Below are 126,825 nucleotides of genomic sequence, written 5' to 3' on the forward strand. Positions count from 1 at the left end.
AACAAGGTAAAACTGAAAACATTAGTCGAGGTTTCTGTTCAATGAACGGTAAAAGGTTTATGGAAGTTCTTGATGACGAGAAACAAACTTGAAATCAAAATGTATCTCAGAACGGCTGTTTTGAGTATTAACACTTTATTGATAAGAAGAGAACAACGTTTCGACCTTCATAGGTCATCTTCAGGTCTTAACCTGAGATACATGTTTAGAAAAGTTGTTTTTTTTCGTTACGTGTAAATGGTGATATAAAAATTGAAAGTACATTAGAATAAAATTATTCATCTCCACTGAGCTAACTTGTTTAAAAAAATGTTTTATCAAAATGGTAACATGTGACTTAAAAAATATCGCTTAATGTAAGTGTGCCTGTGTTGACAACTCTATAAACAATGTATGAAAAACCCTCAAATGATTTATAGAATTAGAAAATGAAATACAAGTAGAGAATGAATGTTTTACTAGTTATGGATATCAACAGTGGTTCTGTTCAAAATATCTCATTAATGACAGAGTCTATATGTAAACCCCAATGTAATGAATAAGGAAATGGTATGAATATCTCCACTAACAGAGATATATATTTAGTCATGAATGGATCAATGAAATCTAAACCATTTATAAGTACAAAAGCCTGGAAGAAGTTAGTTTGTTTTGAATTTCGCGCAAATCTGCTCAACAGCTATCTGTGCTAGTCGTCCCTAATTTAACAGTGTAAGACTAGAGGGAAGGCAGCTAGTCATCACCACTCACCGCCAACTCTTGGGCTACTCTTTTACCAACGAAAAGTGGGATTGATTGTCATATCATAACTTCTTCACGGCTAAAAGGGCGAGCATGTTTGGTGCAACAGGGATTCGAAACCGCGACCCTCAGATTACGAGTCGAACGCCTTAATCCGCCTAGCCATGCCGGGCCAGGAAGAAATTAGGGGAGAAACTTCTTTCAAATTACTCTGTGTAACACAAATTTTGTTCGTGCATAGTATGTTATTTCTTAATTGCTTATGTTATAAAAGTACAGAAAATGGCCATTATTCCCTTCAAACTTTGCTTTTGTGACCTGGATAATGAAATTTAGAAATTAACCTATTTTCTGTGTAAAAAAGGGCAAATTTTCACATTTTCATTTACATAAGGTCTGAATAAAACAACATATGAATCAATATTTACATTTATTTATACTAAAGTTATAGAAAAATGTTTAGAAGTGAGTAGTTTTTCGAGATTTGCGACTGTAATGTAATCACTTTTACCTATCAGCTCCCAAATATAGTCTCCCATGATGTTTTCGTTATACGCTCCCAGGTCACAAAAGCAAAGTTTGAAGAGAAAAATAGGTCTTTTCCATTTACTTTGGACACAAGTAATTGGGAAATAACACTTTCTGCCCAGGAACAAGAAAAAGTAAAAATTTTGTTACACAGTGTTACCGTAGGATAATGATCTGGGACGTAGAAGACTAAAGCACACATCATGTTTTTGGTTTTACCTTCGATGAAAATAAAATAAATCTGTAGTACGTATAATGTCAGCTACATCATATCAAATAATGGGTAAAGCACGATGTCTTAATATTAGTCAAACACCTAAATCAGTTTAGGTTACTATATGGTGACTTAATACAAGTCTTAAAATGCCTATTAGTATTAGACACGCTTTATCAACTAGGCCTAACTGTATAAGTTTGAATTGCTGTCTAAACGTGATAATGGTCTTATAATAAAAAAAACTGTAGACCACTCCTGGGAAAGCAAAGAATGCATTACACCATCCATGGTTTTTCAAACTATGCTTCATGGAGCCCTTGGGCTCAACAATGAAATTTTAGAATGTTAATATTTTTTCCCTAAAACTATAAAATTGAATCAGATTACGCTGTACAAAAAAGTGAAATATATCTTTAATATAATACGTTTATCACGTATTGGGCCTATCAAAATTGTATTCTACCTAACATCACACTATTTTATTTAGCTTAGAAGAAGTTTTCGCGGTGAAAGTGTTAATACAATCTCAAATAACTTCGACAGTGGCACTACTGGTTACCAGTAGATATGGCACCATCTCAAGATCGAATAACTTCGACAGTGGCACTACTGGTTACTAGTAGATATGGCACCATCTCAAGATCGAATAACTTCGACAGTGGCACTACTGGTTACTAGTAGATATTGCACCATCTCAAGATCGAATAACTTCGACAGTGGCACTACTGGTTACTAGTAGATATGGCACCATCTCAAGATCGAATAACTTCGACAGTGGCACTACTGGTTACTAGTAGATATGGCACCATCTCAAGATCGAATAACTTCGACAGTGGCACTACTGGTTACTAGTAGATATGGCACCATCTCAAGATCGAATAACTTCGACAGTGGCACTACTGGTTAGTAGTAGATATGGCACCATCTCAGGATCGAATAACTTCGACAGTGGCACTACTGGTTACTAGTAGATATGGCACCATCTCAAGATCGAATAACTTCGACAGTAACACTACTGGTTACTAGTAGATATGGCACCATCTCAGGATCGAATGCGTCATTGGAGATGGAACATAGCTTAGTAATTTTCGTATGAAACATCGTCAACCCTGAATAGTGATGCCAGCTGTCTTTTAAAATTCAGATCAGGATTAGCGGCTAGATCTCGAACGAAACGAAACATGGCGTCGTAGCTGAAACTTGTCCAAATCTGAAACATTGTTATACAGTTAGATGCAGTATCAATTGTTTCAATTTCAAAGTATATTTGTATGAGGTATAATTATATTTATGACAATTATATTTGGTAATTGTTAGGTTAGGTTAGATTCGTTATAGTTTAATTATACAAACTTTGTACTAATGAGCTCTATGAAGTCATACGCCCGCATGATTTTATGTATCCAGACATGCACGCCCTTTCAGCCGTGAGGGCGTTATGTGTGACGGTTAATTCCACTATTCGTTGGTAAAAGAGTAGCCCAAGGGTTGAGGCTGGGTAGTGATGACTGGCTGCCTTCCCTCTAGTCTTACACTGCCCAATTAGAGACGGCTAGCGCAGATAGCCCTCGAGTAGCTTTGCGCAAAATTGGAAAACAAACATTTCAGTCATGTTGAGAAAACCCACTTGTAGAGAAATATATATGTAAAAACAGCTCGTTTGGGTTGAGAAAATATTTTACGTAGAGGAGCGAACAACGTTTCGACCTTCTTCGGTCATCGTCAGGTTCATGATGACTGAAGAAGGTGGAAACGTTGTTCGCTCCTCTACGTAAAATATTTTCTCAACCCAAACGAGCTGTTTTTACATATATATTTCTAAACAAACGTATCATTTTGTTTCAAGATGCTCTTATTGCCTCATATCATGTTAGTTACCGTATTGCAAAAGCAGGTGAAGCTCATACCATTGCAGAAGATTTGGTACAGTGAGTGCACCATTGATGAAAAATTTATTAAAAATATTAACTCTCTGCCCCTTTCTGACAACTCGGTTTCTCGGAGAATCAAGGATATGTCAGCAACTTGCTTAACTGAGTTAATAAGACGGGTAAAAGCGAGTCCAACTTTTTCGCTTCAGATGGATGAATCAACAGATTTCGCACGTTATGCGATGTTGCTTGTGTTTGTTCGTTATATTTACTAAGCTAGTTTCGAAGAAGACAAGCTAATTTGCAAACATTTGCCTACTCAAACAACAGGCAAAGAAATATTTAAACTGATCGATTTATTTATGGAAGAACATGAGATCCAATGACAGCTTTTTTCGACATCACTGAATTACAGCTTTGCTCAAGTATTTGCACTGATGGGTCTGCAGCTATGACTGGAACATTTTAAGGCGCAGTGAGTGACTCGTATAAAAAAGAAAAACTAGACATCGAGAGTATCCACTGCTGTCTTCATCGTCATGCACTTACAATGAAACGAATGCCAGAAGACTTAAAAGAGGTATTGAGTGATGTCATAAAAATAGTTAATTTTATAAAATCAAGATCACTAAATGTAAGGATCTTCAGTTTACTCTGTGAGGATATGGAAAGTTTGCATAAGAATTTGCTACTTTATACTGAAGTCTCATGACTTTCTCGGGGAAAAGTGCTTGCTCGGTTTTAATAACTGAGTGAGGAGATATGTTTCTTTTTATCTGAATGCCATTTTGAACTTGCATACAAATTAAGGGACAAATGCTGAATACAGAAAGTGGCTCACCTTTCGGACGTATTTACCTATCTAAATGAAGTGAATGCTACAATGCTGGCTACCAGGGTAACGTACTTCAAAGCTCAGAGTAGAATGGAAGCGCTTTAACGTAAGCTAAAACTTTGGGGTGAATGTATACTTACGGAAGAACTTGACTGCTTCAAAACTCTCAGTGGTTTTTTTTTTTACTTTATGAAGGAAATTTCTTTAAGTGAAGATGCAAAAGTTTCAATCTTGCAGCACAAATGTTATTTGTATACAACTACTGGGGAGTACTTCCCTCCTCATTTAGAAACATAACTGTGGATTTAAAATCCCTTTGTTGACTACGAATACAAACGAGAAAGAACAGCTAAAAGAAATTTTATGTAATTACACCTCAAAAACAAAATTTCACCTGAAAGAAATTACACAATTTTGGATTCAAATGGCCATGGAGTACCCTAAAATAAGTAACAGAGCACTGAAAATTTCGATACGTTTTCCAACAACATATCTTTGTGAGCAAACATTTTCACTGTATGCAGCTACAAAGACCAAATTTAGAAACAGGCTAAATATTGAACATGATTTGCGCTTACAGGTAACAACCATAACTTCAAATATTGAACTACTTTGTGAACAAAAGCAAGCCCATCCGAGCCACTAAGAAATAAATCAGTACACTGTACTTTTACTGATATAAATTTTGCAAGCAGAAATTTTTGAACAAGTAAGTAGATGTAAAGTTTTCTTTAAATATTGATATTTTTAATACATTGATATTCTAAAGGCTTGAAGAAAATCTTATCTGGTGCTAATGACCGATTGTTTCTGTTTTTAGTGTATTTTTTTCATTAAGAGTCCGGAATGTTGTTTTTCTTTCTGATGTAAAGCAGGTTTAATAAGTTTGGAACCCCCTGCATTATGTGACAGATTATGTTTTCAATGACCACTATGTGACAGATTATGTTTTCAATTTTACCTTCAGTGAAAAAAAATGTATAATGTATATAAAATATCATTAAACATTTGGACCATTACATAACACTAAAATATCATTAAACATTTGGACCATTACATAACACTAAAATATCATTAAACATTTGGACCATTACATAACACTGAAATATCATTAAACATTTTGACCGTTACATAACACTAAAATATCATTAAACATTTGGACCATTACATAACACTAAAATATCAATAAACATTTGGACCATTACATAACACTGAAATATCATTAAACATTTGGACCATTACATAACACTAAAATATCATTAAACATTTGGACCATTACATAACACTAAAATATCATTAAACATTTGGACCATTACATAACACTAAAATATCATTAAACATTTGGACCATTACATAACACTGAAATATCATTAAACATTTGGACCATTACATAACACTGAAATATCATTAAACATTTGGACCATTACATAACACTAAAATATCATTAAACATTTGGACCATTACATAACACTGATTACTAAATTAAACGTGATGTTATTAATAACGTCATAATGTTATTCATAAACCTAAATTTATATACGTTTTATAAGCTAAAAGGGACGCACACGCACGCACCAACTCTTAGGCTACTCTTATATGAACGAATAGTGGGGTTGACCGTCACATTATAACGCCCCCACGCCTGAGCGAGCATGTTTGGAGCGACGGGGATACGAAGTCGCGACCCTCGGATTACGAGTTGCACGCCTTAACACGCTTGGCCATGCCGGGCCTTGTGTATTTCTACTTGATCACAAGTTGTTAAGTTGCAGTCTATAGAACAATACATGAATAACTTGTGTGTTTTTGGTTGATCACAAGTTGTTAAGTTGCATGTAGTCTATAGAACAATACATAAATAACTTGTGTGTTTTTGGTTGATCACAAGTTGTTAAGTTGCAGTCTACAGAACAATACATAAATAACTTGTGTGTTTTTGGTTGATCACAAATTATTAAGTTATAGTCTACAGAACACAAATTAAATGAATAAGTTGCTCTACAAATTTCTAAAGTTTCGAATGAATCCTGAAAAATTGCATTACTCAGTTTTAATCCTTTGTCATTCTGAATGGATACTCTTCACTCGGACTGGTTGTGGCCAGGTGATTAGAGCACTCGTCTAGGAATCTGCGAGTCATGGGTTTGGATCCCCGTTCCACCAAACATACTCGCCTTTTCTTGATGACGAGAAACCCACTTGAAGTAAAAATGTATATCAGAACGGCTGGTATGGGAATTAGAACTTTTATTGAGATATTATGTCTCAAACTATGTATGACTGATATTATAAATAAATCAATAAAAGTGTTAATTCCCATACCAGCTGTTTTGAGATATATACTCACCATCTCAACCGTAAAGGCGTCAAAATGTGATGGTCAATCCCACTATTCGTTGGTAAAAGAGTAGCCCAAAAGTTGGATCTGTGTGATGATGACTAGCAGTCTTCCCTTTAGTCTATCACTGCTTAAGTAGGGACAGGTAGCACACTTATTCCTCGTGTAGCTTTGCGCGAATTGAAAAGAAACCAAATAGACTGGGTTTAGAGCGGTATATTATGATAAAACAAACTTACCATTCAAGTATCCTTATATACTTGCATTAAATGGATTTATCGAACCCTGAGGATTGTCTTCTGGATTCTAATAATGGAGGGATACATAAAGAGACCTTCCCACGTAAGTTCAGTGTTCCCCGGTGTTGCCGTATAACGAATACAGGATAACTTCTTGTTATTAATAAAATTACAAATAAAAACTATTTAAGTTACTGAATTCACTAGTCAGAAAAACTAAAGTATCAGTGGCACAATGTTACAGCTCTGATTTTCGGGCTTTGTGGATCACTGTAGTTAAGCATTTGAAATATGACTTTAGAAGTTATTTAGCAATGCGAGTAGATGAAACTAGATGTATAGAACTACCTAAACTTCTCTTTAAAAGAATGTATATCTGATTTATATGATATACGATGTTAATATATTTATTCAAAAATAATTGTAACTGTTGGATGATTTTTGTTTTTTTATAGCAAAGCCACACCGGGCTATCTGCTATTGTTGGATGAATATATGCTATATGGAAAAAAAGAAAAAAGATAGCTGACTGTTGCCAATTCGAATTGAGTTCTATTAGCTTTTGTGAACAGAAATATCTTAATTCAAGAAAAACAATAAAACGGTAAAACAAAATATAGAATTGACATTGGTAAATACCAAATTACATATTAGTAAGTGTTCTAGAAAAATATTCTTGTTTTTTTATTCTTTTTTAATTTTTAAAGACATACAAAGCTGATTGTTGATTATATCATTCTACAGTATGCGACGAGACACATCGTGGTTCATAGACTTGTTTATAAAAGGAATCTACATTTGCTTCCGCATATTATGTTTTTGTGGTAAATGGCGATGATTGCTTGCATTTATGTATTGTTAAGCAATAGTAAATATATAATAATAATAAGTTTCTGTTGTGTTACAGACGCAAGATTTGTACAACTGTATTGTAATTTTTCTCAGATCTATTTTTTACAAGTGCGGAATGATATTTTACAGTGGAGTGATAGACAGATAGGCTTTTAAATGGTGTCAATGTAATCCTGGGATTGTAGATATATGCATCTAATGTTTTGACGTGTTGTTCTTAAACAAAACTTTATTTTATTTTTCGTGTGATCAATAAAATCATATATGGTTTTGATTAGAAACACATACGTTTAGCATGTGTTTTGGCTCGTAGAAGAATTGTTAAAACATAAATAAATTATTTTAATTACACACATGGCTTGAGTAGTCACTGTTCTTGTGTACAAGTATTGCGGCGCAGCCGTATAACAGGGTACTGTGATAATCTTAAAGCTTATGAATGAGGTACTGGCAGCCATATTTAATGTTTGAAATGGCGTTGATATAGTTGTTTTTTCAACCATTCATTAAATTGGCAAAGAAGAAGTTAGTAATCGATAATATTTGAAAAGACATTTTAGGACTTCTGAAATCTAAAAGTGAGGAGTACATTCTATTTTTGTCACTTAATAATAAATTTAGACTCGTAACATTTCTTTTCACAGTTAGGCTTAACGTTTAAATCGCAGTATATTTTTTACTAAGCCTAACATCGAGAGATTATTTTAGGCTTAATGTATAAACTTTATAAGAGCAAAGTATGAGTACATAGCAATGAAGCAATAGCATACTATAATATATTACTAATTTTGCTCAGTATGTTTCATCATTTTTAATTGAGTCAGTAACCTTAAACCTATGTCAATATGTTAAAAAGATATAGATTATATTCAAGTAACTGAGTGTGATTTAAATTAAGATGATTGTTTTTTTGGTACATAATTAATAAAGGTATTGGTATTACTAAATTAGCTTATTATTAAGTAATTATACTAATTATCAGAATAATCTCATTTATATAATTCGTTAAGTAGTGTGCTCTTAGCCATAAGCCTTAACATAAGTATACGTTTTGAAAATGAAATATCTCAAACGTTCTAAATTCCATGTATACAAAAAACCAATTATTAAAATTACTAATAAATTTATTTTTTATTTAATTTTGACTTCTGTCACATTTATATGAAGGATTTATTGTTATTTTCAAGATGTTAGGGAGAACCAAAATAAAAATTTGCTACTTGACATTTATGTATTATTGTAAGATAATTAGTTGGTATAAACTGTGGTTGGTTCAATACATGTGATATTTCATATGTGTCAATATAGTTTAAAGTAATTATTGTGCATGTGGATAACTTATAAATGCATATAGTTGTACTTAAATTAGCTTTTGGTAGGACATAATTTTCAATTTATACTCGCTAAATAACGTTTGAATCTTTACATGCTTTTATTTATAATTTATATCTCCATGTATGTGACTAGCTTTAACTTAGGAGTACCAAAGTTTGTAATTACATGATTTTCTGTTTCTTGTGTCATTATTTTGTTTACACAGTACTGTAGTTAGTATTAATAAATATAGCCATATTAAGAATTGAGAGTTTAAATGTTTGGTTTATTTCTTCAAAGTATAAGATGTGAGGAACTTCACATGAACAAGTAGAAGTTCCATGTGCAGAATGTTTGAAGGGAAACACATTCATTTCTCACCGGTGGATAGCAAGCCTCTTTGCTCGTATAGTGCAAAACTTTGCAAGCAGCGTCGGTTAAATGGATTTGCCTTTTGTATTCGACACATTTTGGAAGACAAAACTGCACCATTCAAACAGTGTGCTCATGTGGCAAGGTATAACAACCAGAAATGTACAAATCCTATACCTTCAAATGAAAACCGAGAGTAAGTACACATCTTAGACCAGTTGTTTATTAGATATGCTACGTTTAATTTAACAGTGTTGAGAGCTGGTGGTTCTCATTACCCAAGACTAAGAACACATCTTAGACCAGTTTATTAGATATGGTACTTTTAATTTAACAGTGTTGACAGCTGGTGGTTCTCATTACCCAAGACTAAGAACACATCTTAGACTAGTTGTTTATTAAGTATGGTACTTTTAATTTAACAGTGTTGATAGCTGGTGGTTCTCATTAACCAAGAGTAACATGTATTCTGTTATTAATACAATAAGAGACTTCAGTAATATTTTTACTTACTTTTTGTAGTTATTTAAACCCTTTTGAAACATGTTCATAAAAACTAATATTTAAACAACAAGGTTTTAGTTTTAACCCTTGAATGTTTATGGCTTATTGTGTAAACAATTGATTATAGTTGAGTATTAGACACATTTCATCGTATCTGTACAAAAATATAAAACTTGTCTGATATTGCTACTAAGTTAAGTGTGTAATAAATTTGTTTGACAAGTAGGTGCAGTGTATGTGTGTGTGTGTGTGTGTGTGTGTGTAACTTCCAGCTCTCTTACTATAAGAAATAAGTAATTTATGATTGAGTAAATAAACCATGAAATAAGTCCTCTGAATAAGGTTAGTGTATAATAAATGTTAAATTTCAAGCAGTTAACTAGATTGAGGTGTAGGTGCTTGTGTAAGTTTTAGAAGTAATAACTTGTTTTGTAATTTTAGAACACTTTCCACATGCCAAAAAAACAACAAAAACTTATCAAAGCAACTACTCAGTGACAGGTGGGAAGAAAACTTTCCTTGATGAGAAAAAACATGGTTTATTATGTAATTACTGATATTAGATACCATTACCTTTTTAACAATAGAATTTTAAACTAAGAAGTGTGTTATATCTTGGATAGCACTTTTTTATATATGCTATATTAGTAGTTTTATTCAGTGTAAGATTTTTTCATTGTTGAGTGACTGTTATATATGTGAAAGTATCTCTCTTCTTTTTACTCAAGTTATTTGAAGTTTGGGAATACATTTCATCAATGTTGAAAACATTACCTTCTATTAAAAGAACAATTATTTTTGTTTGCTAACCTAGGTTAACTAAACCTTCAGCCAGTGACCTATTAATTATGACATCTTGAAGTCTACAATCATGTAAATTTTTAATGAAAGATTAATATTTATAACTATGAATAATTATATACAATTGATTATATAATTCAAATACATTTATACTTGCTACTGTATTAGATCTGTCATTATATGTAGGTGTAAACTCTTTTAATCATTATTTAGTGATATCATAGTGACAGATATTTGTTAATGTCTTGTAGTATTTTGATGTAGTTTGACTGCCCACTGTAGTAGATTCTTAGAAGTAGTAGTTACAGTCTTAGTTCAAGTATTTGTTGTTTTAGAGATATATAAAGAGAACTCTAATGAAGGGAAGGTTTGGAACATTATAAGAAACAGTGTTTCAAACCTTTGATATGAACTTGCATAACAACAGGTGCCTACAGATTATGGAAGATAAAATGTATGACTTTTGTGGTTAAAAATATACAACTGAAATTACAAATAATTTGTAAAAGGCTTCATATGTAGATTGTTTTTTATGTGGCTTGAGTAAGTGTGTGTTTTTTTCTTATAGCAAAGCCACATCGGGCTATCTGCTGAGCCCACCGAGGGGAATCGAACCCCTAATTTTAGCGTTGTAAATCCGTAGACTTACCGCTGCACTAGCGGAGGGCAACTTAAGTAAGAGTCCAATAAAATACAATAAATAGTGACATAACCACAAATTTACTTTTTTGTTTTGTTTTGTTACCAAAAGGCCTGTTAAAAATTGAATTGGTTCTGCCTGATAAATGTATAATCTAACAAACAAAAAGGAAACTTCAAAGAGTAAGTGTTCAATTAATATTTAAAATAATTTCTTTGTAACATTAAATTGTAACATTGTACCTGTGCCACTGTAGGTATATTCACCTTGTGTGAGGTCATCACTTAAATAATATATGAAATAATGTTTATAAAATGTCAACCTCTTCAATTATACCTGAACAATCCATAAATTAATAATGAACTATTACAAAGAGCCCTGCTGGTGTTCATAGGTCAACTTGATGTTCACATGTCAAGTGTTCATATATTTTCCAAATTCCATTAGTTGGTCTTCATGTTTGAGTATGAAGAATGTAATCAACCTAGTGGTTATGAGTAAGTGGTTTAAACTCAGTAGGACAATCCTTCAACCAGATATTCTTATGAAAATATTAGACATGTGTCAAGCTAGACTCCACCTATTGACCACTGAACTGAAGAACATAGTTGTTCTGAATCACACCAGTATTCTGAAAGATTGTCTACTGTATTCCTTGTCTTTAAAATCAAAATTAATGTAGAAGTTATTTGTTTTATCTGAGGGAAGGTTAGTAAACAGATATTGAGTATAGAAACTTGTTAAATAAGCATCTTCATCAAATCTCAAGTTTCAACATTATCAGAAAATTTAAAACTGTCTTTAAGTGTGTAATTATCTGGACACTAAAATTTGGACTGTGTGTAATTAAAACAACCTGTGTTAGAAACAATGGGGTAGTCAAGTTTGTTAATCTTAGGTTGTGTGGGAACTGACTGATATAATGTCTTTATAGGTATCATCAATACCATTAGTTTTCTTTAAATGTAATAAGTTTATTTTCTCTTGGGGTCTTTTGATAGTTTAGCAAACATGGTGGTGCTACTGATGAAATGTGTCACTTTCTCAGTGTAATTTGCTTTATTTAAAATGTTGTTTCCTTTATCTGGTTTAGTAATAACAGTATCACTGTTTCACTTACATGTTTACTGCTCATTTTCTTTGCTAATATTAAAACATTTAGGTTCAGAATCTCAAGAAGACAGCATTGCTGATGTGTGTTCTAAAACTTTTGAAAGTTTCATTACAAGGTGGATAAACATAAGTTTTTAATTTTCTTTATAGGAGTTCAAAAGAAGCCAGATAATTATGATAGTTAAGCATTTGTGGCACTAGAGAATATCTCAAGCCACTAAATAAAACTCTTTTCTCTACTTCCACTCTTGTATAGTTAGATAAGTTATGAATAACATTATCTGGAAAACCTAAAACATTTGTGTCTTCTTCAATTGGCTTTAAGACTTGCAGTTTCTTTAATGAATAAAGTTATTCTGTAAACACTGACCAAAATATTTTACATGGATGAAATCTACTCTACTTGTAAATACCTTCTATCTTGTGTTTTAAGGAAAGAACGTCTTTAAATATATGTGTGAATAAGGTTCTCTACTTGACACACAGGTGTACAACAAACAAGGAATGCTTGTTGGTTGTTACCAAAAACCCACCTAAACTGGTCTACAGTCACTTTGACAGTTTTATTTTTCTCCGTTTGAAAGAAACTTTTTGAAATATCTTGCATCACACATACAATGAATTGTCAGTTCCTGTGAACTTTTATAGCAAATGTTAGATAGACTAAAATCAGTTTTAAAACTTAATTCTCTCCCAAACAACTTCACAGATTACACAATCAATAAAACCATTTAACAATCTGTAGCCAGGTCGCTGAACTATGACATTCCAGAGTTACAAGTCATGGTTTCTCTACCATACCACACAGTCCTTGAAGAAGATGTTAAACATCATAATTAGCACAGTCTATTTTCAAGTTTATCTTCAGTGTATGTTTAGATAACTATTGATAATAAAAAAATTTTTTCAGTCTTAAAGATCAAATACAGCTTTCCCAACAGTCTTGTCATTTACAAGTTCTTTTGCTCCACACGTGGGAGTGCTTACATCATATTGACAGTCAGAATACTGGGAGATAATGTAAAACAATGCTCTAATCACAGGTTCAAGGACAGCTCAATCATTCTTCAATATGCACTAGGTGAGTGTGATGTAGTTCCATCCTTCAGTATATTTAGAGAAATTGGCAATATCTTAAAAAGGTTGTTCTGTGGGTGAAGCAAACTGCTGGTTCTTCAAAGTAAGAAGGTTGATATTTTGGAAAAGAAAAATTCATACATCGCTTAAGTGATAGCTTCAAACAACGTGAATATACCTATAGTGGTACATGTACTAGAGGTGCATGATCCAATGATTCAGCCTGTCTTTTCATCTCCTAAATCTGTTCCTTAGTGGGGTTCAAATTTACATTGGCCTTCACAGTTTTAGATTTCTTTTTGAGCTGTGATTTTTACAGCTTTCCTTTTTTGTCACAAGCTTCTTCAGTTACTTTTTTTTTCTTCAAGATGCCATAAAAACATAGTTTATCATATTTCTGTCAACCTTATAATGTTTAAGAAGCTTTCCTTTCCATTTGCCATGCCTGAAGTCATTGCTTTGTACACCTGTCATTGAGTCTTAAGATTGTCCTGCAATAAATGCTTATTAACCCTACTGAGACAGGTATTCCTATGGTTACAGGTCAAAGGTCACATCATCAGGTTTGTTGAATTACATTAAAAATGTTATTGAACTACTATTTTATGAATGTATGACAGTAAGTTTGTTATCAACTTGTATAATACAATTTAATTATTTATATTATGCATTAGTAAATTTCATAATTTAAAAGTAAATATTTAAAAAAACACACCTAAATATTGATTTTTGTGTGTTATATAGTATGATGAATTTAGCACTGGTTCATATTAGATGTTTATGATATACATATACAGTGTGTGTAGTTTCTTATAAATTGGGAACTTAAATTATCAGTATTGACAGGTAAGAATATAAAATAAGAACCTCCTATTTTTTCTGTTTGGTGAGATAGATTTATTGAATCAAACACAGTAACCCCACCCACTTCTTTCCATTTTTGGAAACTTGTGTACACCTACTTCTGTGACATGAATAATAACCAATTAAAAAGTCAGAATGGCTCCCATGTGATTCTCTGAACATTTGCAAATTATTTTTGTGGGCAACCATTTATTTTCATGGTAGATTCCAAGAGGTAAGACATTATTCAGCTCAAAAAATTATTGTTTTTAGATTCAGATGTGGCTTAACTGCTAAACTTGATAAATTAAGTGGAATTCTGTGGTTTTTATATTGTAATTTATGATTTTTTTTTAAATTTTAAAATGCATATATGAAACAAAAATTTTTATTTTACATTCTCCATGTGTATAATGTGATAAGGCTTAGTAAAATACAGCAAATAACAAATGAGTACAAAGTTCATAACTAGAAGGTGTGATTGTTTTCTATACTTCTTTATTTACTGTTCTATGTTGTAAGAAAAATGTCACGTTTAAGAACTTGCCTGCAAATAGTAATAATGTATATGCATATATAATGTATTATAACCAAAATACTGGTCTGCTAGAACACAACCATGACAAGTCACTTTGTAAAGGCCTCCTTTATATTATTGGGTATGATAACATAAGTGTGCTATGTCATTCAACTTCAGTAACATTAGTCAGATACTGTTCAAAGGTCAATAAAATAAAAGTAATAAATTTTGATATGTATAAAATGTTATGAGATTTAACTATTTAGGTTAATCATTTGTGGTTTTGTGTTATAATCTGTAGTTATTCTAGAATGAAAAAACTTAGTTTGTATCTATTTCCTTTGTTTTTTATGGTGGTTATGAGGTTGGTAGAATTAACCAAATGTATACAAAGATACTGTAGTGAAAATAACAGATAAAACAGTTTTTTTTTTCTAAAAGGAGTTTTTATAATTATTTGAAGGATATTAAGAGGCTATAGAGGTTTTGCATGTGAAATGTGACAACTTGCTGATGCATAAAAGTATTTTTAATCTTAAAATCAAATTACTTTGCATGTTGTATAGTCAGTATCTGAGAATAAAAAATGTTAACATTTAATTTAAAGATCTGATATTTTATGTACAAAAGTTTTGTAGTGTTTAATAATAATCTGCAATATTTTATGAAGATGTGATGTGTACATTTTAAAAAAGTTACTGTATAACTGTGTTATGGTTACTTTTGGGAATATGGGCCAGATGCAATTCACTTACTTATAGTTGAAAGATTAATGAAAGATTCCACCACATCATTTTCATGTGAAAGCACCTTAACTGTTTGGATGACATGGTATAGATCTTTGTTCTGAGACAGGGTACCAACAGTCTCAAGTAGAAGAAAGTGGTCAGTTCTTCTGGGACAGAATACCTGGAGAAACCTAGAATTCTGGTGAATGTACTAATTAGGTCCATCAGTACATGTTGATATAATACAGTCTGCATCAGTCAGCTGATTGAAGATAATTCTGGAGTGTTGATTGCTTTTGTTGGGATTGTATTTACTATTAGACTTGGGTCCATTACATTTATACCTTTAGTCAATTTGCACTTGAGTAGAATCCTTTCCTCGAATTTTCCAAAAGCACACTGAAGAGTTCCACATTACTCTAAACATAATACTTCTCTAGCTAACTTAGAACATTCCTGTAATGCTCTTTACACAAAATCCAACTTTGAATTCTCTCACTGGTAGCAAGTTCTCTTCCATCTTGCCATTGAAGTTGATGAATGCAGTATCATTTGACAGAAATTCACTATTATCTTACTACAGATGGTCATAAAGAAAAGAAACCAAAGATTGATTTCCGTGATACTCCTTCAGAAATAGTTGTAGTTGTACGAGAACCAACATAAAAAATGCAGGCCAAGCCTATAATGTGTAAATGTTCTGAGGATCCATTGCCACACTTACTTTTGGTGGTTGTAATATTTTCATTTTGCACAGCTTCAGTACATTTCTTCAAGGGTGTCAGTAACAAAAATGAATGATTTGCTACAGTATTATTTTCAAACTGTCTTGTTCCAGTGTTATTCATTGGTAAAGTGGTGAGTTTGTCACTTCCATATAGTCAACACACTGGATTTGTATGTTTTGGATCTGTAGTACCATGTCCTCAAAGGATTTCTTAAAGTCAGTTGTAAATGTGTGTGTTTCTTATAGCTTTGCTATGTCCACTGAGGGAAATCGAATTCCTGATTTTAGTATTGTAAATTTGAAGACTTACCACTGTCCCAGTGGGAGACCGGTTGTAAATGTGAGTGTTTCTTATAGCTTTGCTATGTCCACTGAGGGAAATCGAATTCCTGATTTTAGTATTGTAAATTTGAATGCTTACCACTGTCCCAGTGGGAGACCGGTTGTAAATGTGAGTGTTTCTTATAGCTTTGCTATGTCCACTGAGGGGAATTGAATTCCTGATTTTACTATTGCAAATTTGAATGCTTACCACTGTCCCAGTGGGAGACCGGTTGTAAATGTGAGTGTTTCTTATAGCTTTGCTATGTCCACTGAGGGGAATTGAATTCCTGATTTTACTATTGTAAATTTGAAGACTTACCACTGTCCCAGTGGGAGACCGATTGTAAATGCTTTATGTATACAACAAGAAGTGGCTTTTATCTATTTGTATGAGGAATCTACCATTTTATTCTTGAAAAGGTCAACCATCTTCCAGTTGATTGCTGGCTCATTTATATTCACTTGTATGATCTTATTTGAGCATTTGATATTTGGCAGGCATTCCTTCAGTTCAGTTCTTTGCTGGAAGCATGTCCTAGAAAGAAACTATGATGTTTGGATTAGCTTAGACTTGTTGAAGCTAATGTCTCAAATCCATCTGGCCTCTTTGCAAGATTTTATTCATTGATACATGACACTAATATAGTGTTGTAGTTGCTACGTAGTACATACTAAGGCCAAAATTTACAGTGGAAGTTGCTTTTTTCTTTGATATTTTAAAACCACGAAGTTTAGTTATTTGAGAACAATGTTTTAAACATGTCTACTGTATGATCTTGTGACTTTTAGCATCTGATAGTTTACAAGAGTGGTAAATTTCTGCTTTTGTCATAGATTTGGTTTGTTTTGGTTTTGAATTTCATGTGAAACTACTTGAGGGCTATCTGTGCTAGCCATCCCTAATTTAGCAGTGTAAGACTAGAGGGAAAGCCGCTAGTCATCACCACCCACCTCCAACTCTTGGGCTACTCTTTTATTGAGGAATAGTGGGATTGACCATCATAGTATAATGCCCCCACAGCTGAAAGGGCAAGCATGTTTGGTGTGACAGGGATTCGAACCCACGACCCTCAGATCACGAGTCGAGTGCCTGAACCACCTGGCCATGCTGGGGCTTTTGTCATGGAATCTTGAACGTTTGGAGCAGGTAAGCGATGTTTTCTTGTACTGCAGCTTCTATAAATTATTTTTGTTGTTTTTAGGCTAATGCACTACTGTTATTAGATGAAGTTGTACCAAACTCATATCTGATGTCTTGATATAAACTGAGAAGTTGCTGCAGTCTGCTTCTCTTTAGAATGTTTTCACTCGATTGATTCCATGTTCTTCTTTAGACAAAATTTATTTTACTAGGTTGTAGAGTCCATTATCTTTGAAAATGGCATTTTTGCTGTACTTTTGTAATTAGATTCTGCAAGGAGAGACATGTTAGTGAAGAAAATGAAAAAAAAAGGTTATAGTGACCAGATAAATTTATTTCAGCCCTATCAAAAGACTGGTTAAAACCAGAGCTTAAATGTACTTCCTGATAGATATGATACAGCACATAATGAGAAACAAGTTGAGAAAGTTAATTTTAGCTACCATTTTATTAAGCAGTTTCTTTGTAATATTTCAGCTCATAAGTTTGGATTGGTTGTAGATATAAAGATTCCTTGGTAAGTTGTGAATTGTTAATCAAATGGGTATGCATTCCATATTTTGTATGATCTGTAACCCAAATGTCTGACCTTGTGTATGTCCTGAACTACTAATCTATATTTGGTTGAAAACTATATAAATGAAATAAAAGATTTACATATGCCTTAACCCTTTCAAGCCAGGCCACCTTTACTGTGGATCACAGAAAGTTTTAGTGCCTTAAATTCATCATTTTTAAGCTACTTTTTGTTTATGTTATACCAATTCCTGTAGTATAATATCTTAACTGATAATCCATATTTTAATAGAATACAAGTTTGTAGTTTTTAATTCTACAAGGCAATATTTAAAAAAAAAACATCCTGAATATGTTATGCATATATTCTCTATACACCTTCTGTTTCCTACTTTAACCCCACATACATCCTGAATATGTTATGTATGTATTCTCTATACACGTTCTCTTCCCTACATTAACCCCACATACATCCTGAATATGTTATGTATGTATTCTCTATACACCTTCTCTTCCCTACTCTAACCCCACATACATCCTGAATATGTTATGTATGTATTCTCTATACACCTTCTCTTCCCTACTTTAACCCCACATACATCCTGAATATGTTATGTATGTATTCTCTATACACCTTCTCTTCCCTACTTTAACCCCACATACATCCTGAATATGTTATGTATGTATTCTCTATACACCTTCTCTTCCCTACTTTAACCCCACATACATCCTGAATATGTTATGTATGTATTCTCTATACATCTTCTCTTCCCTACTCTAACCCCACATACATCCTGAATATGTTATGTATGTATTCTCTATACACCTTCTCTTCCCTACTTTAACCCCACATACATCCTGAATATGTTATGTATGTATTCTCTATACACCTTGTCTTCCCTACTTTAACACCACATACATCCTGAATATGTTATGTATGTATTCTCTATACACTTTCTCTTCCCTACTTTAACCCCACATACATTAAAAAAGTATGAAGTTAAATGCTAATCACTCACTATAAAACTGTCATTGTCCAGACAAATCATAATTTTTATAGGTTTCAGTTTTGTTTGGTTACGGAGCTATCAGTAGAAAAATCAAACCCTTCCTGTCATAGCCTCATTTTCAGGATATGTTCATAGTTTTTACTTACATTTAATTATATATTGCATATAACTGATAGAAAGTCAAGGTTTATCTGTCAATTGATGTATTTAATAATGCTGTATTCTTTACAGAAGAGTCAGCTTCACTCAAGAGTACAAGCAGTGACCCAGTGAGAAATTTAATAACTAGCTTGGTTGAATTTGTAATGGCTCTTGTCATAGTTATAGAAAGCTAGAAAAATTGTGAGAGGTTGGAAAAATTTTATACTTTTTGTATGCTATTAGTGTGTGTTCTTTAGTGCATTATTTAATTAAATAAAAATTATTTAGTACATTACTGCTATTATAATAAAATAGGTTTGAATGTTCTTGACAGTCGACAGCAAGAAGAAAGGAGATTAGGTAAGTACTTTGTTTTTCATGTTTATTGTTATAAAAGTAACTAAGTTGTAAAAATAGGGATCTTTATAAGTTAGGTTAGATTAGTTAAGTACTTTGTTTTTCATGTTTATTATTATAAAAGTAAGTAAGTTGTAAAAATAGGGATCTTTATAGGTTAGTTTAGATTAGGTAAGTACTTTGTTTTTCATGTTTATTATTATAAAAGTAAGTTGTAAAAATAGGGATCTTTATAGGTTAGTTTAGATTAGGTAAGTACCTTGTTTTTCATGTTTATTATTATAAAAGTAACTAAGTTGTAAAAATAGGGATCTTTATAGGTTAGTTTAGATTAGGTAAGTACCTTGTTTTTCATGTTTATTATTATAAAAGTAACTAAGTTGTAAAAATAGGGATCTTTATAGGTTAGTTTAGATTAGGTAAAGTAAATAATAATATACTAAAAATGTTTCATGAGATAAGCATGTAAGCAGCACATGAATAATGTGATTTGATAGCCTAATATGAGCTGCATGTGCTCTGAGTTACTTACAGCTTATTTTGCATATGTTAGAGATATGGCTCAAAGGGAAATAAAACAATCACATTTAATTATAAATAGCTGTGTACTGTTACAAGCTTAAAGCTACATAAGATAAACAAATGTAGTTTCAGATTACAATTTAAAGTCATTCAAGAAAGACAGAAATGGTAATTTAAATTTATTTTTTTGTGGTTATAAGATGAGTCAAATTAATATCTTTTTTGAGTTAGGGTAGGTAAATATAATGTTCTGTAAAGTTTTTCTGAAACAAAATGTTTGAAATATATTTAGAAGGTTCTAAGGATTACACAAAGGAAATTTGAAATTTTTGAGGTGAGGAAAAGTATTTTTAATCTCAACAGGAAAATTACCTTGCATATGGACTATTCAAAACAAATACACTATATATTTATGGACAAAATTTTTTAGTTTATTAAAATACTTCAAATAAAAGCTATGATTTTTGTATGCAAGAGATTTACAATGTTAGCTGAAAGATTGCCAAATTTTGTAAAGATGTACCTACTGATTGAAAGTTAAAAATATGAAATCTATAAAGACTAAATGAGTACAAAGTGGTCACACGGTTGGTCAATTTGACCAGGCCCGTGTTGAAACAGTTAAAGATATGTTACAGAGATCAGTAATCATGTTCTTATATGTTGACTGTACTCTAAGTTCTGTTACATTTTCAAATCTAGAATTAGTTGGCACACTAAATTCATGTTGTACTTTAAATATTGTGCAGTAACAGTTTTTTTACCTTGTGATTGGTTTTTGTGACAAATTTGAAAAAAAGGCACCATGTTGTTTTGCAATAGAGATAAAAACATTTTCATGGTTAGTGAACATGTGTCTTAATGTACAAAGAACATTTTTCTTTGTGTCATTACTGATATGATTACAATAAGTAAGGGCTGAATTAGGTATTCCAAACAATATAATTTTACTTATAGTTGTTATGATACATCAGATTTCTAAGATTTTGCTGATTTTTTTGTACAGTGCTAGTTTTAACTTGTTTTAGGTTTAGCCATTCCATTGATATACTGGTTTTAAGCTGTCACCTTGGTAATAGGGTGGTTGTAAATGTCTAATTTCTCCAAAGCAAAAATGCTTGAAATTATCTTATAAAGTCTAAAAAGGACTTGCTTTACTTACAAGTGTTGAGTATTGGAGAACTTGAGAATGCTAGTACATTAGGAGAGTTAGAGGTCCCAAGATAATTGGTGAGCATTTATTGTAACTTACAATTTGTTTGTCAGATATAGAGTATAATATATATTATTATAACATCAAGGCAGGTTAATCTGATATCATCAGATGTGACAATGCCAAGAAGTGGTCTGATATAGACATGAAACAATAACATGGATTCATTGGTATTTGATTGGTCAAGCTTAACAAAACATAAAAAGATTAATGCTGTTTTTCTATACCTAAGAATTTTGATGACCAAATCTATTGTAAATTATGCAAAAAGAAAAATTGTGGAAAGTTCATTAATCCAAAGGTTGGCAAACTTCAAACACCACTGAAAGCCAATTTAAACTGAAACTCCTGTTTGACATCATATACCTTTATGTTATTAAACAAACAATGTATATTTTTCAACAACCAGTCATTGGACAGAAACCTCAGAAAATTATAAACATATTAATTTAATGTTGTACTGAAATAGTGGTTCAGTTCAAAATGTTATTATAGGTTTTTCTCTCTATTGTTTGTTATGTAGTATCAGAATAATAAGAATATAATGATACTGCATGTGAACAGTGTTATATACAAATAAATGTTTTGGAATTCCACAGATTCCTTCTTAGACCATTTCTAAGTAAATAACTAAAATACATTGCTTCCTCTATACATCATAGTAAATAAACAGGACACAAACTTATGTTTTTATCAGATATCAATACTCTTTTTATGCCTAACACTGATCTGGATTGTGGAAATTGTGGAAAGTTCATTAATCCAAAGGTTGGCAAACTTCAAACACCACTGAAAGCCAATTTAAACTGAAACTCCTGTTTGACATCACATACCTTTATGTTATTAAACAAACAATGTATATTTTTCAACAACCAGTCGTTGGACAGAAACCTCAGAAAATTATAAACATATTAATTTAATGTTGTACTGAAATAGTGGTTCAGTTCAAAACGTTATTATAGGTATAGTAAATAACTAAAATACATTGTTTCCTCTATACATCATAGTAAATAAACAGGACACAAACTTATGTTTTTATCAGATATCAATACTCTTTTTATGCCTAACACTGATCTGGATTTACTAATAAAAGAATCTTTCCACGTCAAACAACTTTCACCAGAAGTGAACAATATACAGTCTTCTGTTAAATTAGACATCTTGTTATATGTACAGTAATTTTGTTTGTTATCTCTATACTTTCTGTGTGTATGAGTTATTTACTTAAAGATGATGTAATCTGCGAATTTGTGAAGTGTTTGTGTGTCCTCTTCTGTTATAGATAAACTGTTATTGTTAGTAAAATATACATCAAAACAGTGTCACGTATTATAATATCTGCACATTTTGGATAGGTTAATATTATTTGATTGATTTGTGTTTTCAAGGAAAATATTAACTCATTATTTTATATTTAAGTGCAGCATAAAATGTTTGTGATTTTTATATATTATTTACTTTTATTCAGAAATAGACATATATAATTATATGTAATATATACATACACAAATATTTGTATATGTAATATACACACACACACATTTATGTAATATACACATATATAAATATATATGTAAAACAAATTTAGCACTTGTATTCTCAAGACTGCTGGTATGGGTACTAAATCTTTATAATTAAAATAAAGTACAGAACAAAGTTTGAACTTTCTTAAGTCATCATGAGGTTAATTTAGCACTTATGTTAACCCCAGACTAATTGTTATTCAGATGTTTTCTTTTGTAAGCTTCCTTTTTTTCAAGTGTATTTGTTGTAAAAAAAAATGATACATCTAGCTTTCAGATATGCATCTTAGACTATAAAAAACATAATGGGACTAAAATAGAATGACATAACACTATATTTTTAGCTTTCTAAGCAAGCTGTAAGCTAATAAAAATTCCATTACCCTTTGTATCACCAATTTCATTCTATGCACATCAATATATGTTATTTTTGGTTATAAACTTGTATCATTGACAACTGGACAGATGAGTAATTTCCAGAAGATGAAAAGTTAGAAATAACTTCTGTATTGGGTATGATATGATTAATTTATTTGGTATCTCAGAAAATATAGAAAGTTGGAGGTTCTTGTGTAATGTGGCCTAATTGGTGAATGCTGAAACCTATATAAGAGACAAAAGGAAAATTTAAGAATGACAGTTTTGGGTGGAGAAGATCACATGACTTTAAGACATTAATACTTAGATAAAGAAATTTAAATATTAAATGACGTTTTAATGCTGAGTTTATTGACAAACTTTTATCAGATAGTTTAAATTTTTAATATAACTAAAAAGTTCATGACATTTTGACCCAACCCACCTGTATTCAGGACATTAATACAGCTGAGAACTTTTAAGGTATGACAGTGATGAGAAATTTAAAATATTTTCTGAATTTTCATTCATGGAATTAACAAAATAAGCATTACACAATTCTAAAATGTTAGTTTTATACAATTTTTATGTGAAACAGAATCATGTTAAGCTTTAAAAAAGCTGTTTTGTGATTAGACACATGAAGTAGCTTGTCTGGAAGACCTTAACATTTTAGTTTTAGTTTTATTTCAGGAACAATCTGTAGGTTTCAGACATCCTACACTTCTACAGAAAAATTTATTTGTTTAATGTACATGCATAATTTTGATTCTTATGAATAGCTGTATTGTAATTGTTTACATTTTAATTTTTAGATTCTGCAATAGTCACATGCAAGTGGCTGGCATGCTTCCCAAGAAAGAGCGTAAAACTAAAAAGGAGAAAGAATGTATTCCATCAGATGGTAAAGTGAAGTTTGCTGATCGACTCAGGGCTCTTCTAAAAAAAGAAAACAATGAACTTCCAGCAGAGGACAATTTTAATGCTGATGACCCATATGCCTTTCCAGAGCCTTTTCAGGAAAATGAAAGAGGAAGTGCTGGAACCTACATAAAGAATCCTAAAACTCCAAATCAGAAATTTTTATCAGAAACCGTAAATATTGATATTTCCTTAAAGGGAGAACAACTTCAAAACAGAGGTAGTACTCCTGATAGTAAATCAAAATCTCATACTCCAAAGTTATCTAAAACTATGAATAGACTTCAAGCAAAAATTGCTCAGAACAAATTTTTAGATAAGTTAAAAAAAGCCCAAGACTCTAGTCAGCAAGTTTTAGGTTCCAGTACAGTTAATGTACACGAGTCTAAGTTAAATTCACGGTCTATACTGCCTGTATCAACGTGTAAAATAAATACATGTGCACAAATGACTAATTATAATAGTAACTTTGTACGTTCAAAAGTCAAATCTAATGGAAAGTCTCCTGTGAGGAAAACCACCAATGAAAGTAAAGTAAATGGTACAAGTGTTAAGAACTTGCATCTGCATAGTCCTAAAGACTCAACGAATAGTTTACCCTTTGAGACAGAAACCAAGAAGGTGTCTACATGTAATTTCCAAACAGTACAAAAAGTCATTGTTGAGAAAGATTACAAAGAAAAGCCAGCATTATTTAAAGATATTTCTAAAGGCAGCCAACAAACAGACTTTAAAGATGAAAAGCCAACTCCATCTCAGAAATTAGAAAAGCTGACAGAAGGACCTGCTTCTGTTGGAAGGGTTCAAGATCTTCTTCAGGGACAAAAAAGACAACTAGAAGATTACTATTTTAGAAGTAAGTCCATTTCAACTACTTTTATAAACTGAGATAGACAACTTGAAGATTACTATAGTAGAAGTAAGTCCATTTTAACTACTTTTATAAACTGAGACACACAACTGGAAGATTACTAGAGTAGAAGTAGGTCCATTTTAACTACTTTTATAAACTGAGACACACAACTGGAAGATTACTAGAGTAGAAGTAGGTCCATTTTAACTACTTTTATAAACTGAGATAGACAACTGGAAGATTACTAGAGTAGAAGTAGGTCCATTTTAACTACTTTTATAAACTGAGATAGACAACTGGAAGATTACTATAGTAGAAGTAAGTCCATTTTAACTACTTTTATAAACTGAGATAGACAACTGGAAGATTACTAGAGTAGAAGTAGGTTCATTTTAACTACTTTTATAAACTGAGATAGACAACTTGAAGATTACTAGAGTAGAAGTAGGTCCATTTTAACTACTTTTATAAACTGAGATAGACAACTTGAAGATTACTAGAGTAGAAGTAAGTCTATTTTAACTACTTTTATAAACTGAGATAGACAACTTGAAGATTACTAGAGTAGAAGTAGGTCCATTTTAACTACTTTTATAAACTGAGATAGACAACTTGAAGATTACTAGAGTAGAAGTAGGTCCATTTTAACTACTTTTATAAACTGAGACACACAACTGGAAGATTACTAGAGTAGAAGTAGGTCCATTTTAACTACTTTTATAAACTGAGACACACAACTGGAAGATTACTAGAGTAGAAGTAAGTCTATTTTAACTACTTTTATAAACTGAGATAGACAACTGGAAGATTACTAGAGTAGAAGTAGGTCCATTTTAACTACTTTTATAAACTGAGATAGACAACTTGAAGATTACTAGAGTAGAAGTAGGTCCATTTTAACTACTTTTATAAACTGAGATAGACAACTTGAAGATTACTAGAGTAGAAGTAAGTCTATTTTAACTACTTTTATAAACTGAGATAGACAACTTGAAGATTACTAGAGTAGAAGTAGGTCCATTTTAACTACTTTTGTAAACTGAGATAGACAACTTGAAGATTACTATAGTAGAAGTAAGTCCATTTTAACTACTTTTAGAAACTGAGATCGACAACTTGAAGATTACTAGAGTAGAAGTAAGTCTATTTTAACTACTTTTATAAACTGAGATAGACAACTTGAAGATTACTAGAGTAGAAGTAGGTCCATTTTAACTACTTTTATAAACTGAGATAGACAACTTGAAGATTACTAGAGTAGAAGTAGGTCCATTTTAACTACTTTTATAAACTGAGATAGACAACTTGAAGATTACTATAGTAGAAGTAAGTCTATTTTAACTACTTTTATAAACTGAGATAGACAACTTGCAGATTACTAGAGTAGAAGTAAGTCTATTTTAACTACTTTTATAAACTGAGATAGACAACTTGAAGATTACTAGAGTAGAAGTCCATTTTAACTACTTTTATAAACTGAGATAGACAACTTTAAGATTACTAGAGTAGAAGTAAGTCTATTTTAACTACTTTTAGAAACTGAGATAGACAACTTGAAGATTACTAGAGTAGAAGTAAGTCCATTTTAACTACTTTTATAAACTGAGATAGACAACTTGAAGATACTAGAGTAGAAGTAAGTCCATTTTACCTACTTTTATAAACTGAGATAGACATCTTGAAGATTACTATAGTAGAAGTAAGTCCATTTTAACTACTTTTATAAACTGAGATATCTATATTACGGCAAGTGATACAATAGTTGTGTTAGAAGGCTCGATAATAAATAAGTAAATGCTATTATATCTATTACAGCACATGATACTGTAGCTGTGTTAGAAGTCACAATAATAAATAAGTAAATGCTATTATATCTATTACATCACGTGATACTGTAGCTGTGTTAGAAGTCACGATAATAAGTAAATACTATTATGTATATTACAGCATGTGATACAGTAGCTGTGTTAGAAGTCACAATAATAAGTAAATACTATTATATGTATATTACAGCATGTGATACAGTAGCTGTGTTAGAAGTCACAATAATAAGTAAATACAATTATATCTATATTAAAGCACGTGATACAGTATCTGTGTTAGAAGTCATGATAATGAGTAAGTAAATACAGTGGTACCTTGGTTCTCAAACTTAATCTGTACCAGATGGCTGTTCAAAAACTGAATCAATTTTTCCCATAAGATATACTGTAAATTAAATTAATCCATTACAGACCTCCAAAAATTGTGCATTATGAAGCATTTTTTAGTAAAAATATTGCTTATTTATACCTGTATAATAATACTTACATGCATAAACGCAACCACGAAAACTATAAACACAATAAAAAAACAATAAATGAAAAATTAAGTGCACTTTACCTGTGCTGAGGAGAGCTGATGGTGTAAGTGAAATGTGGTGAGGAATGTGGAGAGTAGGAGGGTTATTATTGTTTGGAAGGGGAGTCACCTTCCATAAAAATGTCAGGTAACTCTCCTTCTGGGGTTTTCTCTTTTCTGTCTCTTTGCCTGCTTGAGACTCACTGGACCTATTTCTTACTAAAAACTTGTCTAATGAGGTTTGTTTCTGCCTGCATTTTAAAATGTTTCTCAAGTAAGACATGGCATTGTCATTGAAAAGGTTTATGCTGCAGTTTGCTACAGCTTTGTCAGGGTGAAGGTTTCCACAAAACTTTGTAACTCTCTCCATTTCCCACTTGATTAGTGAACTAGGAACATCCTCCCTTCCCTTCTCCTCATCTGAAGACACTTCCTCAGTTGACTTCTGTTGCTGCTGCTTCTGAAGGTCTTGGAGTTTTTCCGTGGTGAGCTCAGTGTTGTGGTCTTCCACCAACTCCTCCACATCATCACCACTCACATTCAAGCCCATACACTTGCCTAGTGAGATAATATCCTTGACAACAGGCTCAGCCTCAAAGCCTTGAAAGTCTATCTGCTACTGAGTCTGGCCACAATTTCTTCCAAGCTGAGTTCATGGTCCTCAAGTAATGAAGGATATTAAAGTGATTTTTCCAGAACTCTCTGGAACTCTGAGGGTTAACTCTGTGTCAGAGGTCACTTTAAAGCACCTTTGAAACAGTGCTTTGGTGTAGAGTTTCTTAAAGTTTGATATGACCTGCTGGTCCTTGGGCTGAATGAGAGGAGTCGTGTTAGGGGGCAAGAGTTTCACCATAATGAAACTGTACTCCTCCACCAACCCATCCTCCTCCTAGCCTGGTGGGTGAGCAGGTGCATTGTCCATCACAAGAAGGGCCTTGAGTGGCAACTGTTTTTCCATGAGGTTATTCTTTACACTTGGGGAAAACACTTCATGGTCCCACTCCATAGAAAATTGCCTGGTTACCCATGCTTTACTATTGGCTCTCCACATGACATATAGTTTACTTTTCAGGACATTATGTTTCTTAAAAACCATCGGGTTCTCAGAATGGTACTCAAGCAAAGGCTTAAGTTTTAAGTTCCCACTTGCATTACTACATAACAATAGAGTTAGCCTGTCCTTCATTGGCTTGTGTCCTAGCAGTGACCTCTCCTCCTTGGTGATGTAGGTCCTCTTTGGCATTTTCTTCCAAAAGAGGCCTGTCTCATCACAATTGAACACTTGTTGGGGAATAAAACCCTCAGCTTCTACATAGTCCTTAAATTCCCTAACAAATTTATCAGCAGCATCTTTGTTAGAACTAGCACCCTCCCCATGTCTCACCACACTATGTATGCCACTTCTCTTCCTAAATTTTTCAAACCACCCCCTACTAGCCTTAAAGGCATCACTTGTATCAGCACTCATTTCAGCAGTGTTTTTCAGGAGGTCAGCATGCACCCTGCTTTGCTTTCTCAAAAATGGCGGTCTCAGAAATGCTATCACCAGCTGTTTTTTGGTTTCCCAAATCAACAACAGTTTTTCTATCTCTTCCATTGTTTGTGATCTTTGTTTTGTAAGTACTGTCACTCCTTTTGCAACATAAGCTCCTTTGACGACCTCTATTTTTCAGTATGGTACAGACTGTAGACTTTGCCGTACCAAACTGTGTAGCAAGGTCAGACACATGAACACCACTCTGACAACTTTTCTTTTTGGTTTGCTGCTTTCATTATCCTTCTTTGACCCCATAGTGTCTTATTTAATCAGAACATTTAGAAAAAACAACAAAAAGAAAAATAAGAACATTCACAGCAGATTTTAGCTGGGGTGTGGACTGAGCGACAGGTGCGGGTAAAATGTTATGTGCAAGCTTAGCGAAGGGTCGTTCGGGTCATCAGTTAGTATATTTCAGGGGTTCGGTCCACGACAGCTTGGTTTGGGAGCCGAGATTATGTTCGACAACCGAGACATCTTTTTCTCAAACAATATGTTCAAAAATCAAATTGTTCGAGAACCGAGGTACCACTGTACTATTATATCTGTATTACCATGCATTATATAGTAGCTGTATTAGAAGTAACGATAATAAATAAGTAAATACTATTATATCTATACAGCACGTGATATAGTACCTGTGTTAGAAGTCACGGTAATAAATAAGTAAATACTATTATATCCATACAGCACATGATACTGTACCTGTGTTAGAAGTCATGATAATAAATAAGTAAATACTATTATATCTGTATTACAGCACGTGATACTGTAGCTGTGTTAGAAGTCACGATAATAAATAAGAAAATAGTATTATATCCATACAGCACATGATACTGTACCTGTGTTAGAAGTCTTGTTAATAAATAAGTAAATACTATTGCATCTCTATTACAGCAACTGATACCATTGTATTAGTATTAGTTTGAAAAGTAAAATGTCTTAAATTTTTGTCCTTTTTTTGTTTAAAATAAAAAAATGTCACTCGTTGACAGTATCCCATTATCTTTTAATTTTCCAAAACATTAACAGCCTTGGGTCTACAGTAAAGCATATGCACACAATCAGTAGTGACATCATTAGATGGTATAGGGTATCTAGAGAAGATGTAAACTCTTCAATGTGTTGCATACTTATTCAAAATGAAGAACTTTCCTTTAACATTGTGTACAATTCACTGTTTAATGATACAGCTAATATTAGAAAGATAGTAAGTAACTCGTTTCTTCACACAGTTCAGCTACTTTTCTTGAAAGTCTGTTAGACAGATTTGCATGCCACTACTTTTAGGTAACTCTCACCTAATTTTGGGATTTATGCCATCATGCAACAGAAGTACTTAACCAATTGATAATGATAATCTATGCACTTGCACTCATAGTTACTTTGTTCTTCTCCCACATATTGTGTAAAATGGACTTTTTAAATTTATCATCTGAGTTCAAGTAATTTAGATTTGTATAGTCAGCAAAATATTTTCTTTCCATCTTCTTTGGCTTTTGATTCAGTAGCTTTATTTCATTATAAATTCTCAAATTATGGTGATTCATATTTAGTCCTGAGTAACTTAAACTTTATTTTTACTATGATTTTGGAGGCTTATTAGTTGTGATTGTCGTTGCAGTCATCATTCAGTATGTTGTGTATTACCATATGCTTTTTGGGCTTTCTACTTTCACCTTGTCAGCCAAACCTTTTTGTTTTCAGATGGGAAAGATTACAGCCTCCATCTGATTTGCTTTAGGTAGTTAGTACCGTACCATTCATGAAAGAACCTTAAATTTTCAGTATCTGAATATCCAGTATCTGGATTTCATTACCAGATACATTATTTTCATTATGTATTGTCTGTCTTTGTTATTAGTTCTTGTTTTCTTACTGCTTCATGTATACTTGGAGCTTAATTTTCCTTATTATTAGGCATTGTACTGTGACCTTTCTCATGCCTTGCCCCCATCATGTTTGTGAATACTTTGGCTCTAATTTGTAGACTTCCTTTCTTCCCATTATATACCATTGTCATTGGTATTTGTTTATCCAGCTAGGGGGATCTTCTCCCCTTACTTCACATTTTCTTATGTAGTTTGCCATTTTTTTAATTTATTTATTTGTGTCTCTATGCTCCTGTATTCCTTCTTCCAACTCTGCCTTTTCTCTGAGGCACTTCTTGCTTCAAAAGGACTTTTATGAATGTTTGTTTCCTTCTTAGCTTGGCCTGTTCCACTTCTTCTGCTCTCTTCCTCTATATGTTTGGCTATCTTTCTTTTTATTGATGCTTTTAGTGGAATTTCTCCCTGTTGACCTAGTCTGACATGATATCACTTCTGTCCTCATTACTTTCCCAGGATTTTTACACTTATCTCAGCCTTTCTCTTTACTTCTATTCCTTATCTAGATATGCCTACTCCTAACCTTCTCATTTCAGGCCTTTCTCGGTTTTTTGTTTTCCCTCTACCTAGTTTTTCACTCTTCTTGTCAGTGATTTTCACACTATGATTTTATGGATACCCATCTTTTGTTCATGCTGTCAGTCTTACTTTGTACTGACAGTCATTTTAAATTTCTTCTCCTTGATCTTTTTCCGTTTTCTCTTCACCTCCCTCAACTAATTTTCTGATATATTCCCCTCCAATCTGCAGTTGACCATGGTCTATGTATCGAACATCACTCTTGGCCCATCTTCCTTTTTTATTTTTCATTATGTTCTGTCCATCTTTTCCTGGTTTTACCATTTCTTGTTCTTCCCTTTGACTTGGTGTCGACCCTTTTTTCTATTCGTTGGTATGGTGAGGACCTTCCTTTGCTATATTCAAGGCCTGGGACTGTTGTTCCATTCTTTGTTTATTTATGCTTGTTTACATTATCACATGTTTTCTTCCTTTTTTATGGAGGCTGCTTGGTTGGTGGAGATTTTATTCTGGGATCTAAGCCATTTCTCATTCCTTGTCAGTATTTAATACTTTTGGGCATTTTCTTCCTCTCTTATATATGTACAAAGTTTGACCTTCTTTTCTTCAAATATGAGCTATAGTATATCTGGTCACCAGGTTTTCACATCCCATTCTCTTCATGTATGGGAGTTTCTTTCATTTTTAGAGGCTCTGGCTTCTCTGGAATCCCTGAATCTGTTGGAGTACACACTTATGTCTTCTACAGTGTTTCTTGTTGATGCAAGGTTCTTTTTTGGGGTCCATTAACCTCTTTTGTGGACCACTCCTCAAGGAATTGTCATTGTGACTGAGCTGTGCCTCATACTTCCTTCCTTGCTTTACTGTCTCTCGAACTGGGTTTGTCATTCTAGATGTGAGCAGGACTTCTGATATTTTAATGCTAGACAGATGTTCATTCTTCATGAATGTGCTTGACCTGCTTCTACTTGTAAATTGCTTGGTCATGTTCAATTTAGTCTATTCATTAGTAGTTTCTTGCATAGCCATTTATGGGGTACCTATTTCAGGACCTTTTGATTTAGGGTGTTTGGCATACGCTTCTTTGTCAATTCATATTGGGTTGATCTTTTTGTGTATCTTTTGCTGAGAGCTCTGGCTGTCAGTTTTCTCACCAAGGCTTGGTCTCACTTCTTGCTGAATACCTATTCTGCTGTTTGTCTCTTCCCTCTGGTCCTCAACTTTGCACATTGCTATCTTTTGTTGGTGTCTCTTTTCTCAGCTTAGTCTTGGTCTTCTAGACATTGGTATCCCCAATAACTTCTTTCTCTCTTGCTTCATCTTCGTGCATCTCTTTTCATCAAAGGTTGTCCCACCCATCCTCATGCATGAAATTAGCTCACTCAGTCAGCTATCAGGTCAGTCTTTTCAGTTATGTGGCATTCTTCTTGTTGCCTTTCCACTACCATTGTCTATCAACATCTGTGGTGGGTCATTGGTACTTCCACTACTACTTTCCTTATGGCTGTCATGCTGTGAACCACTTTCTGCCCTTTCTTTTACTGGATTGTTTATCATTGGCTTGTTGGTCTCTACCTTTACTAGTTATTGAGAGACCTGTCTATAGCATTTCTCCTTTCCCAGCACCACAAGATGTTTCACATTTCTTCACATTTGATTCATTACCTTCTTCATTCTTTTGCACATTATTCACTACTCCTAAGGCAGGCTTCTCCATGCAGGCATGCAGTCACATTACACACATCTGTCTCTTCCTCTGCACTTTCTTGTTGTTTTATCTTCTGATGGTTTTTGGCTTCCGTAGGCCACCATTCTTTGATCTACCCATCATCTTTGAAAAGAATACATGTTATTTTTCTTTCAGAGTTCCTTTCTCAGTTCATACTATTTTACTAGGTGGCAGGTGTTGCCTTCTATGATATACTTACCCAAAATCTGCATTGAACCAGAATAATAAAAGTGCCCATACCATTTGCACCGGCTCTGCCTGTGCCCTGTATGAGTTGGGGTGTTCTGCAAGATCACTTGAGGTTTTGTTTTGATATATATATTCACTCTGTTGTGTGATCCAGCAACAGGAAAGTATTCTGCTGGCTTTTAAAAATAGGGGTTCATGGTCATCTGTTGTAGTGTCTTCAGTAAGTAACTTTCTGGTTGAAGGTCCAATAGGGATCCAGAAACTTTCTTCAAGTCTTGTTAATGCCAGTTCTCATCCTCTTTGTTGAGTGAAACGGGGTAGACCCTTGACATTTACCAGTTCCAAACTGCTGTTGTGTTGGACCAAGGAGAATCATCAGTTGGGGCTGTATAGTGGGGTGGTTGTGACCCTGTCACTGTAGTACAGATTATACGTAACTCATGCTACTTGTACAGCTTTAGACTGTCCAGTAGAGCTCTAGTAAGCACCATGTTAGACCTTCCTACTGCAGCTGGAGTTGTAGTATTTGAAAGTAGAATTGAGATGAGCTCAAAAGGTATGGGGTGAATGAACCCCACCAACACTGCACCTATGTACTCTACAATTACTTGTGTGCAAGTGCTTAGAATGTCATGTTCTCATTCTGTCTGGTCCTACATGGAGGCTCATTTTCTATTCTTTCCTTTCCAGGCAAACATTAGATTTGGTCTCCATATGCAGCTCCTGTTGTTGGGTGTCACACATTGTGGGCTTTCTGAAGGGAACTGATCCAGTTAAATTTTGCAGTAGTCCCCCTATGACTTCAGCATCAAACTGTGTGAAGAGTTGTATTATTGTTTGTCTTGGAAGTTAACACATTCCTTATCAATCTATTTCTGACAGATACCTACTTCTGCTTGCCTTTCAATCCATCCTCCATGGTTCCATTTCATCTTTATTTTCCATGTTTCACCAAATAATGAAGTTATCACAAGTGCAAGTGCATCACATGAACTTAGGTTTGAATTGTGTAAGGGCTAATGTCATGTAAATCTCTTTGTGTGTGAATGTGAGTATCTCTACTTCATACATCCACAGTATCCATGTAGGTAGTTGAATAAAGATTTTGAAACATGAAGATTTCTTGTGTATGTTTTAAATGTTTATTGACATACACCATGAACCTTAACTAACGGACTGGTAAGAGTAGGAATATAAGCATAGAAACTTCCCTGTTTACATACTTTTATGTAAAGTTTAAATGTCTGTTGACTCACATGACGAGGTTCTGTGAATAGTAAAGAAGTTAACATGGAAACTCTCTGTTTTAAAACATGGAAAAGTTCTATGTAACCTTTACATGCTTATTAACTAGATCTGGGTGATTAATAAATTTTGCTAATTAATTGATTCTGTTATAATAATTTGATCAAGTTGACCAGCCTTGTAACTGTGAAACTGTACTTACTATAACTGAATATATTGCATGTATCTTATTGAAATTTAGTAAGCATTTAATAAATGCTGAAAGCCTGTTGTACACTGAAATGTAACTTATTAATAAAGTAGTTCTATTAAAAATCCATTCATACATTTCTGAAGTCTTTACTTCTGACAGTAAAAATACTTCATAGTTTATTTGTGTAATACTCTGATCTTCATAGTTCATTTGTGTAACACCTTAATCTTCATAGTTCATTTGTGTAACACCTTGGTCTTCATAGCTTCTTTGTGTAACACCTTGATCTTCATAGTTAATTTGTGTAACACCTTGATCTTCATAGCTTATTTGTGTAACACCTTGATCTTCATAGCTTATTTGTGTAACACCTTGATCTTCATAGCTTATTTGTGTAACACCTTGATCTTTATAGCTTATTTGTGTAACACCTTGGTCTTCATAGCTTATTTGTGTAGCACCTTGATCTTCATAGCTTATTTGTGTAACACCTTGATCTTTATAGCTTATTTGTGTAACACCTTGATCTTTATAGCTTATTTGTGTAACACCTTGATCTTTATAGCTTATTTGTGTAACACCTTGGTCTTCATAGCTTATTTGTGTAGCACCTTGATCTTTATAGCTTCTTTGTGTAACACCTTGAATCTCCCGAGTGAATATCAGAATCTTTTATTGACTCTTTACAGTTTATTTGTTATTTTCTCCACTCTGACTTTAGATAAATCATAAATGTACACTAAAACAAAAAGTTTGAAAAGATGAAATAACATTAATAATACCATTTCTCATTGTATTGACTATAGTATTAATTAAAAAGTTCTAAATTGTTTGTTTAAGCATTTCTAACTGTTCACCTTTTTCTTTTAATTTAGTGGTTTTTCATGTGCAGCTGGAACAGTAATTTTTGTGTAAAAAAAACATTTAATCCCAATAGCAATCTAGTAACATGGGAAGTACAAAACTAGGTCATGTTGGCTGTAGATTTTACTGAAGCTATATTAAGCCAAAAATAACCCAAGAGAGCCCAAAAATAAGAAGTTTGTTTTCAGGGCATTTTTTTCACTCTTGTTTCATTTACCCACAAGTAGTGTTTCATTTTGAAAATATATTAAGAAAGAAATACATGTACAACAAAAATTTGAAACATACTTATTCACTGACACTATAGTTATACCTTGACATTGGCTTTGCCTGTCTAAGCATTGTTCTTGCATACTTCGGTCTTTGATAGCCTACCTAAAATGCCCTTGGAAATCTCTAACTTTCTGTGTTGTGCCCTCTGTTTAAGTACTATATATAAGCATCTCACTCAGGTAATGTAATTACTTTTTGACAAAACATTGCTCACTGTTTTCTCTGACAAACTGCTCTGTTTAGTTCTGTTGTGGATTGCAATTTTCCTGTCATTTTGCAGATTTCCATATAATTATAATTTCCTTATAATAATATTAAAAGACATGATACTTGTGGGTATGGATTCTGATATTACCATTGTCTGCATGGTAGCTAATCTAAACCTCCCCTGTTCCTCCTTTATTATTTAGCATCTCATTATGGTCAGAGTGTGGGAGGAGTCACTCGTAGTTGAGGCAGGTTGTGTTTGTATCCATTGGGAGATGTAGACATGGGTGTTTTCTCCTGAGGCTTCAAGTTACCTTTTGTTGATTGTGGTTATTCTGTGGAGAATTAAACTTTGTGTTTCTTATGCCTTTTTTGCTTAGTCAACTTCTCTCTAGTTTGGATTTTGGTTTGTGAGATTTGTCTTGCTTACATTGACTGCTTATGTTTCTTCTGGTGAAATACCTTGGTGAAGTGAGTTTGTGTATTTGCTATAACATCTGTGTTACATATGACTTTTTGTCATTTTGAAGTTTGCAGATGTCCCAGATCCCTTTGCTTTGTGAAATGACATCACTTATTTGCTTTTGTTATTGTTGACCTCTAGACATTATGTGGCTCTAGCAGCTTACTAGCTTCAGACCTTAGTTTCAGGGCCCTTTCATTTGAGCTGTCTCAGGTCAATGGCATCATTATCTGCTTAGGTGGTGGTGAGGGGATGATTTAGAGTGAGTATTGAGGGACACCTCGTATTCCTTCACTGAAAATTTGTGGGTACTTCAGGCTCTAGTATTGAAGTTGATCTTTCATTCAATTTTCCATCTTCATTATCCTCTCAATTTGTGATATTTTCACCCCTCCTGTTGTATCTGACTTCAATCCACTGGATCTTCCAGTCTTTTTATCAGGAGCAGTATCTAAGGTTTTGAGTGGTGGTTGGTTTGGATCACTCCACCAGTAGAATTTATCTATATATGTTGGGGCTTGTAAGTTTAAATGTCTAGTGACACTCTTTCCCAAGTTTCATCTCTTCAGGAGTGAGGTATGAATATTAAAAGTAACATAATCCAGAGTATACGAATGGATGATGTATTTTCATTCTACATCAGTAATTTAAATCTTGCTGTCCAACTGGTAATAATGCAAGGTATAGATCTCTTGCATGGGAATATCCTCATTAGTCATTTCCTCAGTTCCACACTGGATTCTGTAACTTACTGTCATAGTGTTGTTGTTTTCAAAATTTGGCTCCTTTACTATGGAGCTTATTCCAATCCTATCAGTTTTTTTGGATTGCAATTTTCCTGGAGTAATGAATTTCATAGCAGTTTGTCAGTCTCAGCTCTCATTTTCTCCTGGTCAAATGAATTCTCCATTGTAAGGGTCTTTGATGGATTTGCTCTCATTTTGGTCCTACAGTGACCAATATTGGCCACTCATTGATATTCTTAGCTATAGGCTTTGGAGTCCCCAGTCCCTCATCTTCAGGCATGGATGATAGATACATTCAATTCTGATTGGATGGGATTGCACATTTATGTCTTTCTCTCAGTTCATTTGTTACTCAAAGTTATGGCTGTGTTTCAGTCCTCTGTTTGTGAGCTGTTACTAGCCCCAGATTGACGAGCTTCATCACAGTTTCCTCTTTTACAGTATGTTCAAGTAAGTCCATCTCTGCATCTTACTTTTTGAATTAAGGCATCCTCAATCCCATATTCTTCCAAGCTCATTGGGGTTTGACATATGAAATTGCCTGGGGTGTGACTCATAAGGAGTTTGTACTTTACCGTATGTGTGCTCTCGGGTGGATTGAAATATTTTTTCTGAAATTTAATTTCCAATAGTGTGGAAACATTGCTTCATGTAGTCTCTAGTAATTCTGTGAAATATTATTGAAATTTATAATTATTCTGTGATACCCAATGCTCTATAATACTGTAGTATTTTGTTATACAAAATTTCTGATGGAATACTACCTTATTCCATCAGATTTGTTGATATAAATCATACTGGTACATGTTTGAATCCTGATTCATGAGTGGTTATTTTTATATCTTTGAGAAATACAAGATTAAAGTAATGCAACACAAGTTTCCTTTTTTTTCAGTGCTTAAGTACAAATTAATTCAGTCCATTATTTCATTTAATTCATTAGGTTGTTTATTTAGCTTCTTATTGATGCTATAGTTCTATACTTTATACTATATGTTACTGTGTGCTATTTTGATCTGTACATTGACTGCGATTGAATACTGGCTTTGAAGTGACACCAAATTTCTTGTGCTGATGTAACAGTAATACTAATTTTGTAAATTAATACCATAGTTCTGACACCATGGCTTAGGAAGTGAGAACATGGAACAAAACAATATGTCCCATTTTTGGTACACCTGAGGAGTTAGACTGTCCAGATGTGATACAGTATTACATCTTAGTACATCTCAATATAAAGAAGGATATAAAAGAACCCCCTTTTAAAGAAATACTAGAGACAGTGGCCAGATATATAGAGAAGGTGTGGGTGAAACTTTCACTGCTTGCTTTGAGTCATGATTGGGTTTTGTAAAATATTAGAAGCTATTGTGATAAATACAGAAAAATTATGAAACCAGTAAAAAATGAGTAAAGTGACACTTACAAAGTCAAAGAATTCCAGGAACAAGCCGTAAAAAATATTTTCAGCAATTGTTCCCTATGTATTCAGATTTCACTGTGTGTGACTGTGCTAAGGATTGCAAAGTGCCAAAGAAAGAACAGGCTTTCCTCTTATACCAAAGAAGTGACATGATTATAGGCTCTGTCAACACCACTAACCTCTACTAAATCCAGAACATTGCTTCACCATGTGTAAAGTGATAAAACACACAACACAACCAAGATGGAATGTGATGATAATGGACTGTGTGATAATGAAACTCTCCCTGAATCTGATAACAGTACTGACTCTGTATTACCAAAGTCTGTTTGTAGAGAGCTGTGGAAACTGTTGATGAACAAAGGCCTTCATCATCAAATGCCAAAAAAAAACTCAGGTGAGGTTGTCATTAACAGCATTTGTAGGATCTTGCAAGAGAACAGGAGTATCTGACAGAGCAGCTTCTGCTATAACTAGTTCAATGGGAAAAGGAGTGTCCAATACAGCATCTTCTACAATCGCTAATGCATCAGGACAGGAGTGTCTGATACAGCATCTTCTACAATCGCTAATGCATCAGGACAGGAGTGTCTGATAGAGCAGCTTCTACAATCGCTAATGCATCAGGACAGGAGTGTCTGATAGAGCAGCTTCTACAATCGCTAATGCATCAGGACAGGAGTGTCTGATAGAGCAGCTTCTACAATTGCTAGTACAACAGGACAGGAGTATCTGATACAGCAGCTTCTACAATTGCTAGTACAACAGGACAGGAGTATCTGATACAGCAGCTTTTATAGTCACTAATGCTACAGGGCATGAGTGTCTGATAGAGCAGCTTCTACAGTCACTAGTGCAACAGGACAAGAATGTCTGAACAGCAGCTTCTACAGTCACTAGTGCAACAGGACAAGAATATCTGAACAGCAGCTTCTACAGTCACTAGTGCAACAGGACAAGAATATCTGAACAGCAGCTTCTACAGTCACTAGTGCAACAGGACAGAAGTATCTGATACAGCAGCTTTTATAGTCACTAATGCTACAGGGCATGAGTGTCTGATAGAGCAGCTTCTACAGTCACTAGTGCAACAGGACAAGAATGTCTGAACAGCAGCTTCTACAGTCACTAGTGCAACAGGACAGGAATATTTGATACAGAAGACTCTACAATTACTAGTGCAGCAGGACAGGAGTGTCTGATACAGCAGCTTCTATAATTGCTAGTGCAACAGAACAGTGGTGTCTGATACAGCAGCTTTTACAATTGCCAGTGCAGCAGGACAGCAGTGTCTGATACAGCAGCTTCTACAATCACTAGTGCATGTATAGAAAATGTATGACTAATTACAAATAAGTATAATGGGAACAATGATATGAAGTATGTTCTTCAACTGGTGGCAGTGGTGGCACCAGGAGGGGGGGGGGGCTTAGGGGGCTTGAGCCTCCCCAAATGAATCAGCCCCCAATATTGTTACCTACATATATTCATAAAATATGAAAAACACAATTGTCGTTGTTGCTTAACAATTAACATCAAAGAGACATAGATCTGTAGAACTCAATATCTTCATTAAAACAGAAGTATGTGTCATGTGTCCCATAGCAACGTACTGAATGCACTGAAACTCATGGGCTGTATTGCTGCTCCCTGTGTAATGCCATTCTATCTTGAGCTTCGACGAAGATTAGACAACCACGTAACTTTCAAATTACAACAGATCATCAGGGATTTTACTTGATAAACCAAAGGTTTCACAGGTATTTACCCATTAATTTCATTTATCTTTTATTGAAAAGTAAAACAGAGCATGTATGTATAAGTGTATTGTGTATAGGTCAAAACTATGAAGCATTTAGCCAGTGTTGTGTCCTCTGTGGGATCATTTCGCATTGTGTATCAGCCATTCAAAATTTGCTGCCAATCACCAGAACAGGTGCATTGTTTTGAAGTAATTTTGACTGTAAACACAACATGATGAAAGATAGTTAGTCTGACAGTAACCTTACTTTTCCTCAGAGTGTATTAACTTCACATGGGATAATTCGTTTCTGCTGTGTGAACTATGTCTTTATATTATATTTCTTTTGATTTGTAGCTTTACTCTTAATGGTATATTAAATGTTCAATCTAAGCTAATCTTGATTTTTTTTATTATTATGTATTACCTTGGGTGGAATTTGGGTGAGCTTCCTCTTTTACATATACACATATTTTCATAAACAGATTATTTCTCATTTGTATTAATGAATTATTAACCAGGGTATGAGTTTCCAATGAAAACTGCATTGAAAACACAGTTCAAAATAGCACACCTTTCTGAAATGTACCTTGGTATTTACATTATTATAATTTACCATCTATACTTCATATTGATGGTATTTTGGGAAGCCCCTCCACAGTTTACCTCATTTTCCCTCAACCCTCCCTCCCAAACGAAAATATTCTGGTGCTGCCACTGACTGGTGAAACAGTAAAGTATCCAAGTATCACTTTTGTGATACAACAGTTGTGGAGTACCATTTGGCATTACATGAGGAACATGGATGGAAGTATTTAGGACACACAATACCTGTGTTTACCTTCTTTCCTCCCCTCAAAGAAGCAGCATTAGTGACAGCAATAGTGCACATGTCAAACAATTGTTTATATCATCTAAGTGAGTTGCTTGCATGCAGTACCAAGATAGAGGGAGCCTTGATGTGGGTGGAGAGATTTGGAAATTAGATATTTTCAAGAGCAGATAAGTAGGGTATGAAAGACTGGAGCATGCAAGACCAATATTTATACAGGCAAAGAAGGAATAGCTATAGTGTTAGTGGATGGTAAGTATTATTGGAAATACATTTTCATTTTGTGTAAATGTTGATATGTTTGAACTGTTTGACTTCAAGGAAAGATATCTTGATGTTCTCCCCCTAAGCATTATTGAGTTTCACAACTGTCATTGTCAACAAACATATAGGTTTCAAATACACATTTTAGAACACAGAAATATATTAGACACTAGAACAGAACGAGGTTACTTTAGTAATTCAGAAGTTTATAATAATTCATGAAAGGATTAAATATGAAATGTGGAGTGTCAGTTTTTCTTACTCTGTACAATATCTGTTTATGTTTGATTCTTTGTGGTGTTATATAAAACAAGTGTAGAGGACTAATCAACAAAATACTGTGGGTAGAAAGGCTTGCATGTTGTTATTTTCTGTTTAAATGATGATGTATATTCTGTTGTCTATACAGTTAAATTGTTGCTAGGTGAAAACATAGAACAAACTGGGACAATTAGTTATGTCAACAGAATGCTAAATATACTCAGGTCTGGAGATTGACAGTTTATGGACATGATTGAATAAATTATCACTCATTCCACTAACCACCTTACGAGAATCATACCACATACTTCATATAAACCTGTCAAAAATCAGTTTAAGCTGACCTGAGTGATACTCTGAACTAGGCACCTGTGTTTGTTCCTTGTAAATACACAACTTAATTTGTATGTAAAAGTGTTATGTCTTTCATCCAGAATATTAAATATTTTACTTATATATATATACATGTATCATCTTTTGTAAAGAATTAGTTTTAATATATTAATCACATAAACTACACCTAAGGTTTGGTGCAGCCTTATGGAATAGTAGCATTGTGGTCGGTGAGCTTATCCAGGTTATTGTGTTAAGGTATTTTGTTTGAAAAACTACCATTTGTTTTGTGAAGTTAATTATGTTTTAAAAGAACAAATAATTAGTTTACTTTTATAGATTGATACTGTACATTATTATTCTAATCTAGCATTTGAAGATTCAGAAAGTGAAGAAGAGTCTTGGAAGTGTCAGTTACATTGGTTCTATTCATGGAATCGAAACAAAAATAGGTAGGTTTGTGTATTACAGAACATTGAGAAGACTTTCACCAGTGTGTAGAAGTTTTTATGCTCTAAATTTCATTATGGTATCTGTCAGTTACTTGACACTACTACTGTTTCATTTTTTAAACTTGTTGTAACATAATCATAGCTTATGCTGTGCATGTTCAAATTTTGTTTTGTTTTAACTGGAGTGTGTATTTAAGTTTATATAAATTATTTATGAAATGATTTTAATTCTAAACATATTTATTTATACATGAAGGTAATGTAAACATTTGGTTTTATCCAAGTGAAGTTCCACCTGATTGTTAAACATTTGTTGCTGTGTACAGATTTCTATTATTTCAAAAGACAGAGTATATATCATTAATGTATTGTATTTGTACTGTTTTCATTACAGGCACACTGAAAGCAGCACTTTTTCAAGATTGGTTCAGCAGTCTCAATTAAAAAATGAAGTACGTCGTCATTATTTTTATATCTGTCAAGTACACAGTTTACAGAAAGAAGAGAGATTGCAGCAGATAAAGCTTGGCCAGTGTCTTCTTGAAACAGCTCGCCACTGTCCAAATAGAACAGCTCATGTTTTGTTAAAAGATCTGCATCTTTTACCAAAACCACGAAAAATGTAAGATTATGTTATGTAGATTATAGTGTCGTAGTTTAATATCCTCAGTTGTGTGGATAGCTGTTCACTTTAGTTAACTTCAGAGTCGTTTAATTTGTTAGACACTAAAAACATTTGTAATCCATGTTAATTCTATCAAAAAAAATAGACAAACCATTTTTATAAATGTGTTAAAATTTATCAAAGTTTTTAAAAGCTCAAATGGTTCATACTTTTGTTTAAAATAGTTAAAAACTTTCTACACTTTTAATATGGCTGAACTTTGTGCTTGGTCAGTTATACCATTATACTCTAATTGTAAAATAAAAAAACCAAAATCTACACTTTGATAAAATGATAAAGTAATATACATGTTTATAATGAACATAAATTTGTGGTATTTATTTTTCTTTCAGGTAATTGTTTACAATAAATTATTTGTATAATAATTGAAATAATTTACAAGTTTATACCTCACCTTTCAAAACAAGATGGCTTGATTTCTTCATACATACTTGAGTTACTGTACACCTAAAAACGTGTTGTAATGTGAACTAGGCTAGTAAATGATCATCATGCAGTGATAACTCTCCACCAGTAGGGGGGTGACACAATCTTCTTGCATAATAACTCTTCCCTGATCACTTCAGTTTTTTTTAATTTATTCTCTTCATCAATATTGTTTAGAACAGATGTATTCTAAAGTTGTCAAACAAGTACTTGAATTTGAATTAAATTTATTCCCTTTTTTCAATATTGTTCAGAACAGATGTATTCTAAAGCTATCAAACAAGTACTGAATTTGATTTAAAATTATTCTTTTTTTTGATATTGTTCAGAACAGATGTATTCTAAAGTTGTCAAACAAGTACTTGAATTTAATTTAATTTTTTTTTCAATATTGTTCAGAACAGATGTATTCTAGAGTTGTCAAACAAGTACTTGAATTTGATTTAAATTCATTCTTTTTGATATTTTTCATAACAGATGTGTTCCAAAGTTGTTAAACAAGTACTTGAATTTGATTTAATTTTTTTTTCAATATTGTTCAGAACAGATGTATTCTAAAGCTGTCAAACAAGTACTTGAATTTGATTTAATTTTTTTTTCGATATTGTTGAGAACAGATGTATTCTAAAGTTGTTAAACAAGTACTTGAATTTGATTTAATTTTTTTTTTTCAATATTGGTCAGAACAGATGTATTCTAAAGTTGTGAAACAAGTACTTGAATTTGATTTAATTTTTTTTTTTCAATATTGGTCAGAACAGATGTATTCCAGAGTTGTTAAACAAGTACTTGAATTTGATTTAAATTCATTCTTTTTTTGATATTGTTCAGAACAGATGTATTCTAAAGTTGTTAAACAAGTACTTGAATTTGATTTAACTTTATTCTTTTTGAATTGTTCAGAACAGATGTATTCTAAAGTTGTTAAACAAGTACTTGAATTTGATTTAAATTTATGCTTTTTGATATTGTTCAGAACAGATGTATTATAAAGTTGTCAAACAAGTACTTGAATTTGATTTAAATTTATTCTTTTCGATATTGTTCAGAACGGATGTATTCTAAAGTTGTGAAACAAGTACTTGAATTTGATTTAAATTTATGCTTTTCAATATTGTTCAGAACAGATATATTCTAAAGTTGTCACACAAGTAATCAAATTGAAAATCAAATTTCTTTTCAATATTGTTCAGAACAGAAGTATTCTAAAGTTGTCAAACAAGTACTTGAATTTGATTTAAATTTATTCATTTCTTCTTTATTGTTTAGAATAGGGTTGTTCCAAAGTTATTAAAATTAAATATGAAGAAAAGAAGAAATTTTAAGTGAAATTTAAGTACACTATGTGTGCTAATATTTTACTAGTTGTGATGAAATTTAGCATATCCCTGTGATACTTAGAGCTCTTTTTCCTTTCTCTTCGGGCAAAGAGTATAACCTTGAAATATATTTTCAATAGATACTCACCCTTGCACATCTTCTCACCTACTTTTCCCTGTTAGGTTAACCTGACTTAATGGGAGCTACCGTGCAAGGAGGCTGTGTCACCCTCCTATTGGTATAGGGCTGGTGTCACATGATGCACCTTGCACAAACAGAATTCAATACATGAACTAAAATTACAGAGGTAGATATAGGTAGCCATTAGTGTACAGTGGTGCATTGCTGGCCAAAATCTTAAGGCCAATGAACATAAAGAAATAATATGCATTTTGCATTGTTAGACTCAAATAATTATTTGAGTAGAGATTTGAAAGATTAAAATAAGAAAAGGGAAAATAAAACCAAAAAACTTTTAGCATTTAATAGGAAAATATGAACACTATGAAATTAGTCTAAATACTAGCTGGTCAAAAGTTTAAGACTATACTGAAAGAAACGTTAATCAGTAAATGTAACGAAATTTAGCCATTTGTGTTCAAGCATTAGTGTTGTCAACATCTCCCACTGACATCTCCATTACATTGGGTAAAAACATGGCAAGGGCTAAAAAGTTGACTGAGTTTGAATGTGGCAGAATTGTCAAGCTCCAAAAGCAAGGTCTCTGTCAATGTGCCATCACTGGTGAGATTGAGTGTAGTAAATCTGCCGTTGTAAATTTCTTAAAAGATCCTGAGGGATACGGACTGAGAATTTCAAGTGGTCGGCTCAAGAAAAGTTTGCCGGCATTGAGCAGGAGGATTTGACAGGTGGTCCAGCAAGACACCAGCTGATTATTGAGCCAGATTAAGGCCCTTATGGATGCAGAATGCAGCTCAAGAACAATAAGATGGCATATACGAGAGAAAGGCTTTAAAAACCGTAAATGTCTTCAAAGGCTACACCTCCTTCCACACCACAAAACAGCTCGGTTAAACTTTGCTGAGAAGCACCAGACATGGGATGTAGAAAAGTGGTTTAAGGTTTTGTTCTCTGATGATAAAAATTTAACCTAGATGGTCCAGATGGCTTCCAACATTATTAGCATGATAAGGATATCCCATCAGAGACATTTTCTACATGACACAGTGAAGGAGGTTCCACCATGATCTGCGGTGCTTTCTCCTTTATGAACAATGGAGCTTCAGGTTATACAGGGGCATTAAACAGCAACTGGCTACATTGGCATGTTGGAGAGAGCATCCATATTGACTAAAGGCTATCGCTTGTGTGGAAATTATTGGATCTTTCAGCAGGACAACGCTGCAATCCACAATGCCTGCAGAACAAAGGACTATTTCATGGCAAAAAACATGATTCTTTTGGACCATCCAGTGTGTTCACCCAAACTGAACCCCATTGAAAATGTTTGGGGGTGGATGGCAAGGGAAGTCTATAGAAATGGACATCATTTGCAAACAGTGCATGATCTTCGTGAAGCCATCTTTACCACTTGGAATAACATTCTAGTCAGCTTTCTGCAAATGCTTATATCGAAAATGCCAAAGCAAACGTTTGCAGTTATTCTCAATGATGGTCGTGCAACTCATTACTGAGACCTCTCGTTGGGCATTTCCTACCCTGTTTAGGACTTCTTTTTAGTATGGTCTTTTGACCAGTTAGTATTTAAGCTAACTTCATAGTGTTCACATTTTCCCTATTAAATGCTAAAAAAGTTTATTATTTTCCCTTTTCTTATTTTCATCTTTCGAAGCTCTACTCAAATAAGTGGTTGAGTCTAACAACGCAAAATGCATAATTTGTCTTCATGTTCATTGGCCTTAAGATTTTGGTCAGCAGTGTATGTATCTTATGTATCTAGCAGAAATGTAAATAGAAAATGCTAACTTTCATTCAACTTTACATGTTTGTGTTTTGTTTTTATTTCAATAAACTTTTATATTTAAAATGGACATACTCTCTTTTATTTAAGCCATCACTGCAGCAGGCACATTTTAAGTCTTTAAATGTTTATTCAGTTCACTGTATCAGAATCAATACTGTTTAGTAAATAAGCTGAATTTTCCCTAGCTTCTGTGGTGATTGTTTAGTAAATAAGCTGGATTTTCCCTAACTTCTGTGGTGATTGTTTAGTAAATAAGCTGGATTTTCCCTAGCTTCTGTGGTGATTGTTTAGTAAATAAACTGGATTTTCCCTAGTTTCTGTGGTGATTGTTTAGTAAATAAACTGGATTTTCCCTAGCTTCTGTGGTAATTGTTTAGTAAATAAACTGGATTTTCCCTAGCTTCTGTGGTGATTGTTTAGTAACTAAACTGGATTTTCCCTAGCTTCTGTGGTGATTGTTTAGTAAATAAACTGGATTTTCCCTAGCTTCTGTGGTGATTAGTAGTAAATAAGCTGGATTTTCCCTAGCTTCTGTGGTGATTGTTTAGTAAATAAACTGGATTTTCCCTAGCTTCTGTGGTGATTGTTTAGTAAATAAGCTGGATTTTCCCTAGCTTCTGTGGTGATTAGTAGTAAATAAGCTGGATTTTCCCTAGTTTCTGTGGTGATTGTTTAGTAAATAAGCTGGATTTTCCCTAGCTTCTGTGGTGATTGTTTAGTAAATAAACTGGATTTTCCCTAGCTTCTGTGGTGATTGTTTAGTAAATAAACTGGATTTTCCCTAGCTTCTGTGGTGATTGTTTAGTAAATAAACTGGATTTTCCCTAGCTTCTGTGATGATTGTTTAGTAAATAAACTGGATTTTCCCTAGCTTCTGTGGTGATTGTTTAGTAAATAAACTGGATTTTCCCTAGCTTCTGTGGTGATTGTTTAGTAAATAAACTGGATTTTCCCTAGCTTCTGTGGTGATTGTTTAGTAAATAAACTGGATTTTCCCTAGCTTCTGTGGTGATTGTTTAGTAAATAAGCTGGATTTTCCCTAGTTTCTGTGGTGATTGTTTAGTAAATAAACTGGATTTTCCCTAGCTTCTGTGGTGATTGTTTAGTAAATAAACTGGATTTTCCCTAGCTTCTGTGGTGATTGTTTAGTAAATAAACTAGATTTTCCCTACTTCTGTGGTGATTGCTGCTATGATGTCTTTCCATTTTTCTCTATCATCTTTAGTGAAATAGTTGACTTACGGTATGGCAGTATATAGAAACATGCTGATAAATGATATAAATATTATGATTTATTATCCAACGTCTGTACAGGGATTTTAAAACAAGGACCTTATTGTGTATTGGCCACAGTAAATGAGTTAAATGTCCTTGTGTGTCTAGTTTCTACTGAGTTGATGAAGTAAGATTTTTCCATTGAAATAGATCTCTGTATTTTGAATATGGTTTTTTAGGTAATTTTGTGTATGTGTGTGTGAGCATATATAACCAGAAACCATACAAATAACAAATCATTGTTTTGTTTTTCTCTTTCTCTTAGTATGAAATCTGTTAGTTTGGAGAAAAGGGTATGTTGTTATCAGCATGAAGGTACATCTTGTTCGCTTCCAGCTTTGCCTTACACTAGGCACTGTGTCAGACGTATCCTTTTTTATTGTTTCAAACTAGTAAATCCTTGGTAAGTAAGAACATGGGTGGGACTTCCACACCTAGTTCATGAGTGCTGATTCTCTTGTAAACCTTTTTAGTTTATAAAAACTTGAATAAAATCCAAATTAATAAAGGCTTTTAGAATAATATAATTAAGGCTCATTTTTATCTTTTTGATATTGTTATAGTTTTGTGAAGGAATTAAAACAAACCAGAAACCTTAATTTAAATGTTTTGAATCTCTACTGTTAAACATTATGATTTTTTTTATATTTTATTATAGTATTTGACAAGTATTTCTTTTGATAAAAGAATCTCACTTCAGTAAGTATTTTTTTGATGATAAGAAACTGAAATTTTGATTTATAACAGTTATAACTTATCATACACACCATTAAAACTGAAAGTTTTCATGAAGTATATACCATTAAAAATTTAGTTATTATATGTTTTAGGCTGTTGTATAAAGAGTGCTTGTGCTTGTCTTTAACATGGGCACCAGACATAATGTACAATGTCGATCAGTTACTTTTTGAACACTGCACGGGGAGGTTTGCAGATAATACACAGTGTTGTGTACCTGCTTTTGATGTGACACATGAATTACCACTTTGTCCAGAACATGCCAAGAAAAGAGTAAGTTTTGGTTCAGTTACAGCTGAAATTGAGTAAACTGGTGAATAAAACATGTACACAATTTCGATATACTGTGTGATGGAAAGTTAAAGCAGTGAGTCACTTTTGGGCAAAATATATTTAGACCATATATTTTGGAGGTGGATTAGATGGATAGTGAAGGAAACTTTATTACCAATGTATAACATTTCAACAGTTAACTTTGTTATTATCATCAGATAAAGTGAACTTGTCAAAACATTGTACATTTGTAATAAAGTTTACAATGTTTCAGAAGTTAATTTTTGTCATCATCAGGTAACATGAGTTGTTAAAATAGTGTACATTAGTAATAAAGTTTACAGTGTTTCAACAGTTAACTTTTATCACCATCAGGTAATGTAAACTTGTCAGAATGTACATTAGTCATAAAGTTTACAGTGTTTCAACAGTTAACTTTTATCATCATCAGGTAATGTAAACTTGTAAAAATGTACATTTGAAATAAAGTTTACACTAGTCCAGCGGTAAGTCTACGGATTTAAAACGCTAAAATCAGGCTCGATTCCCCTCGGTTGGCTCAGCAGATAACTTAAAGTGGCTTTGCTATAAGAAAATACTCACACTCACTCGTAATTAGAGTTAAGTAGGTGTATTGTCATAAACAGTTGCATTAATTTACATTGTATACATTGTTTTAGAGATACTAGTATTGTAGGAAAAAGGGTTAGAATTTTACTACTGCTCTTTGATAGATTGTTCACAATGTTTACCCACCTTACATCTTACCATGTTTACCCACCTTACATCTTACCATGTTTACCCACCTTACATCTTACCATGTTTACCCACCTTACATCTTACCATGTTTACCCACCTTACATCTTACCATGTTTACCCACCTTACATCTTACCATGTTTACCCACCTTACGTCTTGCCATGGTTTGCTTGCCACCTTACGTCTTGCCGTGTTTTGCCCGCCTTACGTCTTGCCGTGTTTTGCCCGCCTTACGTCTTGCCATGGTTTGCCGCACCTTACGTCTTGCCGTGTTTCGTCCGCCTTACGTCTTGCCGTGGTTCGTCCACCTTACGTCTTGCCGTGTTTATCGCGTACGTCTTGCCGTGGTTTGCCCGCCTTACGTCTTGCCGTGGTTTGCCCGCCTTACGTCTTGCCGTGGTTTGCCCGCCTTACGTCTTGCCGTGGCATCCGTCTTACGTCTTGCCGTGGCAATCCGCCTTACGTCTTGCCGTGGTTTGCCCGCCTTACGTCTTGCCGTGGTTTGCCCGCTTACGTCTTGCCGTGGTTTGCCGCAGCCCGTCTTGCCGTGGTTTGCCCGCCCGCGTCGTACCGTGGTTTGCCCGCCTTACGTCTTGCCGTGGTTCGTCCGCCTACGTCTTGCCGTGGTTCGTCCGCCTTACGTCTTGCCGTGGTTCGTCCGCCTTACGTTTTGCCGTGGTTCGTCCGCATTACGTCTTGCCGTGGTTCGTCCGCCTTACGTCTTGCCGTGGTTTTGCCGCCTTACGTCTTGCCGTGGTTTGCCTGCTGTACGTCTTGCCGTGGTTCGACCACCTGTACGTTTTGCCGTGGTTCGCCTGCAGCTTACGTCTTGCCGTGGTTTCGACCACCGCGTACGTCTTGCCGTGGTTTGCTCGCCTTACGTCTTGCCGTGGTTTGCCGCCTTACGTCTTGCCGTGGCAATCCGCCTTACGTCTTGCCGTGGCCCCGTCCGCGTACGTCTTGCCGTGGTTTGCCCGCCTTTACGTCTTGCCGTGGTTTTGCCCGCCTTACGTCTTGCCGTGGTTTGCCCGCAGCCCGTCTTGCCGTGGTTTGCCCGCAGCACGTCTTGCCGTGGCCATCCGCCGTCTTGCCGTGGCTATCCGCTTGCCCGTCTTGCCGTGGTTTGCCCGCCTTACGTCTTGCCGTGGTTTGCCCGCCTTACGTCTTGCCGTGGTTTGTCCGCGTACGTCTTGCCGTGGTTTGTCCGCGTACGTCTTGCCGTGGCGCCCCCGCGTACGTCTTGCCGTGGTTTTGTCCGCCTCGTCTTGCCGTGGTTTGTCCGCGTACGTCTTGCCGTGGTTTGCCCGCCTTACGTCTTGCCGTGGTTCGACCGTCTTGCGTCTTGCCGTGGTTTGCCGCCTACGTCTTGCCGTGGTTTGCCCGCGTACGTCGTACCGTGGTTTGCCCGCACTTGTACGTCGTACCGTGGTTTGCCCGCCTTACGTCTTGCCGTGGTTTGCCGCGTACGTCGTACCGTGGTTTGCCCGCCTTGGTCTTGCCGTGGTTCGTCCGCCTACGTCTTGCCGTGGTTTGCCCGCAGCCCGTCTTGCCGTGGTTCGTCCGCAGCGTCTTGCCGTGGTTTGCCCGCCTGGTCTTGCCGTGGTTTGCCTGCCTGCTTGCGTCTTGCCGTGGTTCGACCGCCTTACGTTTTGCCGTGGTTCGCCTGCGCCCGTCTTGCCGTGGTTCGACCGCAGCCCGTCTTGCCGTCTTTTGCCCGCCTCGTCTTGCCGTGGTTTGCCCGCTTACGTCTTGCCGTGGCCGATCCGTCTTGCGTCTTGCCGTGGCCGCCCAGCTTACGTCTTGCCGTGGTTTGCCCGCCTTACGTCTTGCCGTGGTTTGCCCGCGCCCCGTCTTGCCGTGGTTTGCCGCCTTACGTCTTGCCGTGGTTTGCCGCCTGCCCGTCTTGCCGTGGTTTGCCGCATTTACGTCTTGCCGTGGCGCCCGCGCTTGCGTCTTGCCGTGGCCGCCCGCTTACGTCTTGCCGTGGCTAATCCGCATGTACGTCTTGCCGTGGTTTGCCCGCCTTACGTCTTGCCGTGGTTTTGCCCGCATACGTCTTGCCGTGGCTTGCCCGCACGTCTTGCCATGGCCGCCCGCAGCCCGTCTTGCCGTGGCCGTCCGCCTACGTCTTGCCGTGGTTTGCCCGCCTTACGTCTTGCCGTGGTTTGCCCGCCTTGCGTCTTGCCGTGGTTTGTCCGCCTTACGTCTTGCCGTGGTTTGTCCGCAGCACGTCTTGCCGTGGTTTGCGTCCGCCTTACGTCTTGCCGTGGTTTGTCCGCGCTTACGTCTTGCCGTGGTTTGCCCGCGTACGTCTTGCCGTGGTTTCGACCGTCTTACGTCTTGCCGTGGTTTGCCCGCCTTACGTCTTGCCGTGGTTTGCCGCAGCCTTACGTCGTACCGTGGTTTGCCCGCAGCCGTCTTGCCGTGGTTCGTCCGCCTTGCGCGTCTTGCCGTGGTTTTGCCTGCCGCCACGTCTTGCCGTGGTTTGCCTGCCTTACGTCTTGCCGTGGTTTGCCTGCAGCTTACGTCTTGCCGTGGTTTCGACCGCCTTACGTTTTGCCGTGGTTTCGACCCGGTTGCGTCTTGCCGTGTTTGCCCGCGTTGCGTCTTGCCGTGGTTTGCCGCGTTACGTCTTGCCGTGGTTTGCCCGCCTTACGTCTTGCCGTGGTTTGCCCGCGTTACGTCTTGCCGTGGTTTGCCCGCCCACGTCTTGCCGTGTTTCGACCGTAAATCTTACGTCTTGCCGTGGTTTGCCCGCCTTGCGTCTTGCCGTGGTTTTGCCCACCTTACGTCGTACCGTGGTTTGCCCGCCTTCCCACGTCTTGCCGTGGTTCGTCCGCCTTACGTCTTGCCGTGGTTCGTCCACCTGTACGTCTTGCCGTGGTTCGTCCGCTTTACGTCTTGCCGTGGTTTGCCCACCTGTACGTCTCGCCGTGGTTTGCCCGCCTTACGTCTTGCCGTGGTTCGACCGCCTTACGTTTTGCCGTGGTTCGACCGCCTTACGTCTTGCCGTGGTTTGCCCGCCTTACGTCTTGCCGTGGTTTGCCGCCTTACGTCTTGCCGTGGTTTGCCCGCCTTACGTCTTGCCGTGTTTTGCCCGCCTTACGTCTTGCCGTGGTTCGTCCATGCCTATAATCTTGCCGTGGCCGCCCGCTTACGTCTTGCCGTGGTTCGTCCGCCTTGTAATCTTGCCGTGTTTGCCACGCCTTACGTCTTGCCGTGTTTCGTCCGCCTTACGTCTTGCCGTGTTTCGTCCACCTTATATCTTGCCATGTTCATCCACCTTATATCTTACCATGTTCATCCACCTTACATCTTACCATGTTTACCCACCTTACATCTTACCATGTTTACCTACCTTACATCTTACCATGTTCAACCACCTTACATTTTACCATGTTCACCCACCTTACATCTTACCATGTTCATTCACCATACATCTTACCATGTTTACCCACCTGGTATTGCATGGTGTTGATATTATTATGTAACATATGGATTTGGTGCTGTGAAGCAAAAAGAATTTGTAGACCCCACCACCACATTTACTCCACTCCTATAACACTGAATGCAGACTTTTCAGGTTTCAAACTTTTGTGGATCCAAGACCCTACATGTAAACTTTTAGATCAATTTCTTCTAATTTGTGGGAGAAGCTGTGAAATGAAGTAAACAAAAACAAATATATGTTACTTTAAAAAACACTCACTTACAACAGCTTTTCAGTTTTAAGAAATGCACTTCAATGAACATGTTTAAGGATGTTTGATGTAAATTGTACATGTTGATTCTGTCTGCTAGAGTCCCTGTGATATATCCCATATATACAACTTTCAGATAATGCTTTAGTGTACTTGGAAGTATGTGATGGTTTTAATGAGTGTGATTATCATGCAGTTCTCTATAATTCTAAATATAGGTTCTGTTGAGATGTGAATGTTGGAAGTATGTGATGGTTTTAATGAGTGTGATTATCATGCAGTTCTCTATAATTCTAAATATAGGTTCTGTTGAGATGTGAATGTTGGAAGTATGTGATGGTTTTAGTGAGTGTGATTATCATGCAGTTCTCTATAATTCTAAATATAGGTTCTGTTGAGATGTGAATGTTGGAAGTATGTGATGGTTTTAATGAGTGTGATTATCATGCAGTTCTCTATAATTCTAAATATAGATTCTGATGAGATGTGAATGTTGGAAGTATGTGATGGTTTTAATGATGTGATTATCATGCAGTTCTCTATAATTCTAAAGGCTTCATGAATAGTCATCTTTAAAGTGTGAAGCACTTGTAATATCATGTCTCATTCCTCAAGATGAATACCCATGCTGTAGTTGGCCTTATTTAGTGTCTGTACTGGCACTAATAATGTTTTATAGAAACCAAAGAATTTCATCTGGCCCATGTATGAACAGATCCTGTACTTCAACACGTCTCAACCTTTAGTTTCCCTGTAACATATGACAGATTTCAAAGGTTATTAATAAAGCAGTTATTCACTAAGTCAGAGATCTGTGTACTTAGTGTAGAATGTACATTTACACTGGTAGTTTATAAATGAAATATAACTTATTCTTGGGAGCATATTAATTTTATATAGTAGAAAGTGAAAAACATCTTTCATTGCCTCATGATTAAGTGACCTGAATACTAAACCTGTTCAAGAATAATAAACTTCAAAGCCTAATGAATCTAATGTATGGTTTAATTATATTCATGTATTTGTGAAATACCACAGCTGTTATTCAGATTTATAATGTTAATACACTTCCGTGACACCAGGAATATGATGATGCTTAATGAAAAACTGTATTTTCATTAGCTTCTTAGGATAGTGGGTCAGAGAATGTATGGATTTATATGCAGCAGGCTGCTCTTAATATCAAGCACTCTCTACAAACTGTATTAGAAAATTAATAAATATGTTTGGAATTTTAAAAACTTCATCTTGTGATAAGAGATAATGAAATTTTTTTTTTTAATATTCTGATGTTGTTTGATTGGTAATACAAAGTTGTGCTTGTATTTTTAGGATAATTACAATAAAATTGTCTCTGAACCAAAACCTAAAAAGCCAAGAAAAAAGCCAAAGCCGTCAGCTCTGACACGTCCTACTAAAAGGAAGAAGAAGAAACATCAAAACATCCGTCCCTTATCACCATCATTAAGTTCTCACCTGAATGAAAGTGGTATGATGTTTGTTTTACTCTACTCTTTTATTTGAAAACAGTAATTTAAATGAAACATTTTTAGTAAAAAAATACATATCTTTCTATAATAATATTTGCACATTACTAACTGTGTTTTTGTTTTCTGTTATTAAAAATGAGCAGATTATATTTGTTATTGAAACTGTGATAGGTAAAAAAAATATATAAAAAGTGTGCATCATTTGTAAATATCTTGTCAAGATCTTCCAAGAGCCCTTTATCAGTTTGGACAGTCAATAATCTATATTCTAAAATGATGGTTGTTTTGGTATTTGAGTAAACTTGACTAACCTAACCATTTCCAGGCTGGACATTTAATATTCTTTCCTAATTAGCAGCTAGTTAGAGCTTGGTTTAGTAATTTTGTTTGGATTGAGATGTCTCCAGAATTTTATTGTGAAACAGAAATAGTTACTTTGGTTTTGGAATTTAAGTTTCTTGTTGTTTGTGAAAAAAATCCACTTTGTGTATCTGGTCAATTTAACTTGATGTTTTATCAAAAATTTATTTAGCTGATTGCAGCAATCACCACTTGTGCTTATAAACTGTGAAAAATAATGTAACTAACACAGAGATTTTTAATGACCTTTCAAAATTGCATCACAGACAGTTTCAGCTCGATTCGTATTTCTTTTAATACTTTAACTAATTGCAGTAGTTATTACTTGTAATTATAAAATACAATAAATACTGACAGATGTTTTGATGACCTTTGACCTGATCATTGAAAATTACATTACCATTATTGGACTAGGTATTGTGATTTTACTAATGATGAAGTTTAACTTGTATCAAACAGTACAGTTTTTTCATTGCTACATATTTTGTTTTATCTTTGTACATTAGTTGAATATACTTAATAAGGATTTCAGTCATCAGAATATTATAGTACTTGCTAATGTAACTAAACTTCTGTAATGTATCCTTTAAACATGTAATTTAATATAGCAACATGTTCAGGAATTACCAATACCTGCAACATTATAAAAATAAGTTCTGTTACTTATACCAAACTGTTGTTATACACTCTGTTCTATCTAGTTCTATACCAAACTGTTGTTATACACTCTATTCTATCTAGTTGTATACCAAATTGTTGTTATACACTCTGTTCTATCTAGTTGTATGCCAAACTGTTGTTATACACTCTTCTATCTAGTTGTATACCTAACTGTTGTTATACACTCTGTTCTATCTAGTTGTATGCCAAACTGTTGTTATACACTCTGTTCTATTTAGTTGTATACCAAACTGTTGTTATACACTCTGTTCTATATAGTTGTATACCAAACTGTTGTTATAAAGTCTGTTCTATATAGTTGTATATCAAACTGTTGTTATACAGTCTGTTCTATCTAGTTGTATACCAAACTGTTGTTATACACTCTGTTCTATTTAGTTGTATACCAAACTGTTGTTATACACACTGTTCTATCTAGTTGTATGCCAAACTGTTGTTATACACTCTGTTCTATCTAGTTGTATACCAAACTGTTGTTATACACTCTGTTCTATCTAGTTGTATGCCAAGCTGTTGTTATACACTCTGTTCTATCTAGTTGTATACAAAACTGTTGTTATACACTCTGTTCTATCTAGTTGTATACCAAACTGTTGTTATACACACTGTTCTATCTAGTTGTATGCCAAACTGTTGTTATACAGTCTCTTCTATCTAGTTGTATACCAAACTGTTGTTATACACACTGTTCTATCTAGTTGTATGCCAAACTGTTGTTATACACACTGTTCTATCTAGTTGTATGCGAAACTGTTGTTATACAGTCTCTTCTATCTAGTTGTATACCAAACTGTTGTTATACACACTGTTCTATCTAATTGTATACCGAACTGTTGTTATACACTCTGTTCTATCTAGTTGTATACCAAACAGTTGTTGTACACTCTGTTCTATCTAGTTGTATACCAAACTGTTGTTATACACTCTGTTCTATCTAGTTGTATACCAAACAGTTGTTGTACACTCTGTTCTATCTAGTTATATACCAAACTGTTGTTATACACTCTAATCAGTGATGACGAGAAACCCACTTGTTGAGAAATTTATATGCAAAAACGGCTCGTTTGGGCTGAGAAAACACTTTACATAGAAGAGCGAACAACGTTTGACCTTCTTCGGTCATCGTCAGGTTCACAAAGAAAGAGGTAACTGACCGGAAGCTGACCACATGTTTGAAAGGGGTTGTGTAACTGTGTGTCGAAATGTAGAGGGCGGTATTAGATGTTTGAATATATAATTTTATTTATTATATTAATATAGGTATAAAGCGTTCCTTTATATTGGTTTATTTTGGGTTTAGGTTGTTGTATAAGTAAGGCTTCTTTAATTTTACGTTTGTTTATGTTTGTTTCTTTATTTAGTATTTGAGTGTTTTCTATGGTTATGTTGTGTTTATTTGACTTGCAGTGTTGAAAACGTGTGAAGGTGACTTTTATGTTCTTTGAATCTGGTTTCCATTTTCTACTTGTTTCTCAATATAGAAGTCGTGGCAGTTTTCACATTGTATTTTATAAATAATGTTGGTGTGGTGTTTGTCAGTGTAGTTTTACATAGTATAGACCTCAGTTTTGTGCGGGTTTTGAATAAATTTGGTATTAATTGGAATGTCATATTTTGTTACTAATTTTTGCCAAATGTTGGTTATTTGTTTGCTGATGTCGGAATATATGGTATACAGCAGTATATGGTTTCGTGGTTTTTTTGATTCATGAGCTGTATTTACTTTAGTTGGTTGATTTTGCTTTCTGTCTAGGTGTGTGCATTATAATGTTTTCTCACGGTTTGTGGAGGAAACTTATTGATGTTGGTGAAGTATTGTTTTATTTTGTCTAATTCATCGTTAATTTTATCTGGTGAGCATAGTTTTATGGCTGTGTTTATTTGGTTTCTTAGTATGTTGAGTTTTTGTTTTGTTTCATGTGCTGAGTCCCAAGGAATGTATAGTCCAGTATGGGTGATTTTTCGGTGGATTTCTGTTTGAAATTGTGTATCAGTTCTTGTAATTTTGAGGTTAAGAAATGATATTTGATTGTTTTCTTCCTGTTCACATGTGAAGTTGATGTTGGGATGTATAGAGTTAATGTGATTGAAAAATTAAGTATGTGTTCTGTAGATTTGAATCCACAAACCGTGTCATCTACATATCTATACCAGTATAGTGGTGGATGTAATGCTGTGTTAATTGCTTGTGTCATAAAAATATTGGCTAGAACTGGTGATACTGGGTTGCCCATGCTTAGGCCGTTTGTTTGTATATAGTTTTGGTTTTTTAACATTTCGACACACAGTTACACAACCCCTTTCAAACATGTGGTCAGCTTCCGGTCAGTTACCTCTTTCTTTGTGAACCTGACGATGACCGAAGAAGGTCGAAACGTTGTTCGCTCTTCTATGTAAAGTGTTTTCTCAGCCCAAACGAGCCGTTTTTGCATATAAAAATGTTATACACTCTGTTCTATCTAGTTGTATACCAAACTGTTGTTATACACTCTGTTCTATCTAGTTGTATACCAAACTGTTGTTATACAGTCTGTTCTATCTAGTTGTATACCAAACTGTTGTTATACACTCTGTTCTATTTAGTTGTATACCAAACTGTTGTTATACACTCTGTTCTATATAGTTGTATACCAAACTGTTGTTATACAGTCTGTTCTATCTAGTTGTATACCAAACTGTTGTTATACACTCTGTTCTATTTAGTTGTATACCAAACTGTTGTTATACACACTGTTCTATCTAGTTGTATGCCAAACTGTTGTTATACACTCTGTTCTATCTAGTTGTATACCAAACTGTTGTTATACACTCTGTACTATCTAGTTGTATACCAAACTGTTGTTATACACTCTGTTCTATCTAGTTGTATACCAAACTGTTGTTATACAGTCTGTTCTATCTAGTTGTATACCAAACTGTTGTTATACAGTCTGTTCTATCTAGTTGAATACCAAACTGTTGTTATACACTCTGTTCTATCTAGTTGTATTCCAAACTGTTGTTATACACTCTGTTCTATCTAGTTGTATACCAAACTGTTGTTATACACTCTGTTCTATCTAGTTGTATACCAAACTATTGTTATACAGTCTGTTCTATCTAGTTGTATACCAAACTGTTGTTATACACACTGTTATATCTAGTTGTATACCAAACTGTTGTTATACACTCTGTTCTATCTAGTTGTATACCAAACTGTTGTTATACACTCTGTTCTATCTAGTTGTATACCAAACTGTTGTTATACACTCTGTTCTATCTAGTTGTATGCCAAACTGTTGTTATACAGTCTCTTCTATCTAGTTGTATACCAAACTGTTGTTATACACACTGTTCTATCTAGTTGTATACCAAACTGTTGTTATACACTCTGTTCTATCTAGTTGTATGCCAAACTGTTGTTATACACTCTGTTCTATCTAGTTGTATACCAAACTGTTCTTATACACTCTGTTCTATCTAGTTGTATGCCAAACTGTTGTTATACACTCTGTTCTATCTAGTTGTATACCAAACTGTTGTTATACACTGTTCTATCTTGTTGTTTGCCAAACTGTTGTTATACACTCTGTTCTATCTAGTTGTATACCAAACTGTTGTTATACACTCTGTTCTATCTAGTTGTATGCCAAACTGTTGTTATACACTGTTCTATCTAGTTGTATGCCAAACTGTTGTTATACAGTCTCTTCTATCTAGTTGTATACCAAACTGTTGTTATACACTCTGTTCTATCTAGTTGTATGCCAAACTGTTGTTATACACTCTGTTCTATCTAGTTGTATACCAAACTGTTGTTATACACTCTGTTCTATCTAGTTGTATACCAAACTGTTGTTATACACTGTTCTATCTAGTTGTATGCCAAACTGTTGTTATACACTCTGTTCTATCTAGTTGTATACCAAACTGTTGTTATACACTCTGTTCTATCTAGTTGTATGCCAAACTGTTGTTATACACTCTGTTCTATCTAGTTGTATGCCAAACTGCTGTTATATAGTCTCTTCTATCTAGTTGTATACCAAACTGTTGTTATACACACTGTTCTATCTAGTTGTATACCAAACTGTTGTTATACACTCTGTTCTATCTAGTTGTATGCCAAACTGTTGTTATACACTGTTATATCTAGTTGTATACCAGACTGTTTTTATACAGTCTCTTCTATCTAGTTGTATACTAAACTGTTGTTGTAGTCTGTTCTATCTTGTCGTATACCTGCTGTTACACAGTTTTTCCTATCTAGTCGTATACCTAACTGTTTGTATACAGTCTGCTCTATCTTGTCGTATTTAGATATTGTCTGTAGCTGTTTCCAGAGACCTGCTTTACTTCTGATTGTTTTATATACATGCTGTAATATTGTGATAAAGTGGCAATGAAATAGAAAATAAGATGAGTAATTGTGTTTCTTGAGCGATTGTAGTTTCTTAGCAAACATGAGCCTTTCTTTGGTGTGAACAAAATAAAATCAAACCATGTTATTTACAGACAAGATTCCTTAGAGCTGTGTAGAGATTAAATTTAAAACATAGTTTCCATTTTTCTTTGTAAATTTTACAAAATAATTGTTACAGAAATTGATATTTGGGTGTACACTGAACTCACTAATACAGATAGGGCGAATCTAGATAGGTTATTACTCAACTAAATTCTATCAGTATGAGTTGCTTAACATCTAAACAGTATTCTGTTATCACATGCACTAGCTTGTGTTAAAGTTATTAACCTTTCCTGAATGGTTCAGGTTTAATTTAAATATAAATTGTGAGTTATATCATTTCACTTTAAGTGTGTATTATCTTAATTTAATTTGTGTTTATTGTAGTTCTAAGTAAATAAAAAAGACACAGTAATAAGGTCTTTGTTTTATTGAACCACAAGTTTTCATGTTTGTTTAGCTAATTATGAAACAAATGATTCATATTTATTCAAATAATAAACACTGTTCAGGTATAAATCTTATTAGTTGAGACTAAGCTCTATTTTTAAAACTCTACAGCTTGTGATATGGTATATAAGAAATGTATTTTGTGATGAAATGTATAGCCTACTAAATTTGGATAACGTTTTTATATAAATGTGATGTGAATAAATAGTTTATTTTGATTTGTTCTAACAGTTCATTGTTGCTATTATTTTCTATTTCACAGAGATGTAATTTAATAGTGTTACCAGTTTTTAATATGGTATGACTTGAAAGATTTACTCTATGATCTATTTTATGTCATAACTTCAAAATTTGATTTTTTCAAAAATATATATTTAGAAGAAAATAGCAGTACTGTTACAAAGAGTGAACCAGTGTCTGTAGAACCACCAGTTGATGCAGGGGAAGTGAAAGATCTGGGTGGCCAGCTTAATTCTGACTTAGGCAGTGACTTGGATGAACAGTTGTCTCCAGGTAGATATTTGTGCTGTTATGTAGAACAAACATTATGTCGTGATTAACAAATCAGTTAAGGAAATGTCTTGGAACTTTCCTCAATAAACTGTGTCTAGAGTAGAATGTGAACTATATATCCTGTAGGGTTCACAAAATTAGAATACTTTTCTGTATAATTTCTTTGTTGCAATGGTGACACTTAGAATTAGTCATGTTTTGTGAGAAAATCTCAGTTTAACTTAGTCATGCCCAGATGGGTGCATTCTTCCTCACTACAAAATTATACCATTCAGTTTGAAAGACAGTTATCATTTTCCTAAGGATTCAAGAAGTTTATTTGAAATTGATTTAATACAGTGGTTTTATTTAATTAATACTGCTACCTTTAGAGAAACTATAGAAGCCTAGAAATATAAGGAAGTACTTTTTGATTTTCAACTATACAAGCCAGTGTGACTTGAGTTCAGTTGCACAAAGATTGAAACAAAGTGATGAAAGCTTAGCTTGATGCTAGAAGGAAACGTGTTTGTGAAACAAGTCCTACCATTTCAGTCCTGTTATTTTAAAGGTTCTGAAAAGTTTGCTTTATCATTTTCTACTTTTCTTAAATTATGTTAGAAAATTAAATGTTTTCCAAAGAACAGGATGAAATAGGCTTAGCTAAACCATTTTGCATATCAGTGTATTGGGTTTTGTTTCACTGACAAGACCGGTGTTAAGCACTGTTTATAAATAAATTGTGTTAGTTGTGTGTCTACATGTCTCGCCTGGCAACAGACATGCTATATTCAGTTGTATTTTTGTCTTGGACCATGTTAAAATGAGTGTTGTATTTGTTGAGAGTTCAAATAGTTCTTACTTTCAGCCTGAATGATGTTTAAGGTGATACCAACTTCATCTGGTTTTTAACTGTTATAATTTTATATTAATAACTTCATACAAGTTGTTACTCCTTGTGTTAGATTTAGATTCTTAATGTTTCTGAATTGTTGTTTTTAATTATTTTTATTGATCTTTGATTTTCTATCTGTTTTCCTGTATAGAAATAATTGCAAGCTGTTTATTTAATTTTATACATATTTTATATTATTGTGTATTTATTTACGTTTTTTTTAGTTTTTATGTATAATTTATAGTTTTCAATAACATTGTTCTGTAAATAGTTTTATTTTGATCATATCTCTTGTTCTTGTGTTTTATTTCTTTGTTCTATTACAAGTTGTGTTTTGAAAGTACTAATTTTGTTACATCTTCTGGTCTAATTCCTAATATTATACAGGCTTTTAATGTTATAAATTTTTTAACATGTAGCAAATCAACATGAGTAAGTCCCATCATGTATTTTCTTTTTGTGGAAATTGAAATTGAATGTTTCTCTGTTTCCTAAATTTACAGTTAGTATGTTTATAGAACCATCTTCTTTTTCATTTTGGAAACTGTCTATCATTATGATGTTTATTTAAAAAAATCATACAGTTTTTCTTCCTTGAAACCACACAGAATATCACCAGTATATCTTCACAAGAAACAGACTTTATATTCATAAACCCTGTATTTGTATGTATGTATGTTGATGAGGAATAGTGTTACATGTATCTGAGATGACAGATTTGATATTCATTAACCTTGTATATCTATGTATGTTGATGAGGAATAGTGTTACATGTATCTGAGATGACAGACTTTATATTCATAAACATTGTATATCTATGTATGTTGATGAGGAATAGTGTTACATGTATCTGAGATGACAGACTTTATATTCATAAACCTTGTATATCTATGTATGTTGATGAGGAATAGTGTTACATGTATCTGAGATGACAGATTTGATATTCATTAACCTTGTCTCTTTACTTAGAATTTTTTTTTCACACATTGTTCCTAATTTTAAAATTATTTTAATATATTCTGAAGGTAATTCATGATACCTGTCTATTGTGTTTCATTGTAATAATGTACTTTGATTCTTATATCTAAGCTACATATATTGTTGATACATTGACTCTATATTAAAGCTTCATAATATTTCTATTAGATTTTCTAATATTGTTTATAGTAGTTTTCAACAAGTTTTGTCCTGTTTTATTTTAATCGTGGAGCTCTTTAATGGCATAATCGATGCTTGAAGTAGTCATACATTGTTGGGATTGGACACAATAAGAAAGGTTCGGTATGTTACAGGTAACTGTTTGTTATTCATGTACCTGTTAGAAGATCACAAATATTTCTTTAAATTCCTTTGAACATGAGTTTAGTTTGTTTTTAATATTGTTATCACAGTAAATGGTTACAGGACTTATTACATTTAAAGATGTTTGATAGATAAGTTATTCATATGCACCAACAACAGGTTTTTATACTGAATATAATCATTTGTTGTTTTCTTACATAAGTATAAAATGAACTGAAGAACACAGATTTTATATTGTTATTAATCTATCTACTTGACACTTATTGAAAAGTTGATCACATTTCTCAGGGAGATTTAACTAATATTATCATCTGACTTGATATAGTTTCTTGTATCATTAGTTGTATGTCACAACTGTGGTGAATATAAAGTTTTGAACTAGCACAACTGAAGGACACTAATTTATCATCAGTTGATGTGGTATAAAAAATGTACCAGTTGTAAAGTTTACTGTGTAAAAAAGGTTTGTTTTTTTAATGCTGACATTATTTGTATTAAGAACTGAGTGTGAGATTTGCTTGATACAAATTATTGTGTAAAATGTTATGCCATAACTAATGTTGAGTAAAATTGGTTGGTCTATTATCAAAATAAACACCTTGGTGTGTGTGGAATGTCTAAAAAATATAAGTTATGTCATCAGATTGAAAATAACCCCAATATTTTCAGGGACAATTGAGAAAACCCTTGAATTTCCCCTTGATGCTGCAGAACTTGCCCACCAAGCTAGTAAGCTGCTTGAAGAACATGACTTTACAGAGGTTCTCAACAAGATACCTGATGAAGCTTTTACAGAGCTGTTTGCTGGTGAGCATTGGCTGATTTTCACAGATTTCAAAAACATACTGATAATTAATTTCACTTTATTCATGTGATATATACTTATTTATACTGTTACTGATTCCATTATTAGTTATAATGTTCTCAAAACCTTGGTAGTATACAAGGTTTCCTGGTAAATGTAAGAAATTTGTAAAAGCACTTTAAGAACAAAACAAAAATTACATTATTCAGGACGTTTATACTCTGTATATTTATCTCACAAGTTACTGGAAGTTTATACTCTGTAGTTTTATCTCACAAGTTACTGGAAGTTTATTCTCTGTAGTTTTATCTCACAAGTTACTGGAAGTTTATACTCTGTAGTTTTATCTCACAAGTTACTGGAAGTTTATTCTCTGTAGTTTTATCTCACAAGTTACTGGAAGTTTATACTCTGTAGTTTTATCTCACAAGTTACTGGAAGTTTATACTCTGTAGTTTTATCTCACAAGTTTCTGGAAGTTTATACTCTGTAGTTTTATCTCACAAGTTTCTGGAAGTTTATACTCTGTAGTTTTATCTCACAAGTTACTGGAAGTTTATACTCTGTAGTTTTATCTCACAAGTTTCTGGAAGTTTATACTCTGTAGTTTTATCTCACAAGTTTCTGGAAGTTTATACTCTGTAGTTTTATCTCACAAGTTACTGGAAGTTTATACTCTGTAGTTTTATCTCACAAGTTACTGGAAGTTTATACTCTGTAGTTTTATCTCACAAGTTTCTGGAAGTTTATACTCTGTAGTTTTATCTCACAAGTTTCTGGAAGTTTATACTCTGTAGTTTTATCTCACAAGTTACTGGAAGTTTATACTCTGTAGTTTTATCTCACAAGTTTCTGGAAGTTTATACTCTGTAGTTTTATCTCACAAGTTTCTGGAAGTTTATACTCTGTAGTTTTATCTCACAAGTTTCTGGAAGTTTATACTCTGTAGTTTTATCTCACAAGTTACTGGAAGTTTATACTCTGTAGTTTTATCTCACAAGTTTCTGGAAGTTTATACTCTGTAGTTTTATCTCACAAGTTTCTGGAAGTTTATACTCTGTAGTTTTATCTCACAAGTTACTGGAAGTTTATACTCTGTAGTTTTATCTCACAAGTTTCTGGAAGTTTATACTCTGTAGTTTTATCTCACAAGTTTCTGGAAGTTTATACTCTGTAGTTTTATCTCACAAGTTTCTGGAAGTTTATACTCTGTAGTTTTATCTCACAAGTTTCTGGAAGTTTATACTCTGTAGTTTTATCTCACAAGTTTCTGGAAGTTTATACTCTGTAGTTTTATCTCACAAGTTTCTGGAAGTTTATACTCTGTAGTTTTATCTCACAAGTTTCTGGAAGTTTATACTCTGTAGTTTTATCTCACAAGTTTCTGGAAGTTTATACTCTGTAGTTTTATCTCACAAGTTACTGGAAGTTTATACTCTGTAGTTTTATCTCACAAGTTACTGGAAGTTTATACTCTGTAGTTTTATCTCACAAGTTACTGGAAGTTTATACTCTGTAGTTTTATCTCACAAGTTTCTGGAAGTTTATACTCTGTAGTTTTATCTCACAAGTTACTGGAAGTTTATACTCTGTAGTTTTATCTCACAAGTTACTGGAAGTTTATACTCTGTAGTTTTATCTCACAAGTTACTGGAAGTTTATACTCTGTAGTTTTATCTCACAAGTTTCTGGATCAGTTTATACTCTGTAGTTTTATCTCACAAGTTACTGGAAGTTTATACTCTGTAGTTTTATCTCACAAGTTACTGGAAGTTTATACTCTGTAGTTTTATCTCACAAGTTTCTGGAAGTTTATACTCTGTAGTTTTATCTCACAAGTTTCTGGAAGTTTATACTCTGTAGTTTTATCTCACAAGTTACTGGAAGTTTATACTCTGTAGTTTTATCTCACAAGTTACTGGAAGTTTATACTCTGTAGTTTTATCTCACAAGTTTCTGGAAGTTTATACTCTGTAGTTTTATCTCACAAGTTTCTGGAAGTTTATACTCTGTAGTTTTATCTCACAAGTTACTGGAAGTTTATACTCTGTAGTTTTATCTCACAAGTTACTGGAAGTTTATACTCTGTAGTTTTATCTCACAAGTTTCTGGAAGTTTATACTCTGTAGTTTTATCTCACAAGTTTCTGGAAGTTTATACTCTGTAGTTTTATCTCACAAGTTACTGGAAGTTTATACTCTGTAGTTTTATCTCACAAGTTTCTGGAAGTTTATACTCTGTAGTTTTATCTCACAAGTTTCTGGAAGTTTATACTCTGTAGTTTTATCTCACAAGTTTCTGGAAGTTTATACTCTGTAGTTTTATCTCACAAGTTTCTGGAAGTTTATACTCTGTAGTTTTATCTCACAAGTTTCTGGAAGTTTATACTCTGTAGTTTTATCTCACAAGTTACTGGAAGTTTATACTCTGTAGTTTTATCTCACAAGTTACTGGAAGTTTATACTCTGTAGTTTTATCTCACAAGTTTCTGGAAGTTTATACTCTGTAGTTTTATCTCACAAGTTACTGGAAGTTTATACTCTGTAGTTTTATCTCACAAGTTACTGGAAGTTTATACTCTGTAGTTTTATCTCACAAGTTACTGGAAGTTTATACTCTGTAGTTTTATCTCACAAGTTTCTGGAAGTTTATACTCTGTAGTTTTATCTCACAAGTTTCTGGAAGTTTATACTCTGTAGTTTTATCTCACAAGTTTCTGGAAGTTTATACTCTGTAGTTTTATCTCACAAGTTACTGGAAGTTTATACTCTGTAGTTTTATCTCACAAGTTTCTGGAAGTTTATACTCTGTAGTTTTATCTCACAAGTTTCTGGAAGTTTATACTCTGTAGTTTTATCTCACAAGTTTCTGGAAGTTTATACTCTGTAGTTTTATCTCACAAGTTTCTGGAAGTTTATACTCTGTAGTTTTATCTCACAAGTTTCTGGAAGTTTATACTCTGTAGTTTTATCTCACAAGTTACTGGAAGTTTATACTCTGTAGTTTTATCTCACAAGTTACTGGAAGTTTATACTCTGTAGTTTTATCTCACAAGTTACTGGAAGTTTATACTCTGTAGTTTTATCTCACAAGTTTCTGGAAGTTTATACTCTGTAGTTTTATCTCACAAGTTACTGGAAGTTTATACTCTGTAGTTTTATCTCACAAGTTACTGGAAGTTTATACTCTGTAGTTTTATCTCACAAGTTACTGGAAGTTTATACTCTGTAGTTTTATCTCACAAGTTTCAGGACGTTTATACTCTGTAGTTTTATCTCACAAGTTACTGGTAGTTTATACTCTTGTGTTTTATCTCACAAGTTACTGGAAGTTTATACTCTTGTGTTTTATCTCACAAGTTTCTGGAAGTTTATACTCTGTAGTTTTATCTCACAAGTTTCTGGAAGTTTATACTCTGTAGTTTTATCTCACAAGTTACTGGAAGTTTATACTCTGTAGTTTTATCTCACAAGTTACTGGAAGTTTATACTCTGTAGTTTTATCTCACAAGTTTCTGGAAGTTTATACTCTGTAGTTTTATCTCACAAGTTTCTGGAAGTTTATACTCTGTAGTTTTATCTCACAAGTTACTGGAAGTTTATACTCTGTAGTTTTATCTCACAAGTTACTGGAAGTTTATACTCTGTAGTTTTATCTCACAAGTTTCTGGAAGTTTATACTCTGTAGTTTTATCTCACAAGTTTCTGGAAGTTTATACTCTGTAGTTTTATCTCACAAGTTTCTGGAAGTTTATACTCTGTAGTTTTATCTCACAAGTTACTGGAAGTTTATACTCTGTAGTTTTATCTCACAAGTTTCTGGAAGTTTATACTCTGTAGTTTTATCTCACAAGTTACTGGAAGTTTATACTCTGTAGTTTTATCTCACAAGTTACTGGAAGTTTATACTCTGTAGTTTTATCTCACAAGTTACTGGAAGTTTATACTCTGTAGTTTTATCTCACAAGTTTCTGGAAGTTTATACTCTGTAGTTTTATCTCACAAGTTACTGGAAGTTTATACTCTGTAGTTTTATCTCACAAGTTACTGGAAGTTTATACTCTGTAGTTTTATCTCACAAGTTTCTGGAAGTTTATACTCTGTAGTTTTATCTCACAAGTTCTGGAAGTTTATACTCTGTAGTTTTATCTCACAAGTTACTGGAAGTTTATACTCTGTAGTTTTATCTCACAAGTTTCTGGAAGTTTATACTCTGTAGTTTTATCTCACAAGTTACTGGAAGTTTATACTCTGTAGTTTTATCTCACAAGTTACTGGAAGTTTATACTCTGTAGTTTTATCTCACAAGTTTCTGGAAGTTTATACTCTGTAGTTTTATCTCACAAGTTACTGGAAGTTTATACTCTGTAGTTTTATCTCACAAGTTACTGGAAGTTTATACTCTGTAGTTTTATCTCACAAGTTTCTGGAAGTTTATACTCTGTAGTTTTATCTCACAAGTTACTGGAAGTTTATACTCTGTAGTTTTATCTCACAAGTTACTGGAAGTTTATACTCTGTAGTTTTATCTCACAAGTTTCTGGAAGTTTATACTCTGTAGTTTTATCTCACAAGTTACTGGAAGTTTATACTCTGTAGTTTTATCTCACAAGTTACTGGAAGTTTATACTCTGTAGTTTTATCTCACAAGTTACTGGAAGTTTATACTCTGTAGTTTTATCTCACAAGTTTCTGGAAGTTTATACTCTGTAGTTTTATCTCACAAGTTACTGGAAGTTTATACTCTGTAGTTTTATCTCACAAGTTTCAGGACGTTTATACTCTCTAGTTTTATTTCACAAGTTACTGGAAGTTTGTACTCTCTAGTTTTATTTTACAAGTTACTGGAAGTTTATACTCTGCAGATTTATTTCACAAGTTACTTTAAGTTTGTACTCGAGTTTTATTTCAAAAGTTACTGGAAGTTTGTACTCTCTAGTTTTATCTCGCAAGTTACTGGAAGTTTATACTCTGGAGTTTTATGATTAAGTATTATTGTTTGTGAACATAAGGAGTGAAAGTGTTGATTGAATATAAAGTGGTTTTTATTAATAATGACAAGAAACCCACTTGAAGTAAAATGTATTCACAAGATGGCTGGTTTGGATATTAATCTTTTGTTAAAATAAGGTAGAGGACAACCTTGCAAACTCTTTCTTTGTTAACCTGAAGATGACCTAAGAATGTCAAAAAGCTATTCTGTACTTTATTTTAATAAAAGTTTTACACCAATACCAGCAGTCATGACGATATAGAGTGATGTTTATGTTGATATTCAGATTACCTTTATGTAACGATAACATACATCTTTGTAAAAAAAATGTTTAATTACTTGTTTTTGACATTTGGACTTGTGACTTTAATGAGGATCTAAAACATCACAGGTTACCAAACTTTTTAAATCACAGTAACTGAAAACAAATATGCAACTACACAGTATAACAGTATGTGATGGTCAAAAAGTTCTGAGTTGTTAAATGTAAAAATAGAAACATTGATAACAATAACATAAAAATAGATGAAATCAAAATAAAAACAATAAAATGTTAAAAGGGGCCACACATTGTACCAATCAATGGAAGGGTGTCTGGACTGAGTCAGCCTTATATATTTTATGTTGAGAAAACTGACACAAGTTTCTAAAGTTTTTATTGTATAGGGTATTCCATTGATTGTTTAAGGTGTCCCATTGATTGTATAGGGTGTTCCAGTGGTTGTTTAAGGTGTCCTATTGATTGTATAGGGTGTTCCAGTGGTTGTTTAAGGTGTCCTATTGATTGTATAGGGTGTTCCAGTGGTTGTTTAAGGTGTCCGATTGATTGTATAGGGTGTTCAGTGGTTTTTTTAGGTGTCACAAGATTGTATAGGGTGTTCAGTGGTTTTTTTAAAGTGTCCTATTGATTGTACCATCTTATTTTAAGTAACGTTCAGTAGTGGCTTCTTTGTTGTCAAGATTTCCAGTGGTATGAATGTGTTCTTTGAAACAGTTGTGTATTGGACAGTTGTATTCATTTAGTTATGTGGCCAGACACTGTGGACATACAAGTTCATAGGGGGGACTTCTGTAAGCCATTCGTCTTTACAAAAAAAAACTTTTTTGATTTATTTGTATTGTCCTTCTATCTCAAGATGGCTGCTATGGGTAAATAGAGAACACTGTTTCAACCTTCTTCTATACTTTATTTTAATACACATACCAGCCGTCTTGAGATACATTTTTACATCATGTGGGTTTCTCATCATCACAAATGTATTATCCTTATTAAAAGCTGAACAAACAAGTATATTCTTCAGTTTCCTGCCAGATCTTCTAATCGCTTAACAAAGGGCATAATCCATGAAACATTGTTTTGATGTGGTATTTTTCTTTTCTTGATGCTGTTTTTTAATGCCTTGTGTGTCAAAACTGTGGATGTTTTAGAAATTAACTATACAAGTAGCCACTGAACAATATTAGCTACTTAAGTTTGATCTTAGCATCTTATCATCCATGGGGTTACATATTTTTTAATATCTATTATATTGACTGTTAAGGACACCTTGTTTGGTGGATGGTTTGAGTTATAATGCAGAATAACAGGTTTAGCATGTGGTTTAGAATACCACATAGGTAACTAATTTGCTGTTTACTACAGTGACATTGGTATCAAGAAAGGGTATAGACATCTGGACATTATTAGTTAGTGTGAGTATTAAGGAATTCAACCAGTTCCAAAAGATAAAGGAGTCCATGATTCTATACACAGAGAATGTTGTTGTACATTTGGTTGTTTCAAGATTAGTTTTGCTGAATAACAGCAGATGATTCAAAGAAATGTATAAAACAGAGATCACAGCTGTGTCAATATTATTGTCTATAGTAGTGTCTTTCTTTTTGTAGAGAGTTGAATCTAATTTGAAGTGATTGTTGTTGAAAATAAATTTGGAAGAATTTATGACTTTTGTAGAAATATCAGGGGCAGTGTAACAGCTGACTGATCTAGGAAGATACGTAACCAAACACATACTTTGTTCTGTAGGAATGAAAGCCTATGTGGAAGTGGCATCAAGAGAAAGATGATAGTTTTATGTATAAATCATATATATAAACCTGTTGAGAAAGTAATTGGTGCCATTAAGGTGTACTGTAACTTGTTAAGTTGTACGTGGACACTGTTGGTCTTAGGGTTGTATCAGTTTATGAACTGGAGGTAATCCATATGCTTCAGAGTGTTTTGAATGCGATGGCCTAACATTATCATGAAGTCACATGGGTATAGTGGTATTATTTTAAAATGTCCAGTTATTTCATTGGATCTTTCTTAAGAGGTTTGTATCCAGGGGAGCATCTTAATTATACATGTACTTCCATAGGTGGATGTATTCATCACAAAATTAATTATACATGTACTTCCATAGGTGGATGTATTCATCACAAAAGAACCTTTACATTTTTAACTCATTGATGGTTAACCTGAAAATCCTCAGATTTCATTGGTGTAACCCCTAGAAAAATATCAAACATTTTTGGAGTTGAACTTTATATATATATATTTTTTTTTCATATTCTCTCTGTCCTAAATATGTAAGGACTTGGTCTCTTTAACTGATCTTATAACCACCATAAAAGAAAAGCATAAATATAAGTTGCCCTATTTTCTTACTAGAACAACTTCATATTGTAACAAGAAACTACAGTTTCTTATCTTATATAGCTTACGACCCATAACATTATTCTTATATACTAAGATTTCTGTCACCCTACAGTACTGTTATATACTAAGATTTCTGTCACCCTACAGTACTGTTATATACTAAGAGTTCTATCACCCTACAGTACTGTTATATACTAAGATTTCTGTCACCCTGCAGTACTGTTATATACTAAGAGTTCTGTCACCCTACAGTACTGTTATGTACAAAGAGTTCTATCACCCAACAGTACTGTTATATACTAAGAGTTCTATCACCCAACAGTACTGTTATATACTAAGAGTTCTGTCACCCTACAGTACTGTTATATACTAAGAGTTCTGTCACCCTACAGTACTGTTATATACTAAGAGTTCTGTCACCCTACAGTACTGTTATATACTACGATTTCTGTCACCCTACAGTACTGTTATATACTAAGAGTTCTGTCACCCTACAGTACTGTTATATACTAAGATTTCTGTCACCCTACAGTACTGTTATATACTACGATTTCTGTCACCCTACAGTACTGTTATATACTAAGAGTTCTATCACCCTACAGTACTGTTATATACTACGATTTCTGTCACTCTACAGTACTGTTATATACTACGATTTCTGTCACCCTACAGTACTGTTATATACTACGATTTCTGTCACCCTACAGTACTGTTATATACTACGATTTCTGTCACCCTACAGTACTGTTATATACTAAGAGTTCTGTCACCCTACAGTACTGTTATATACTAAGAGTTCTGTCACCCTACAGTACTGTTATATACTAAGAGTTCTGTCACCCTACAGTACTGTTATGTACTAAGATTTCTGTCACCCTACAGTACTGTTATATACTAAGAGTTCTGTCACCCTACAGTACTGTTATATACTAAGAGTTCTATCACCCAACAGTACTGTTATATACTAAGAGTTCTGTCACCCTACAGTACTGTTATATACTAAGAGTTCTATCACCCTACAGTACTGTTATATACTACGATTTCTGTCACCCTACAGTACTGTTATATACTAAGAGTTCTGTCACCCTACAGTACTGTTATATACTAAGAGTTCTGTCACCCTACAGTACTGTTATATACTAAGAGTTCTATTACCCTACAGTACTGTTATATACTACGATTTCTGTCACCCTACAGTACTGTTATATACTACGATTTCTGTCACCCTACAGTACTGTTATATACTAAGAGTTCTGTCACCCTACAGTACTGTTATATACTACGATTTCTGTCACTCTACAGTACTGTTATATACTAAGAGTTCTGTCACCCTACAGTACTGTTATATACTAAGAGTTCTGTCACCCTACAGTACTGTTATATACTAAGAGTTCTGTCACCCTACAGTACTGTTATATACTAAGATTTCTGTCACCCTACAGTACTGTTATATACTACGATTTCTGTCACCCTACAGTACTGTTATATACTAAGAGTTCTATCACCCTACAGTACTGTTATATACTACGATTTCTGTCACTCTACAGTACTGTTATATACTACGATTTCTGTCACCCTACAGTACTGTTATATACTAAGAGTTCTGTCACCCTACAGTACTGTTTCACACTAAGATTTCTGTCACACTACATTACTACATAATATAAAACAGAGATCAAAACATAGTATTTTCTAAAGGCTAAAAGTTTGCATGACTGAAACTTAAGGTGAGTTTTACCTACTAAGATTTCTGTCACACCACATTCTTGTTTCTTAGCCCTTGTATACTTTTAACATACAAAGTACTGTTGGTCATGTGTAATTTGTATATAAAATTGATTTTTTTTGTTAAACAAAGAAAGCAAGAATGGAGAATATGTTCCTTCAAGAGAAGAGACAGAAGAGCTGGAACGGGCCCTTGCAGCTGTATCTAAAGATGTTCGTATGGCTAAAGAGTCTCTTGCAAAGCTGTCAGGAACAGGGCGAGAGCTTGGTGGCCTTCACAATAACCTACTTGAATCAGATAACCTGGTTGTGTCAGTGAATGAGAATTCATTTCATGAACTGGCTCACAGTGGATTGGATAACCTCAGTGTCATCACCAGTACCTTGTCCAGTGACCTAACCTCTTTGTCTGAAGATCTTTCAACCATGGCTCAAGGTCATATGTCACATCCTTCCCTTGTATCAGAAAGCCATTTGTTACATAATTCACTTCTCACTCTACAATCAGATCTTTCACATTCAAGTTCCATAAATGGCTATTATCTAGGACAAAATCGTATCCAATCAGATGGCTTCGGGCTACTCTCTGGTGTTTTTGATGGTGGAGTCATATCCTATTCAGCTGTTGATCCAGGAATAATTAGCTCAGTGGACTGTAGCTTTCCTCATGGTGCCTCACATTTTTCAACTACAGCTGTAGGCCTTGGAAACCCCAACACGTCAACAGCAAATACTGTATTCTCGTCAGTAAGTTCTTTTTTAACAACAGGGTCTGTTAGCACTAGTAATACGGGGGATGAAACTGTAGTTTCAGTAGACCATACACCACCAGAGTGGTTTCTACCATGTTCTGAATCTTTTTCACACCCTGCCAATCAGAATGGGTTTTGTATCAGTTCTACAGCAAATGGCCAAGTTTTACCTAGTGTGCAACAGTTATTAACTACCATTGGGAAATATCCTCTTCATACATTAAGTACTGAAGTTTCAGTGGTGTCCAGTCCCAGCAGTTTGTCCACTCCAGCAGTCCTCAGTGAGAAGATAGCTGATGGAGATCACATTCAAACTATGTGTGTCACTGGTTCTTCAAATGTTTTAACAGAAAATCCTGGAACAGCTATTAAACAAGGAGGTGTTTCCTAGCAGTAGCTTGTAATTTCAAGTCAATATCTTGAGACTGTAAAGTAGTGAGAATAATTGTACATTCAATGATCCTTGTAAAGAAGGCTGTAGATACACACTTTATGTTTGAAACCTGTATTTGGATGGGTGACCAGAACATGCTCAACTGCTGATTTGTTTTTTTAATTGTAAAGGTTAGTTTTACACTGAACACTTCTGTTTGTACAGCTAATAATTTTGTTTGTTTCCTTTTGTACATTATCTTGTTACACTAGTTTGTATTATATTTAAACTCAAGGACCACTTCTTTATGAACATAAGATATGATATTCCAGAATTTCTCATTTTGTGATTTTATGGAAACAAATTTTCCAGAAGGAGACTTGATATCTGAATATTTTAAACAGTAGATTAAAATATAAACATTTTAAAATGTAAACCCTTTTTTATCACTATGATTTAAATACAGATTGTTAAAAATAAAGGTATTTTCTTAGGGTTTTCGAGCAATACTTCAATGATGTATATTTTTAATTAAATGTTAAGTAGATAAATAGGTAAGTCAGCAGTGATTACACAATTGATTAAATGGTTTTTCACAAAAGGAGAAAATTACAGTTGATGTAGGTAAGTCTTGAGTCTGAACACTTTTCAAATGAGAAGGTATATGTTGTTATCCTATTGTTAAAAGATCAGGTTTTGTTTAAGTAAAAAATGTGATTGAGTCCTCACAAAAAAGGTAAAATTCTAAAGGCTAAAAGTTTGCATGACTGAAAATTAAGGTGAGTTTTATTGTTTAATGCATAGTTTGTTTCCCCTTTTTAAGAGATAACATTTAGTTAAAAACAGGATATTGTTAAAAAAAGAACTACATATACTGTCCCTTCTTAAGAGGTAACATTTAGTTAAAACAGGATACTGTTAAAACAATAATTACATATACTCCCCATTTATTAGAGAACATTTGAGTTAGAAATGGGATATATCTGAGACATTGAACTACATATATTCTCCCTTCTTAAGAGGTATGGTTTATTTAAGAAGACATTATTTCTGAATCAGGAATCAAGGTTAACTGAAAATACTGTAATGAAATCAGTGATTTTTCACAGTGAATTTTTCAGGTTGTGAAAATGTACAATGTACATTCATCCCTATGTGTTATTGAGTTCCCACTTTGAGATGAAATGCAGTGGTTTACTAGCTGTTAAGTTGAACTTACAAAAATAAATGTTTTTAAGAGATTGTTTAGATTTAGTAAGTTTTTAAGTGATGAGCAGTATTTAGTTATTAAAGAAATTCATTAGTAATAATGAGCAAATAGATAACTATGTTTATAGCAGTGGTTCAAAGTAGTAAAACATGTCTGCTGGTACTATGTCACCTTAAAATATCCAAGTCCATTGTTTCTTTAATAATAGTAACAACAAAGAAAACTGTTTAAAAGTTAATAACTATAGAGCCTATCAACTCGTCCTTCTGACAGTGAGAATAACTATATTTTTTTGTTCAGTGTATCTCCTCATAGCTCAAGCTAGTCTGACCTTTGTATCTTTATTATGTTACCATAGTAAGATAGTTTTGTCATCTATCAGAATTGGTGTAATAGGCTATCACTAGAAATTTTACTAAGTGAGACCTGAAATGTCTGATAGAATGTTTTACAGTTTATAGCAGTAAAGAGAAATTCATTTAATTTTGTGGTTTGTATCTTGAAACCAAAGTAAGTTAATGTTAGACAAACTGAAACAAGTGTAAGAGCAAACCACAAAATGTAACACTTAAAGGAAGTGTATCTTCAAAGCCTTATAAAAAGATGTTTTTAGAAAGTTATTGAATTAGGTAGATGGTTTACCAATCACCATAAAGTATCCTGTGACGTGGACACTTCCATATATGAACATATCAGTTTCCATTATAAAGGAAGTGTTTAGTCTTGTATAAACCAGGCTATTATCTAGCATTCACTAATTTGTACCGGTTACGTACTATTATGAAATTACTACGTATTCAGGAAATGTCATAACAGTAAGGTAGAAAAAACTATATCCACTTGATAGTTGTTTTCAATTCTGTTATTTCTGTAGCAACAGTTTTGATACTAGTAGGTATGTAATGTTATTAAAATTTGTAGTTGTACCATACTGTAGATGTTTGTCCAGTAATATGAACTTATGTGTACAAGGTGTTATCTTGAGATTTATGAATGAAAATGAGTTGTTTTAAAGAGGCTGAAAGTGCAAATTTGAAATTCTTTATTATTCTGTTATTTATTTTGGATCAATGAATTAATCTATAAGCTTCAAGAACAATTTTTGAAATAAATTGTAAAACAAATGTGTAAATAAGAAACATTTCAGAATCAATTTTAGCATAATATATGTAAATATTCATGTTCACTAGATGTTGTACATCAATGTGTGTGCTTTTAACATTCTCACACTATTCAATAAGGGATGGTCATACTAGAAGTAATTCTAAACTGTCAGTAAATTAGCTGTTGTGTTAAACTGTTCAGATCTGGTTCTTGATGGTAATTGTCCCTCAGCTTCTCATGGGGACACCTTCTTCAGTTTTTATTGTTATTAAAAGAAATCATTTGGTACCTGTTTTTCTCCTGTATGATCAGTTGTGTAAGACTTTGTAATGTGGGTTAAAACATAAGATGAATTTTTACAGTCTGCCCCTTTCCCCATTTGTTTTACTATATAAATATAAAACCAGGTTTTCTTACCTTTAATGTAGGAATGTGTAGACATCATGAAACTGTATTGAAATGTCTTGTTTGTGCTGTGATCACAATATTGTTAGGTAATACTGTACACAATGTTATCGTAACATCAGAAATGGTAAGTAGGTAATACTGTACACAATGTTATCGTAACATCAGAAATGGAAAGACTGGTATTGTTAGGTAATACTGTACACAATGTTATCCTAACATCAGAAATGGAAAGACTGGTATTGTTAGGTAATACTGTACACAATGTTATCGTAACATCAGAAATGGAAAGACTAGTATTGTTAGGTAATACTGTACACAATGTTATCGTAACATCAGAAATGGAAAGACTAGTATTGTTAGGTAATACTGTACACGATGTTATCGTAACATCAGAAATGAAAAGACTAGTTTGTTTGATGTGTGTTTTAACTGTATAAGATTTTTTCTCTGTAAATTTTAATGTTTAATATTTAGTTTACCAACAGGATTTTCGTTTTTATTTTTATTTTATGGTACAACACTGTTGAAGTATTGTGTTTGAAAACTTGTTCTCTTACTAAAATTGATGTACATTAATAATTGTAGATTTGTTATAAATTTATAAAATATAACTTATTTTATTCTTATAGAAAGGCAAACAAATTTAGACCTGCTGGATAAAGTATGTTACAGTTTTTAAACCTACGGCTCTGCAAAGTTACCCACAATAAGGTAGCTGTGTACATTTACTTTTAAAACTCCGACAGAATAGTAGCTTGTATAATGATATGGAGAAATACTTCTGTTAATTATCAGTGTTTAGACATAAAATATCTTCATTGGATATTTCAAAAACAGGTAGGGGAGAGTCCATGTAATAATAAAGTTTTTTAATAAGAAGAGATAATGAAACTCTGTAATAACTAGTTGTACAGTTTGAAAGATTTGTTTCAAGCATGAATAGAACGTCTTGTAATTTGGTCATTATAAGTGTTTCAATTGTGATTATCAGATGTATTCTAAATAGTTTCCATGTAACATGATCCAGAAAGAAAGGTTTCAGTTTGTATCAGAATGAACACTTATTGGTGCTTCGTATTTCACTAAATGGTCTTAAACAATCACTGATATTGTTTGTAAAGTTTTATCATCCTATATGGCAGGACTTTGCTCATATATTGTAATAGTAACACCATTTATAAAAGGTTATTAGAAGTTTAGTAGAAATCAGTGGATTTTGTTCTATATGATTTGTTCCAGTTTTGCAAATGTCCAGTGCATCAGGATAAACATCACAGTGATGGAATCTTTGTCGTTCATCTCTGTATCCTGTAACTGGCTCTAGCCTCATCAATAAATATATTTTCATAGTACATTTACTGAACAAGTGTCTTCTACAGTAAGAAAACAGTATTCTGTTACGAGTGCATCTAGCATGGTTCTGAGTTTCTGTCAGTTGACACTGTATGTAAGAAAAGTGCAGATAAATCACAGTCATAATTCTTGTACTTTCTATATCATCAGTATATCAAATAACTTTAAAATAACTGTTATAATATATGTGAATAAAATCTCAGGACAGTCTTGTATATACTGAAAACTTTAATAAAACTCTGTCGACATTTCAATTAGATTACCTGTAACAATATAAAGATTTACTAAAGTGCCATGACCATCTAAAAAAACGTTTAAAAAACATATTATGGAACCTACACTACTAGTTCAGTCCTGTCACAAGCTTGTCTTTAATATAATTAATAGTACCTACACTACCAGTTCAGTCCTGTCACAAACTTGTCTTTAATATAATTAATAGTACCTACACTACAAGTTCAGTCCTGTCACAAGCTTGTCTTTAATATAATTAATAGTACCTACACTACAAGTTGAATCTCGTCTCAAGCTTGTATTTAATATAATTAATAGTACCTACACTACCAGTTCAGTCCTGTCACAAGCTTGTCTTTAATATAATTAATAGTACCTACACTACAAGTTCAGTCCTGTCACAAGCTTGTCTTTAATATAATTAATAGTACCTACACTACCAGTTGAATCTCGCCTCAAGCTTGTATTTAATATAATTAATAGTACCTACACTACAAGTTCACTCCTGTCACAAGCTAATCTGTAATATAATTAATAGTACCTACACTACTAGTTCACTCCTGTCACAAACTTGTTATTAATATAATTAATAGTACCTACACTACTAGTTGAATCCTGTAATAAGTTTGTCTTTACTATAACTAATAGTACCCAAACTACTAGTTCAGTCCTGTCACAAGCCTGTCTCTAATATAATTAATAGTACCCAAACTGCTAGTTCGGTCCTGTCACAAGCCTGTCTCTAATATAATTAATAGTACCTACAATACTAGATCAGTCCTGTCACAAGCTTGTCTTTAATATAATTAATAGTACCTACACTACTAGTTCAGTCCTGTCACAAGCTTGTCTTTAATATAATTAATAGTACCTACACTACTATTTCAGTCCTACCATCAGCCTGTCTCTAATATAATTAATAGCACCCAAACTGTTGGTTCAGTCCTGTCACAAGCTTGTGTTTAATATAATTAATAGTACCTACACTACTATTTCAGTCCTATCATCAGCCTGTCTCTAATATAATTAATAGTACCTACACTACTAGTTCAGTTCTGTCACAAGCTTGTCTTTAATATAATTAATAGTACCTACACTACTAGTTCAGTCCTATCATAAGCCTGTATCTTATATAATTAGTGGTATCCAAACTGCCCGTTCAGTCCTGTCACAAGCTTGTCTTTAATATAATTATTAGTATCTACACTATTAGTTGAATCCCGTCACAAGCTTGTCTTTAATATAATTAATAGTACCTACACTACTAGTTCAGTCCTGTCACAAGCTTGTCTTTAATATAATTAGTAGTACCTTCACTACTAGTTGAGTCCTATCATAAACCTGTCTCTAATATAAATAAAAGTTCCAAACTGCTAGTTCAGTCCTGTCACAAGCTTGTCTTTAATATAATTAATAGTACCTACACTACTAGTTGAATCCCCTCACAAGCTTGTCTTTAATATAATTAATAGTACCTACACTACTAGTTCAGTCCTATCATAAGCCTGTCTCTAATATAATTAATAGTACCCAAACTGCTAATTCAGTCCTGTCACAAGCTTGTCTTTAATATAATTAATAGTACCTACACTACACTGTCTCTAATATAATTAATAGTACCCAAACTGCTAATTCAGTCCTGTCACAAGCTTGTCTTTAATATAATTAATAGTACCTACACTACACTGTCTCTAATATAATTAATAGTATTCAAACTGCTAATTCAGTCCTGTCACAAGCTTGTCTTTAATATAATTAATAGTACCTACACTACACTGTCTCTAATATAATTAATAGTATTCAAACTGCTAGTTCAGTCCTGTGACAAGCTTGTCCTTAATATAATTAATAGTACCTACACTACAAGTTGAATCTCGTCTCAAGCTTGTATTTAATATAATTAATAGTACCTACACTACTAGTTCAGTCCTGTCACAAGCTTGTCTTTAATATAATTAATAGTACCTACACTACTAGTTGAGTCCTGTAGCAAGCTTGTCTTTAATATAATTAATAGTATTCAAACTGCTAGTACACTCCTGTCACAAGCTTGTCTTTAATATAATTAATAGTACATACACAGTACTAGTTCAGTCGTGTCATAAGCCTGTCTCTAATATAATTAATAGTACCAAATTGCTAGTTGAGTCAGGCCACAAGATTGTGTTTAATATAATTAATAGTACCTACACTACTAGTACAGTCCTGTCACAAGCTTGTCTTTAATATAATTAATAGTACCTACACTACTAGTTAAGTCCTGTTACAAGTTTGAGTTTAATATAATTAATAGTACCTACACTACTAGTTCAGTCCTGTCACAAGCTTGTCTTTAATATAATTAATAGTACCTACACTACTAGTTCCGTTTTGTCACAAGCTTGTTTTTAATGTAATTACTATTACCTACACTACAACTTGAGTCCTGTCTCGAGCTTCTCCTTAATGTAATTACTAGTACCTACACTACAACTTGAGTACTGTCTCGAGCTTCTCTTTAATGTAATTACTAGTACCTACACTACAACTTGAGTACTGTCTCGAGCTTCTCTTTAATGTAATTACTAGTACCTACCCTACAACTTGAGTCCTGTCTCGAGCTTCTCTTTAATGTAATTACTAGTACTTACACTACAACTTGAGTACTGTCTCGAGCTTCTCTTTAATGTAATTACTAGTACCTACACTACAACTTGAGTACTGTCTCGAGCTTCTCTTTAATGTAATTACTAGTACCTACCCTACAACTTGAGTCCTGTCTTGAGCTTCTCTTTAATGTAATTACTAGTACCTACACTACAACTTGAGTACTGTCTCGAGCTTCTCTTTAATGTAATTACTAGTACCTACCCTACAACTTGAGTCCTGTCTTGAGCTTCTCTTTAATGTAATTACTAGTACCTACACTACAACTTGAGTTCTGTCTCGAGCTTCTCTTTAATGTAATTACTAGTACCTACCCTACAACTTGAATCCTGTCTCGAGCTTCTCTTTAATGTAATTACTAGTACCTACCCTACAACTTGAGTCCTGTCTCAAGCTTCTCTTTATTGTAATTACTAGTACCTACCCTACAACTTGAGTCCTGTCTCAAGCTTCTCTTTATTGTAATTACTAGTACTTACACTACAACTTGAGTCCTGTCTCGAGCTTCTCTTTAATGTAATTACTAGTACCTACACTACTACTAAAATCATGTGTAGTTAATACTACCTGCGCTACCATTTCTGTCCTGTCATAAAGTTGTCTCTTATATAATTAATAGCACTAAATATAGTAGTTGAGTAAAGTGACAAACGCATCTCTGATGTAATTAGTAGTACCTACACTACCAGTTGAGTTCCGTCACAAGCTTACTTTAGTTAACAATACCTGCAGTACTTGCTAAATCCCGTCTCGACTTTTCCTCTTACGTAATTCATAGTACCAATACTACTAGTTTAGACCCGACAGTAGCTTGTCTCTAATGTAAGCAGTAGCTTCCTCAGAGTGTGAGTTATAATTCACAGTACCAATACTACTAGTTTAGACCCGACACTAGCTTGTCTCTAATGTAAGCAGTAGCTTCCTCAGAGTGTGTTATAATTCACAGTACCAATACTACTATTTTAGACCCGACACTAGCTTGTCTCTAATGTAAGCAGTAGCTTCCTCAGAGTGTGAGTTATAATTCATAGTACCAATACTACTAGTTTAGACCCGACACTAACTTGTCTCTAATGTAAGCAGTAGCTTCCTCAGAGTGTGAGTTATAATTCATAGTACCAATACGACTAGTTTAGACCCGACACTAACTTGTCTCTAATGTAAGCAGTAGTTTCCTCAGAGTGTGAGTTATAATTCACAGTACCAATACTACTAGTTTAGACCCGACACTAGCTTGTCTCTAATGTAAGCAGTAGCTTCCTCAGAGTGTGAGTTATAATTCATAGTACCAATACTACTAATTTAGACCCGACACTAGCTTGTCTCTAATGTAAGCAGTAGCTTCCACAGAGTGTGAGTTATAATTCATAGTACCAATACTACTATTTTAGACCCGACACTAGCTTGTCTCTAATGTAAGCAATAGTTTCCTCAGAGTGTGAGTTATTTATTATCTGCCATTTTTCTTGGTGTCCACAATAAGTTTTTGTACTTCTCTGAAACCTGACACATTATAATTATATTTCTAGAGCTATGCACATGACTTGAGGTGATCTTTATCTATGCTGTGTACTGAAAATCAATGAGAAGTTTCTGAATATTATAATATACTCTTCAAAAAAAGAAATGCAAAAGCAAAATATGAGACAAATTGTTAACAAGTTTATTCTGGGTAGTTGTGTATGACATTTGTGAAACTTTGCACATTCACTGCTGAACATCCAAAGTCTGCAAAGGCGAAGTTCACGCTTACTAGTTGAAGTTTAACGTCACTCAACGTCAATAAAGGGTATGCCCCCCGTGAGCATCAATAACTGCTTGGCATCTCCTGCCCATGGAAGCGATGAGATGACAAATCACATCCTGTGGAATGGCTGTCCACTCAGCCTGCAAAGCTGAGGTAGAGTCTGCGGTTGAGGTTGTCGCCGTCGCAGACGTCGGTCCAACTCGTCCCAAAGATGTTTGATGGGGTTTAAATCTGGTGATCTGGAGGGCCAGGGAAGAACGTTTATGCTGTGGTGTCTCAAGAAGACAGTGGTGAGTCGGGCTGTGTGAGGACGGGCGTTGTCATGTTAAAAAACGTCGTTGACGTTCACCATGATGAGTTGCACATGGGGCCTAAGAATCTCGTCGACGTATCATTGAGCCATAAGATTCCCTCGAATGTGCAAAAGGTCTGTTTTGGCATTGTAGGCGATGGCAGCCCACATCATGACGCTGCCACCACCAAATTTGTCAACATCCTGCACACAGTTTGCTGCAAAACGTTCACCTCGGCGACGGTAAACACGAGTCCTTCCATCCTGCCTATGAAGCATAAAACGTGACTCATCGCTGAACCAAACATGCCTCCATCATCGATGAGGCCATACCCGATGTGCCCGAGTCCACTGCAGTTGTGCTTGACGATGTTGCTGGGTGAGGATGACGCCTCTGACTGGACGTCGAGGTCGGATTCCTGCATCTCGTAGACGGTTGCGTGAGGTCTGATCGGAAATCCTTCGCAGCCCTGGTATGGTTGAGGCAGTAGACGTCGCAGTGGTGGTCCTATCCTGAAGGTGACGTAACCGGATGTTGCGATCTTGTGCAGGCGTGGTCACACGAGATCTGCCAGATCGTGGACGGTCACGTGTTGATCCATGTTGTTGGTGACGATTCCATAGCCTTGTGATGGTGCTTGGGTGGACATTCACAACTCTGGCAACGTCTGATCGAGATTCGCCTGCTTCCAAGCGACCCATGGCGTTGTTGCGTTGTGCTTCAGTTAGTCTTGGCGTAACTGCATTGCGTGTCGGTGGCTTAACACTGAGCTATGGAAACCGAGAACCTGTCACTTTTATAGGGATTTTGCACATGTTGCACTTGCAGATCTCTCAAACAAATTTATTGGACACGCATGCGTTTTGGCGAAAAATCCGATGTTTTCCTCTGTTTTTAAAGTGCACAACTTTTATTGTCATTTTGGTCTGACAATCAGTGCCTTAACACGTGTAACATCACATACTCTGAGCTTGTAACGTTATTACATAAATTTCCCTTTAAAATAACAAAAATATCCCTTTTGCGTTTCTTGTTTTGAAGAGTATATTTTATTTTTAACACAGATCTACCGGTTGAAATGTTAAAAAATATCCTCGGGGTTTTCAGTATTTTAGGGAGCATCAAACACAATACAGTCTTCTTACAGATCATGCAAAGGATTTTGAAAATTGAAGACTACTGGAAACTTGTCATTAACGAATTGATAAAATACAACAGGTTTAATGTTAAACTTTTAAAATATGTACACATAGCGAACGTCAATTATGAATTCATAAAACAACGTACGTTAAACTTTAACTATATGTACACGTAGTCAACGTCAGTTATAACTTCATAAAATACCAGTTTTAATGTCAAACTTTGACAATATTTACACGGAACGAACATCAATTATGAATTGATAAAATACTCTACGATTAATGTTAAACATTAACAATATGTACATGTAGCAAACGTAAATTATGAATCTATAAGATACCACACGTTTAACAGTAAACTTTCACAATGTGTACACATAGTGAACATCAATTATGAGTTGAAAAGATAACAGGTTTAATGTTAAACTTTAACAATATGTACACGTAACTACAGTCAGGCACACAGCTAAATAGTTAACATCTGTTTACTTTCAGAACAATGATGTTCGCTATATTTTCTGTAAGAAGTGTGAACGAAATCTTCCAAAGAACACCATCCCTACAGTTAAACACAGAGGTGGCTCGATCATGCTATGGGGTTCCTTCAGCTCTTCTGGTGTAGGCAGCCTTCACCGCATCAACAGAATCATGAAAAAAGAAGAGTACGTTGATATATTAGACACTTATATCAAGAATGATGCTCGGAACTTGCAGCTCAGGCATCATTGGATCTTCCAGCACGACAATGACCCTAAGCACAACATCGAAATATGTGCAATCCTGGTTGCAAAGGAACCATATACACGTTCTGGAGTGGCCATCGCAGTCACCCGATCTCAATCCAATTGAAAATGTTTGGCATGAGTTGAAGACGAGAGTTCATCAGCATCATCCGAAAAACTTGCATGATTTGGAGGCCTTCTGTAAAGAAGAATGGAAGAAACTACCAGTCGAGTACTGTCAAACAATCATGGAGGGCTATGAGGAGAGATTGCACCAAGTAATTCACCTGAAAGGCTACACAACTGACCATTAAAGTGGACACACGAACACTTCTGCCCCTCCTATGTTTGGTTATTTGTTTATAAACAGTTTATTTGTCATTCAATCTACATAAAAATTTATGTAGATATGTGTTAGTTTAATATTTATAAAATACCATAATTTCATTATCCTAACTCTGATACTTTTTAAGTTATGAGGAAAAAACTACTCACGACGCAAGGGGTACAAACACTTTGTCGTAAATGTACATAATGAATTATTGTAACATATGAAAATTTATGTAAAAAATTTAAATATGTTAAATTTGATAAATTCTATTTGTTTATAGAATATTAAATAAACTTGTGAAGGTCCTGATGTGCCAAACATGTTTATAATACATTTGCTATTTGAAAAAGTAAATTTCCTTAAAAAGAAAGATGCATTATATGTTAGTATTTACAATATACAAATTATTTTCATAGTATACCACTGTTTCTAAATATAATTCACCATTTTTGTACTAGTGTGTTAAACCTCAAACTGCAGGAATACTTTTCTAATATTAAAGAACTAAGATATTAATTGAATTGTTTAAACTTAATCTGTTGAATAACATATGTGAAAAATATTTCTGAAGTCATCAGATAATAATGATGTATAATAACCTGAATATTTATTTTTTTCCTTTCTCTACAACTGATAGTTTGTTTGCCAATCAAACTTCAATAGACAAAATTGCTACAACTACCAAAACTAACAATTTTCAAGATTCAGTTTGCTAGTGAACTAAAACACACAGTGATCAATACAGTTATGCTTCTTCCAGTTCGATAAGAACTCCACCACAATCTTTCGGATGGAGGAACACCACTGGCTTTCCGTGAGCACCAGTTCGAGGTTCCTCACTAAGCATCCGAATCTTGTGGCTTTTAAGGTCAGCCATGGCAGCTTTGATGTTGTCAACTTCTAAACAAATATGATGCATTCCACCTGATTTATTCTTGTCTAGAAAGCCTTTAATGGGACTCTTTTCTCCGAAGGGAAGAAGCAGTTCTAATTTGGTGTTTTCCAGCTCCACAAACACTGTGTAAACTCCATGCTCAGGCTGTGCAACAGGCTCGCTTGTCTGAAACAAAAAGTGATTTAGTTAAACTGACTGACACTTTATGTTTCAGTAACCTAATATTATCTTATACAAGTGTTGTATGTTGGTTGTGTTCACTGTACACCATAATCATACATTATACATGCATGATGGCTGTGTTCACTGTATGCCATAATCGTACATTATACTGAAGTGTTGCATGTCGGTTGTGTTCACTGTACGCCATAATCGTACATTATACTGAAGTGTTGCATGTCGGTTGTGTTCACTGTACGCCATAATCGTACATTATACTGAAGTGTTGCACGTTGGTTGTGTTCACTGTACGCCATAATCGTACATTATACTGAAGTGTTGCATGTCGGTTGTGTTCACTGTACGCCATAATCGTACATTATACTGAAGTGTTGCATGTCGGTTGTGTTCACTGTATGCCATAATCGTATATTATACTGAAGTGTTGCACGTTGGTTGTGTTCACTGTACGCCATAATCGTACATTATACTGAAGTGTTGCATGTTCAGGTATTTTCATTCCATACTCAAGAAATTATATATTGGTGAAAAACCAGCTAGAGATGAAATGATTTGTGAACGACATCATTATTGCAAATATGTAAAGATAGTTTGATTGCTACAACCTCAGTATCACATTCTGAAAATGGGTTTGACTGCTAAACCTCAGTATCACATCCTGAAAAACGGTCTGATTGCTACAACCGCAGTATCACATCCTGAAAAACAGTTTGATCACTACAACCTTAGTATCACACCCTGAAAAACGGTTTGATCACTACAACCTCAGTATCACACCCTGAAAAACGGTTTGATTGCTAAACCTCAGTATCACATCCTCAAAAACGGTTTGATCACTACAACCTTAGTATCACATCCTGAAAAATGGTTTGATCACTACAACCTTAGTATCACATCCTGATTGAACATATTTTTTTGTTATTTTCTAAACTACACATTTGGCTGTCTGTACTCTTATTCAAACTTCTTAGGTTACTATCTAGAATGGTGTTCAAATTACATGAAAACAAACTCTTAATAGATTCAGTTTACACAAATAAAGACAATCAAAAGTGCTAAACATTTCATTCTTGTCTTATTTATATAATTTCTTGTCTCATTGTTTATAATTTCATACATAAAAACTGTACTGAAAAAGGTGCTATACTGATAGTTGTCATATTAGTGTGGTTGTTTTAATCAAAAAGCATTTTAATATAAACACAGGGATCACCAGGTTTCAGATAAAGGAATAATAAAATTATTTGAAATATACAAATAATTACACAGACATTAAAAGAGATGAAAGGCTGAAGTAAGGATTATGGTATTAATAACAACTGTACAACAAATGACTCAATTCACACTACATCATGCATCTAACATAATTCTGACCTCTGATGATTGTTGGATTTTACCTTTTACAACACACGTTGTTTATGATCAAATCACACAATGTAACATATATGTTTGTTACTAATTATTATCACTGAAGTAATCAAACATCACTTCCCACAAGTGTCTCAAACTTTTCTTTAAATGATGTCAACCTCAGTTTCAACAAATGACAAACATACCATGTCTCAACATCAGTTTCAACAAATGACAAAATACCATGTCTCAACATCAGTTTCAACAAATGACAAACGTACCATGTCTCAACCTCAGTTTCAACAAATGATAAATGTAGCATGTCTCAATTTCAGTAACAAGAAATGAGAAATGTAGCACATCTACAGTAAATTTAAACAGCATGACCACAGTTTCCACAGCCTTTAGGATTGGACTAGAACAAGACCTCATTTGCAGACCAGTTTTTCTTTGTGTAAAATAGTATTGAAAGGAAAGCCTGAGTATCGTGTACTGAATTACAAATGTTGAGTTTGTTATTGGCAATTTATCATAAGACAGAGGAATCCATGTACGTCTTCACATAAATGTATCCTACAACAGTCGTACGTAGATGTTGACACAAGACACATAAAAATGCACACAAAGTTTACTTTTTTATCACGATTTGATAAACTGGTCTTGTGTATACTTTATCCTTAGAAAACTAGCTACATCTTGCTCCAAAACAGATCTAGTTGAAGGAAGTAGTTTTGAGACCTGAGCTAAATGAGAAATGTCAAGTCAAAAATAACAAAAATTTCACGTGCAAGTAACTCAGCTTTGTATGAGTTCATTCAGAGAACTGGATTCAACCAGTTTTCAGAACAGAAAATGTAAACCTTGATAACTCACCTTGACTCCCAAGACATCTCTATATAGAGCAGTTGTTTTCTCTAAGTCAGCTGTTGCAAGAGCCACATGATTCAACTTTAAGATATTCCATGACTTCTGCAAAGGTACTGGAGACACATGGAGACACCTACATACTGCAGGTAGTGAAGATAACTTGGAAAATGTCCTTAGTAAAGCCATGATTTGCACTGTTATTGTTCCCAGAATGGCATGCGAGAAAACTAAATAAAATGAAACAAAATATGTTTTACTGTCATCAAATGGTATGTAAACAAAAATAAAGGTAAAACTCTAATTCAGCATTTTGGTCTATCCAAGTTCTATATCAAAGCTTAGATACACACACTGTCACATAGCAGCAAAATTGGTATATCATGTAGCATCAAAAATGCATACATGTAGTATCAAATGATGACAGTTTGTTAGGTGTAATGAGTACAATTTATTTGGGAACTCTGGACTGGCATGTACTTTTAAGGCAGATGTGAAATTTTTATTTAGAATTTGTAGGTTGGAGGCTACCCTAATTAAAGTAGAGACAATAGATAAAGATATATGTGTAGACTGTGGAAAATGGTAGTAGGATTTCAGGAGGAGCTTACACTTTCATATACAAGGGATACACCAGTATCAGTTAACAATGACTTTCAGGAACTACAGGAGGAGCTTACACTTTCATATACAAGGGATACACCAGTATCAGTTAACAATGACTTTCAGGAACTACAGGAGGAGCTTACACTTTCATATACAAGGGATACACCAGTATCAGTTAACAATGACTTTCAGGAACTACAGGAGGAGCTTACACTTTCATATACAAGGGATACACCAGTATCAGTTAACAATGACTTTCAGGAACTACAGGAGGAGCTTACACTTTCATATACAAGGGATACACCAGTATCAGTTAACAATGACTTTCAGGAACTACAGGAGGAGCTTACACTTTCATATACAAGGGATACACCAGTATCAGTTAACAATGACTTTCAGGAACTACAGGAGGAGCTTACACTTTCATATACAAGGGATACACCAGTATCAGTTAACAATGACTTTCAGGAACTACAGGAGGAGCTTACACTTTCATATACATACACCAGTATCAGTTAACAATGGGATACACTTACACTTTCATATACAAGGGATATCAGTTAACAATGACTTTCAGGAACTACAGGAGGAGCTTACACTTTCATATACAAGGGATACACCAGTATCAGTTAACAATGACTTTCAGGAACTACAGGAGGAGCTTACACTTTCATATACAAGGGATACACCAGTATCAGTTAACAATGACTTTCAGGAACTACAGGAGGAGCTTACACTTTCATATACAAGGGATACACCAGTATCAGTTAACAATGACTTTCAGGAACTACAGGAGGAGCTTACACTTTCATATACAAGGGATACACCAGTATCAGTTAACAATGACTTTCAGGAACTACAGGAGGAGCTTACACTTTCATATACAAGGGATACACCAGTATCAGTTAACAATGACTTTCAGGAACTACAGGAGGAGCTTACACTTTCATATACAAGGGATACACCAGTATCAGTTAACAATGACTTTCAGGAACTACAGGAGGAGCTTACACTTTCATATACAAGGGATACACCAGTATCAGTTAACAATGACTTTCAGGAACTACAGGAGGAGCTTACACTTTCATATACAAGGGATACACCAGTATCAGTTAACAATGACTTTCAGGAACTACAGGAGGAGCTTACACTTTCATATACAAGGGATACACCAGTATCAGTTAACAATGACTTTCAGGAACTACAGGAGGAGCTTACACTTTCATATACAAGGGATACACCAGTATCAGTTAACAATGACTTTCAGGAACTACAGGAGGAGCTTACACTTTCATATACAAGGGATACACCAGTATCAGTTAACAATGACTTTCAGGAACTACAGGAGGAGCTTACACTTTCATATACAAGGGATACACCAGTATCAGTTAACAATGACTTTCAGGAACTACAGGAGGAGCTTACACTTTCATATACAAGGGATACACCAGTATCAGTTAACAATGACTTTCAGGAACTACAGGAGGAGCTTACACTTTCATATACAAGGGATACACCAGTATCAGTTAACAATGACTTTCAGGAACTACAGGAGGAGCTTACACTTTCATATACAAGGGATACACCAGTATCAGTTAACAATGACTTTCAGGAACTACAGGAGGAGCTTACACTTTCATATACAAGGGATACACCAGTATCAGTTAACAATGACTTTCAGGAACTACAGGAGGAGCTTACACTTTCATATACAAGGGATACACCAGTATCAGTTAACAATGACTTTCAGGAACTACAGGAGGAGCTTACACTTTCATATACAAGGGATACACCAGTATCAGTTAACAATGACTTTCAGGAACTACAGGAGGAGCTTACACTTTCATATACAAGGGATACACCAGTATCAGTTAACAATGACTTTCAGGAACTACAGGAGGAGCTTACACTTTCATATACAAGGGATACACCAGTATCAGTTAACAATGACTTTCAGGAACTACAGGAGGAGCTTACACTTTCATATACAAGGGATACACCAGTATCAGTTAACAATGACTTTCAGGAACTACAGGAGGAGCTTACACTTTCATATACAAGGGATACACCAGTATCAGTTAACAATGACTTTCAGGAACTACAGGAGGAGCTTACACTTTCATATACAAGGGATACACCAGTATCAGTTAACAATGACTTTCAGGAACTACAGGAGGAGCTTACACTTTCATATACAAGGGATACACCAGTATCAGTTAACAATGACTTTCAGGAACTACAGGAGGAGCTTACACTTTCATATACAAGGGATACACCAGTATCAGTTAACAATGACTTTCAGGAACTACAGGAGGAGCTTACACTTTCATATACAAGGGATACACCAGTATCAGTTAACAATGACTTTCAGGAACTACAGGAGGAGCTTACACTTTCATATACAAGGGATACACCAGTATCAGTTAACAATGACTTCAGGAACTACAGGAGGACTACAGGATACACCAGTATCAGAACAATGACTTTCAGGAACTACAGGAGGAGCTTACATTTCATACAAGGGATACACCAGTATCAGTTAACAATGACTTTCAGGAACTACAGGAGGAGCTTACACTTTCATATACAAGGGATACACCAGTATCAGTTAACAATGACTTTCAGGAACTACAGGAGGAGCTTACACTTTCATATACAAGGGATACACCAGTATCAGTTAACAATGACTTTCAGGAACTACAGGAGGAGCTTACACTTTCATATACAAGGGATACACCAGTATCAGTTAACAATGACTTTCAGGAACTACAGGAGGAGACACTTTCATATACAAGGGATACACCAGTATCAGTTAACAATGACTTTCAGGAACTACAGGAGGAGCTTACACTTTCATATACAAGGGATACACCAGTATCAGTTAACAATGACTTTCAGGAACTACAGGAGGAGCTTACACTTTCATATACAAGGGATACACCAGTATCAGTTAACAATGACTTTCAGGAACTACAGGAGGAGCTTACACTTTCATATACAAGGGATACACCAGTATCAGTTAACAATGACTTTCAGGAACTACAGGAGGAGCTTACACTTTCATATACAAGGGATACACCAGTATCAGTTAACAATGACTTTCAGGAACTACAGGAGGAGCTTACACTTTCATATACAAGGGATACACCAGTATCAGTTAACAATGACTTTCAGGAACTACAGGAGGAGCTTACACTTTCATATACAAGGGATACACCAGTATCAGTTAACAATGACTTTCAGGAACTACAGGAGGAGCTTACACTTTCATATACAAGGGATACACCAGTATCAGTTAACAATGACTTTCAGGAACTACAGGAGGAGCTTACACTTTCATATACAAGGGATACACCAGTATCAGTTAACAATGACTTTCAGGAACTACAGGAGGAGCTTACACTTTCATATACAAGGGATACACCAGTATCAGTTAACAATGACTTTCAGGAACTACAGGAGGAGCTTACACTTTCATATGACAAGGGATACACCAGTATCAGTTAACAATGACTTTCAGGAACTACAGGAGGAGCTTACACTTTCATATACAAGGGATACACCAGTATCAGTTAACAATGACTTTCAGGAACTACAGGAGGAGCTTACACTTTCATATACAAGGGATACACCAGTATCAGTTAACAATGACTTTCAGGAACTACAGGAGGAGCTTACACTTTCATATACAAGGGATACACCAGTATCAGTTAACAATGACTTTCAGGAACTACAGGAGGAGCTTACACTTTCATATACAAGGGATACACCAGTATCAGTTAACAATGACTTTCAGGAACTACAGGAGGAGCTTACACTTTCATATACAAGGGATACACCAGTATCAGTTAACAATGACTTTCAGGAACTACAGGAGGAGCTTACACTTTCATATACAAGGGATACACCAGTATCAGTTAACAATGACTTTCAGGAACTACAGGAGGAGCTTACACTTTCATATACAAGGGATACACCAGTATCAGTTAACAATGACTTTCAGGAACTACAGGAGGAGCTTACACTTTCATATACAAGGGATACACCAGTATCAGTTAACAATGACTTTCAGGAACTACAGGAGGAGCTTACACTTTCATATACAAGGGATACACCAGTATCAGTTAACAATGACTTTCAGGAACTACAGGAGGAGCTTACACTTTCATATACAAGGGATACACCAGTATCAGTTAACAATGACTTTCAGGAACTACAGGAGGAGCTTACACTTTCATATACAAGGGATACACCAGTATCAGTTAACAATGACTTTCAGGAACTACAGGAGGAGCTTACACTTTCATATACAAGGGATACACCAGTATCAGTTAACAATGACTTTCAGGAACTACAGGAGGAGCTTACACTTTCATATACAAGGGATACACCAGTATCAGTTAACAATGACTTTCAGGAACTACAGGAGGAGCTTACACTTTCATATACAAGGGATACACCAGTATCAGTTAACAATGACTTTCAGGAACTACAGGAGGAGCTTACACTTTCATATACAAGGGATACACCAGTATCAGTTAACAATGACTTTCAGGAACTACAGGAGGAGCTTACACTTTCATATACAAGGGATACACCAGTATCAGTTAACAATGACTTTCAGGAACTACAGGAGGAGCTTACACTTTCATATACAAGGGATACACCAGTATCAGTTAACAATGACTTTCAGGAACTACAGGAGGAGCTTACACTTTCATATACAAGGGATACACCAGTATCAGTTAACAATGACTTTCAGGAACTACAGGAGGAGCTTACACTTTCATATACAAGGGATACACCAGTATCAGTTAACAATGACTTTCAGGAACTACAGGAGGAGCTTACACTTTCATATACAAGGGATACACCAGTATCAGTTAACAATGACTTTCAGGAACTACAGGAGGAGCTTACACTTTCATATACAAGGGATACACCAGTATCAGTTAACAATGACTTTCAGGAACTACAGGAGGAGCTTACACTTTCATATACAAGGGATACACCAGTATCAGTTAACAATGACTTTCAGGAACTACAGGAGGAGCTTACACTTTCATATACAAGGGATACACCAGTATCAGTTAACAATGACTTTCAGGAACTACAGGAGGAGCTTACACTTTCATATACAAGGGATACACCAGTATCAGTTAACAATGACTTTCAGGAACTACAGGAGGAGCTTACACTTTCATATACAAGGGATACACCAGTATCAGTTAACAATGACTTTCAGGAACTACAGGAGGAGCTTACACTTTCATATACAAGGGATACACCAGTATCAGTTAACAATGACTTTCAGGAACTACAGGAGGAGCTTACACTTTCATATACAAGGGATACACCAGTATCAGTTAACAATGACTTTCAGGAACTACAGGAGGAGCTTACACTTTCATATACAAGGGATACACCAGTATCAGTTAACAATGACTTTCAGGAACTACAGGAGGAGCTTACACTTTCATATACAAGGGATACACCAGTATCAGTTAACAATGACTTTCAGGAACTACAGGAGGAGCTTACACTTTCATATACAAGGGATACACCAGTATCAGTTAACAATGACTTTCAGGAACTACAGGAGGAGCTTACACTTTCATATACAAGGGATACACCAGTATCAGTTAACAATGACTTTCAGGAACTACAGGAGGAGCTTACACTTTCATATACAAGGGATACACCAGTATCAGTTAACAATGACTTTCAGGAACTACAGGAGGAGCTTACACTTTCATATACAAGGGATACACCAGTATCAGTTAACAATGACTTTCAGGAACTACAGGAGGAGCTTACACTTTCATATACAAGGGATACACCAGTATCAGTTAACAATGACTTTCAGGAACTACAGGAGGAGCTTACACTTTCATATACAAGGGATACACCAGTATCAGTTAACAATGACTTTCAGGAACTACAGGAGGAGCTTACACTTTCATATACAAGGGATACACCAGTATCAGTTAACAATGACTTTCAGGAACTACAGGAGGAGCTTACACTTTCATATACAAGGGATACACCAGTATCAGTTAACAATGACTTTCAGGAACTACAGGAGGAGCTTACACTTTCATATACAAGGGATACACCAGTATCAGTTAACAATGACTTTCAGGAACTACAGGAGGAGCTTACACTTTCATATACAAGGGATACACCAGTATCAGTTAACAATGACTTTCAGGAACTACAGGAGGAGCTTACACTTTCATATACAAGGGATACACCAGTATCAGTTAACAATGACTTTCAGGAACTACAGGAGGAGCTTACACTTTCATATACAAGGGATACACCAGTATCAGTTAACAATGACTTTCAGGAACTACAGGAGGAGCTTACACTTTCATATACAAGGGATACACCAGTATCAGTTAACAATGACTTTCAGGAACTACAGGAGGAGCTTACACTTTCATATACAAGGGATACACCAGTATCAGTTAACAATGACTTTCAGGAACTACAGGAGGAGCTTACACTTTCATATACAAGGGATACACCAGTATCAGTTAACAATGACTTTCAGGAACTACAGGAGGAGCTTACACTTTCATATACAAGGGATACACCAGTATCAGACTTTCAGGAACAATGGGACTTTTAACAATGACTTTCAGGAACTACAGGAGGAGCTTACACTTTCATATACAAGGGATACACCAGTATCAGTTAACAATGACTTTCAGGAACTACAGGAGGAGCTTACACTTTCATATACAAGGGATACACCAGTATCAGTTAACAATGACTTTCAGGAACTACAGGAGGAGCTTACACTTTCATATACAAGGGATACACCAGTATCAGTTAACAATGACTTTCAGGAACTACAGGAGGAGCTTACACTTTCATATACAAGGGATACACCAGTATCAGTTAACAATGACTTTCAGGAACTACAGGAGGAGCTTACACTTTCATATACAAGGGATACACCAGTATCAGTTAACAATGACTTTCAGGAACTACAGGAGGAGCTTACACTTTCATATACAAGGGATACACCAGTATCAGTTAACAATGACTTTCAGGAACTACAGGAGGAGCTTACACTTTCATATACAAGGGATACACCAGTATCAGTTAACAATGACTTTCAGGAACTACAGGAGGAGCTTACACTTTCATATACAAGGGATACACCAGTATCAGTTAACAATGACTTTCAGGAACTACAGGAGGAGCTTACACTTTCATATACAAGGGATACACCAGTATCAGTTAACAATGACTTTCAGGAACTACAGGAGGAGCTTACACTTTCATATACAAGGGATACACCAGTATCAGTTAACAATGACTTTCAGGAACTACAGGAGGAGCTTACACTTTCATATACAAGGGATACACCAGTATCAGTTAACAATGACTTTCAGGAACTACAGGAGGAGCTTACACTTTCATATACAAGGGATACACCAGTATCAGTTAACAATGACTTTCAGGAACTACAGGAGGAGCTTACACTTTCATATACAAGGGATACACCAGTATCAGTTAACAATGACTTTCAGGAACTACAGGAGGAGCTTACACTTTCATATACAAGGGATACACCAGTAGTTAACAATGACAGGAACTACAGGACAATGACTTTCAGGAACACCAGTATCAGGAACAATGACTTTCAGGAACACAGGAGGAGCTTTCATATACAAGGGATACACCAGTATCAGTTAACAATGACTTTCAGGAACTACAGGAGGAGCTTACACTTTCATATACAAGGGATACACCAGTATCAGTTAACAATGACTTTCAGGAACTACAGGAGGAGCTTACACTTTCATATACAAGGGATACACCAGTATCAGTTAACAATGACTTTCAGGAACTACAGGAGGAGCTTACACTTTCATATACAAGGGATACACCAGTATCAGTTAACAATGACTTTCAGGAACTACAGGAGGAGCTTACACTTTCATATACAAGGGATACACCAGTATCAGTTAACAATGACTTTCAGGAACTACAGGAGGAGCTTACACTTTCATATACAAGGGATACACCAGTATCAGTTAACAATGACTTTCAGGAACTACAGGAGGAGCTTACACTTTCATATACAAGGGATACACCAGTATCAGTTAACAATGACTTTCAGGAACTACAGGAGGAGCTTACACTTTCATATACAAGGGATACACCAGTATCAGTTAACAATGACTTTCAGGAACTACAGGAGGAGCTTACACTTTCATATACAAGGGATACACCAGTATCAGTTAACAATGACTTTCAGGAACTACAGGAGGAGCTTACACTTTCATATACAAGGGATACACCAGTATCAGTTAACAATGACTTTCAGGAACTACAGGAGGAGCTTACACTTTCATATACAAGGGATACACCAGTATCAGTTAACAATGACTTTCAGGAACTACAGGAGGAGCTTACACTTTCATATACAAGGGATACACCAGTATCAGTTAACAATGACTTTCAGGAACTACAGGAGGAGCTTACACTTTCATATACAAGGGATACACCAGTATCAGTTAACAATGACTTTCAGGAACTACAGGAGGAGCTTACACTTTCATATACAAGGGATACACCAGTATCAGTTAACAATGACTTTCAGGAACTACAGGAGGAGCTTACACTTTCATATACAAGGGATACACCAGTATCAGTTAACAATGACTTTCAGGAACTACAGGAGGAGCTTACACTTTCATATACAAGGGATACACCAGTATCAGTTAACAATGACTTTCAGGAACTACAGGAGGAGCTTACACTTTCATATACAAGGGATACACCAGTATCAGTTAACAATGACTTTCAGGAACTACAGGAGGAGCTTACACTTTCATATACAAGGGATACACCAGTATCAGTTAACAATGACTTTCAGGAACTACAGGAGGAGCTTACACTTTCATATACAAGGGATACACCAGTATCAGTTAACAATGACTTTCAGGAACTACAGGAGGAGCTTACACTTTCATATACAAGGGATACACCAGTATCAGTTAACAATGACTTTCAGGAACTACAGGAGGAGCTTACACTTTCATATACAAGGGATACACCAGTATCAGTTAACAATGACTTTCAGGAACTACAGGAGGAGCTTACACTTTCATATACAAGGGATACACCAGTATCAGTTAACAATGACTTTCAGGAACTACAGGAGGAGCTTACACTTTCATATACAAGGGATACACCAGTATCAGTTAACAATGACTTTCAGGAACTACAGGAGGAGCTTACACTTTCATATACAAGGGATACACCAGTATCAGTTAACAATGACTTTCAGGAACTACAGGAGGAGCTTACACTTTCATATACAAGGGATACACCAGTATCAGTTAACAATGACTTTCAGGAACTACAGGAGGAGCTTACACTTTCATATACAAGGGATACACCAGTATCAGTTAACAATGACTTTCAGGAACTACAGGAGGAGCTTACACTTTCATATACAAGGGATACACCAGTATCAGTTAACAATGACTTTCAGGAACTACAGGAGGAGCTTACACTTTCATATACAAGGGATACACCAGTATCAGTTAACAATGACTTTCAGGAACTACAGGAGGAGCTTACACTTTCATATACAAGGGATACACCAGTATCAGTTAACAATGACTTTCAGGAACTACAGGAGGAGCTTACACTTTCATATACAAGGGATACACCAGTATCAGTTAACAATGACTTTCAGGAACTACAGGAGGAGCTTACACTTTCATATACAAGGGATACACCAGTATCAGTTAACAATGACTTTCAGGAACTACAGGAGGAGCTTACACTTTCATATACAAGGGATACACCAGTATCAGTTAACAATGACTTTCAGGAACTACAGGAGGAGCTTACACTTTCATATACAAGGGATACACCAGTATCAGTTAACAATGACTTTCAGGAACTACAGGAGGAGCTTACACTTTCATATACAAGGGATACACCAGTATCAGTTAACAATGACTTTCAGGAACTACAGGAGGAGCTTACACTTTCATATACAAGGGATACACCAGTATCAGTTAACAATGACTTTCAGGAACTACAGGAGGAGCTTACACTTTCATATACAAGGGATACACCAGTATCAGTTAACAATGACTTTCAGGAACTACAGGAGGAGCTTACACTTTCATATACAAGGGATACACCAGTATCAGTTAACAATGACTTTCAGGAACTACAGGAGGAGCTTACACTTTCATATACAAGGGATACACCAGTATCAGTTAACAATGACTTTCAGGAACTACAGGAGGAGCTTACACTTTCATATACAAGGGATACACCAGTATCAGTTAACAATGACTTTCAGGAACTACAGGAGGAGCTTACACTTTCATATACAAGGGATACACCAGTATCAGTTAACAATGACTTTCTACAGGAGGAGCTTACAGGATACACCAGTATCAGTTACTTTCAGGAACTACAGGAGGAGCTTACACTTTCATATACAAGGGATACACCAGTATCAGTTAACAATGACTTTCAGGAACTACAGGAGGAGCTTACACTTTCATATACAAGGGATACACCAGTATCAGTTAACAATGACTTTCAGGAACTACAGGAGGAGCTTACACTTTCATATACAAGGGATACACCAGTATCAGTTAACAATGACTTTCAGGAACTACAGGAGGAGCTTACACTTTCATATACAAGGGATACACCAGTATCAGTTAACAATGACTTTCAGGAACTACAGGAGGAGCTTACACTTTCATATACAAGGGATACACCAGTATCAGTTAACAATGACTTTCAGGAACTACAGGAGGAGCTTACACTTTCATATACAAGGGATACACCAGTATCAGTTAACAATGACTTTCAGGAACTACAGGAGGAGCTTACACTTTCATATACAAGGGATACACCAGTATCAGTTAACAATGACTTTCAGGAACTACAGGAGGAGCTTACACTTTCATATACAAGGGATACACCAGTATCAGTTAACAATGACTTTCAGGAACTACAGGAGGAGCTTACACTTTCATATACAAGGGATACACCAGTATCAGTTAACAATGACTTTCAGGAACTACAGGAGGAGCTTACACTTTCATATACAAGGGATACACCAGTATCAGTTAACAATGACTTTCAGGAACTACAGGAGGAGCTTACACTTTCATATACAAGGGATACACCAGTATCAGTTAACAATGACTTTCAGGAACTACAGGAGGAGCTTACACTTTCATATACAAGGGATACACCAGTATCAGTTAACAATGACTTTCAGGAACTACAGGAGGAGCTTACACTTTCATATACAAGGGATACACCAGTATCAGTTAACAATGACTTTCAGGAACTACAGGAGGAGCTTACACTTTCATATACAAGGGATACACCAGTATCAGTTAACAATGACTTTCAGGAACTACAGGAGGAGCTTACACTTTCATATACAAGGGATACACCAGTATCAGTTAACAATGACTTTCAGGAACTACAGGAGGAGCTTACACTTTCATATACAAGGGATACACCAGTATCAGTTAACAATGACTTTCAGGAACTACAGGAGGAGCTTACACTTTCATATACAAGGGATACACCAGTATCAGTTAACAATGACTTTCAGGAACTACAGGAGGAGCTTACACTTTCATATACAAGGGATACACCAGTATCAGTTAACAATGACTTTCAGGAACTACAGGAGGAGCTTACACTTTCATATACAAGGGATACACCAGTATCAGTTAACAATGACTTTCAGGAACTACAGGAGGAGCTTACACTTTCATATACAAGGGATACACCAGTATCAGTTAACAATGACTTTCAGGAACTACAGGAGGAGCTTACACTTTCATATACAAGGGATACACCAGTATCAGTTAACAATGACTTTCAGGAACTACAGGAGGAGCTTACACTTTCATATACAAGGGATACACCAGTATCAGTTAACAATGACTTTCAGGAACTACAGGAGGAGCTTACACTTTCATATACAAGGGATACACCAGTATCAGTTAACAATGACTTTCAGGAACTACAGGAGGAGCTTACACTTTCATATACAAGGGATACACCAGTATCAGTTAACAATGACTTTCAGGAACTACAGGAGGAGCTTACACTTTCATATACAAGGGATACACCAGTATCAGTTAACAATGACTTTCAGGAACTTACATATACAAGGAGGTTAACAATGACTTACAGGAACTTTCATATACAAGGGATACACCAGTATCAGTTAACAATGACTTTCAGGAACTACAGGAGGAGCTTACACTTTCATATACAAGGGATACACCAGTATCAGTTAACAATGACTTTCAGGAACTACAGGAGGAGCTTACACTTTCATATACAAGGGATACACCAGTATCAGTTAACAATGACTTTCAGGAACTACAGGAGGAGCTTACACTTTCATATACAAGGGATACACCAGTATCAGTTAACAATGACTTTCAGGAACTACAGGAGGAGCTTACACTTTCATATACAAGGGATACACCAGTATCAGTTAACAATGACTTTCAGGAACTACAGGAGGAGCTTACTTTCATATACAAGGGATACACCAGTATCAGTTAACAATGACTTTCAGGAACTACAGGAGGAGCTTACACTTTCATATACAAGGGATACACCAGTATCAGTTAACAATGACTTTCAGGAACTACAGGAGGAGCTTACACTTTCATATACAAGGGATACACCAGTATCAGTTAACAATGACTTTCAGGAACTACAGGAGGAGCTTACACTTTCATATACAAGGGATACACCAGTATCAGTTAACAATGACTTTCAGGAACTACAGGAGGAGCTTACACTTTCATATACAAGGGATACACCAGTATCAGTTAACAATGACTTTCAGGAACTACAGGAGGAGCTTACACTTTCATATACAAGGGATACACCAGTATCAGTTAACAATGACTTTCAGGAACTACAGGAGGAGCTTACACTTTCATATACAAGGGATACACCAGTATCAGTTAACAATGACTTTCAGGAACTACAGGAGGAGCTTACACTTTCATATACAAGGGATACACCAGTATCAGTTAACAATGACTTTCAGGAACTACAGGAGGAGCTTACACTTTCATATACAGGAATACACCAGTATCAGTTAACAATGACTTTCAGGAACTACAGGAGGAGCTTACACTTTCATATACAAGGGATACACCAGTATCAGTTAACAATGACTTTCAGGAACTACAGGAGGAGCTTACACTTTCATATACAAGGGATACACCAGTATCAGTTAACAATGACTTTCAGGAACTACAGGAGGAGCTTACACTTTCATATACAAGGGATACACCAGTATCAGTTAACAATGACTTTCAGGAACTACAGGAGGAGCTTACACTTTCATATACAAGGGATACACCAGTATCAGTTAACAATGACTTTCAGGAACTACAGGAGGAGCTTACACTTTCATATACAAGGGATACACCAGTATCAGTTAACAATGACTTTCAGGAACTACAGGAGGAGCTTACACTTTCATATACAAGGGATACACCAGTATCAGTTAACAATGACTTTCAGGAACTACAGGAGGAGCTTACACTTTCATATACAAGGGATACACCAGTATCAGTTAACAATGACTTTCAGGAACTACAGGAGGAGCTTACACTTTCATATACAAGGGATACACCAGTATCAGTTAACAATGACTTTCAGGAACTACAGGAGGAGCTTACACTTTCATATACAAGGGATACACCAGTATCAGTTAACAATGACTTTCAGGAACTACAGGAGGAGCTTACACTTTCATATACAAGGGATACACCAGTATCAGTTAACAATGACTTTCAGGAACTACAGGAGGAGCTTACACTTTCATATACAAGGGATACACCAGTATCAGTTAACAATGACTTTCAGGAACTACAGGAGGAGCTTACACTTTCATATACAAGGGATACACCAGTATCAGTTAACAATGACTTTCAGGAACTACAGGAGGAGCTTACACTTTCATATACAAGGGATACACCAGTATCAGTTAACAATGACTTTCAGGAACTACAGGAGGAGCTTACACTTTCATATACAAGGGATACACCAGTATCAGTTAACAATGACTTTCAGGAACTACAGGAGGAGCTTACACTTTCATATACAAGGGATACACCAGTATCAGTTAACAATGACTTTCAGGAACTACAGGAGGAGCTTACACTTTCATATACAAGGGATACACCAGTATCAGTTAACAATGACTTTCAGGAACTACAGGAGGAGCTTACACTTTCATATACAAGGGATACACCAGTATCAGTTAACAATGACTTTCAGGAACTACAGGAGGAGCTTACACTTTCATATACAAGGGATACACCAGTATCAGTTAACAATGACTTTCAGGAACTACAGGAGGAGCTTACACTTTCATATACAAGGGATACACCAGTATCAGTTAACAATGACTTTCAGGAACTACAGGAGGAGCTTACACTTTCATATACAAGGGATACACCAGTATCAGTTAACAATGACTTTCAGGAACTACAGGAGGAGCTTACACTTTCATATACAAGGGATACACCAGTATCAGTTAACAATGACTTTCAGGAACTACAGGAGGAGCTTACACTTTCATATACAAGGGATACACCAGTATCAGTTAACAATGACTTTCAGGAACTACAGGAGGAGCTTACACTTTCATATACAAGGGATACACCAGTATCAGTTAACAATGACTTTCAGGAACTACAGGAGGAGCTTACACTTTCATATACAAGGGATACACCAGTATCAGTTAACAATGACTTTCAGGAACTACAGGAGGAGCTTACACTTTCATATACAAGGGATACACCAGTATCAGTTAACAATGACTTTCAGGAACTACAGGAGGAGCTTACACTTTCATATACAAGGGATACACCAGTATCAGTTAACAATGACTTTCAGGAACTACAGGAGGAGCTTACACTTTCATATACAAGGGATACACCAGTATCAGTTAACAATGACTTTCAGGAACTACAGGAGGAGCTTACACTTTCATATACAAGGGATACACCAGTATCAGTTAACAATGACTTTCAGGAACTACAGGAGGAGCTTACACTTTCATATACAAGGGATACACCAGTATCAGTTAACAATGACTTTCAGGAACTACAGGAGGAGCTTACACTTTCATATACAAGGGATACACCAGTATCAGTTAACAATGACTTTCAGGAACTACAGGAGGAGCTTACACTTTCATATACAAGGGATACACCAGTATCAGTTAACAATGACTTTCAGGAACTACAGGAGGAGCTTACACTTTCATATACAAGGGATACACCAGTATCAGTTAACAATGACTTTCAGGAACTACAGGAGGAGCTTACACTTTCATATACAAGGGATACACCAGTATCAGTTAACAATGACTTTCAGGAACTACAGGAGGAGCTTACACTTTCATATACAAGGGATACACCAGTATCAGTTAACAATGACTTTCAGGAACTACAGGAGGAGCTTACACTTTCATATACAAGGGATACACCAGTATCAGTTAACAATGACTTTCAGGAACTACAGGAGGAGCTTACACTTTCATATACAAGGGATACACCAGTATCAGTTAACAATGACTTTCAGGAACTACAGGAGGAGCTTACACTTTCATATACAAGGGATACACCAGTATCAGTTAACAATGACTTTCAGGAACTACAGGAGGAGCTTACACTTTCATATACAAGGGATACACCAGTATCAGTTAACAATGACTTTCAGGAACTACAGGAGGAGCTTACACTTTCATATACAAGGGATACACCAGTATCAGTTAACAATGACTTTCAGGAACTACAGGAGGAGCTTACACTTTCATATACAAGGGATACACCAGTATCAGTTAACAATGACTTTCAGGAACTACAGGAGGAGCTTACACTTTCATATACAAGGGATACACCAGTATCAGTTAACAATGACTTTCAGGAACTACAGGAGGAGCTTACACTTTCATATACAAGGGATACACCAGTATCAGTTAACAATGACTTTCAGGAACTACAGGAGGAGCTTACACTTTCATATACAAGGGATACACCAGTATCAGTTAACAATGACTTTCAGGAACTACAGGAGGAGCTTACACTTTCATATACAAGGGATACACCAGTATCAGTTAACAATGACTTTCAGGAACTACAGGAGGAGCTTACACTTTCATATACAAGGGATACACCAGTATCAGTTAACAATGACTTTCAGGAACTACAGGAGGAGCTTACACTTTCATATACAAGGGATACACCAGTATCAGTTAACAATGACTTTCAGGAACTACAGGAGGAGCTTACACTTTCATATACAAGGGATACACCAGTATCAGTTAACAATGACTTTCAGGAACTACAGGAGGAGCTTACACTTTCATATACAAGGGATACACCAGTATCAGTTAACAATGACTTTCAGGAACTACAGGAGGAGCTTACACTTTCATATACAAGGGATACACCAGTATCAGTTAACAATGACTTTCAGGAACTACAGGAGGAGCTTACACTTTCATATACAAGGGATACACCAGTATCAGTTAACAATGACTTTCAGGAACTACAGGAGGAGCTTACACTTTCATATACAAGGGATACACCAGTATCAGTTAACAATGACTTTCAGGAACTACAGGAGGAGCTTACACTTTCATATACAAGGGATACACCAGTATCAGTTAACAATGACTTTCAGGAACTACAGGAGGAGCTTACACTTTCATATACAAGGGATACACCAGTATCAGTTAACAATGACTTTCAGGAACTACAGGAGGAGCTTACACTTTCATATACAAGGGATACACCAGTATCAGTTAACAATGACTTTCAGGAACTACAGGAGGAGCTTACACTTTCATATACAAGGGATACACCAGTATCAGTTAACAATGACTTTCAGGAACTACAGGAGGAGCTTACACTTTCATATACAAGGGATACACCAGTATCAGTTAACAATGACTTTCAGGAACTACAGGAGGAGCTTACACTTTCATATACAAGGGATACACCAGTATCAGTTAACAATGACTTTCAGGAACTACAGGAGGAGCTTACACTTTCATATACAAGGGATACACCAGTATCAGTTAACAATGACTTTCAGGAACTACAGGAGGAGCTTACACTTTCATATACAAGGGATACACCAGTATCAGTTAACAATGACTTTCAGGAACTACAGGAGGAGCTTACACTTTCATATACAAGGGATACACCAGTATCAGTTAACAATGACTTTCAGGAACTACAGGAGGAGCTTACACTTTCATATACAAGGGATACACCAGTATCAGTTAACAATGACTTTCAGGAACTACAGGAGGAGCTTACACTTTCATATACAAGGGATACACCAGTATCAGTTAACAATGACTTTCAGGAACTACAGGAGGAGCTTACACTTTCATATACAAGGGATACACCAGTATCAGTTAACAATGACTTTCAGGAACTACAGGAGGAGCTTACACTTTCATATACAAGGGATACACCAGTATCAGTTAACAATGACTTTCAGGAACTACAGGAGGAGCTTACACTTTCATATACAAGGGATACACCAGTATCAGTTAACAATGACTTTCAGGAACTACAGGAGGAGCTTACACTTTCATATACAAGGGATACACCAGTATCAGTTAACAATGACTTTCAGGAACTACAGGAGGAGCTTACACTTTCATATACAAGGGATACACCAGTATCAGTTAACAATGACTTTCAGGAACTACAGGAGGAGCTTACACTTTCATATACAAGGGATACACCAGTATCAGTTAACAATGACTTTCAGGAACTACAGGAGGAGCTTACACTTTCATATACAAGGGATACACCAGTATCAGTTAACAATGACTTTCAGGAACTACAGGAGGAGCTTACACTTTCATATACAAGGGATACACCAGTATCAGTTAACAATGACTTTCAGGAACTACAGGAGGAGCTTACACTTTCATATACAAGGGATACACCAGTATCAGTTAACAATGACTTTCAGGAACTACAGGAGGAGCTTACACTTTCATATACAAGGGATACACCAGTATCAGTTAACAATGACTTTCAGGAACTACAGGAGGAGCTTACACTTTCATATACAAGGGATACACCAGTATCAGTTAACAATGACTTTCAGGAACTACAGGAGGAGCTTACACTTTCATATACAAGGGATACACCAGTATCAGTTAACAATGACTTTCAGGAACTACAGGAGGAGCTTACACTTTCATATACAAGGGATACACCAGTATCAGTTAACAATGACTTTCAGGAACTACAGGAGGAGCTTACACTTTCATATACAAGGGATACACCAGTATCAGTTAACAATGACTTTCAGGAACTACAGGAGGAGCTTACACTTTCATATACAAGGGATACACCAGTATCAGTTAACAATGACTTTCAGGAACTACAGGAGGAGCTTACACTTTCATATACAAGGGATACACCAGTATCAGTTAACAATGACTTTCAGGAACTACAGGAGGAGCTTACACTTTCATATACAAGGGATACACCAGTATCAGTTAACAATGACTTTCAGGAACTACAGGAGGAGCTTACACTTTCATATACAAGGGATACACCAGTATCAGTTAACAATGACTTTCAGGAACTACAGGAGGAGCTTACACTTTCATATACAAGGGATACACCAGTATCAGTTAACAATGACTTTCAGGAACTACAGGAGGAGCTTACACTTTCATATACAAGGGATACACCAGTATCAGTTAACAATGACTTTCAGGAACTACAGGAGGAGCTTACACTTTCATATACAAGGGATACACCAGTATCAGTTAACAATGACTTTCAGGAACTACAGGAGGAGCTTACACTTTCATATACAAGGGATACACCAGTATCAGTTAACAATGACTTTCAGGAACTACAGGAGGAGCTTACACTTTCATATACAAGGGATACACCAGTATCAGTTAACAATGACTTTCAGGAACTACAGGAGGAGCTTACACTTTCATATACAAGGGATACACCAGTATCAGTTAACAATGACTTTCAGGAACTACAGGAGGAGCTTACACTTTCATATACAAGGGATACACCAGTATCAGTTAACAATGACTTTCAGGAACTACAGGAGGAGCTTACACTTTCATATACAAGGGATACACCAGTATCAGTTAACAATGACTTTCAGGAACTACAGGAGGAGCTTACACTTTCATATACAAGGGATACACCAGTATCAGTTAACAATGACTTTCAGGAACTACAGGAGGAGCTTACACTTTCATATACAAGGGATACACCAGTATCAGTTAACAATGACTTTCAGGAACTACAGGAGGAGCTTACACTTTCATATACAAGGGATACACCAGTATCAGTTAACAATGACTTTCAGGAACTACAGGAGGAGCTTACACTTTCATATACAAGGGATACACCAGTATCAGTTAACAATGACTTTCAGGAACTACAGGAGGAGCTTACACTTTCATATACAAGGGATACACCAGTATCAGTTAACAATGACTTTCAGGAACTACAGGAGGAGCTTACACTTTCATATACAAGGGATACACCAGTATCAGTTAACAATGACTTTCAGGAACTACAGGAGGAGCTTACACTTTCATATACAAGGGATACACCAGTATCAGTTAACAATGACTTTCAGGAACTACAGGAGGAGCTTACACTTTCATATACAAGGGATACACCAGTATCAGTTAACAATGACTTTCAGGAACTACAGGAGGAGCTTACACTTTCATATACAAGGGATACACCAGTATCAGTTAACAATGACTTTCAGGAACTACAGGAGGAGCTTACACTTTCATATACAAGGGATACACCAGTATCAGTTAACAATGACTTTCAGGAACTACAGGAGGAGCTTACACTTTCATATACAAGGGATACACCAGTATCAGTTAACAATGACTTTCAGGAACTACAGGAGGAGCTTACACTTTCATATACAAGGGATACACCAGTATCAGTTAACAATGACTTTCAGGAACTACAGGAGGAGCTTACACTTTCATATACAAGGGATACACCAGTATCAGTTAACAATGACTTTCAGGAACTACAGGAGGAGCTTACACTTTCATATACAAGGGATACACCAGTATCAGTTAACAATGACTTTCAGGAACTACAGGAGGAGCTTACACTTTCATATACAAGGGATACACCAGTATCAGTTAACAATGACTTTCAGGAACTACAGGAGGAGCTTACACTTTCATATACAAGGGATACACCAGTATCAGTTAACAATGACTTTCAGGAACTACAGGAGGAGCTTACACTTTCATATACAAGGGATACACCAGTATCAGTTAACAATGACTTTCAGGAACTACAGGAGGAGCTTACACTTTCATATACAAGGGATACACCAGTATCAGTTAACAATGACTTTCAGGAACTACAGGAGGAGCTTACACTTTCATATACAAGGGATACACCAGTATCAGTTAACAATGACTTTCAGGAACTACAGGAGGAGCTTACACTTTCATATACAAGGGATACACCAGTATCAGTTAACAATGACTTTCAGGAACTACAGGAGGAGCTTACACTTTCATATACAAGGGATACACCAGTATCAGTTAACAATGACTTTCAGGAACTACAGGAGGAGCTTACACTTTCATATACAAGGGATACACCAGTATCAGTTAACAATGACTTTCAGGAACTACAGGAGGAGCTTACACTTTCATATACAAGGGATACACCAGTATCAGTTAACAATGACTTTCAGGAACTACAGGAGGAGCTTACACTTTCATATACAAGGGATACACCAGTATCAGTTAACAATGACTTTCAGGAACTACAGGAGGAGCTTACACTTTCATATACAAGGGATACACCAGTATCAGTTAACAATGACTTTCAGGAACTACAGGAGGAGCTTACACTTTCATATACAAGGGATACACCAGTATCAGTTAACAATGACTTTCAGGAACTACAGGAGGAGCTTACACTTTCATATACAAGGGATACACCAGTATCAGTTAACAATGACTTTCAGGAACTACAGGAGGAGCTTACACTTTCATATACAAGGGATACACCAGTATCAGTTAACAATGACTTTCAGGAACTACAGGAGGAGCTTACACTTTCATATACAAGGGATACACCAGTATCAGTTAACAATGACTTTCAGGAACTACAGGAGGAGCTTACACTTTCATATACAAGGGATACACCAGTATCAGTTAACAATGACTTTCAGGAACTACAGGAGGAGCTTACACTTTCATATACAAGGGATACACCAGTATCAGTTAACAATGACTTTCAGGAACTACAGGAGGAGCTTACACTTTCATATACAAGGGATACACCAGTATCAGTTAACAATGACTTTCAGGAACTACAGGAGGAGCTTACACTTTCATATACAAGGGATACACCAGTATCAGTTAACAATGACTTTCAGGAACTACAGGAGGAGCTTACACTATACAAGGGATTCATATCAGTTAACAATGACTTTCAGGAACTACACTTACACTTTCATATACAAGGGATACACCAGTATCAGTTAACAATGACTTTCAGGAACTACAGGAGGAGCTTACACTTTCATATACAAGGGATACACCAGTATCAGTTAACAATGACTTTCAGGAACTACAGGAGGAATGACTTACACTTTCATATACAAGGGATACACCAGTATCAGTTAACAATGACTTTCAGGAACTACAGGAGGAGCTTACACTTTCATATACAAGGGATACACCAGTATCAGTTAACAATGACTTTCAGGAACTACAGGAGGAGCTTACACTTTCATATACAAGGGATACACCAGTATCAGTTAACAATGACTTTCAGGAACTACAGGAGGAGCTTACACTTTCATATACAAGGGATACACCAGTATCAGTTAACAATGACTTTCAGGAACTACAGGAGGAGCTTACACTTTCATATACAAGGGATACACCAGTATCAGTTAACAATGACTTTCAGGAACTACAGGAGGAGCTTACACTTTCATATACAAGGGATACACCAGTATCAGTTAACAATGACTTTCAGGAACTACAGGAGGAGCTTACACTTTCATATACAAGGGATACACCAGTATCAGTTAACAATGACTTTCAGGAACTACAGGAGGAGCTTACACTTTCATATACAAGGGATACACCAGTATCAGTTAACAATGACTTTCAGGAACTACAGGAGGAGCTTACACTTTCATATACAAGGGATACACCAGTATCAGTTAACAATGACTTTCAGGAACTACAGGAGGAGCTTACACTTTCATATACAAGGGATACACCAGTATCAGTTAACAATGACTTTCAGGAACTACAGGAGGAGCTTACACTTTCATATACAAGGGATACACCAGTATCAGTTAACAATGACTTTCAGGAACTACAGGAGGAGCTTACACTTTCATATACAAGGGATACACCAGTATCAGTTAACAATGACTTTCAGGAACTACAGGAGGAGCTTACACTTTCATATACAAGGGATACACCAGTATCAGTTAACAATGACTTTCAGGAACTACAGGAGGAGCTTACACTTTCATATACAAGGGATACACCAGTATCAGTTAACAATGACTTTCAGGAACTACAGGAGGAGCTTACACTTTCATATACAAGGGATACACCAGTATCAGTTAACAATGACTTTCAGGAACTACAGGAGGAGCTTACACTTTCATATACAAGGGATACACCAGTATCAGTTAACAATGACTTTCAGGAACTACAGGAGGAGCTTACACTTTCATATACAAGGGATACACCAGTATCAGTTAACAATGACTTTCAGGAACTACAGGAGGAGCTTACACTTTCATATACAAGGGATACACCAGTATCAGTTAACAATGACTTTCAGGAACTACAGGAGGAGCTTACACTTTCATATACAAGGGATACACCAGTATCAGTTAACAATGACTTTCAGGAACTACAGGAGGAGCTTACACTTTCATATACAAGGGATACACCAGTATCAGTTAACAATGACTTTCAGGAACTACAGGAGGAGACTTACACTTTCATATACAAGGGATACACCAGTATCAGTTAACAATGACTTTCAGGAACTACAGGAGGAGCTTACACTTTCATATACAAGGGATACACCAGTATCAGTTAACAATGACTTTCAGGAACTACAGGAGGAGCTTACACTTTCATATACAAGGGATACACCAGTATCAGTTAACAATGACTTTCAGGAACTACAGGAGGAGCTTACACTTTCATATACAAGGGATACACCAGTATCAGTTAACAATGACTTTCAGGAACTACAGGAGGAGCTTACACTTTCATATACAAGGGATACACCAGTATCAGTTAACAATGACTTTCAGGAACTACAGGAGGAGCTTACACTTTCATATACAAGGGATACACCAGTATCAGTTAACAATGACTTTCAGGAACTACAGGAGGAGCTTACACTTTCATATACAAGGGATACACCAGTATCAGTTAACAATGACTTTCAGGAACTACAGGAGGAGCTTACACTTTCATATACAAGGGATACACCAGTATCAGTTAACAATGACTTTCAGGAACTACAGGAGGAGCTTACACTTTCATATACAAGGGATACACCAGTATCAGTTAACAATGACTTTCAGGAACTACAGGAGGAGCTTACACTTTCATATACAAGGGATACACCAGTATCAGTTAACAATGACTTTCAGGAACTACAGGAGGAGCTTACACTTTCATATACAAGGGATACACCAGTATCAGTTAACAATGACTTTCAGGAACTACAGGAGGAGCTTACACTTTCATATACAAGGGATACACCAGTATCAGTTAACAATGACTTTCAGGAACTACAGGAGGAGCTTACACTTTCATATACAAGGGATACACCAGTATCAGTTAACAATGACTTTCAGGAACTACAGGAGGAGCTTACACTTTCATATACAAGGGATACACCAGTATCAGTTAACAATGACTTTCAGGAACTACAGGAGGAGCTTACACTTTCATATACAAGGGATACACCAGTATCAGTTAACAATGACTTTCAGGAACTACAGGAGGAGCTTACACTTTCATATACAAGGGATACACCAGTATCAGTTAACAATGACTTTCAGGAACTACAGGAGGAGCTTACACTTTCATATACAAGGGATACACCAGTATCAGTTAACAATGACTTTCAGGAACTACAGGAGGAGCTTACACTTTCATATACAAGGGATACACCAGTATCAGTTAACAATGACTTTCAGGAACTACAGGAGGAGCTTACACTTTCATATACAAGGGATACACCAGTATCAGTTAACAATGACTTTCAGGAACTACAGGAGGAGCTTACACTTTCATATACAAGGGATACACCAGTATCAGTTAACAATGACTTTCAGGAACTACAGGAGGAGCTTACACTTTCATATACAAGGAGATACACCAGTATCAGTTAACAATGACTTTCAGGAACTACAGGAGGAGCTTACACTTTCATATACAAGGGATACACCAGTATCAGTTAACAATGACTTTCAGGAACTACAGGAGGAGCTTACACTTTCATATACAAGGGATACACCAGTATCAGTTAACAATGACTTTCAGGAACTACAGGAGGAGCTTACACTTTCATATACAAGGGATACACCAGTATCAGTTAACAATGACTTTCAGGAACTACAGGAGGAGCTTACACTTTCATATACAAGGGATACACCAGTATCAGTTAACAATGACTTTCAGGAACTACAGGAGGAGCTTACACTTTCATATACAAGGGATACACCAGTATCAGTTAACAATGACTTTCAGGAACTACAGGAGGAGCTTACACTTTCATATACAAGGGATACACCAGTATCAGTTAACAATGACTTTCAGGAACTACAGGAGGAGCTTACACTTTCATATACAAGGGATACACCAGTATCAGTTAACAATGACTTTCAGGAACTACAGGAGGAGCTTACACTTTCATATACAAGGGATACACCAGTATCAGTTAACAATGACTTTCAGGAACTACAGGAGGAGCTTACACTTTCATATACAAGGGATACACCAGTATCAGTTAACAATGACTTTCAGGAACTACAGGAGGAGCTTACACTTTCATATACAAGGGATACACCAGTATCAGTTAACAATGACTTTCAGGAACTACAGGAGGAGCTTACACTTTCATATACAAGGGATACACCAGTATCAGTTAACAATGACTTTCAGGAACTACAGGAGGAGCTTACACTTTCATATACAAGGGATACACCAGTATCAGTTAACAATGACTTTCAGGAACTACAGGAGGAGCTTACACTTTCATATACAAGGGATACACCAGTATCAGTTAACAATGACTTTCAGGAACTACAGGAGGAGCTTACACTTTCATATACAAGGGATACACCAGTATCAGTTAACAATGACTTTCAGGAACTACAGGAGGAGCTTACACTTTCATATACAAGGGATACACCAGTATCAGTTAACAATGACTTTCAGGAACTACAGGAGGAGCTTACACTTTCATATACAAGGGATACACCAGTATCAGTTAACAATGACTTTCAGGAACTACAGGAGGAGCTTACACTTTCATATACAAGGGATACACCAGTATCAGTTAACAATGACTTTCAGGAACTACAGGAGGAGCTTACACTTTCATATACAAGGGATACACCAGTATCAGTTAACAATGACTTTCAGGAACTACAGGAGGAGCTTACACTTTCATATACAAGGGATACACCAGTATCAGTTAACAATGACTTTCAGGAACTACAGGAGGAGCTTACACTTTCATATACAAGGGATACACCAGTATCAGTTAACAATGACTTTCAGGAACTACAGGAGGAGCTTACACTTTCATATACAAGGGATACACCAGTATCAGTTAACAATGACTTTCAGGAACTACAGGAGGAGCTTACACTTTCATATACAAGGGATACACCAGTATCAGTTAACAATGACTTTCAGGAACTACAGGAGGAGCTTACACTTTCATATACAAGGGATACACCAGTATCAGTTAACAATGACTTTCAGGAACTACAGGAGGAGCTTACACTTTCATATACAAGGGATACACCAGTATCAGTTAACAATGACTTTCAGGAACTACAGGAGGAGCTTACACTTTCATATACAAGGGATACACCAGTATCAGTTAACAATGACTTTCAGGAACTACAGGAGGAGCTTACACTTTCATATACAAGGGATACACCAGTATCAGTTAACAATGACTTTCAGGAACTACAGGAGGAGCTTACACTTTCATATACAAGGGATACACCAGTATCAGTTAACAATGACTTTCAGGAACTACAGGAGGAGCTTACACTTTCATATACAAGGGATACACCAGTATCAGTTAACAATGACTTTCAGGAACTACAGGAGGAGCTTACACTTTCATATACAAGGGATACACCAGTATCAGTTAACAATGACTTTCAGGAACTACAGGAGGAGCTTACACTTTCATATACAAGGGATACACCAGTATCAGTTAACAATGACTTTCAGGAACTACAGGAGGAGCTTACACTTTCATATACAAGGGATACACCAGTATCAGTTAACAATGACTTTCAGGAACTACAGGAGGAGCTTACACTTTCATATACAAGGGATACACCAGTATCAGTTAACAATGACTTTCAGGAACTACAGGAGGAGCTTACACTTTCATATACAAGGGATACACCAGTATCAGTTAACAATGACTTTCAGGAACTACAGGAGGAGCTTACACTTTCATATACAAGGGATACACCAGTATCAGTTAACAATGACTTTCAGGAACTACAGGAGTTAACAATGACTTTCAGCTTACACTTTCATATACAAGGGATACACCAGTATCAGTTAACAATGACTTTCAGGAACTACAGGAGGAGCTTACACTTTCATATACAAGGGATACACCAGTATCAGTTAACAATGACTTTCAGGAACTACAGGAGGAGCTTACACTTTCATATACAAGGGATACACCAGTATCAGTTAACAATGACTTTCAGGAACTACAGGAGGAGCTTACACTTTCATATACAAGGGATACACCAGTATCAGTTAACAATGACTTTCAGGAACTACAGGAGGAGCTTACACTTTCATATACAAGGGATACACCAGTATCAGTTAACAATGACTTTCAGGAACTACAGGAGGAGCTTACACTTTCATATACAAGGGATACACCAGTATCAGTTAACAATGACTTTCAGGAACTACAGGAGGAGCTTACACTTTCATATACAAGGGATACACCAGTATCAGTTAACAATGACTTTCAGGAACTACAGGAGGAAGGGATACACCAGTATCAGTTAACAATGACTTTCAGGAACTACAGGAGGAGCTTACACTTTCATATACAAGGGATACACCAGTATCAGTTAACAATGACTTTCAGGAACTACAGGAGGAGCTTACACTTTCATATACAAGGGATACACCAGTATCAGTTAACAATGACTTTCAGGAACTACAGGAGGAGCTTACACTTTCATATACAAGGGATACACCAGTATCAGTTAACAATGACTTTCAGGAACTACAGGAGGAGCTTACACTTTCATATACAAGGGATACACCAGTATCAGTTAACAATGACTTTCAGGAACTACAGGAGGAGCTTACACTTTCATATACAAGGGATACACCAGTATCAGTTAACAATGACTTTCAGGAACTACAGGAGGAGCTTACACTTTCATATACAAGGGATACACCAGTATCAGTTAACAATGACTTTCAGGAACTACAGGAGGAGCTTACACTTTCATATACAAGGGATACACCAGTATCAGTTAACAATGACTTTCAGGAACTACAGGAGGAGCTTACACTTTCATATACAAGGGATACACCAGTATCAGTTAACAATGACTTTCAGGAACTACAGGAGGAGCTTACACTTTCATATACAAGGGATACACCAGTATCAGTTAACAATGACTTTCAGGAACTACAGGAGGAGCTTACACTTTCATATACAAGGGATACACCAGTATCAGTTAACAATGACTTTCAGGAACTACAGGAGGAGCTTACACTTTCATATACAAGGGATACACCAGTATCAGTTAACAATGACTTTCAGGAACTACAGGAGGAGCTTACACTTTCATATACAAGGGATACACCAGTATCAGTTAACAATGACTTTCAGGAACTACAGGAGGAGCTCACACTTTCATATACAAGGGATACACCAGTATCAGTTAACAATGACTTTCAGGAACTACAGGAGGAGCTTACACTTTCATATACAAGGGATACACCAGTATCAGTTAACAATGACTTTCAGGAACTACAGGAGGAGCTTACACTTTCATATACAAGGGATACACCAGTATCAGTTAACAATGACTTTCAGGAACTACAGGAGGAGCTTACACTTTCATATACAAGGGATACACCAGTATCAGTTAACAATGACTTTCAGGAACTACAGGAGGAGCTTACACTTTCATATACAAGGGATACACCAGTATCAGTTAACAATGACTTTCAGGAACTACAGGAGGAGCTTACACTTTCATATACAAGGGATACACCAGTATCAGTTAACAATGACTTTCAGGAACTACAGGAGGAGCTTACACTTTCATATACAAGGGATACACCAGTATCAGTTAACAATGACTTTCAGGAACTACAGGAGGAGCTTACACTTTCATATACAAGGGATACACCAGTATCAGTTAACAATGACTTTCAGGAACTACAGGAGGAGCTTACACTTTCATATACAAGGGATACACCAGTATCAGTTAACAATGACTTTCAGGAACTACAGGAGGAGCTTACACTTTCATATACAAGGGATACACCAGTATCAGTTAACAATGACTTTCAGGAACTACAGGAGGAGCTTACACTTTCATATACAAGGGATACACCAGTATCAGTTAACAATGACTTTCAGGAACTACAGGAGGAGCTTACACTTTCATATACAAGGGATACACCAGTATCAGTTAACAATGACTTTCAGGAACTACAGGAGGAGCTTACACTTTCATATACAAGGGATACACCAGTATCAGTTAACAATGACTTTCAGGAACTACAGGAGGAGCTTACACTTTCATATACAAGGGATACACCAGTATCAGTTAACAATGACTTTCAGGAACTACAGGAGGAGCTTACACTTTCATATACAAGGGATACACCAGTATCAGTTAACAATGACTTTCAGGAACTACAGGAGGAGCTTACACTTTCATATACAAGGGATACACCAGTATCAGTTAACAATGACTTTCAGGAACTACAGGAGGAGCTTACACTTTCATATACAAGGGATACACCAGTATCAGTTAACAATGACTTTCAGGAACTACAGGAGGAGCTTACACTTTCATATACAAGGGATACACCAGTATCAGTTAACAATGACTTTCAGGAACTACAGGAGGAGCTTACACTTTCATATACAAGGGATACACCAGTATCAGTTAACAATGACTTTCAGGAACTACAGGAGGAGCTTACACTTTCATATACAAGGGATACACCAGTATCAGTTAACAATGACTTTCAGGAACTACAGGAGGAGCTTACACTTTCATATACAAGGGATACACCAGTATCAGTTAACAATGACTTTCAGGAACTACAGGAGGAGCTTACACTTTCATATACAAGGGATACACCAGTATCAGTTAACAATGACTTTCAGGAACTACAGGAGGAGCTTACACTTTCATATACAAGGGATACACCAGTATCAGTTAACAATGACTTTCAGGAACTACAGGAGGAGCTTACACTTTCATATACAAGGGATACACCAGTATCAGTTAACAATGACTTTCAGGAACTACAGGAGGAGCTTACACTTTCATATACAAGGGATACACCAGTATCAGTTAACAATGACTTTCAGGAACTACAGGAGGAGCTTACACTTTCATATACAAGGGATACACCAGTATCAGTTAACAATGACTTTCAGGAACTACAGGAGGAGCTTACACTTTCATATACAAGGGATACACCAGTATCAGTTAACAATGACTTTCAGGAACTACAGGAGGAGCTTACACTTTCATATACAAGGGATACACCAGTATCAGTTAACAATGACTTTCAGGAACTACAGGAGGAGCTTACACTTTCATATACAAGGGATACACCAGTATCAGTTAACAATGACTTTCAGGAACTACAGGAGGAGCTTACACTTTCATATACAAGGGATACACCAGTATCAGTTAACAATGACTTTCAGGAACTACAGGAGGAGCTTACACTTTCATATACAAGGGATACACCAGTATCAGTTAACAATGACTTTCAGGAACTACAGGAGGAGCTTACACTTTCATATACAAGGGATACACCAGTATCAGTTAACAATGACTTTCAGGAACTACAGGAGGAGCTTACACTTTCATATACAAGGGATACACCAGTATCAGTTAACAATGACTTTCAGGAACTACAGGAGGAGCTTACACTTTCATATACAAGGGATACACCAGTATCAGTTAACAATGACTTTCAGGAACTACAGGAGGAGCTTACACTTTCATATACAAGGGATACACCAGTATCAGTTAACAATGACTTTCAGGAACTACAGGAGGAGCTTACACTTTCATATACAAGGGATACACCAGTATCAGTTAACAATGACTTTCAGGAACTACAGGAGGAGCTTACACTTTCATATACAAGGGATACACCAGTATCAGTTAACAATGACTTTCAGGAACTACAGGAGGAGCTTACACTTTCATATACAAGGGATACACCAGTATCAGTTAACAATGACTTTCAGGAACTACAGGAGGAGCTTACACTTTCATATACAAGGGATACACCAGTATCAGTTAACAATGACTTTCAGGAACTACAGGAGGAGCTTACACTTTCATATACAAGGGATACACCAGTATCAGTTAACAATGACTTTCAGGAACTACAGGAGGAGCTTACACTTTCATATACAAGGGATACACCAGTATCAGTTAACAATGACTTTCAGGAACTACAGGAGGGAGCTTACACTTTCATATACAAGGGATACACCAGTATCAGTTAACAATGACTTTCAGGAACTACAGGAGGAGCTTACACTTTCATATACAAGGGATACACCAGTATCAGTTAACAATGACTTTCAGGAACTACAGGAGGAGCTTACACTTTCATATACAAGGGATACACCAGTATCAGTTAACAATGACTTTCAGGAACTACAGGAGGAGCTTACACTTTCATATACAAGGGATACACCAGTATCAGTTAACAATGACTTTCAGGAACTACAGGAGGAGCTTACACTTTCATATACAAGGGATACACCAGTATCAGTTAACAATGACTTTCAGGAACTACAGGAGGAGCTTACACTTTCATATACAAGGGATACACCAGTATCAGTTAACAATGACTTTCAGGAACTACAGGAGGAGCTTACACTTTCATATACAAGGGATACACCAGTATCAGTTAACAATGACTTTCAGGAACTACAGGAGGAGCTTACACTTTCATATACAAGGGATACACCAGTATCAGTTAACAATGACTTTCAGGAACTACAGGAGGAGCTTACACTTTCATACACCAGTACAAATGACTTTCAGGAACTACAGGAGGAGCTTACACTTTCATATACAAGGGATACACCAGTATCAGTTAACAATGGATACACCAGTATCAGTTAACAATGACTTTCAGGAACTACAGGAGGAGCTTACACTTTCATATACAAGGGATACACCAGTATCAGTTAACAATGACTTTCAGGAACTACAGGAGGAGCTTACACTTTCATATACAAGGGATACACCAGTATCAGTTAACAATGACTTTCAGGAACTACAGGAGGAGCTTAGTACACTTTCATATACAAGGGATACACCAGTATCAGTTAACAATGACTTTCAGGAACTACAGGAGGAGCTTACACTTTCATATACAAGGGATACACCAGTATCAGTTAACAATGACTTTCAGGAACTACAGGAGCCACACTTTCATGTACAAGGGATACACCAGTATCAGTTAACAATGACTGTTGAGGAACACAGGGATATATACACCAGTATCAGTTAACAATGACTTTCAGGAACTACAGGAGGAGCTTACACTTTCATATACAAGGGATACACCAGTATCAGTTAACAATGACTTTCAGGAACTACAGGAGGAGCTTACACTTTCATATACAAGGGATACACCAGTATCAGTTAACAATGACTTTCAGGAACTACAGGAGGAGCTTACACTTTCATATACAAGGGATACACCAGTATCAGTTAACAATGACTTTCAGGAACTACAGGAGGAGCTTACACTTTCATATACAAGGGATACACCAGTATCAGTTAACAATGACTTTCAGGAACTACAGGAGGAGCTTACACTTTCATATACAAGGGATACACCAGTATCAGTTAACAATGACTTTCAGGAACTACAGGAGGAGCTTACACTTTCATATACAAGGGATACACCAGTATCAGTTAACAATGACTTTCAGGAACTACAGGAGGAGCTTACACTTTCATATACAAGGGATACACCAGTATCAGTTAACAATGACTTTCAGGAACTACAGGAGGAGCTTACACTTTCATATACAAGGGATACACCAGTATCAGTTAACAATGACTTTCAGGAACTACAGGAGGAGCTTACACTTTCATATACAAGGGATACACCAGTATCAGTTAACAATGACTTTCAGGAACTACAGGAGGAGCTTACACTTTCATATACAAGGGATACACCAGTATCAGTTAACAATGACTTTCAGGAACTACAGGAGGAGCTTACACTTTCATATACAAGGGATACACCAGTATCAGTTGACAATGACTTTCAGGAAACTACAGGAGGAGTTTTATATTTCATATACAAGGATACACCAGTATCAGTTAACAATGACTTTCAGGAACTACAGGAGGAGCTTACACTTTCATATACAAGGGATACACCAGTATCAGTTAACAATGACTTTCAGGAACTACAGGAGGAGCTTACACTTTCATATACAAGGGATACACCAGTATCAGTTAACAATGACTTTCAGGAACTACAGGAGGAGCTTACACTTTCATATACAAGGGATACACCAGTATCAGTTAACAATGACTTTCAGGAACTACAGGAGGAGCTTACACTTTCATATACAAGGGATACACCAGTATCAGTTAACAATGACTTTCAGGAACTACAGGAGGAGCTTACACTTTCATATACAAGGGATACACCAGTATCAGTTAACAATGACTTTCAGGAACTACAGGAGGAGCTTACACTTTCATATACAAGGGATACACCAGTATCAGTTAACAATGACTTTCAGGAACTACAGGAGGAGCTTACACTTTCATATACAAGGGATACACCAGTATCAGTTAACAATGACTTTCAGGAACTACAGGAGGAGCTTACACTTTCATATACAAGGGATACACCAGTATCAGTTAACAATGACTTTCAGGAACTACAGGAGGAGCTTACACTTTCATATACAAGGGATACACCAGTCAGTTAACAATGACTTTCAGGAACTACAGGAGGAGCTTACACTTTCATATACAAGGGATACACCAGTATCAGTTAACAATGACTTTCAGGAACTACAGGGAGGAGCTTACACTTTCATATACAAGGGATACACCAGTATCAGTTAACAATGACTTTCAGGAACTACAGGAGGAGCTTACACTTTCATATACAAGGGATACACCAGTATCAGTTAACAATGACTTTCAGGAACTACAGGAGGAGCTTTCACTTTCATATACAAGGGATACACCAGTATCAGTTAACAATGACTTTCAGGAACTACAGGAGGAGCTTACACTTTCATATACAAGGGATACACCAGTATCAGTTAACAATGACTTTCAGGAACTACAGGAGGAGCTTACACTTTCATATACAAGGGATACACCAGTATCAGTTAACAATGACTTTCAGGAACTACAGGAGGAGCTTACACTTTCATATACAAGGGATACACACACCAGTATCAGTTGACAATGACTTTCAGGAACTACAGGAGGAGCTTACACTTTCATATACAAGGGATACACCAGTATCAGTTAACAATGACTTTCAGGAACTACAGGAGGAGCTTACACTTTCATATACAAGGGATACACCAGTATCAGTTAACAATGACTTTCAGGAACTACAGGAGGAGCTTACACTTTCATATACAAGGGATACACCAGTATCAGTTAACAATGACTTTCAGGAACTACAGGAGGAGCTTACACTTTCATATAGCAAGGGATACACCAGTATCAGTTAACAATGACTTTCAGGAACTACAGGAGGGCTTATCACTTTCATATACAAGGGATACACCAGTATCAGTTAACAATGACTTTCAGGAACTGGGAGGAGCTTACACTTTCATATACAAGGGATACACCAGTATCAGTTAACAATGACTTTCAGGAACTACAGGAGGAGCTTACACTTTCATATACAAGGGATACACCAGTATCAGTTAACAATGACTTTCAGGAACTACAGGAGGAGCTTACACTTTCATATACAAGGGATACACCAGTATCAGTTAACAATGACTTTCAGGAACTACAGGAGGAGCTTACTTTCATATACAAGGGATACACCAGTATCAGTTAACAATGACTTTCAGGAACTACAGGAGAGCTTACACTTTCATATACAAGGGATACACCAGTATCAGTTAACAATGACTTTCAGGAACTGAGGGAGCTTACACTTTCATATACACAGCACCAGTATCAGTTAACAATGATTTCAGGAACTACAGGAGGAGCTTACACTTTGCATACAAGGGATACAACCAGTATCAGTTAACAATGACTTTCAGGAACTACAGGAGGAGCTTACACTTTCATATACACAAGGGATACACCAGTATCAGTTAACAATGACTTTCAGGAACTACAGGAGGAGCTTACACTTTCATATACAAGGGATACACCAGTATCAGTTAACAATGACTTTCAGGAACTACAGGAGGAGCTTACACTTTCATATACAAGGGATACACCAGTATCAGTGACTTTCAGGAACAAGGACTAACACTTTCAGGGAACTACTTAACAATGAGGAACTACTACACTTTCATATATACAAGGGATACACCAGTATCAGTTAACAATGACTTTCAGAACTACAGGGAGTGAGCTTTTCATTACACCTTTCAGCACACTTTCATATACAAGGGATACACCAGTATCAGTTAACAATGACTTTCAGGAACTACAGGAGGAGCTTACACTTTCATATACAAGGGATACACCAGTATCAGTTAACAATGACTTTCAGGAAACTACAGGAGGGAGCTTACACTTTCATATACAAGGGATACACCAGTATCAGTTAACAATGACTTTCAGGAACTACAGGAGAGAGCTTACACTTTCATATACAAGGGGATACACCAGTATCAGTTGACAATGACTTTCCAGGAACTAAGGCAGGAGGAGCCATACTCTTACAGCTACAAGGGATACACCATCCAGTATCAGTGCTAACAATGACTTTCAGGAACTACAGGAGAAGCTTACACTTTCATATACAAGGGATACACCAGTATCAGTTAACAATGACTTCTTTCAGGAACTGCAGGAGGAGCTTACAATTTCATATATACAAGGGATACACCAGTATCAGTTAACAATGACTTTCAGGAACTACAGGAGGAGACTTACACTTTCATATATAACCAGTATCACGCAACAATGACCTCAGAACACAGCGATGAGCTCATACGCAACGATACCCAGTATCAGTTAACAATGACTTTCAGGAACCGCAAGGAGGACACTTCATACAAGGGATACACCACCTATCAGTTTAGCAATGACTTTTCAGGAACTATGAGGAGCTTACACTTTCATATACAAGGGATACACCAGTATCAAAAGCACAATGACTTTCAGGAACTACAGGAGAAGTTACTTTCATATACAAGGATACACCAGTATCAGTTAACAATGACTTTCTCAGGAACTACAGGAGTGAGCTTACACTTTCATATACAAGGGATACACCAGTATCAGTTAACAATGACTCTTCAGGAACTACAGGAGGAGCTTACACTTTCATATACATGGGATACACCAGTATCAGTTAACAATGACTTTCAGGAACTACAGGAGGAGCTTACACTTTTCATATACAAGGGATACACCAGTATCAGTTAACAATGACTTTCAGGAACTACAGGAGAGCTTTACACTTTCATAGCTACAATGGGGAGTCAACCAGTATCAGTTAGCAATGACTTTCAGGAACTACAGGAGGAGCTTACACTTTGTATATACAAGGGATACACCAGTATCAGTTAACAATGACTTTTCAGAACTACAGGGAGGAGAGCTACACTTTCATATACAAGGGATAAACAGTAGTTCCAGACTTTCAGGAACTACCGCGAACTGGCTACACTATCATTGTATATTGGCATGAGCACCGGATCAGTTAATTAGGATAATTTTCAGGGAACAACAGGAGGA

General features: G+C 35.5%; 2 protein-coding genes across 10 annotated transcripts in view; one reads left to right on the forward strand and one right to left on the reverse strand.

Annotated features, from left to right (window-relative positions):
- Positions 1-8,035: 8,035 nt before the first annotated feature.
- Positions 8,036-79,490, forward strand: l(3)L1231 (zf-C3Hc3H domain-containing lethal (3) L1231). Of its 6 annotated transcripts, none has more exons than XM_076474917.1 (12): positions 8,036-8,199; positions 9,236-9,503; positions 10,253-10,357; positions 24,180-25,141; positions 42,557-42,638; positions 43,033-43,260; positions 48,555-48,655; positions 49,167-49,300; positions 55,092-55,248; positions 61,563-61,697; positions 64,543-64,680; positions 74,170-79,490. In XM_076474917.1, the coding sequence occupies exons 4-12, from the start codon at positions 24,196-24,198 to the stop codon at positions 75,177-75,179; spliced, it is 2,931 nt and encodes a 976-aa protein (XP_076331032.1). In that variant the 5' UTR covers positions 8,036-8,199; positions 9,236-9,503; positions 10,253-10,357; positions 24,180-24,195; the 3' UTR covers positions 75,180-79,490. The 6 variants fall into 6 exon arrangements, 5 of the variants coding, with proteins under 5 accessions (XP_076331032.1, XP_076331033.1, XP_076331030.1 ...); XM_076474918.1 differs by lacking the exon at positions 10,253-10,357 and adding an exon at positions 19,727-19,752; XR_013019598.1 differs by lacking the exon at positions 10,253-10,357 and having other exon boundaries at positions 8,037-8,199; positions 74,170-77,969; positions 78,016-79,490.
- Positions 79,491-86,933: 7,443 nt separating this feature from the next.
- The window catches only part of LOC143237355 (methylmalonyl-CoA epimerase, mitochondrial-like), a 79,022-nt gene continuing 39,130 nt past the window's right edge, over positions 86,934-126,825 (reverse strand). For all 4 annotated transcript variants that reach the window (XM_076476510.1, XM_076476509.1, XM_076476512.1 and 1 more), the window contains exons 3-4: positions 89,647-89,867; positions 86,934-87,408 (exon numbers count right to left, since the gene is read on the reverse strand). In XM_076476510.1, coding sequence (XP_076332625.1) covers positions 87,094-87,408; positions 89,647-89,826 — 495 coding nt within the window. In that variant the 5' untranslated portion in view covers positions 89,827-89,867 and the 3' untranslated portion in view covers positions 86,934-87,093. The remainder of the gene's footprint in view (positions 87,409-89,646; positions 89,868-126,825) is intronic.

This window comes from Tachypleus tridentatus, chromosome 13 (assembly GCF_004210375.1).
Source record: "Tachypleus tridentatus isolate NWPU-2018 chromosome 13, ASM421037v1, whole genome shotgun sequence".
Lineage (NCBI taxonomy): Eukaryota > Metazoa > Arthropoda > Merostomata > Xiphosura > Limulidae > Tachypleus > Tachypleus tridentatus.